At 36.4% G+C, this 110,083-nt stretch overlaps 1 protein-coding gene and 1 long non-coding RNA gene across 5 annotated transcripts; one reads left to right on the top strand and one right to left on the bottom strand.

Moving 5' to 3' along the window:
• Positions 1-6,081: 6,081 nt before the first annotated feature.
• ETNK1 (ethanolamine kinase 1) lies at positions 6,082-82,055 on the bottom strand. 3 transcript variants are annotated; one of them, XM_072653500.1, is made up of 9 exons: positions 81,617-82,046; positions 55,797-56,056; positions 41,154-41,294; positions 39,032-39,174; positions 38,091-38,147; positions 26,763-26,846; positions 24,802-24,962; positions 12,454-12,527; positions 6,082-12,094 (listed from the first exon to the last, which is right to left on the bottom strand). In XM_072653500.1, the coding sequence occupies exons 1-9, from the start codon at positions 81,770-81,772 to the stop codon at positions 12,022-12,024; spliced, it is 1,149 nt and encodes a 382-aa protein (XP_072509601.1). In that variant the 5' UTR covers positions 81,773-82,046; the 3' UTR covers positions 6,082-12,021. The 3 variants fall into 3 exon arrangements, with proteins under 3 accessions (XP_072509601.1, XP_072509603.1, XP_072509604.1); XM_072653502.1 differs by lacking the exon at positions 38,091-38,147 and having other exon boundaries at positions 81,617-82,055; XM_072653503.1 differs by lacking the exon at positions 24,802-24,962.
• Positions 82,056-82,126: 71 nt separating this feature from the next.
• On the top strand, positions 82,127-100,493 carry LOC140533588 (uncharacterized). Of its 2 annotated transcripts, none has more exons than XR_011976996.1 (2): positions 82,127-84,373; positions 99,644-100,493. It is a non-coding gene; the product is annotated as an uncharacterized lncRNA (long non-coding RNA). The 2 variants fall into 2 exon arrangements; XR_011976997.1 differs by lacking the exon at positions 99,644-100,493 and adding an exon at positions 90,277-90,707.
• Positions 100,494-110,083: the final 9,590 nt, after the last annotated feature.

Genomic DNA, 110,083 nt, shown 5'->3' on the forward strand with positions numbered 1-110,083 from the left:
TGGAAGCCTGATTTTGAAGGGTTTTAAATGCCAAGCCTCGAGGAGTTTGCATTTTAATCCAGACATAATTATGAACCACTGAAGTTTGTAGGCGGGGGCATGGACAGGTAAGGTGACTGGGGATGGAAGGGGTGGGGGTTGGGACAGGGAAGTGTCCTATTCAAACCTGTACCTTAGGAATATAAATTTAGCAGCTCCTGCCTGGTCTCCAGTCTCTGCAGGGAAGAAGAAAGGAGTGGGGAGAGAGAAGGGAGAGTAGAAAGGAAGAAAGGAGAGTGGATGAGGCAGGAGGAGGGGAGAGATGGTAAGAGGATAGAGAGAGGAGTAAAGCAAAGAGATAGGGAAGGAGGGGAAGAATGAGGAGGAAAGAGGAGAGGTGGGCACCTTCCACTGTGCCCCACACATCTACCTGATCTCTAGCTTTCTATGAGAAGTGCCACTCCATCATACCCCTGAGGTGAGGGCAATTTCCAGCCTGGTCTCCCACCTTAGGGAATGAGAGTTTTTCCATTCTTTCTGCTTCATGTTTTTGTTCTCTGACTCAAATGGAGCAAGGCTCTGAAATGATACTACCCTGATGTCATACCACTGTTGACTTTGACAATCTCATGAAATTTTTCACTTAATAATTAACAAACTCACATCTGATCGCAGGCTCCCCATCCCAGTGATTCTGAAACTCCATAGGTCAATGTTCAAACACCATTACCTATCCCTACTACGCAGTTCCTTATTCCCACATTCCTTTTAATGAATGCATTTAGTGATAAAATTTCCCTCTTACCCCCAAGAACTGCTTTGGCAACATCCCACAAATTTTAAGTTCCTATGATTTGTTCTTTGCCCAACCTGTTCCTTTGGATTATTAGTCTCCAATTTAATTTAAATTATTAGTTAATTTAATTTAAATCCTTTCTTCAATAGCCCTTCAGTGAAAAATTTTTTATTGTATTGTTATCACTAAAGGAAGTTAATATTACTGCATGTTTGTAAGGTTTCTGTCCTTGACAGAACTGGTCAATTTTTATTGAAATATCCCTTCCTGATTCTACCTTCTCTCATATCCCCTCTACCCTCCTATTTCCCTGTCGAGTCAAATATTTCAAATAAAAATGCATGTGTGTGTGTGTGTGTTCTACCCTTTGTTGTTCATTTGTTTTTCAATCTTGTCCCACTCTTTGTGACTTCTTGTGGGATTTGCCAATTCCTTCTCCAGCTCATTTTACAAACAGAGACAAATAGGGTTAAATGAGTTGCCCAGGATCACCACTAGTATCTACTCTGCTTAGACCAGTGCAAATGAAAGTAAAGTTCAAGTGGTTCAGGGTCTTCCTATCTCTGTTTGTATAATCTTCTATTTGTAATATGAAAAAGTTCTTCCACCCTTTTTACTTTTTTCCCTAGCATATGCCTTTCCCTTCTTTTCCTTTCCAGAACATCAAATTCCTCCCATCTTGTTTTATTTAAACAAAATATTTTATTAAATATTTAAATATAAAATTTTATATTGAAACCCTGATGCTTGGGTTCTAAGACGACATATAGTAATCTCCCTCTAGTAGACTATAAATACTTCATCTTTGTATAATCTTCAAATTTCTTCCTCTTATTTACTTTGTTTCTCTTGGTGTTCATATTTCAAATTTTCTACTCTATTCTTTTCTATTCAATTCTTGTTTTTCCATCAGGAATGCTTGGAATGCTCTTAATAATGGTCTACTTTTATTCTCCTGTAGGATTATACTGTTTGCTGGAAAAAAAAATTTTTTTGTAGTCCTTTAAATTGCAATACCCTTTGAAATATTACGTTCCAACCTTTCTTTTCCTTTCTAGAGATAACTTCCAAATCACAGTGACTGTGACTCCATAGTACCTGAACTCTTTCTTCCTGCAGTGTTGTTTTCTTTGACCTCATTCCTATTTTCATTTTGGGATTTCTTTCACAAGTGACTGGCAGATTCAATTTTCACATTTCCTTTCTATTTTTAATGTATCTGGGCAGATTTCTTCCATGATTTCCTTTTGTTTAAAAAATTCAATTTCATTTTACTTTTAGGTCCACATTCTCTCCCACCTTCCCCTAAACTTAAGAAAAACAAAATCCCTATTAGGAAGATGTAGAGTTGAGCAAAACAAATTCCTACGTTGGCCATGTCCAAAAAAAAAACCAATGTCTCTCTCTGCACTCTGAGTGCATTACCTCTTTGTCAGCAGGTAGATAACGTCTCATCATGAGTCCTCAAGAACTGTGGTTGGTCATTGTGCTGATCAGAATTTCTAAGTCTTTCAAAGCTGTCTTTTCAATATTATCACGTAAGTTGTTCTCCTGGTTCTGTTTACTTCACTTTGCATCAGTTCATACAAGTCTTCCCAGGTTTCTCTGAAATCACCCCTTCATCATTTCTTATAGCACAACAGGATTCCATCATATTTATAAACCGTAACTTCCAATTCTTTGTCAAAACAAAAAAAAAAGTTGCTAGAAATATTTTATGTGTGGGCCCTTTCCCTTTTTTTTCTGCTATTAATCCCATTAATGCATTTCTGGGATATGCACAATTTAGAAGTGTTTGGTGTGTAGTTTCACATTCCTTTATAGAATGGCTGGACTAGTTCATAGTTCCACCAGCAGTGATTAATAAACCTGTTTTCCCCCAGCTCCTCCAGCACCTGCCATTTTTTTTTAACCATGCCAATCTGATGGATGTGAGGTGGAATTTCAGAGTCATTTTGATTTATGTTTCTCCCAATTATTTAGTTGCAGGCCCACATTCTAACCCTAACCTCCTAACCTGCTTACTTGCCTGGGTACTATTTGCAGTCTTGGGCTGAAAAATTACCCATTGTGGCTTCTCCTTGGGTTTCCTAATCATTACTAGTGAGCTCTACCTAAATCTTTGCTAGGAGTTACAGGAGAGAGAAGCTCCTTCAACATATTTCCTGGTCCTCTTTTAACATGTGTTATCTCATTTGATTCAACAACTGTGTGGTAGGTATTTACTCCCATTTTGTGAGGAAACTGAAACCATAAATTAAATGGCTTTCCCAGGCACAAATATCTAATCTCTCTGAATTTGAATTCGGGTCTTCTTGACTCCCAAGTCCAGCATTCTACCAATTATGCCACCTTGCTATCTCAACAATATAAAATACACAGCTGGGTGTGTGTATATATATATGTGTGTATACTTTTCTAGAACATATATTCAAGGTTAGTGAAAGAGTACAATCACAAGTGTTCTCTCCCTAATTTTCCCCTCCTTTGATCACCAATTCAAGAACAAATATCTCACTTTGAGGATGTCACCCTCTACACTACTCCTCAAGAATCTACACAAGTATAAAAACACTTTTCTGTTAGGAATATCTTCTTTTATCTTCCCTTAAATTAGCCATCTCAAGAACAAGGGCCACTTGTTCCACAAGCAACTCTCAACTGAAAAGTTTACCGGGACTGTTAAAGTAGAAAGATTCCCTGCCACATACTGTGTCAAATAATTTCTTGTATACTATATCCTTTGGTTTCAAGTCTACTTTGTTTCCCTGATTTTAGTTAGGAGACTATTTGTAGTTAGAATAAGAATATATATTCCCGTAAGATCTAGATTCAAACCCCTTCTCTGACATTAGCTGTGCTCATGGGCAGGTCAATTAGACTAAGCCTTTTTCCTTATCAGTAAAATTAAAAGATTACAGTAGATGGCTTCTGAGGTTCCTTCAAGCTTGAAATGATAGCCTTTTAATATACCCTGTCTTTTGCTCACCAGTAATCTTACATTCCTAAGTATGGGCCCTCCCCATTCACAAAAGTTGTGAGCTTGTAGATATGCCATCACTTGGAAATACTTCCCTGCCATCCTTCATCAGTGGACAGATAAAGACTTCTGTCAACTCTATGAAAACTTTGAAATTAAATGTGTAGTTTCTGTTCCACTGTAAAGGGGAAGGAGTGAAAAAGAAAGAAGGGCAAAGAAGTGAAAAGAATATCCGACCACATGTGAGAGAACCCTTTCTGTATATAATTTCACTTTGCCCTTCAACAACCAATTCAGCCAAACTCCTGAGAAACCTTTTTGGGCCCCATGTCTCTAGAGCAAAATATAAACTCCTCAATCTGGTTATACCCCACCTTTTCAAACTGTTTACAATTCCTCTCACATTTATTTTACATATGTTCTAAAAGCTCGGGATTCCATCCCCCATGTCTTGTATCTTGGTGTTTGGTACTTCCAGGCAGGCACTACTTTCTCACTCGCACTTTTAGAATCTTTAGGTTTTTCAGCTCAGGTGCTCATTATACTCAAAACCCCTCATTGAATCTGCAAGTTGTTCCTATCTCCCTGGATGACTTAAGTTCTTTGAGGGCAATGACTATTTCATTTTTTTCATATCCCCAGTACAAAAGCAATGTTTACTGTTGAATTAATAACATGTAAGTTTGAAGAGAGGTGGCTTAGATGGAGACCCAGAAGACTTAGATATTGACTTTGGTCAAGTCACTTAACTTCAATGCCCCAGATAATAGTAAAACTTTCAAGTTACCTGCTGGCTGACCTGCACTGGGAGAAAAGGTTTATACATCTGGAATTTCTATGATGAAGTCAGGTCTACACAAAACAACAAAAACCATGGAGGGTGGGTGCTGGAATCTCCTAAGTGTAACATTCAAATTGCCTCAATCTACAAAGCTCTACTACTTAATGAAGATTAGAAATATCTGGTGTACTTGAAAATCATCTTTTGATACCACTGTAAGAAACAAAATGATTTACGATCTGCAGTTATCTGATCAGTTTTCTTATATATTATTTCCAAATAACCATTTTGTTTTATATAAGACAAATATTGAAGTACTTTACTAGGTGCTGGGGAATTATAGGATTAAGGGATTTAGAACAGAAAAGAACCTTAGAAGTCATGTTGCCCAATCCCTTCACTTTACAGATGAGAAAACTAAGGTTCAGAGTTTTAGCAACTTGCCCAAGTCACACAAGTATAAATTGGATGGGGGTGTGAAAGAGGGAGGAGGGGAAAAACAAGAACAGATTACCACATGCAATATATATGTGTGTGCATCTGCACAGTACACATAAACACAAAGATAAATATAAAAAGTACATTCATGTTATTTTCAAAGTGAGACAAAGTTAACAGTTAGAAAAGATTTTGTGTAGGAGATGGCACCCAAGCTACTTTAAATGAAGGCAGAGATTCCAAGAGGTGGAGCAATGGCAGGAAGGCACATCAGACATGAAGAACCAAAAAGGCATAAAAGAGAAAATGAAAAGTTACGTACGGAAGACAGTGTGCCAGTTTCACTGGACTGGCAAATACGTGAACAGGAGAAACATTTAATATAGAGGTCAGAGACAGATTCTGTAAGTTTGTAGGATGCCACTGAAGTTTTTGTAGGGAGAGCCACTAAACATATATTCGTTTGGGGTATGTGGTCAGGATTATACATGACACAGTAGTAAAAAATTCCTTAGAAATATAATTTTTAAAACTCTTACAGAGTAATTACCAAATAAAAGATTTATGAAGGAAAAAGAGAACACCTTTTCTGTTCTAAAAGCTATTAGCTTCAGGGTAAATTTGGAATTTCCATTCATTAAACCTGCATCTCTTTTTTCCCCACTTCCTATTAACTTTCCTTATAGTAGCACTTGTCATACTCTCTACCCTGGGCGTTGTGTGTGCACTCATTTTATCCCTTCCCTTAAGTGATAATAAACTTATGGAATAAGTTGGAATACATCTCACTCAGTTTTCTATCCCCCTCACAGTTCCTATCTGCCATAACACAATTTTAAACTATGGCAATAAGATTTGAGATCTATCAAAATGAAAGTCAATTTATGGTTTCCATTTTATTTAAACATTATTTCTCAACGGTTTTTCTTTTTTTAAGATGTCTTTTTTACTATTATCTGCTAAGCAGGAAATTACAAACTGAATGAGAATAGTTAGTTCAAAAGATTTTCCAAAAATATATTTGAATATGTATACTTATTAACTGAATAATTTTAAGTGATCTAGAATAAAAAAGTTTGATGTAGCAACAAAATCTATGAACACATGGAAGTTAGAACCTAGTTTTATTGTTACAACCAGTTTTTATTTACAGAATATAAATCTCTTCAAAAAGATACATTCCTTCATTTAATCAATGGTAAAAGGATTTATACAACAAAAACAAGGCTTAAACACCACTTACTTGTTTTAAAAAGAAATACAATCAACTCCAATAACAGCTTATGAACATATAGCCAAAACATAAATGAGGTTAACATCTTAGTTGTCTTCACTAGCAATCCCAATGTATCCACAGAACACACTGACAAATTAACAGTAGTAAAAGGATAAAAACCAAATTTTAAATTAAATGAGACAAAACAGGAAGTATCTTCAATTCCAAACAGATTAACAGATTCTCGGACACGCACATTTCTGAAGCATATCAAAACACCTACACTTCAAGTTGAACTCATTTGAGAGGTATCAATACATTTTCAGTGCTGAGACTATGTGTAGCACTTACAGTATATACAAAGCAGCATCACACTACTACAGTTCACATTTGATAAATACAAATTTAAGCCTTATGCCACAATTTCCAAATCTATCACAACTAATACAATGACTTTGAATCACTCAAATTTTGTTTTTCCATCTGATTCTAAGGAAGTTGTCATTTAAGTTCTTGAAGCAATAACTTATCTTCTTTCAAAAATGTGTATTTTATATTTAAAAAATACTTTAAGATGCTATGGAAAGTGACATAGATGTACAAAGGCTTTTGAAATTCAGCACAGTAAAAAAAAAAAGTTTTTACTTAGGCTTTGTTGATTTAGTTTTGCTAGAGTTGCAAAACTCTAGGAAACAACTCATTTAGAAAAACTACTTCAGATGATCAGAGAATACAATTTCCTGTGTAGCACCACATTAACTACATATGGCAGCATACAACAGGTAGGTGCAAAGTGATTTTAAGCATTTTGTTTTTTCCATTCCAAGGTCTTTTCCAGGCCACAGGGGTGAGTTCATGACATATACAAGTGAGGTTCACTATCATGGAAAATCTCCTCTCCTAATCTCCCCTAACCTCCCAATCCTCTAAGATAGTTTATGCCTTGTAATTCACAATCAATGGCCAGTAAAAAGTTCAATGTCAAAAGTAAGGAAAACAATTACAACATGGGATATCTCCTACTTCCCAATGCTGGAATTACTCAATTGTAAAATAGAACCTATCACCACCACAAATTGTTACATTTTAAACATGGAAAATAGTGCAAGTTCATGGACAACTGGAAAAAGTTTGTGGCTAAACAAAATTTTCAGAATCAGAACTAGAGGTTAATGAGTTGAGAGAATATATGTTGTTTCATAATCTAATCCACAGCCTATCATATATTTTTATGAGGAAAAGATGCAAGTAGATCAGAGTAGAAACTAACAAACATGTTAAGTTTATATAAGATTGTTTTCTACCTGCAATTTCATCATTTTTCTTCCAGAATTCTAAAGACTCAAGTATACTGTTACCTTTTAAAAGGTCAACGAAAATAACATGTTCTTACCTAGTAGAAATATCAGGGTTGCTTTGCCCTCTATCTGTTTAATACAAGTTATTGGTTTCACTTTCAAGTATTTGGTAGAAAAAAATTTTTTTTAAATGTCACCGGATTATGTGTCAATTAAGCATGATGGAATAAAATACTTTCATAACAACTCTGACACCCTAACTCTTGTTTGCAAGCCCATGGGTTAAGTAAATCAAAGTATTTTCTTTGACAAGAAACAAAACTGAGTCTTTCAGAATAAAATATTGGAAAAATCTCATGTTTTTGGAAAGGAAATATAGTAGTTGTCTCCACACACAAGTTTACATGATATATGCAACACACACACATATATATATACATATTTATACATATTCCAATCTTGTGGGAAGTAATTTTTTAAAAAATGACTAATCACATATACTATGAAATGGCTGCCCAAACACTATTCTAATTTCTTAATAACATGCCAATTGCTTTAAAATGTGGCATAGGCTTCCACACACTCAAATGACATTACAATAACTTGTAATGATAAGAGAAAATGGAAATCAAATAAGAAATACAGTACATAATTGCCACAAAGCAACTTTCAAAAGAAGATGTGGCTACTATAATAACTGCTTATAACTCTTGGTTCCTTGAGGAAAAATTGTTAGGATTTCCTCTTAGTTTAAAGCAATCACAGTTAATGCCACCATTACTTTTCTTCAGACATTTTCAAAAAACTGGAATCAATCAGCTTTTCTACCAAATGAAAGCTCAGGAAATATTTAATAGTTTAACTCTGTGTCCTAAAACCATGTATATTTAAAATGTTATCAAAGGCAGTGTGTAAATAGAAATTAAGACTACCAAATTATATTTTTTACAAGTCAAGATCTACAAGAAGTTACAGAAAGACTGAGAATAAAACCAAAAGGCTAAAATCACGTAAAAATTTAAATGGAATGGTTTTTGTTTTACCTGACACTCCAGAAAGAGTAATTTATCTTTAAGTCAGGTAATACTTTAAATGATTTATTTAGTTGGCCTAACATCTTATTCTCTCCTACCATCTTAGAATGAATAAATGTACTTATGAAGTTAAGATAGAGAGCCTATATTTGTGGGAACTTAAAATTTAAGTTCTTTTAAGAGATATGAAGATCAAACTCAGATTCCTTTTGGCATAAAAGAGTTCAATTCTTCTAAAATAGAGAAGGGTAATAATATCTTAGGCTTTCAATCATTTGTTTATTATTTTAAATTTAAAATAATAATATTTTAATTAAAACTAAAAAAAAAAAACGCAGTCCTACTTGCCTAAGACTGTACTGAATTAAATCACTATCTCCAGGAATCTTTATTTCACAAAGGCTAAGTGCTAACTCATAAAGTTAATAAAGGCTACAAAATTAGGTACTGAGGAGTTAAATAAGTACTGCCTTTAATGTAACAGTATATTATAATTTTTCATAAGTTCCCTATTTCTTATCTTCCCACTGTATAGACAGGGACACTAGATATGCCAGATCAGCAAACAACAGCAGCAAAAAGGATGTGAGGAGATAAGGAGCTTGATTATTTATAGAGATATTTCTACAAAAGCAAAGAAAACAAGGCAATGCACAAGCTCATAAATGTAAGATACAATTCACACTAATTTACACGTTTATTTACACTGCTTTATACACGGCCAGACCTGGTTAATTATTTTTACGTTCCAAGAAAAGTATACTAAAAGTATGTAACTTATTGCCACACCTTTTAGGTTTCCAGAGATTGGTGATAAAGGATAAGAAAGAAACTGAACATGATTAACCAGGTCTGATTGTACAAGTGGTGACAGAAAAAAGAAAATAATTTACTCAATGTTGCTTTTAAAGCACCCAGGCCACTATGGTCTACTGACTAACATTGTGCATACATGAATGTCACTTATATAACCCTCTTCCTATTTCAATGCCAGATTTACTGCAAGTTATGTATGACATTCAAGCCCCTTAACTTAGCATAGAAAAAAGGCAACAGAATGGCATCTTAGCAAGTCACAAAGAAAATCTTTTATGAATGTTTTTAGAATTCTGAGATATTTGTTTGTAATTCCTTAATTGGTTAACATGAAGGAAACTTTAATTTTTCTAAAAGAGTAAGCCCTATCTGCACTATGATCTCATAAACTAGTGGAGTAAAACAATCATAACACCCCCACCCCTAATTCCTTCTCCTCATAGCAAGACTATGCATGCCCACTGTGTCCATTATCTACATACACATGAGGTGTGTAAGTTAGGCATATCCTTGTAGCAGAAGTGATTGTCCCCCCAACTCATTATCCCAATATTAATCCTTAAGAAATGACTAGAACAGAGAAGTGGCTGGAGGCTCTACTAGTTTCTCAGGAGTGGCTCGGTGAGAACAGTCAAATCTACAATTACCAGCTTGAGAAGACAATCTGAGAAAACAAGAAAAGGGTTGTTTTCTCCCATTTTCAGGAAGTGAAGGATACAAATTGTTACTCCTTACACAGCCAGAAAGCAAAAAAATCAAAGGGTTTTGTATTTTCTCCATAGTACTTATCAAATATCCCCTATGTAGATGAAAAATCCACCAAAAGAACTTTCATAAACTCAAACATTTCCAACAATGTAGGAAAACTATTTTTCCATTTTCATAGATATTACTTTGAGTCAAATGAACAGAAAATACTAACTCTATTATTTTGTAGATTCAAAATAAAACCAAAATGTGACTAACTGTAATAATTTCTGAAGGGGAGGTAGAAAAGTGAATCTTCGTCTAATACTGTTAGGAAAACAAATTCCTTTTAAGAAAATATTTACTGAATGAATTTTACAACTTTAAATGATCTTTAAGATTTTGTACAAACTGCTTTCAAGAATCTTGGAAAGTGCTTGTCTGATGGTAAATACTCTGAAAATTAACTTTCTTATATGAGAGAGAGAGAGAGAGAGAGAGAGAGAGAGAGAGAGAGAGAGAGAGAGAGTGTGTTTCCCTGCAATATTTATTTGTAGGATAAGTTTGTGCTTGCACATTCTGAATATGCATGCACATTACATCAACTTTCAATGGGCACTTATGTGACCAAAGTGCAAAGCTGGTCAAGATAATTGTTTACAAAGTTGACTTTTAAACTTCACACAGCAATTTCAAGGCTTAAAAACTAACTCCTACCTTATAGAAGTCCCTTCTTCCTGCTCCCACCCTCCAATTTTTTTTTAAAATAAACATCCTAAAAAAACCAATACATATCTTCCTTTTTCCTTAATCCACATTTTGGAATTCAAATTTCTTGGCATAACAATTTAAGTGTACAATGATCAAATCCTCAAATTTATCTCTAAAATATTTAACTCTTCACAGCTTCCATATAGCATTTTGAACTTTATAGACATTCATCAAGCAACAGCCATGTGTTATAAGTCTGTATATTTTCTGATTTTTTTTCCTTAGTCCTACTGCATTTAAATGCTAAAAACATGAAACCAAGTTAGGAGCACTGAGGCTGAGTGATTAAATGTTTCCTTTTCTTCCTTTTTTTGGGGGGAGAGGGATGGGAGGTGGGGAATGAGGGAGGAAATTGCTCACTGACTCACCCTACTTGCAGCAATTGGAAGATGTTTTAAAAAGATTATAACGCTGTTCAATACATAGAATTACACACAATTTAGAAATAATTTTATGTAACAGTTTTTAAAAATCAGAAGTGAAAAATGTTCACATTTTAGATAAAGAAAACATATTCTATCATAAAGATTTAGCTAAGATTCAGTCAGTAAATCTATTCCAAGATTAAAAGGGGAGCTGAAATTTCTATTCCCACACTGTATAGCTAGTGGAGAATTTAAAAAAAAAAATTTATTCCCAGGAACAAATTCACTCCAGTATTCATCTCAAAAAATGTACCATGACGTGAAAGGTTTTTACCTCCTAGCCCAAAATTAAAGCAATAGTCTAAATTTATCATACCTGTTCCTGGCATTTCAAGAATAAATGACTCATCTTCACATACAGTACAACAAGATTATTTATAATGAACACCCCAAGAAACATTTACCTAAATTAATCTAATATGAAAAATCAAAGATTTAAAAAACAACAAACAATTTCATTGCCTATACAGAAACTGATGAAAGCAGCAATGCAATCATGTTACATCTATAATAAATAATTCACATATAACAGATTAAATGATCTAAGAAAAGATTAAATTGCCATCTCTACAGACCTTTGCAGATTTAACAAATTTCTAATCCATCTCATACTGACAGGAGGTGCATTTCTGAATTAGATTTAACATTCAAAGATAAGTTGGCTGTTAAGAGGCATCATTTATAAAGCAAGACAATCAAATGAAATCACAGAATTTTAACAAATATTAGCTGTTCAGTATCTTTTCAAAAATGGTTCACAAGGACTGCTTAGCCACTTGAAGTTAACTAAATATCCTTCTTTACTCAGGTAATTTTAATGCAGTGACCTCAGGCTTCATTTTGAAATACTGCTTAAAACGAACAATTGCATACCTAGTGAGAAAAAAGAATTATGGCAAAATCAGTAAATGCTGAAAACATGTAAAATCTTTTATTTTAAGAACATGAAACCTACACAGATTTTACTTTAAAAAAAAAAAGTTTCAAGACTTTATGATAGATTTTTAAGTTTGCTGTGCCATCTACTGGATTTTTTAAAAAACTACATCTCATGCTTAGGAATAGAGATACTCAAGATTTCTTCACAATTCAAAAACTATCAATTTTACAATTTCAAGGAAGGTAATGCCTATGTTTCACATCGGTTCTAAGTGTTAGACCAAGGTAATTCTAAACAAACAAAAAAGTATGCTTAAGTAAATCGAAACTTACCCAAGGAAATCGAAACTTACCCAAGGAAATCAAAATCAATGGTGGAATATTTGGCTTGAATTAAAGCCCACAATCCCCAAAAGAAATGAGAAGCCTAAGGAAAAGAACAATTTCATGAAATTCAACAAAACACTTTTTATGAGACAAGCAACAAAATGCTAATTAACATTTTTTGCACAGTTACACAAATTGTTTATTTTTAAATGCCTACACTGTTATCTGTATAGCAACACCTCATGTTTTTTTATATTTTAGCTTTGTAGATGGCAAATCATAAGCACCTAAAGATTATGACTACTACTTTTTCTTTGTATGGCACCAGTTATGGTTCCCTATGGTGGGCAAGGATGAGGACCAAACAAGTGGGTGGGTTCTAATTTGAAAGAGCTTTGGACTGGATTTCAGGAGACCTGAGTTTGAATCCTAGCTCTGAAAACCTGCTACCTGTGTAGTTTTGCTTAAGTCACTTCGTTTCAAGCCTGTTTCCTCCTTCTAAAAGGTGAGGGAGGTACTGGATTAGTCTAAGATTCCAGCCAGCCCTAAACCTATGATTCTAAATCCTACTTGTTTTAGGAAATCTTATCTTTCTTTTTCAACTTGGCTCCAAAAGGCATGTAAGGAGAAATTCTTAACAGAGTTACTCTAAAATGGAATAGGCTTCCTTGGAAAGTAGCGTAACTGGAAATCATCACCAACGTCAGGACTACTTGTCTAAGATGCTACTGTTGAAGAACAGAGCTGCTGGTTGCTCTATGAAATCCCTTCAAACTCAAGATTCTCAGACTTGGGATCTCTCTTTTCCTCAGAAGTTATAGCCCTGTCTGCATCCCACCCATTTAGAAAAACAGGATCTAGTTGCAGTCAAAAGGGTGCTAGGGATAGCACTGCTACTAACTGTGGAAACCAAAGGCAAATCCATTTCACTTCCAATATTCACTTTCCTCATTGGTAAAACAAAGAAAACACTTTCCCTACGCCATTGGTGTGAGAAAGGCATTCTGGATTAAGTGCTGTTATCATGTGTATATGTGTGCACGAACAGGCTTTTTCCCTGACTCTAATGTATTTCCAAAATTATATTTAAAAAAACTCCTTTCCCTCAAGCCATCTGCACCACCCATCCTCCTCCCTCTCAGCCAAGGGCTATAAATCATACTTCTCTCATTCTCAAGTGTTCTTCTTCCTAATTCTACAAATAAAAAAATCTTAGTACCATTCTCTTCTCCATCCTTCTCCTTGCCAGTGCCAATTCCTCTGTGTTTAATCTCATATCCGGTCTCCTCTAGGAGCTTGTACCTTGGTCATCCACTCTCTCTGATTTACAACTTTTTCCTTATCTAATTTTTTCCTTCCCTGCTGCCCAGAAAGATGCCCAGTTTCCTTCCATTCATAAAAAAACTTCACTTAATCTTAGTATTTTCTCTAGCTATCATCCAGTATCGCCAAGGAAAAAATGTCTGTCTCTACTTATACTTATTCTACTACTCTCACTTCTCATTCCCTTGAAATCTGGCTTCCAACCTGACCACTGGACCTACTGCTCTCCCCAAAGTCACCCATCATTTTTTTTATTGGTAAATCTAATCATCTTTCCTCAGTCCTCATCCTTCTTGAACTCTTTTACAAGCTGACATTGCTGATGACCTCCTCCTAAATACTCTCTTCTTCCTGTACTCTGGGGAACCTGTTTTGTCAAGTTTCTCTCTTCTTTGTGTAATCAATCATCTACTTTTCATTTTCATCTTTTTAACAGAATCAATACCCTTATGCATAATCTCAGGGCTCTAATTTGGACTTCCTCCTCTCTCTCCTTCTATACTCTTAACTGCTCTCACATCAGCTACCATGGGTTCAACTATTATACAGCTCTATGCAGATGACTCCAAAATACAGTCTTCATCTTTCTCCTGAGCTCCAGCTCCAGCCCCACATCTCCCACTGCCAGTTGGACATTTTAACCTAGGTATCTTGTAGACAGCTCCTCTTCAGCATATCCAAAATGGAATACAAAATCTTTTCCTTAAAACTCTCCCCCATCCTAACTTTCTGATTTCTACTGAGGGTATTACCATTCTGCAAGTGTACCAGGTTCATGACCCTAGAGTCATCTTTGACTATCCCTTCTCTCTCACCTCTAGTATTCAACTAGTTGTAGAGTCTTACTTATTCTGTCTTCACATCTCCTGCATTTGTTCCCTTCTTTCACTCGTATCACAACCTCTTTTCCCCTCATTATCTGACTATATGGACTACTGTAATGGATTTTTCATTGGTCTTACTATCACTAGTCTCTCCTTTCTCCAATCTATCCTCCACATAGCTGCTACAGTGATATTCCTAAAGCACAGATCTAATTATGTCACTTTCCTCTCAAAAAGCTTTAGAGACTTCCCACTGTCTGTAGAATAAAATACTAACTCGTAAACAAAATGATTTCATATTAATCTCCTTTATGCACAATATATTCCAATCAAACTACTTGTTCCCTAGATGACATTCTGTTTGTCCCTGTGCCTCTGCAGAGGCTATCTGTCCATGCTTGGAATGCTTTACCTTCACACTTGTACATCTGAGAATCTCAAACTTATTTCAAGGCTAAGGCCAAGTGCTTCTTTTGTGAGCACTTTCCTTCCGTCTCCACATCCTAAAACTATCTGCTTAAACATTGTGTGCCCTTACCAGTAGAATATAAGTTCCCTGAGGGCAGGGAATGTCTAACTTTGGTATTTGCATGAAAGCCTCGTACAGTACCTAAAATTTAGGTATTTAGTAAATGCTTACTGAATTGTATCATTAAGCAGAATCTGTTCAGCAATGACACTTATGAAAAATTCATATTAAGCAGAATAGTTCAAGGGATTTGTGACTCCATCACTGTGGAGTCTTATCCTTCTACACTTCAGTGGGTCGTCTTCATGTGTCTCCAAAATTCTACCCAGTGGTCCATGATTTTGGGATAAGTTTCTCTATACTTAACTAAGATGGTGTCTGACTAGACACAAACTATTTACAAACTCCAACTCAAAACCTTTCCAGTTTGTACTTTATTCTACTTTAGCCTAGAACCTTAAAAAACCTAGGATCATTTCCACAATCCAATGAAACATGTTTAATAACTAACTGCTTGTAACAATTATGGTAAGTGATTGCTTTGGATGCTAATTCTTACAATGGACTATTGTCAAAGTCTTTATATATTAACATAAGCCTTAGCCAAATAGAAAAATGGGATAGCAAATGCCAAAAACAACGTGTATTTTGGTACCTACATGGGCGAGTGTAGAAGGGAAGTGGGAGGGAGGTAGGAAGGGACACAGGAAATGAAATTTCTGATAACTAATTGGTAAGAGCATAACAGTTTGTCTTTTCAGGTCACAAAGACAATTATAAAATGAAGCAATGTAATAACAAGGATGACCATTCACATAATACTTCACAGTGTACAAAGTATTGTCCTTACAACATTATAATATAAATTACAAAAAACACTATTATGCTCATTTTGGAGATGAGGAAAATAAAATTCAAAATCACAAAGCTAGTAATTGAAAATTATTTGTCCTCTCGCCCAAAAAAATGGAACTAAGAATTGTAGGGAACAAATCAAACAAATATAAATAGACTGAAAAGAAAGATCATGCTACATATAGCTACTCAAGACTACAAAAGTTTTATATGTACCATGGTCTATTTCAAAGTCAACTAGGACATCTTAATTACAATAAAATCTAATTCCTCTGACTTCCAGAATATCATATTCCAAGTCCTTTAATCCCTTAACATAGAAGCTGCTAGATCTTCCTGATCTTCCACAATACTAAAATTATTTCTTTCTGGCTGCTTGCAATATTTTCTCCTTGACCTGGGAACTCTGGAATTTGGCTACAATATTTCTAGGAGTTTTCCTTTTGAGATATCTTTCGAGAGGTGTTCGATGGATTCTTTCAATTTCTATTTTACTTTCTGGTTCTAGAATATCAGAGCAGTTTTCCTTGATAATCTCCTGAAAGATGATGTCTAGGCTCTTTTTTTAATCATGGCTTTCAGGTAGTCCAAATTCTCTCTCCTAGATCTATTTTCCAGGTCAGTGGTTTTTCCAATGAGATATTTCATATTATCTTCTATTTTTCATTCTTTTGGTTGTTTTATAATTTCTTAATTTCTCATAAAGTCATTAGCTTCCATTTGCTTCATTCTAATTCTGAAGGAGTTATCTTCTTCAGTAAGTTTCTGGAGCACCTTTTCCATTTGGCCAATCCTGCTTTTTAAGGCATTCTTCTCCTCATTAGCTTTTTGGACCTCCTTTGCCATTTGGATTAGTCTATTTTTTAAAGTGTAATTTTCTTCAGTATTTCTTTGTTTCCTTTAGCAAGCTGTTGACTCATTTTTCATGATTTACTTGCATCACTCTCATTTCTCTTCCCAATTTTTCGTCTACCTCTCTTGATTTTCCCTGAGACTGATTCATATTTTTCTTGGAGACTTCTGATATAGGAGCTTTGACTTTGTTTTCTTCTGGTTGTATGTTTTGATCGTCTTTGTCACAAAAGTAAGATTCTATAGTCTGAGTATTTTTTCAACGTTTGCTCAAGATCCCAGTCAAATACTTGACTTTCTAACTCTTTGTCCAGGTAGGACTGCTTCCAGTGGGGTTGGGGCTAGGGGTGAGGGTGACTGTATTGTCCCAGGTTTCAGGGATTTTTGTTATCAGCCATTCAATCCCCCACAGCCTGTAGGCCCAGAAGCAGCTGCCCCAGCAGACGCCACCGCCACCCCTTCCTCCTCTGCCCTGGGGCTGCGCCCCAGCCATACCCGGTCCCCTCAGAGTTCTTCCATTGATGTTCTTAGGCATTTGTGGGTTAAGAAGTCTAGAAACCACCACAGTTACCAGCAGCAGTTCATTCCTGAGGCCTGCTCCAACCCTGTCTGTGCCAACATGGCCCACACCAGATGGCACACGACTCCTAAACTGGTACAACAGATGCCTCCTGTTGATCCTCCAAGCTCTCTGGGGTTGGAGATTTGTTTCACTCTTGTCATTTTGTGGGTTCTGCAGCTTTAGAATTTGTTTAGAATCATTTTTTACAGATATTTGGAGGGGTTTGGGAGGAGAACTCAAGAAAGTTCCTGCTTTTACTCCACCATCTTGGTTCAGCCCTCCCTGATCTTTTTCGGATAAATTCCTATTAAGCTATACCTCCTCTATGTAGTAACATGTAAAATTGATTTTTGGAATCCAAGATTTACAATTATTCCTATGAAATGTCATTATTTAGCACCAATATTCTAGCCTAATATCTCTGTTTAGAGCCCACCTTTGTCACATAGCTTATTAACAATACCTCTCATCTTTCTATCATTTGCAAATTCAATAAGGACACTATCTTCTTTCAGACAAGTCACTGATTAAAAAAAAAATCTCAAACAGCAAAGGGCTAATAAATACAGATAACTAAGTCATTCCACTGCTTTTTATTCAAAGCAGATAATGAACTCTTTGCTTACAGACATTCAAACACGACCAACTTCATCTAATTATTCTATCATCTAGTATAAATCTACCCAATCTTTTCTCTACAATAGCATGAAAACCTTTTGTCAAATGCTTTGCTAGTACCTAGGTAAATTATATCTACTAATCCACCATACAAATAGCATGGAACTCTTAGTATTCCCTTGGCATGAAAGATTAGCCAGCAAGCTGAAGAAAACAATAGATCTGGGGACTTCAAAAACAAGTGGCCATCAGAACAAGATGGTGGCTCTGAAAAGAACAATTTCAATGAGTGGCAAGGGTACAAGTCAGACTTCTTTAGGAAATTTCTATAAAGTTCTATCTTTTCTATACTGATTTCCCTGGTAGCATTTTATGTCAATCCTGCCTTTATCCTTTCCCTGAACTCTCTGAAATGTCTAATCAAATCTAGAAGATACCTTTAGAACAGCTAGCTAGCTATGGTCAGCTTTCTTAATCTTTTCTATACTAACACATTTTAAGGGAATTATCACTTTCCCCCTAAGGTTCCCATCATTTCCAACCCAGCACAGATTTAGAGGTGGAAGAGACCTCAGAGACGACCCAACTACCTCATATTTCAGATGAGGAAACTGAGACCAGGAAGTGACTTGCTTATAGGGTTATACAGATGGCAAAGCCTGGGCTTGAACTCAAGTCCTATTGCTCTAAAAATCCAGCTCTTTCTTCTACTGTGCCATAGTAAATTCCCCCTCATTTATTTATATATTCCCTTGATTGATTTCTCCACTTTTCGAACAATGAAATCATTAAGGAAAGATGTCAGGCAGAGACATCTCTTGGGATTGAAACTGAAACCTTTATCACTACTACAATATGCCTCCATGGCAGGTGTGTGACCCACTCTAAACTTCTAAGCTACTGCCCCTTTCTGTCCAGAATGCCCACAAACATAATCCAAAGACGGCATCATTCTGCTTTTGTGTGTTTGCTGATCTTCATCCAAATGCTTTCTATGAAGATTGCTTGCTTTAGTTCCTGGATTTCCTCACATAAGTATATCGTGTTAATACATAATACTACTTCATCCCCAGTCACTTCTTTACCTATCCTTTTTCTTCTCGGTTAAATATACTCTCCCTTCCCGAATCATATCCCAGTTAATCATGACAAGTCTTCAACCTCCCCCTCAAACTCCCTTCCCTACCACCTAACAAATATACTCAGGTCTCCAATGCTCTCAAATACCTTCCTCCCCCATCCCCAACAGTGCTACCTCCAATAACATACTGTATTCCTCACCAGTCAATGACTCAACCTTCTATAAGGTGGCTTTATCCCAACAACCCATTTTTAAAATACTGTGGTCTCTTCTGTGATCTCCTCTTTGTCCTTTTTTCAATACAACACAGGTCTTTGTTTTCTCCTCTTTGTTTTTAAGGCACTGTTCTCCAGATTCTATACCAATGTACCTGATCACTCTTTTGAGTCCTCTTTGCTGATTCATCTTTAACTTTTCACTCCTTCACTGGGGACGAATCACAATTCCGTCTTCTTTCTCTTGCTGTATTCTCCTGCTTAGCAATCTCTACCAAAGATGGATCATAAGTCTATGTAGGTGCATACGCCTATCCCGAGTTCCAAATCTGAAATTCAATTAAGTATTCCACCACCTACCAAAATTCAAAGCTCACAAGGTCTAGAAATGATTATCTCTCTCCACCTTCCCCATTCTCCCCAACACATTCTCTATTCTAATGATGGGAATTCTATCCTCCTAGTCAAACAGGTCTAACACCATAAACTTATTTTTGATTCTTCCCTCTACCATCTCATATTTTTTTCCTACTACAAGTTACCAAGTCTTATGGATTCTACCTTTACATCAGTTCTCATTTGACACTTTCTTCATATTTACACTGTTAATACACCATCAACTCTTTCTTAGACTATAGTAAGTCTCCTACTTGGTCTCCCTATTTCTGGTCTTGTCTCTCTCTAATCCATCCTTCACAAAGCTGCCAAAATTATCTTCCCAAAGCACAAGTATGACTATACAATTCCTTTTCTCAAAATCCTTCACTGACTATAGTTAGGACAAAATACCAATTCCATAGTCAAGCATTACAGTTTCTCCATAATCTGGCTGCTACTCTTATAACCCATATTTCATACTACTTCCTCTTCATATACTCTTATGTTCCCATGAAAATGTACTCAATGTTTCCCAATTTCACCATACCCTTATCTACCCTCAATATATTCACATAATTCAAACCCTCAACCAGAGGCTGTTTCTATCTATAAATGGACTAATAATTATATTACCTCCATCTATTCACCATGCTTTCTGTACTTCATTAGCCTTAGATTCTGCCACGTGTACATGACCTGGCTCTGAGATAAGCAAGCTTTCACATTATTTTGCCTGGAATCAGGCCTCTATGGCACTTTCTCAGATTTTCACTTCACAGTTATCCTATTCTCACAGTGCTTTCCAAGTGCCCTTACGGTGACTTCCATTATTAGAACATAATCTCCTCAAGAACAAAGAATGTCTGGTGCAAGCTTACATTTGTATCCTTAGTATAAAGCACAGTAGTAAGTGCTTGATAAATGCTTTCTTTCCATTTCAAGCTGCTCCCTCAGACCTAAACTCTACAATTCAAATTTAATGTTGTTCCCCCCATAGCTCATAAATTACCTGTAAAAAATAACTCTAAACAAATTCTAGAGCAGCAGAAGCCACAAAACGACAGTGAAAGAGATTTCCAGCCCAAGACAGCCTGGAAGGCCAACAGTAAAGGTCTATCACAACAGGCACAGAGCAGAGCACAGTCCAGCCTTGGCCATGCGGCGTGGCAGAGACAGGACTACAGCAGGCTTCAGGGCACCACCAGCAGCAGCTGCAGTTCCCAGATCCCTCAACCCACAAACATAAAAGACAGCTTCAAAGGTCACCTGGGTGAGAAAGGAACACAGCCTGGTCCCACCAACAGCAGCCACTGCAGCAGCAGTGTCCATTTTGGGAGCCCTCAGCTTAAAGACCCTGGAGGGAACTGAGCAGTTGATCTGGGTCTCAGCCCTGAATGGAGGTCCTGAGGTGAGGAGAAGCACTGGTGGAAGCTCTGGAGAAGGAATCCTACTCGCAGATCCTGGGCAGAAGAGTGCTTGTGGTTGGCTTCCCAGACAAGTGCGCGGGCCAGGAAAGGAATAAATTCCCCTCCCTTGACTGTGTCACCTTGGAGGAACTAAGAACTTAGAGGGCCCTAGAGTATACCCTCCTCTTGACAAAAGACTCAAAAGTCAAGTAACTGGCTGGGAAAATGCCCAAAAAAGGGAAAAAAATAAGACTACAGAAGGCTACTTTCTTGGTGAACAGGTATTTTCTTTCATCCTTTCAGATAAGGAAGAACAATGCATACCATCTGAGGAAGACCTAAAAGTCAAGGCTTCTGCATCCAAAACCTCCAAAATAAATATGTAATGGCCTCAGGCCTTGGAAGAGCTCAAAAAGGATTTTGAAAATCAAGTAAGAAAGGTGGAGGAAAAACTGGAAAGAGAAATGAGAGCTATGCACGAAAATCATGAAAAGCAAGTCAACAACTTGCTAAAGGAGACCTAAAGAAATGCTGAAAATAACACCTTTAAAAATAGGCTAACTCAATTGGCAAAAGAGGTTCAAAAAGTCAATGAGGAGAAGAATGCTTTCAAAAGCAGAATTAGCAAAATGGAAAAGGAGGTTCAAAAGCTCACTGAAGAAAAGAGCTCTTTAAAAATGAGAATGGGGCAGATGGAAACTAATGAGTTTATGAGAAACCAAGAAATTACAAAACAAAACCAAAAGAATGAAAAAAATAAAAGAAGATAATGTGTAGTATCTCACTGGAAAAACAACTGACCTGGAGAATAGATCCAGGAGAGATAATTTAAAAATTATGGGACTACCTGAAAAGACATGATCAAAAAAAGGATCTAGACCATCTTTCATGAAAGGAAAACTGCCCTGATATTCTAGAACCAGGGGGCAAAATAAATATTGAAAGAATCCACCAATCACCTCCTGAAAGAGATCCAAAAAGACAGGAACATTGTAGCCAAATTCCAGAGTTCCCAAGGAGAAAATATTGCAAGCAGCTAGAAAGAAACAATATGAGTACTGTGGAAATACAATCAGGATAACTCAAGATCTAACAGCTTCTACATTAAGGGATTGAAGGGCATGGAATATGGTATTCCAGGAAGTCGAAGGAACTAGGACTAAAACCAAGAATCACCTACCCAGCAAAACTGAGTATAATACTTCAGGGGAAGAAATGGTCTTTCAATGAAATAGAGGACTTTCAAGCATTCTTGATGAAAGACCAGAGCTGAAAAGAAAATCTGACTTTCAAACACAAGAATGAAGAGAAGCATGAAAAGGTAAACAGCAAAGAGAAGTCATAAGGGACTTACTAAAGTTGAACTGTCTACATTGCTACATGGAAAGGTGATATTTGTAACTCTTAATTTTTCTCAGTATTTGGGTAGTTGAAGGGATTTTACACACACACACACACACACACACACACACACACACACACACAGAAAGCACAAGGTGAGTTGAATAGGAATACTTAAAAAATATTTAAAAAATAAAATTAAGCGATGAGAGAGGAATATATTGGGAGGAGAAAGGGAAAAACGGAATAGGGCAGGTTATCTCTCATGAAAGAGGCAAGAAAAAGCTTTTTCAATGAAGGGGAAAAGGGGGGGAGGTGAGAGGGAAAAAGTGAAGCTTAATCTCCTCACATTTGGCTTAAGCAGTGAATAACATGCATGTTCAATTTGGTATGAAAATCTATCTTACACTACAGGAAAGTAGGGGAGAAGGGGATAGGTGGGGTGGGGGGATAATAGAAGGGAAGGCAAATGGGAGGGAGTAATTAGAAGTAAACACTTTTGGGGAGGGTCAAGGTCAAAAGAGAATGGAATAAATGGGGGGCAGGATAGGATGCAGGGAAATATAGTTAGTCTTACACAACATCAGTATTATAGAAGTCTTTTGCAAAACTACACATATATAGCTTATATTGAATTTCTTGCCTTCTCAGTGGGAATGGATGGGGAGGGAGGAAAGGAGAAAAGTTGGAACTCAAAGTTTTAGGAACAAATGTTGAGAACTGTTTTTGCATGCAACTGGGAAATAAGAAATACAGGTAATGTGGTATAGAAATCTAACTTGCTCTACAAGAAAAGAAAAGATGGTGATAAGGGAGGGGAGGGGTGTGACAGAAGGCAGATTGGGGGAAGGGGTAATCACAATGCTTGGCGTTTTGGTGTGGGGGAGGGGAAAGATGGGGAGAAAATATGGAACTCAAAATTTTGTGGAAATGAATGTTGAAAACTATAAAAGAAACATTAAGAAAAATAAAAAAAATTTAACATAATTTGAATCAACAATTGGTTTCTAAACATCTACTACACATTTCAAGGCACCAAGAATAAAAAAAAACAAACAAAAATAATTCTTATCCTCAAAGATATTATATTCTACTGGGGCATAAAACATATACCAGAAAGTATACACTGAGTAAAAAGTACAAAAGCAAGTTCAGGAAAAGAGTAGGATAGTATGCTTAACAAATGGAAGAAATCAGGAAAAGCTTTACTCCCCATCTACAAAAGCACAAACTAAAGCTGGGGAGTCAGACAGGTCTCCTCAGTTACTAGTCAACCATTGAACTCAAAAATACACATCCCTTGTTTACATTCTCATCATTAATCTTACATCATACCAATGCTCAGGAAAGAGGTTGTTAGAATAGGAATCCTTTAAGAAAAGAAACTTCCCAAATTAATTTCATGACACCTTTCATGTGTCATATTAATGAATGCTGCAACAACTTTATTGCACCCTCAAGAATACTGATTTCAAATTATTTAAATTTATAAAATAAAGGCAGAATTATTACACAAGAAAGGGTTATCTTGGAATCAAGCAAACTTTGATTACTGTAACTCCAAACAGGACAGTAATCAGAAGAGAGAAAGTAAGAGAGAAAAGCATCAGGTCTACATCAAGCAGACATACTTTGGATTTATAAATCATGAAATCATCTTTCTTTTTCCTACCTAAATGAGTCAACTCAGTTATAACCCAGGTACCTTAATATTTCATTCTATACAATGAAAACACTAAATCTATCCTGTAACTATTTAAGTTATATTGTGATATATTAAAGTGTTACAGGACAAACTTAGCTTGAATATTGTGTACTATGAATAAAGGGGAAGAAGTGAGTTATGGTACAAAAAACACTGGACTAGGAATCAGGTGATCTGAGTTCTTGTTTTGGCTCTTGCTACTAACTATGTCTCTGAACCTACTTCTCAGGATTTTAATTTCCCTGAGTGTTCCAAAAAAAAAAAAAAAGTTTGCACTAGATGATCTCTAAAGTTTCTTGAATCTCTAACATTCTAGAGATTCTATAGAGCAAAGCTACTACAAACAATTCCTCATTTGTAAAATGAAACTAGATGGCCTCTAAGATCTCCTTCAATTTTAAATCTATGATCACATGATCCAAAGTTTAGAACAAGTGTAATGTAACGAGTATTGTTGAAATGGACTATAAACTTAAGTCTAGGTGGTCTTCAGCCATAATAAAATTTTCACTATAAAAAGATTAGTACTGAGATTTAAACCATATAAGATTCCTTTGAAGGGGGAAAATTATGAAATTGTTTCCCTTCAATTACCTTAGCTTGTATAACTGAATCAATTCCTTATTTACAAAAAATACATGCAACTCAAAAGTACTATTATTTACTGGCAAGATAAAAACATTTACAAATTCTATTAACTGTATTATGAGAAGAATCTTTAGCAATCATTTATATTTAAACTTACCAATGCAAACTGATTGACCTGAATAAATAGTACTTCTACTTCCTTTTCTGTAACATCTGTCCCAAATCCTTTATATTCCTTATAGGCTTCAAGGTAAGACCTCAGCCACTGACTTTGTAGTTCTCTATCTGGATAGAGATTATAGTCTACATCACTTACACCTAAAATGGGGAGGGGAAAATAACAAAGAAAAGATTTATTCAGACTACCTTAAAAAAAATTTTTCTAATGCTACCAGATCTTCGTCAGGATACAAAGTATCAAAAAGAATTCAGTGACTGGTAAAACTCTAGAATAGTTATTCAAGGATCTCATTTAAATTGTAGTAATTTACACTGTGCCTGAACTGCCTTCTTGCAATTCTCTTTTATTGAAACCTACATATTTTTCAAAGGCATCTCTTCTACTAGTCAAGTCTACAGTGACCTCTCCCCTTCTTTGAATTTATGGCACTGCTAACCATCTACGTCATTTAGAGATCAATGATGAGTTCATTTTGTAAATGACCTCTCTCTTGCTCCAGATTCCAACACTATTTGGAAAAGACATGTAATGGGTTATGCCTCTACTTATTTATTAAGTATATCAGAAAATAGGGAAAGCAAATAAACATGGTGGTAGGGATGCACGTGAAAGCTAAAAGGTATCAATAAATTGTGCAGGAGATTAAATTTTTTTCTAGATTATTTCCAAACTGGTAAGGGCTTAACAAAATCTGGAGCATATCATGAGTTAAAATTTAATGCTGACAGGGGCAACTAAGTGGTGCAGTGGATAGAATATCAGCCTTCAAGTCAGGAGGACATAAGTATAGTCTCAGACACTTGACACTTATTAGCTGTGTGGCCCTGGGCAAGTCACGTGGTCCCAATTGCCTCACCAAAAAGAAAAGGAAGAAAAAAATTAATGCTGACAAACACTGGTAATGTCAATGATTTGCAAAGAAATGACTCATTTGGGAGAAACTGTTGGTAGAACATTCTAATCTTCTAAACTTCTAATAGAATAAAACAATACTTGTTTCAAAATGTTTAAAGTTCTAAAGTAAGTATTTTTATTTGGGAGAAGAGGGGCAATCTTTTCTCTTACACCCAAACCTGAGACTACTAAAATTGTTTTAGCATATACTTGAAGAGATGCTTCAACAATTGTCCTTTTAGAGATAGGGTTTCCTAATGTAAAAGTAATATATGTCAATTTTTAAAAATTTTACTCGTTCTAAAACTTAGCTTCATAGTGGAAATAAACTATATGTTTATAGTTTATATAAAACTATATTTTATGAAATATGAAATAAACATGAAATTCTAGTATTTTCTTCAGGTGCTTTACTGTAAGAGGTTGTAATCCTTTTTAATTGTAAATTTAATAAAAGTGTGTGTTCATCCTTCATTGCCGAAGAAGACCATGACTTGCACTTGACTTTGTTTTGAGTGGGGGGGGAGGGTTGTGCAGGTCACTAGCCTCACTTCTCCTCCAGAGCCATCTGAATCCAGTGACCAGATATTCATCAGGATGACTGGAGATGGCCCAGGATGAGGCAATTGGGGTTAAGTGACTTGCCCAAGGTCACACAGCTAGTGAGTGTCAAGTGTCTGAGGCGAGATTTGAACTCAGGTCCTCCTGAGCACTGGTGCTCTATCCACTGTACCACCTAGCTGCCCCTGTAAATTTAATAAGTCCTTTTAAAAAGGAGGCTACTGCATTTTCAACCATTATTATTACAATTACCCCAAAACAAAAGCAAACACATACAAACAGATGGTTAAAGGAAATAGAGGGGGAAAAATTAACTCTCTTCAAGTTTAACTTTTGGTTTTATATTTTACTTTTAATCAAATACTATATATGTCTTGTTTTCTGAGGTTAGTAAACTATTCCCTCAGTCTATTTATTAGATACTGGTTTTCATTCCAGAAGAATGTGACCCCGAAATTTTAGAAGTTAAATTCAGATTTTACCTGCAAATTCATTGAAATGGTTTCCAATATCATATGCCAGGTAGTTGTAGCCAGAGTATTCATAATCTATGAATTGCACATCACCTATGTGAGACACAAAAAAAAAAGACATAAGAAATCACATATAAGAGGTACAAACCCCTATACTATTGTGCCTAAATATCCTCCAATATTTCTGTCTCATTGTTTGTTTGTGCTCAGTTACATGCAGCTCTGAGACAATCCCAGGGTAAGGCTGTGAATTTTATGGCACTGAGCTTTAAATTTTTTAAAAATTATTTATCTTTTCTAGTCAACAGCATATTTGTTAATATCAGCATTCAATTATGTCAGAAAAAGTTTAAATATAAAAAGAATAAATGAAATAGTTCTCTAGGTTTATACATAAAAAGGAATTATTTTTCACCACATGAGGGCATCAGATACTTCAAAGAGCAGCTCTAGATACAATGTTTAATTCCAAGGATACTGTTATTTAGAAATGATATCCTTTTAAAGCTATCAATGACCTGGTTTTTTTTTTTTAACATAATTTAATCCAATAACTAAAAAATGAGTTTTATGGCCAAATTTAATACTAAAAAGTGCGAGAGTCATTTCTGAAGGAAAATAATTATCTAATCCAAAACTTTCCTGGCTCTGATTACTTCCACATTTCAAGGACACTTTTGATTTTAATGGTATAGAAATTCCTACTATATAAACCTTGCTGCAGCAAATATATTACTTATCGTCATAGAAATTCTTTTGGGACTCTCAAAGATTATATGGGTTGCCCATGGGTAACACAGGGCTTCTAAAAATAAGAGGTAGGATTTGATTACCACGTCTTCTTGCCCCCAACTTCAGTATTTTATGTACTATGCTACTTTACTGGGTTCAATTATATATTTGTATGTAACAATAATTTTTAAACTATGTCCTTCCCACAAAAGATTGGACCAGTAGATCTAAGGGATTAAAGCATCACAGATTTAGATCTGTAAAACCTTAAAGATTATCTAGTCCAACTCCCTCATTCATTTTACATATAAGGAAAATGAGGGCCAAAGAGGTCAAGTGACTTGCCCAAAGTCACAAAGGTGGTATAAAGCAGATCTACAGTTGGAATTCAGTTCCTACGACCCCAAATTCAGTGTTCTTTCCAATGTACCACAATAACTTCCTCAAGTACATTAAGTCACAAGGCTTTATGATGGTTTAAATAGGCTGATATGTTAAAAGATTTATATTTACAAAAGTTTGTTGTATTAAGATTTTGATCTAGAGGTAGATAAGAATTCCTTAATAATTTTCTATTTTAACATGAATAACTTTGGTATCATTCATTTCTAATAAATCTACATGATGTTTGTTGAAGTGCTTTAGTAGTTATATAGTTAAGAGTCTATATATAGATGTGTTAACCAGTGCAGTATTCCCCAAAATTTAAACTTATGGCACAAGATCTTTACAAAAGTTAGCTATTCATGTACAAAATAATATTTAGTCCTATATATTTTATTAATGGTTCTCCATGTAAGAACCCACAAGCTACTAAGCTCCTAATTAGAAATTTTATTTTTCAATATTGAAAGATATAGCTTTAGGGAGCCCACAAAAGGCTACCTAACAAGGCCAGGTCAAAAAATATCAGCCAACAGTTTGACAATTTAATCAAAACAGTCAAGCTACACTGACACAAACCATTCACTGGCATTTTCCAAATAGCAATAGATTTAGCAAATCTTGAACTGTACTGTCTTGTTAGAGATTTGTGTTTAATGCTGTGAAGCCTCTCTTATCAAAGCCAACCAGAGAAGCAGAAATGGTATGATGAAAAATTTCAAGGCAGATGGAGTCCTTTAAACAAAAGCAGAAAAAAATTTAATTCAAATGCATTTAATACAGAAATTATGACCTTATTTAAGCAATAGTGAAATCTAAATTCAAATGCTAATTCTGAGAGTAATCTATACTATGAAAATTCATTATCATGATCCATATTAAATATATACTTTCTAGATTCAATGTATAAAATTCAAAATTGTGACTATGCTATAATGTACTGAGATTTGTACCCATTATATTCTTCACTCAATAGGCTAAATATGTCAAAAAAAAAAAGGCTGTGATGCTAAGCAAGTCTAGTTTTATAAATGTTTTCAGTAAATTTTCTGATATACAAGAAAATGGGTGTTCAAAAGAAGTTTAAATAATGTCTTTTTTAAAAAATACAAGGTCAATACAGTACAGTGAAAAGAGCATAGGACTTGAAGTTAGAAGACCTATATTTGAGTCTTGCCTCTAACACCTAAGAGAGTTGTGCGACTTTGGACAAATTACTTAATTTCTTCAAGCCTAAATTTCCTCATCTATAAGATGTAGAACATTACTTAATAACAGTAATAGTACTTTATGGTTTGCATGTCATTTGATCCTAACAACCACCCTGTGAAGTAGGTACTGCATATATTACCATTCCATTCTACAAATGAGGAAACTGGTGGGACTCAGAGAGGTTGCATGACCTGTCCAAAGCCACACAGCTAGTAAATGGCAGAACTAAGACTCAAATCCAGGTCTTTAGACTACAAATCTGAAGATTTTCTGACCACACCACAATGAAATAAACAAGAACTTTTACTGCCCTACTTCACAGAATTGTTGTGAGGATAACATTTTACAAAACATATTAGCGGAGACACGAATGTGAACTATTATCTTAAAAAAAAACAACAAAAAACGGGTGGAGGGGAAGACCATGATTTAGGTGCCTATAATGATTTAAATTAGACCTGTTTGTAAGGAACTAAACAAAATCAAAGTACCTTTTAACTCCAGCATTCCATAACCCAGGTAAGTAAAGGCGTATTTATTTTATCACAAAATTGAATCAACAGGTAAAATAAACATTATTCTTTTTATGCAACTGTTGATTGCTTTAGCTTTCAAAGCAGAGTTTATTTAACTGTTTCATGCCAATAAAAACACAGCCCAGTCCTGATGTTAAATTTTGCCACAAGTGAATTAACTAACAAAAGAATTTCATACATGTACTCAAATTTTGGCATGTAAAGTTAAAAATGACAGGTAAAAAAAACCAACCCCTGTTTCCACAGTGGACACAACTTAATAAAAACATAGATAATTTAAATAAAAGTTAAAAATCTATTTTGATATGAAAGTTTTAGCATAGACTTGTTGTAGTGGCATTAATTCATTACAATTAGCCTTTATTTTAAATGCTATATTGTTTATAATTAATGCAATTAAAAATAAGAAAATGAAGCTAACAAGATACAGATGAGGCTGTTACCAGGCTCCGTGCATGTGAACAAGTGATGCGATAAACCTCCAGTCAGTGCGTTTAAGAAGCACGGTGTACGCCGCCACATGGCAGCAACAATGGCATACCTAATCTGTAGCAGATGAAGAAAATTTGGCAAACTCACATTTTACAAGACACAAAGCTTAAAAGGAAAAAAAAAAATTAAAAGAAAAAAGTCCACATTAACTATCTGCTTTTTCAAATTGTCACAACCTCAAGTGGAACTCAACTTTAAATTTAATCTTTTGCAAGAATTAAGATTGAAAATGTCTACTTTCCTTGTTTCATGTGCCAGAAAATCAGAGTACTGTACTGGAAAATGTATCCCCAATGTATGAAGTTGTAGTGGAGTTCTACTCCTTTAAAAATTCAACATCCTTCATATTTCTAAAATTTCAGTAGAAACCACCTATGTTTTTGGAATTTGTACATCATTTTGTTAGTGAGCTATTAATTATTAGTTTATATAAAATGGCCAACATTTTGAGATTTTTTCCCACAAAAATGGTCCTAAAAAAGGCCTACTAATTGTTAATTTTTTAATTATACAGCATGTTTTGTACAACCTGTTAAAAACTCAGGAAAACTCGATTAATTGAACTCAGTTGCTCTAAGAACGTTACTTCATTTTAAAGCTAATAAAATCAGAATTTGGTCATTAACTATATTTACCTTTTATTTACTAAGGGTGTATAGTTTATTTGATATGGTTTCAGGTTTTCTCCCCAGAATAAGAAAAAATAAGCCAGCAGAGGATTAAAGTAAGAAGGAAGTATTATGAATACTTTAGCACAGAACTGACAGGTCATTTAAAGGGTTGGGATAGATTCAGTGGAACTGTAGGCTCAAACTAACAAGGTAAAACTAAAAGAAGTAGCTATGTGAAAACAATTTCTGACTTAAAAGGGAATTCAGTGGACATTCAGTCCATGCCATAACTGAAAAAAGAAAACCTATCTATAACATTACTGAAAAGTGCTTTGCATCCAGAATTTAGGTTCAAAAATCAAACTGCACAAGTATGGGGAGAAGAGGATATTACAAAGTAGTTCATGTTAAAAGAAACTAAGAGTTCTACTGAAATATAAGTTCAATGAGTCACACAAATAACCTAATATCTCAGGCTAAGTGTTACATACAAGACAAATGATGGTTTCACTGCATGACCACAAAACACATAAGGTATTGTATCTACAGGCAAAACATTTTAAGGAAAACTCAGGAGCCTTTACAGACACAGGTAAGCAATATGACTTGCTTAAAGAACTTGGGAGTAAGAGGGTGGCACATATGAAAGCAATATTCAAATATGCGAATGAGTTGTCAAGTGAAAACTTTCGACTATAGGGAAGAAATAAATGAACATTATAAGAAGGCAATTTTTAGCTCAATCTAAGAAAAAACTTCCAAACAGCTATAATGTAAAAATGGAAAGGATTACTTTAAGAAATAATAATTTTTCTACCACTAGAGGTCATTTTCAAGAAATGACTAGATGAAAACTTGTGGGGAGTACGTAGACATGATTCAAGACATGAACAGAAGTTGGATTGGATGCCTTCTGAGCTTTCTCCCAACTCTAAAATTCTGTAACTGTGACTGCTTATCAGTCTTAAAAAGGAAAAGGTGTTAAACTGCTTAGGAATGTATAAAAGAGAGGGGAGGAAGGGTATACAGAGATTAATGAGAAAAAAAAACAAATCATAGTACCTTGTTAGCTTATTACTTCAATTTCCTTACATATAAATCATATGGAGGCAATATCCTACAGTATAGAGATTTGGAAATAATTCTGAACAGGAAATGTGCAACAGGGATATGTTATTGGGGTACTGATTCATCAACTAAAAACGAAAAGATTTTAAAAAGCTGGTAATTATACATTTCAAAGTTCAGAGTATAATAATTTAGAAATGATTGTTCAACTATGACTCTGGTTAGTGAAGTAGATATAAACAGGATGTTTTGAGGAGACACACTTATAATTCTAGGACTTGTTTCACCAGTTTTTAAATACAAGAATGGTACTGTGTCTTTCTGTTTTGACTCATTTCTCACTAGGATAAGTATATGGAGGTTTTAAGTACAAGACCGATACTGTATCTTTTTCTGTTTCATGCTAAATAGCTATTTCAGAATCTTATGGGATTCTTATCTTCAGAGCAATTGTGAAATGTGGGTTACCAAAAATAAAGAATAACTACAGTAAAAATAAAACCCCTATGTTTCTACAAAAGATGGCTCTTTACAATAAGATGTTTTTTAAAATTTTTGGTAAATGAAGACAGAAATAAGAAGTTCAACAGAAACAAGAGTGCTAAGAATTAGACTCGTAATCAGGAAAAGTGAATCATTCAACAAGTATCATCTCCATTTTCTAGATACATTGTTAAAACTGAGAAACACGTGAATATGATCTTCTAGCAATTTTTTTTTGGTTTTCACCTATATTTCCCTAGAAGAAAGCATCTTGGGCAAAGCAGGTTGCTTCATAAATGTTTGTTGCTTTGAACTGAAATTAAAGATCTTTGATGTTATCTTCTTCATTAGCTAGACATGCCATTGTCAATAAGTAAAATTTGCAGTGAAAAAAATTTTTTTTTAATGTAAGGTTTCTGGATCTTCTACTAACAGTATCAGAAGCCACCAGATCATTCTGACAAAACATTGAGGAATAACAGCAACATCCCATGTGATTAATCTACAATTGCTGACCTATCCAGAAGCAAAACATGATTTTAGTGGAAAAAAGTCTGGATTGGGAATCAGTCAATTTAAGTTTGAGCCCAGCCTTCCTCATATATTAGCTATGTGACCCTCAGGAAGTCATAAAATCACAGATTCAGAGCCTGAGGGAACCTTAAAAGTCATCTTATTTTACAGATGAGAAAACTGAGGCCCAACATAAGTAAGTGACTTGAACAAAGAAACACTGGCAGTAAGGAGTAGACTCTTTTTTTACTTCAATCCTCAGTTACTCACCTATAAAAACAAACAGAATGCTCTTATATTATCACCTCAGAGTTGTTAAAAGGCTAAACTACTTAGTAATCAAAGAACGTAAACTGAACTTAGTATTATTGTCAGCACGTAAGGAAAGGTTGAGAATTCAGAATATTTACTAGAGTGGCACAGTGTAAGTCTAGAAGGCTCAGTACTTGGAAAACTAGGCCCAGAATACATCTGGAATCCAATAAACAAAATGAATATATGTGTCTAAATATAGGCTATTCCTAAATATGTTCTATATCCCTAGAGTAATTATCTCTTGAAAATGAAAATATAAGATCAGTACACAATAAAAAGTATTTTAAATGGTCTGTTATTTATAGACTTTTAATATTTGCAAAAGCTCTCACATGAGTACACATACAAATAAAAATGTGTATATATAAATCTCATGATACTTTGAAAAGGTGGTGATGTTATCCCCATTTTACAGAATAGGAAATGAAGGTTAAAAGTTCAATACCTTGAATCAGGATCACACAGATAGGTAGCCAATGCAAAGTTTGAATCTAAGCTTTCTTGACTCCAAGTCCAATAATTTGCTATCACGGTATGTTGACTGTCTCTCAAGAGCTAATCACATTACTTCCTACTCAAAAAGCTTCAGAATAAAATACAAACTGGTATTTCAAGTATCTCCTAATCTGGTTCTTGTCTATCCTTACAGACAAATTTTATAATACTTCCCTATCACAAAATCTATATTCTGACCAAACTGTCCTTACTCTTGTTCCCTACACACGACCTTCTGCTGTCTGCCTTAATGCCCTTGCACAGGTCTTCCCATGCAAACAATATTCTCCTTCCTCACTTCTTGGAATCCTGAGATCCATTTCAGGCTCAGTTTAAGTATTTCCTTCTGTACAAGACCTTTTCTGATTCTCCTAATTGTTAGTGACTTCACTTAAATTTTGAAATTACTTTCTGTATGCATGCGGGTTCCCCTAGTACAACGTAAGGTCCTTGAAGTCAGGAAATATTTCTATTTTTTCCTCGTATTCTCAGTTCTTAGCACAGTGCCTGGTACATTATGTGTGTTCATCCTTCGTTGCCAAAGAAAACCATGTCATCAGAAAAATAATGACATGATTTGCACTTGACTTTGTTTTGAGTGAGGGAGGGCTGTGCAAGGTCATCTGCCTCACTTCTCCCCTCCAGTACCATCTGAATCCAGTGACCAGATATTCATCAGGATGACTGGAGATGAGCCAGGATGAGGCAATTGGGGTTAAGTGACTTGCCCAAGGTCACACAGCTAGTGAGTGTCAAGTGTCTGAGGTGAGATGTGAACTCAGGTCCTCCTGACTCCTCCACTGGTGCTCTATCCACTGCACCACCTAGCTGACCCAGTCTCGTACAGTGTAGGTACTTAATACTTGTTAAATTAAATTATAGGCCATACTTTGGTTTTATATAAAATAGAAATGATAATGATAATATATTTAGACCAAGATGGGATTTCTCACTTATTTTGTATTTATATCATTCTTTAATTTATCATCATAATAAATGGATAATTTTAAGGAGGGAGGGGTCTAACTATTATTTGGCAAGTGTGAAAATCTTACCTTTTCAAGGAAGAGAGTATCATTTTATTAAAGACTTGAGCAAGTCTCTGGGAGCAAGTCAACTAAATCTTAAATCCTGAAACCTCAATTCAGTTTACTGAAAACATTCTCCAAAGATCTCCCCTTTATCAAATCCAATGGCTAGTTTTCATTACTCATCATTTTTAACTTCTAAAGCACCTGACAGAGTTAATTCTGAGGCTCTATCCTCAGTTTCCAATACTCTGTCCTCTCCAGGTATTCCTCCTAATTTTCCAACTGATATTTTTATATGCTCTCATCTTCCAAACACAGATTCACTGTCGAGTCACCCCTAATATTCTGTCACTGGCCCTCTTTCCTTCTCTAGATAACAAACTCTTCAATTTCATCCACTCAAGCATTGTTTTTTTTTTTTTAATATCAATGCAGATGGACTCCTCAACCTCTAATTATAATGTCTACCTTTTACTTATTTTAACTGACTGCTTCAAATTATTCTTCCCTCTAAACCACAACTTCTCTGTTGTTAGCACTGTCACCCAAACCAGAAGCTTCAAAGCCACCTTTTGATTATTTCTTCTCCTAAGAACCCATACCACAAATCCAAACAATTTCAAGTTCTACAAAAACTTGGGAGGCAGTGTGGCACTGGATTTAATATTAGAATACTTGGCCTTGAATTCTAAACTGTCACTTATTTGCCAATGTGATGTTGGACAAGTCACTTGGTCTCTGTGGGACTTAATTTCCTCATCTATAAAATAAAAGGTAGGATTTGAGGACCTCTAAGATCCTTTAAAATTCTATAGCTACAATATTAAAATAATCCTACCTCCAAGATAACCTTTTCTGATTTTCCCCTGCCTAGATGCAAGTGCCTCCCACATTTCCAAATCTTTGTCATTATTTTGTACCTATAGTACTATTGGTAAATGTTGTCTCTGCCAACTTAATGAACTACTTCTCTTGTGTCTTTGTATTCCCCAGCTCAGAGCACTTACTGATTGGTTCTTTTTCATCATACCACTTTACCCACTCTAATTTAACCTCAATCTTCATGCCTAGGAGAGATCAAAACAGTGTGACTTAGCAGAAAGAACACAGGACTCAAAGTCATAAGACTTGAAGTTCTGGCTCTGATGCTTTCCCACAAGTAACTGTAGTAAAGTGCCCTAATACTCAGTTCCCCAATTGTAACCTGGTAATGATAATAATATATGATCTGTGCTAGAGTGTGAATAAAGGTGCTTTGTACACTTATAGCTTTCGATAACTGCAGACTATTACCGTACTTATCCTGAGAGCCACACCCCTAGTCTAGTCCACTACTTGAGGGCAGAGTCAAATTTACTTGGTGGAAATACGTGCCAATGCCAAGGCATCTATCTTCCCTTCTTTCTAAAAGCATTCAGACCCTGGCTCAATCTTCATTTCTATCCCACCTCCTTTTCTTATACTAGAAAAATTTAACACGCATGTTCTTGTTCTCAAAAACTGATGATCTCTTAGTTCCTCCATCTCACCAATACCTACATCATACTCCTCCGCTCCACCATAGCCACACATCAGGACAGTATGCTGCTTGATCTCACCACCACCCTCAGGTATTCCACTTTAAAACTATAAAGTCTCTAATTCTGTTGTCAGATCATAACTTTATTCCATCTCTTTCTCTGCCTTTCCCCAACGTGGACCATGAGGGACCTCTATCTTTTACTGAGAAAATAAAGAGTTTCCTCTTCTGCCCCTGTGTCTCCAAACTCCTATCTGTCTAAACCCTTCCCAATCTTTCTCTAACCTATCTCTGCCAATACATTTTTCATTATTTCCCCTCACATACTCTTTATAATAGCCACAATACTGACAATATCCTGTATCCAACATTCCCATCTTCTGCCTTGGATGCCTTGCATAGGATATCCCTCATGTTTGGAATGATTCCCCATTTCACCAAGGTGATCATAACCATAATCATTTCCTAATGGAAATCTTTGCTGTCCTTTCTCCTTCTGTACATCCCTACACACACAACCCCCACACTCCTCCCATCCCCCTGTCACCTCCACAAATCCACTCCAACTAAAATTACTTGGTAATTGTTTTGCATGTGTTTTGCATTTACTTTTCTGTGTATATGCTGTTTCCTCCTAATAAGTTCCTTGAAGGTCAGAACTACTCTAATTTTTGTCTTTTTAATCCCCAGAGTCTTATATATTCCCTGGCACAAACTAGGTGCTTAATAATTGCGTGCACTGGTCTCACAGCTACTACTTTCTTAATGTTAATCTATAAATGTATCAGATAGATAACAAATGATTAAGAATGTCATAAGGTACTCAGAAGGGACAACTTTTGTAAGGCAGGAGGGAGGGAAGTGGGAGGGAATTAAAAAATGTTTAAATACAGTTCTGTTGCTGGTTGTATTCTGGAAGCTTTACTACTATATAAAACAATAAGTAAGCAAAAGTATTAATCTAGAGTCTTTTGCGGAAGAAAAAAATGGTCTGTAGCCACTGATTCTGCAATCTTTCCTAAAGGTAAAGCTTGAAGTATAACTCCAGAGAAGTTCCTAAAGGAAATTTTGTTTAAATATGAGTGTTTTAGTATTATCTGGCAAATAAACAGGGGATAAGAGTGCGTTTAAAAAAGGGGGGAAACATTTTAGTACATAAGAAAAAGTATTCTGATTTTAAAATTCAGTTCTATTTGATTTTTTAAAAGTTTGTTCTGTGGAAAGAATATGTAGCACAAGAAACTTGGAAAATAGAAATATGGAAAGGTTAAAACAAACTTCTATTTAGAAACAAATACTCACTTTTTTCAGTTAACGTGTAGTTAAAAATAAAGCTGAGTTTCCACTTCAAATGTAAGATGAAGTCCCCTTAATGTAAATTCTACTATGTAAAGTATGGGTTAACAGGCTTTGCACTAAATTTACAAGATAAGACACTGCTTTCATTGCATACCAATGTTTTCATTTGCAAACAGCATTGAGATTCGGTCATTAGAATAATGCTTAATATATGTGTATTACAACTATTATACATAGTAAAAATACAATATTAAAGAACACTGTCAGGTTTTCATATACACGTATATGTACATGCACATGTTAGGAACACCCTCCAAGTAAAATTGTAATTTTATTTTCCCATAAATACATAACACTAGTTTGTAACAGCTACCAGCATATTTTTAAAAGCTAAATATATGCCTCCCTCCCCACAAAAAAACCCAACTCTCCTTCATGTTTAGAAGGAAGCAAGAGTCAAACAACCATTTTGAAAACCATGTGACATCAACTAACCTTGACAGTGTTCCTTTGATTTACTTAAAGTCATATAACTGAACATCTTTTAAACTTTTGGATTAGTGCATTCCCAACTTAAAAATAACAAGAGTAGAAAGAAATATTTTTTAAATTGGTGGCTTTTTGGTATATGATTAATGATAACATACCAGGAGGGCTCCCAAGGTTGGCATTTTCCACAAATTTTTCTTCTAAAATACAGCCAACTAAGAAACAAAGTAGCTATCTTCAAAGACCTTTTTAATTATAAAATGCAGCCAACTGCACTGCATCATTACCCAATATAATGAAAACATGATCACAAGAGTTTCTTTTGCCCAAAACATTTTACTTTAAAATACTAACCCCAAACCACTTGGTCCAAACTACATAATACAAGTAAGTTTTATATAGAAACTTCCAAACTAGTTTTTAAAATACAAATATGCTAGGAGCTGGTTTCTATAACAAGGTATACAAAACAACCAAAATATCCTACCTCCAAGAACTATATTGTCTACCTCACAAATACCTCAAAAGAAAACTATCAAATGTCTTTAATGAGAATATGCCTATATACTTCAGAAGATGGGAATAAAATGATGAAGTGCAAAAAGCATTAGTAAATTACTTCACCACTGAGGACTGTTCTCTGGCATCAAATTATCTGACAAGTCAGAACAAAAAACTGAAAACAGGAAACCTACAGAAACATTTGCTCCTAAGTCTGCTGTCCTTCCCAATGATAAAAATAAATCTATGAATACCAGGCTACATTATATTAAGAAAAAAATTCTCTTTACAACCATGGATGCTTCTAAACCATGCATCCAACAAGTTTTACAACTAAATTTACAATATTAAAAATTTAAGAATCTCTTAAATTTAAAAAATCTGACAGTCTCTAAGATGAAAACTACTTAACCCAGTTCAATCCTGGTTAACATATATACAAATATAGATAGAACTACGCTAATTAACCTCAGCTATTTTCATTTATCAATGACATAAGACTTCATGCATCTTATATCCATGCATTTCAATTAAAATTGTGTAGTAGAGTCAGACTATAATCTAAGTAGTTTTACTTACTGCTATGTCAGGTACCTACCTTGTTTCTCATTGTAGATTATATTCTTACACAACAGGTCATTGTGACAAAGAACAACTGGCGAGCCCAGGTTTGAAAGTATCTCCTTCATCCATGTCATCTCCTCCTGAAGAACATGGGAACTTGGCACATCTTTTAGGAACCTTTTAGGTTTAAAAGATAATTTCACATTATATCTTCTTTGTCCTTTTTCAAAATTTAAATTTTTTTAAACAACATAAAATTATTGAATTAGCACTTTCTGTCCGAGCACACATAAAATTCTACTGGATATAGTAGCTTAGTCACTTCTAAACTAAGTACAAAGGACAAGAAAAACATAGAAGTCAGTATAAAATACAGCATAATTATAAAATTATGTAGATGAGATGGAGTATCATGATGCTACATTATCTATGAAACTAAAAAATGCTTTAGATTCTATGATTTATGTTACATTTTGTCAGATATAATACAAAACTGAAGATGGATAAAAAGCAGCTTATGTTTATACGTGATATGAGGGTTGTAAAGTGTTTTATATGATACCATATTTAAGCCTATTAAAAACCCAGGAAAGAAAATCCTTAATTCAGGTATTATTATCCCATGCTATAGCTTATTTCTGAAGTTATTGACCTTAAAGGTGTATCTCTCTCTCTCTCCCTCACACACACATGTTTCTAAAGATGTGAAAAATAGCATAAAGGCCTTCATCATGATTCTAAAATAAGCAAATATATAAAATGATAAGAGAAAACATGAACCTTAGTGTCCTTCACTGAGGGAAACAATTTCATTTTTGCTGAATTTTAAAACTCCTGGCTTTTTTTTTATACTGCATTTTGTATAAAGAGAAAATCTATTTCTTGCTTGTCTTGGCTGCTATTAACCATTAAGGGTACTCTGAAGCATTGAAGCATAAATCCCTAAATGCACCTGTAGATTTAAATTCAACGTAAACTTTTCTGATTTAATGTTACTATTACTCAGAGTCTATGTCATTAAAATATTCGTATACTATAAACTATGTTCTAAAACTTTATCAACAAAAATAAAAAAATACATAGAAAATGTGTCTTTGAGAAGAGTATTTTAATTCTAAAAATCAAGTCAATTGAAAACTAAAGAAATAGTTATGTATCACAGTGACTAGGTACAATTCTAGTAACTACACCAATATGGAAAACTCTCTATACTTAAAAATCTTAATTCTCATAAAATACTGGTATTTCATTATTATTACATGATCATGACACATTTACTTTCAGTACATTATAGTATTTCTATATTAAGTCATGGCACCTAAGTCATAGCAAATGATAACGCAGCACACGTTGGAGAAAGATCTTAATAACAAATAGAATAGATATGGGTTTCAGATTTCCCTCCTAATGGGAATCTCAAGAACACATTCATCACTACCCCTCTACCAGGCTTTTCTTATTATTCAGGGTTTCTTCAATATCACCTAATTGTCAGGATTTTTCTTAAATGCAAAAGCAAAATCCTGTAAAAATTTCCTGTGTATCAACACTCTTGGGGAGGGACAGGATCAAAAGAGAGAATAGAAGCAATGGGGGGCAGGATAGGATGGAGGGAAATATAGTTAGTCTTACACAACACAACTATCACGGAAGTCATTTGCAAAATTACACAGATATAGCCTATATTGAATTGCTTGCCTTCCCAAAGGGAATGGGTGGGGAGGGAGGGATGAAGAGAAGTTGGATCTCAAAGTTTTAGGAACAAATGTCAAGTACTGTTCTTGCTACTAGGAAATAAGAAATACAGGTAATGGGGTATAGAAAGTTATCTGGCTCTGCAGGACAAAAGAGAAGATGGGGACAAGGGAAGGAAGAGATGTTAGAAGAGAGGGCAGATTGGTGATAGGGGCAATTAGAATGCTTGGTGTTTTGGGGTGGGGGGAGGGGACAAATGGGGAGAAAATTTGGAACCCAAAATTTTGTGAAAATGAATGTTTAAAGTTAAATAAATAAATTAAAAAATAAAGAAATAAATAAAGATTATAAAATTTTTCCTCTGTAGGAAGTCCAAATAACTTAATTTTGAAACCATGACATGAAGTCAGCACAAAAATCAAGGAATAATTTCCACAACTTAAAAGTACACCAGTTTTTACCTTTTATTAATATCTTCATCAGCAAATTCTGTGGGAATAAGAGAGAAATATTTCCCCATCTTTAGCCACAGATTAGATTTGGGGATCCAGCCATTGTGTGCATGTATAGCATGAATTTTGGCAAGATGACGGGCAATTAACCTGTTTATAAATAAAACAAAATACATGTAAGTATATGAAGCTTAATAAACTTGAATTCTTTATAGATCAGTTACCAAAATAACATTGTTACCATTGTTTTTATGCTTTTTCAATAGACTATTAAATATTTGCACATCCCCCACATGTTCTATGAACTAAAACCCTATAAGTTACTTAATAGTAGCTATGGTATACTGCTGGTTAAAAATAAGTGACATAACTCAAGTTAAAATTTTTAAATTTTAAAGCATTTATGGAAATAGGAATTTTTATTCATGAAAATCCATACAGCAATCCCAAAACAGTGTCTTGATATGAAGCCTACAGACAAGTACATCATAGATCAGGCCTGACTCCAAAGACAAAGTCCAGTGCTGGAGAAATGAGCCTTTTTAAACTACGTCTAATTTAGATGTTGTAAGGAAGGCAGCGTGGTATTAGTGAAAGAACACTGGAGTAAGAATCAGGAGACCAAAGTTTGAGCTCTGCTATTAACTTTCTACATATTTTTAAGGGGTGTACGGAGTGTTCAGGAAGGGCTAGCAACTCCCGTCTGAGGTCATGCTAAGTCCTTTTCAGGCCTGCTCATCCACCTCTGGGGTTCACCTTTCACCTAATTCCAACCTCTGGATCTCAGAAGCTGTAGCGTATGTGTAGCAGCTACACCCTGGTAAAACCGTCTTAGCAGACAGGCTAACCCACGTTAACTGAAAGGTCTGAAACCTGTCAGTGAGTTAGGGAGATGTCTACCCCAAGCACATGAAAGCTTTCCCTAGAAGAATGGGCAGATGAGAACAATTTGGTTCACTAGTTACAAAGGTGGCTAAAGCAGGTGCTGTGGAGTGCTGAAAGCTTGATCACACATCAAAGACGCCAAGGTCATCCACTGCATCCTGACTTTTGTCTTGCCACTAGACTCTGATGACTCTGGAAGACAGAGGCTGATGACTTTATATGACTCTACCTCACTTAAATACATTACTTGTACAAGTCAAGACATCACCCTATGATATCATCCTCTCTGAAAATGAAGGATGAACAACAGTATAATCATAAACAAATCATGAAAGAGCTGGGGTCTTAATTTTCTATGATTAACATAATACAATACAATATAATATGATGTGACATAACTGATGTGATATATAATATATTAATGTAATACAAATGAGGATTAAGTAGATGATCTCAAAGATTCTATGGTTGTAATATAACTTTTAAAAGTTTCTCAAAGGTACAACTTGAAATTTAAAAGATCCTTTTGAGCTCAGTCACTGACTAAAAGGCAGAGGTCAAACAAATTTTAAACCTTCACTTCTACATCATTTCAAAAGTAACTACTTTAAGTGAATCTTGCGTTTTGAACACCACAAATTTTCAGCAACACATAAAAAATGTTTAAATCATAATATTACATATTGCCACAAATACAGAAGGACCCAATAAAGACTAATAAAGAGAAAAATTGTCATCTCATCCTGCAGTGTTTGTGATTAATGTAAGCAGGCTATCATGAACATCTACTGCAAAGGATAAAAAACTAGAGAAATTACACGAAGAATAAGTCCCCAAAAACTGAGTCAACATTAACCCTGATATTTAGTAATATCTATGTGAAAATGAACTCAAGTAAAGGGAAGAAGGTGAAAAATGGTAAGGGGAAGGGGTAGGAGAAGTTCAAGAAAACATGACAAGATCTATATGAACTGATGCAAAGTGAAGTGAGAAGAACTGGGAAATCACTGTGCCCAGTAACAGCAATGTTATAATGATAATCAGCTGTTAGACTTGGCTACTCTGATCAATAACAGTGATCCAAGACAATTCCAAAGAACACACGATGAAAAAAATGCTATCTACCTCCAGAAAGAGAGCTGATGAACTGAGTGCAAACTGAAGTATAATTTTCTCTATTTTTTTTTTTGCTTTTTATGGAAATATGGCAAAGTTTTCTATTATTTCACATGTATAATTGATATATTGCTTGCTTTCTCACTGAGTGTGGGAGGGAAGGAATTTGGAATTCAAAATTTAAAAGAAATGTAAAAAATAAGTTTATTTTTTAATTAGGGAGAAATAAAAAAATTTCAAAATCAGCTCTGTTAAGTCATATCAACTTGGTAAAGCAAAGATAAAAATCAAAATCAGATTAGAATCTTGTCTAAGGCTAGAGAAAATTCAAGAACTACTAACTGGCCCTCTATTATTAAGCAGAAAAATTAACAAAAACAAAAACAAAAATCCTGTGATATGGCTATGAAAATTTTCAAGTGGTTATCTAGAGACAATGAGATTTTTTTACAACAAGCACAATTTACTTTAAGTACATCACCTGCATGTCCTTAATTGCTACTTGTCCAAAAGAAAAAATACCTTCTTTCAAAATCCTAATTTATAAGGCTTTACCAATTTATAACTTGTAATAACTTCAATAAGGGTAGGTTGAAGTACACATTTTCATCACATGAAAAAAAGGATGTGTCAGGAAACTAAATAATAAGATTGCAAAGGTATTTATTTAGCTTACACAAAAGAACAAAAATGCCTCTCTCCTCCCCCACTAACACAAGCCTTGTTCTATAGTCCTTCAATAAAGTAAATCTCGCAAGATGTTGCAATCGTCTATAAGTCATTAAAGTATATATATAGGAGCATGCATGAATGAATGAATTAAGGAATGAATTGTGGTTACTATGCACCAAGCATGGTGGATATAAATGGAAGGCAGTCACTACTCTTAAGGAACTCATATTCTAATTGGAGAAGACAACACACGTACACACATGGGAGAGTTAAACTACAGAGTAGGTGAAAATGACTAGAAGTCCTAAAGGTTCAGTTAATGGGGTATCTGTTCCCACAGAAAGAGCCCACCATTACTGGAAAGTGAGAAATAAGTATACAGGTATGAGAATGGAGAGGGGACATAGTATGGTGCTGCAAAGTCCAGCTAGCAGGCCAAAAGGATAAAAGGTCATTGGCAGAAAGACTGTAAGAGTGGATGTCAGTTTTGGCTGTGAATTAAATTAATAAAATTATTGAAATGGGGTTTAAAAATCTCTTCCTTCTCAGTTTTCTCCTCTAGAAAAAAAAAAGGTTTTAAAGAATTAAATGCTCTACAAATTTTCTACAAAATCTCTTCCAGATCTAAATCTAAATCCTAAAATCCTATAATTTAGATTTTTTGCTAATGCAAGCTAGCCTTCCCCCCAAAGAGTCTTAACAATGAAGGTTTTAGTGTACTATCAAATTGGTACCTAGACAAAAATGCTGCTTATAAATAAATACTTAGCTAAAGAAAAACTGTGAAAAAAAATTAAGGACCTCTGAAATTAATTTTAAAAGTTTTCTCTTATTTTTAATTTAAAATTTGACCTGAATTTCTAGTGACATTCAAGCTTTAAAAGAAAACCTTGGTAGGTTGCCAGGAAATCAGTTTTGTAACCATCTTCTCAGTTTTATAAAATTATGCCGTAACTTTGCTACACTAATTTGTTCTGAGAATTTTCATTTTACTGTCAAAATTAATCATAAGCATTAGGTCTAGTACAATCAAAGCTGAAATTAAAAAATGATTAATTGAAATATTCTGATTTTGTAAGCATATTCTTAACTATGATCACAAATGACCTGCAGCTATGGATGAGTAGGCTAACTGAAAGCTCAGTAATCCTTTCTGCACTGACAAGTATTTTGGTAAGTGGGATTGGTTTGAGGTCACAAGCCACTATCAATACACCAGAAAGCTTTTTATTAGCCCTTACTATGTGCAATGCACTGTGCTGCATACCAAGGACAAAGACAGTGAATCCTTGCTCCTCAAATAGCTTAGCGAAGAACTAGTTCAAGTTAGGCTAGCCTCTCTGAAATAACTGCTTCTTAGAGATCATAGCTTAAGTCAGTCAAACATTTATGTAGCAAATTTTATAACAGCTCAAAACATTTACATGTGCATGAATGAGGTGACAACAAGCGTATCTTAAAAACCAAGTCATATCTAACATTAAATTACCATGCAAAACAATACAAAAAGAGAATCAATCAAATGGTCCCCTGTGCAACTTTCTTTCCTACGATCTTGAACATTTCCACTTGCACAGAACACAAAAACAAATTTATACATAAAACCATGAATCTCCATTTTATACACCAGCTTTAAAAATAAATGGATATAATAAATCCCACAATTTATTTTCAAAACTCCTTCACCTCTCTTCTGTGCATTTAAAAAAAAGTGTTTTACAATTGTCTTTTGGGGTTCTTTTTTTTTTTTTTTAACCATCACTATTCTCAAACCCTCAACCCCATCCTCCAATGAAAAACAAGAGTAAGCACAGTTAAGCAAAATGAATACACTCAGTGGCCATGTTCAAAAATGTCTCTCTTTCTACACCTTGAATCCATCACCTTTCTGTCAGGAAATAAAATGCTTCATATCACAAATCCACCGAAGACATGGCTAGTCAGAACTCTTAGTCTTTCTAAGTAGCTTTTATGTCAATGTTGATGCCCTTGCATAAACTGTTCTCTCAGTTCTGCATACTTCACTCCGTATCAGTTCAAGATTCTCTTCTTGATGTGTAAGTACTGGAACCCAGTCGATTTCTGTATCTTTCAGACAGTATGGCCATATTATCATATTACTGCATCTGAAAGCCTAAAACCTCTCATGACCACAAATACAAAAATAAAAAAGGTAAACAGAAAACCTAAACTTTTGGAACATATTAGAAAAGTAGACTTCATTGAACTGCTTAATAGTCCTATCACTATCCTAGTTACCCATCTGTGCAATACTATCAAATCAATGTCATTTCTAAAATGTTAAGCAAGTAGCCTGTAGACTCTAGATTTGTTTCTTCTAGGAAAGAGTACAGTAAAACTATTATCTCCCTATATTCCTGGACAATATTATACACACTTTAATGTAGTCTAGGATCAAACTGGTTGTTTCTGGCATCCATATGTCACTCTTTACTCTTTTATGGCACCTGCAGACCATCAAAGGTTTTAAAGCCACACCTCCTTCCCATCTCTTATTTGTGTGTTTTTTTATTTTTTTTCCCAAATGACAATACTACCTAAACTAACTTACATTAGTGAAACTACCAAAGGAGTATTTTATAGAGCTAGAAAAAAAAAATAAATTTCGCATGAAAGAACAAAAGGTCAAGAATCTCAAGGGTAATAAGGGAGGAAACAAAATGGAAAGAGGGAAAGGAAAGGGGTCTATTAATACCTGATCCTAAGTTGTACTACAAAGTGGCAATCATTAAAATGACTTGGTACCGATTAAAAATAGAGCGGTCAATCAGTGAAAGAGATCAGGCACATACCACACAAATAAACACAGTAGCATAGAGTTCAATAAACCTAAAGACCCCAGTTACTAGGATAAGGACTCACTACTGGACAAAACTATTAATAAAACTGGACAAGAATTTGAAGAAAAAAATGTTTACACTATCACCTCATACCATACACCAAGATAAGTACCAAGTGAAAATGACCTAGACACAAAAGGACACATCATGAACAAATTGTAAAAAAATTAATTTTAAAATCTGTGTAAAGGGAAAGAATTCATAACTGAACAAGGGAAAGTATCATAAAAGATAAATGAATAATTTTAATTGTATAAAATTTAAGCAACATTTTTAAACAAATAAATCCAGTGGAATTAAGGTAAGAAGAGAAAACAACTCTGGGGGAAAAATCTTTATAGCAAGTTTCTCTAATAAAGATCTCATTTCTAAGATATATAAGGAACTAACTCAAATTTATAATAATCATTCCCCAACAGATAAATGATCAAACAATATGAACAAGTAGTTCTCAAGGAAAGAGATCCAAGCTAGCTATAAGCTAATGTGAAAAAAAAAGTCCCACATCACTAATTATTAGAGAAGTGCAAATTAAGATAACCCTGAGGTGCTACCTCAAATTCAACAGATTGGCAAAGATGAAAACCAGGGAAAAAGACAAAAAACCAGGGTCATGGGAAAAGAGACACACTGACACTATTGGTTGAACTGTGAATTAATCCAACTTTTTTAGAAAGCAATTTGGAACTATTTCCCAGTGCATATTCTTTAGGGATCACTGTAGAAATACTAGGCCTATATGCCAAAGAGATCTAAGAAAGGAATAAGTCTTTTGTGTACAAAAAATATTGAGACAGCTCTCTTTGTAGAGCCAAAAAACTGCAAACTAATGTAGTGCCTGTGTGTTCGTCCTTCGTTGCCAAAGAAGACCATGCCATCAGAGAAATAATGACATGACTGGCACTTGACTTTGTTTTGAGTGAGGGAGGGCTGTGCAGGTCACCAGCCTCTCTTCTCCTCCAGAACCATCTGAATCCAGTGACCAGATAAGATATTCATCAGGATGACTGGAGATGACCAAGGATGAGGCAACTGGGGTTAAGTGACTTGCCCAAGGTCACACAGCTAGTGAGTATCAGGTGTCTGAGGTGAGATTTGAAATCAGGTCCTCCTGACAGCTGCCTAAGGGAGTGCCTATCAATTTGGGGAACCATTAAATATGGCATGAGTATTGCATAATACTGTTATGCTGTAAGAAACGATAAGAAGTTGTTTTTACAGAAATCTGTTAGACGTGTATGACTGATACAAAGTTAAATGAGTAGAACATGGAGAAAAATCTTTATTATAACAATATTACAAAAATCAACAATTTTGAAAGACTTAAGGAACTCTGGTAACACAAAAACAACTATAATTACAGAGGATACACAATGAAGAATACTAACTACCACCAGACAATGAGGTAAGACACTAATATGCAAAATGAAACCACTTTTGGACATGGCCAATATAGAAATTTGTTTGGCTAGACTATTCATATTCGTTACAAAGGTTGTTTCTCTGCCTCCATCCCCACCCCTGCTTTTTGTGTGGGAGAGAAAAACTAAAAGTCTAATCACTGAAAAAAAAAAAAAAAAACATAAGAAATGCCATACCAAAAGATCCATTAGATCACAGAGACAGGACATAGGAAAGGTTAAGATTATCTCAGATCTACTTCAGTGATTGAAGCAAGTTATAATCTGCAACCATGGTTAAGATTAGGTAGCTGTCTGGAGGAAACTTTTTCAATAACTCATCCTATAACATTATTTATTTGCAAACAACTGTTTAAAAAAAAAAAAAAGGCTTTCTTAAGTGTTATCAAGTTAATCTATATATCAAATACTGTGTGAGGTGGGTCAGATACAAACACAAAATTGAAAAAACTCCCTGCCCCCAAGCAGCTTACATTTTACTCAGGGAAGCAATATGTACATGGATAAGTAAATGGAGAGGGAGGAATTAACAACTATGGAAAGCAGAAAAGATCTTTTATAGGCAACATTTGAATTGTTCCTTCACTAAAGCTAAAGATTCAAAGAAGCAGAGTTAAGGGGGAAGTGCCTTTACTTTGAGGAAGCTTATTCAAAGGCAGAGAAATGAAAAGCTGTAAAGTTGTGCAGAGAGAAAAGAAAATAGGCATTAGTCTGAAAAGAGTATTTGGAGGCAACAAAGAGCTACTGAAGCTTTTTGCGTAGTCTGATAGTTTTTTAAGAATATCAATTTGGCAGCTGAATACAGGACAGATTGCAGAAGAGACTAGAGGGTAAGAAAATCAATTAGAAAGCTATTGCAGGAGCCAAGATGGTGGAGTAGAAAGACGCACATACACATAGCTCTGAACCCACAACCCATAGAACGGCTACAGGGAAGTAACTCACGGCGAATTCTGCACCCAGAGGCCACGGAACATTGGAGCGAGGGAGATTTCTGTTCCAGAGAGACCTGCAAACCTCTCGCAGGGGGTCCTTCGCGCTGCGGACTGGGCCCCGGGCCTGGGAGCTGAGTGCAGCCCTGCCGCGGCTGCGACACCGTGAGGAAAAGATCCGAACGGGCTACGGGGACAGGATCTCCAGGGGCCACGTGGTCCCTCCACCCACAGAGGGACCTGCGAACCTCTCGCAGAAGGTCCATCGACGAGGAGCCCAGCCCAGACCTGCGGCGGCTGCAGCTCCGAGAGATACAGATCCGAGCAGGCTTCAGGGACGGGATCTCCAGCGGCCGCACAAGCCCCTCCACCCACAGGTGACGGGGGGGGCGGTGGGGGAGTCTCTTTGGCGGGTCAAGAGACTCCCCCACCGACCCCTGTCACCCAGAAAAGGGAAAAGAAATAAAACTATTGATGGCTACTTTCATGGAGAACAGACATTTCCTCCCTTCCTTTCTGATGAGGAAGAACAATGCTTACCATCAGGCAAAGACACAGAAATCAAGGCTTCTGTGTCCCAGCCCACCCAATGGGCTCAGACCATGGAAGAGCTCAAAAAGAATTTTGAAAATCAAGTTAGAGAGGTGGAGGAAAAACTGGGAAGAGAAATGAGAGGGATGAAAGAGAAGCATGAAAAGCAGATCAGCTCCCTGCTAAAGGAGAACCAAAAAAATGTTGAAGAAATTAACACCTTGAAAACTAGCCTAACTCAATTGGCAAAAGAGGTTCAAAAAGCCAATGAGGAGAAGAATGCTTTCAAAAGCAGAATTAGCCAACTGGAAAAGGAGATTCAAAAGCTCACTGAAGAAAATAGTTCTTTCAAAACTAGAATGGCACAGACGGACGCTAAGGACTTTATGAGAAAGACAGGTATCACAACATAGCGAGAAGATTGGAAAAATGGAAGATAATGTGAAATATCTTATTGGAAAAACAACTGACCTGGAAAACAGATTCAGGGGAGACAATGTAAAAATTCTGGGACTACCTGAAAACCATGATCAAAAGAAGAGCCTAGACATCATCTTTCATGAAATTATCAAGGAAAACTGCCCTGAGATTCTAGAACCAGAGGGCAAAATAAATATTCAAGGAATCCACAGAACACCGCCTGAAAGAGATCCAAAAAGAGAAACTCCTAGGAACATTGTGGCCAAATTCCAGAATTCCCAGGTGAAGGAGAAAATATTGCAAGCAGAGAAAGAAACAATTCAAGTATTGTGGAAATACAATCAGGATAACACAAGATCTAGCACCCTCTACATTAAGGGATCGAAGGGAATGGAATAGGATATTCCAGAAGTCAAAGGAACTAGGACTAAAACCAAGAATCACCTACCCAGCAAAACTGAGTATAATACTTCAGGGGAAAAATTGGTCAATGAAATAGAGGATTTTCAAGCATTCTTGATGAAAAGACCAGAGCTGAAAAGAAAATTTGACTTTCAAACACAAGAATGAAGAGAACCATGAAAAGGTGAACAGCAAAGAGAAGTCATAAGGGACTTACTAAAGCTGAACTGTTTACATTCCTACATGGAAAGACAATATTTGTAACTCTTGAAACATTTCACTATCTGGGTACTGGGTGGGAGTACACACACACACATGCACACACGCACACATACATAGAGACAGAGTGCACAGAGTGAATTGAAGAGGATGGGATCATATCTTAAAAAAACAAAAAATGAAATCAAGCAGTGAGAGAGAAATATTGGGAGGAGAAAGGGAGAAATTGAATGGGGCAAATTATCTCTCATAAAAGAGGCAAGCAAAAGACTTATTAGTGGAGGGATAAAGAGGGGAGGTGAGAGAAAAACATGAGGTCTACTCTCATCACATTCCACTAAAGGAAAGAATAAAATGCACACTCATTTTGATAGGAAAACCTATCTCACAATACAGGAGAGTGGGGGACAAGGGCACAAGCAGGGTGGGGGGGAGGATAGAGGGGGGGTCATGGGGAGGAGAATGCAATTTGAGGTCGACACTCATGGGGAGGGTAAGGATCATAAGAGAATAGAAGTAATGGGGGACAGGATAGGATGGAGGGAAATATAGCTAGTCCTATACAACGCAACTAGTATGGAAATCATTTGCAAAACTACACAGATTTGGCCTATATTGAATTGCTTGTCTTCCAAAGGGAAGGGGTGGAGAGGGAGGGAGCTAAGAAGTTGGAACTCAAAGTGTTAGGATCAACTGTAATGTTCTTACCACTAGGAAATAAGAAATACAGGTTAAGGGGTAAAGAAAGCTATCTGGCTCTACAGGACAAAAGAGAAGACGGAGACAAGGGCAAAGAGGGAGGATAGAAGAGAGAGCAGATTGGTCACAGGGGCAATTAGAATGCTTGGGTTTGGGGGGGGAGGGGATAAAAGGGGAGAAAATTTGTAACCCCAAATTTTGTGAAAATAAATGTTAAAAGTTAAATAAAAAAAAAAGCTATTGCAATGGTAGAGGTAATAATGAGCCACAGAAGAGTGGTGGTCGTATGCAAAAGGGAACACATAATGAAAGATATCGAAGTATAACAAATAAAACTTGGAAACTGACTGGGTATGTGGGGCAAGAGAGAGTTAGGAGGCAATAACTTCAAGTTTATAAACCTGAGTATAGTGGAATGAGGAGATAAAGCGGGCAGGGAGAGATTGTGAGATAGAGATAACTGGTAGTATTAGGCAATTTTGAAAAACTTAGCAAAGTCTTTTTGACAGGACTTGAAAGACTCGTATTTATGCTTCCCACCTCCCAATATAGTTGACTCAGAATGCAAAAATAGGCTTTTTTTTAAAGGGGGGGAACATAGTTTATGCATGGATTTGTTTTGCTTAACAATATATACATATGAAATGATGAACAGGAAGAGTACAGAGAGGCCTGGAAAGACTTACATGAACTGATGCTGAGTGAAAGGAGCAGAACCAGGAGAACTTTGTACACAGCAATAGCCACAGCGTGTGAGGAATTTTTCTGGTACCTGGTACTTCATTGCAACACAAAGACCTAAAAACTTCCCAATGGACTCTTGAGGCAAAATGCCTTCCATATCCCAAAAAAGAACTACGGAATTTGACTGCAGAATGAAGCAGACCATTTTCTTTTGTATTATGTTTTGTTTTGCTTTATGAATTCTCCCATTCATTTTAATTCTTCTATGCAACACGAACCTATATAAAATTGTATGCCGCCTCAGAGAGGGAGTGGGGAAAGAAAGGGAGGGAGGGGAAAAAAAAAATCTAAGATATATTGAAGTGATTGCAGAACACTGAAAACAAAATAATTTAATTAAAAAATAATATATACATATAAATAAATATATATTGCTTCCTCAAAGGTAGATGGGAGAAATGGAAGAGAGAATTCAGAGCTGAAAATAAAACTAAATTTTAAAAATACAAATGAGTCTTCTTTGGATATAACGAATGAGATGCTTATGCAAACATCTAGGTGGAGATGTCCAGCAGGCAACTGGTGGTGTAGGACTGAAGCTCAGGAGATGAGGGGCTTGTTCAGGTAGATCTAAGAGTAATTTGCATAAAGATAATAATTGGACCCATAAAAAATGATGCACTTGCCAAGGAAGAAAGAAAAGAGAAAGAATAGGCCCAAAAAGATAAGAGTACCACAGTATTTCAACATAAAAGAGGAGAAACATAGATGATACTCTAACAAAAAGGATTAACAAATAATAGTAATATGGTTAGAAAGAAAATCAAGTAAGAGCAGATCCATGAAATCCCAGAGGAGAGAGACTATCCATGAAGAGTGGTGGTATAGTGTCAAAACACTGCAGAGATCAAAAAGGATGAAAACAAAAGGTCATAGGATTTGGCAATTATTCGATTATTGGTAACCGTGGAGAGAAGTTGGAGCAGATGCTAACAAACGGTCTGAGAAATGAATAGGAGATTAGTTAGGGGATGGAATGAGTTTTTTCTTTATATTTGGCAGTAAAAGGGAGAAATACAGAATGATAGCTTGAGGAAATATGATCAAGTAAAGGTTTCTCAACGTGGAGGTTGGTTGGGAAGGGAGAGGTCTCAAACCTGACCTAGGGCCTATTAATTCATGGGCCAGCTGTTAAGGGTCCTCCCTGAGTGCCTTTAAGCTGTCATGAATACCATACTGCTCCTTTTCTATGGCTCAGAGTTACTACTCAAGGTGCCAACCCTCACCACCTTCCCCAGTATAGACACATACAAAATACAAAAGGGTCAGTGTGCCTGACTCACTGGTGAGTTTTCAAATTTCACTTCATATTCTCCTTGTGCCCTGGCCTCACTAGAGTTAGATATTCCCTATTTAAGGTAAATAACCACATTTCTGTTTATTCTGTAACTCACTTCCTTTAATTCATGACATGCTGAATCTAAGATGATAAAATTCAACAGAAACAAATGTGTAGAGTCTTACATAGGTTTGAAAAAAACTTGAAAAATACCAGATGGGTAAGGCATGGTTGGCATTTTATATGACAAAGACTGGGGGGGGGCCTGGGAAGGAGTAATGAACAGCCAAGTTCAATAAGCCAGGAGGGTGTTATAGCAAACAAAAAAAGCTAATGTGATCTCAGGTTGCTTAGACAGGCACAGCTTCCAGGCCAACAAAACTGTCGACTATGATCAGAATACTGCATTCAGTTCTGGGTTCCAGCTTAGGAAAGATGTCAATTAGCTGAAGAGTGTTGAGGAGGAAAACCAGAATGGTGGCCTCCAGTTCCTGTCAAATGATGATCAGCTAGATAAGGATTTTTACGCTAGAAAAAAAGACCCAGAGGGACAGAACAGCTGTCTTTAAGTTTCTAAAGAGCTGCCATGTGTAAAAAGAAAGTAGATTTCTTATGACTGGCTTGCAAAGACAGAAATAGGAGAAACAGAAATAAGTTGCAGAGAGGCAAATTTAGGTTTGATGTCAAGAACTTTGTAACACCCAGAGATGCCCCAAAGTGAAACTGGCTGCCTCAGGAAGAAGTAGTTTTACTCTCACTTGAGATCTTCAAGCAGAAGATGGATGACCATTTGTCAGGTAGGTCAAAGTAGGAATTCCTTCGGGAGCACAAGTTATATTAGATGGCACTGGGGTCCTTTCCAGCCTTAAAAGTCTACGGTTCCTGAATAAGACCAGTATGTATGTGACCATTTGCCTTTCAAACAACATTTCAGTTATTTTCCAGTTAACTGTACAACACATTTTTCTATACAGAACTGATAAAGAATGACAAAATTTTCTTAGGAAAAAGAAATGCAACACTGAGCTTTACTAAGGTTTTTGATTCTATAACTATTTTTTATCTAAATTTTGTGTCTTAATGCTTACCTGACACAGTGCTTTATGTACAGAAGGCCATGACAGGTATTTGTGAAATGAATTTCCTTTTCTCATTAATAAATATAAAATATATAGGCTGAACCAGTGTATAAGAGGAGAGGGGGAAAGAGACAAAATTATCATAAAAGCAAATATTAGAAAGATTTCATATCTCCAACTCCCAGGTAATGATTTACTAATATAAATGAATGTAATGTAATGGAAGAGTACTTGGCCATAGGAAACAAAAAGTATGAATACCAAAAAATGAGAAAACATATTAAGTAAAGCAAAGAAAAAAAGCAAAACAAAAATCATAATGATGGCAACTACTTAAATAAGAACAGTTCTTCCACATCTTTTGTTTTCTTTGATTTTAACATGTTTTTGATACCCCTTGTGATTAATCTATGCCAGTAACTTCCCAATATATCCTGCTTCTCCGTTTATCCCCTTCCAATTGAATCCTTCCTTGTAATTTTTTTTAAACATTAATAAAACAGCAATTCCGACTGTGGTCCCCTACACTCCACATTATTTAATCATTTGTTCTCTGGGACCAAGATTGGTAACTGCAATTAATCTGAATCCAATTACCTTCTAGTATTGCTTTTGTTTACATCATTATAGTCCTTGTGTACAAACTGGTTCGGCTTAGTAATAATAGCTAACTTACTGTGGTGTGCAAGCAACAGAAAAACAAAGAATCCTATCAACTGAACAATTACTAAACTAAATGTGATACACATGAATAGATATAAAGGAATATTAGTATCATAAGAAATGAAGAAAGTGAAGAATTCAGGGAGGCATGGGAAGACTTAGATGGACTGATGCATGTGAAATAAACAGAACCAGGAAAATAACATATACCATGCTTATAACAGCATGAAAAGAAAGAATAAAAAGAAAATGAACCCTGTGCAAATAAGAAGTCTGCCCAGGAGAAAAGATAAGACGACACACCTTCTTCCCTACTTTGTTAAGGCGAGGTTTGGGGGCCTACAGGTATGAACACTGAATATATTGTCAGATTCAAGTCTCTGTGTTATGTTTTGCTAAACTTCTTTCCTTCTTTCTTTTATTATTTATTGAAAGGGTTCAGAGGCGAGGCGGGAGGAAACAAGGAGATACTATTCAGAAATTTATGTAATATATAAATATATCAATAAAAAATTATTTAGAACTCCATGTAGCCAAGAAAAACGTCAAGTTAAATTAACCTAAGGAAAGGAAATTTTTTTTTAAAAAAAAGCATTTATAAGCATGCTTTGAAAAATCCTTGCCAAAAATTTTATGACAATCTTCTAAAACCAAAGTCTAGAATTTTTTAAAAACAATCTAGTTGGGAAAAATACTTCCTTAGTCATTTACTCTAATAAAAAAGCATACCTGAATATAGCCGGATTACAAACATGCTTTGGATCCAATGCTTCTCCCTGTATGAACTCGTAGCACAGTCCGTTATTGAATGTGCAGTAGAGTTGTGGCGCACAGCCATGAGCCTGGAGCACTCGAAAACTCTTCACTTCCTCATCCCGGTCAACTAACAATTCTGTTTTATTGCCATAAATTCTCACCAGGACCACATCCTCCATTGTGTTGCCCACATAACAGCCAATAAGTTTATTTGTGATCCCGTCTGTAAAAAGCTGCAATATAAGACAAAATTATTGTTACTATTTTTAACATACATATCATTAAGGGTAGGATGGAAGTTGCAAATAAAAATGCAAAGAAATTAACACAAATTTGAAGGGAAAAATTATTTTTTTAAATATTCTATATGTAGTGGAAGAAAAACACTTTTAAAAATATAGCTTTAGGGATACAAGGGCCCTGTCATCTGGTACAACCTCATTGTTGAGATGAAGAAACAGATCCAGAGAGGCCTTACCCAGAGTGCACCTTACCTAGGGGCACACAAGGTACAGTGCAAAGCTATAATCTGAACCCAGGTTTTCTGACCTCAAATTCAGTTCATTTTCCACTTCACTAATATTCATTTGGGGATAACGTTGTCTGCCATATTTAAAGTATTAGTGTCTATACTTGACTAAAGGGAGGGTTAATGTTTATCAAGAATTTATCTCTGCCTTATAAATCCCCTCTCTTACTTTCTGCAGCTCAAACACCATCTTTCACATGAAGCTTTTTCTAATTCTCCCATCTGTTAGTGCCCTCCCTCCAAACTACCTTTTATATAATGTTACTCACTTTATATTTATATATGTACTGGTCTTCCCCCCTCACTAGAATATAAACTTGCAAATAGGAATTATTTCATTATTTGTACTTGTATCCCAAGTGCATAGCATAGTATCTGACATACACAGGAGCTTAATAATTACTAATTAATGTGCAGATACACATAATGTGGAATTGACAATTATCAACTCCAAAATACTAATGATGATTAATAATACTGTCTGAAAGAATATGATCTAAAGAAATACTATATAAGTATAATATTTCTTTAGATCATATTCTTTCATATATGTGTGTGTATCTTTTATAGCAACAGTACAAAATCTAACAACCTTTATAAGAGTATATACATACACACACACACACACACACACACACACACACACACACACACACACAGAAGGTGTTTCAAAAGTGTTAGTGTAGTTTTGAGTTAATAAACATTAAAACTGCTCTAAGATTCTGGGGACACCCTTTACATATAGCCATGTATACATATACATGTTTGTACACAAATTAATCATTAACAGATTAAACATACAATAACATATTATTTACTGAGGGAATTTCTATACAATTCTAAGGAGGTTAATTAAGAAAAACAGATCTGAGTATCATCTTCCTGTTTTCAACCTCACCCCAACAAAATAAAAGGTTGGATGTGGAAAATCTGCCCAAAAGCAAAGTGAAACGCTGACAGCATTTCAGTAAGCCCAATGTTCCATGGCTTTTTGTCTTTCCATAAAATATCTTTTCATAAAATGTTTTAACAATTTGTGCCCCCTCAAAATAAATAAATTCTGCAGCTGATATATTTAGGTAAAAAGTACTTTAAAACACTATTAAAATAAAATAATTTGTCATGGCATTTTTAGTATTTTATCTAATGGGGCCAGATTCAAGACTATTTAAATAACTAATTATAAGGAAATATGTATGCATATACATGCAGATAGCATATATACATATTTCAAAGCAAAAGTTATTTTAAAACAAATTAATTTACAACATTTCTGATCAGACAAAATGCATTCCTACATAAAAAACACTTCAATCCAAGGACAAATGCCAATAGTATTCGTCTATCATAAGTAAATTTTTTTTCACTCTAATAAGTCTCTAGTTTTAAGCAGTTAGAAATACAATATAAAGCCATTCTTCCAATCAGAACAAACTTAAGGTTAATTTTGCATGAACATTATTACAGTCTGTTAAACTTTAATCCTCAAAATCCAAGAGTTAATGGATTTAGTTGTTCAGAACCTTAATCTCCTAATAACTTGTTTAAACATTAACTTTTAAAATATAAGGTCAATAATTTACTGGTTTTAAACATTTTTATGTTAGGTCATCAAGAGATAAAGAAAATACAGATAAAATGCAAAGCTAAGAAGGTTAACAATCTCCCCCCTCAAAAATGTGTTATGTGTTTGATCAAAGTGCCAATGAAGAACTAAAAATTAAATGGAATTAAAAAGCAAAGAGTAAATGAATGGATTATGGGGGAAAAAAACATTTATTAAAGTGCCTTCTGTTTAACCACAGATAGTATTAAATGCAGTGAATATAAATACAAAAGAGCAAGTTAGTACTGTTCTCAAGGAGTTTACATTTTAATAGAGCAACAACACTAATAGGGGACCAAGGGAATAGTTTGAGAAGTCACAGGGATGGTGAATGGAGTTGAGCCACCCTCAGCTGACTGACATGCATTGATTTGATTCAGATTCCAGAACCAAAAAGGGAAGTAGCAGGAAGACAGGAGCATCAGTAGAGTAGATAAGCAAGAAGGGAGGCAGGATAGCAGAGTGTGAAACATGGTTATGACCACCTAAATTAAATATTTCAATATAACTGATTTCTTTATATTCCCATGCATTTTATTTTAAACATTTAACATTACTTAAGCAGTCCCACACCAGACTGTCAGAGGGGTACATGACAATACTTTCACTCATCAATCCCAAAGATCAGAACAGGTTTGAAATCAATTTTACAAGCAACAGAAAAACATGAAAGAAAATTAAAGTGTTTACAGCTATTTTCCCTTAAATTCAAACCAGTAGTCCCTGTTTTATAAATCCCCACCCTTGGGTAGTGAGTACTACAAGAGGCTCATTCTTAGATCCCCCACTATAAAATGGATAAAAGTGCCTTATTACCTATAACCTTTGCATTTTATTTTCCCATGGGTTATACTCATATTGGAAAAAAGATATTTCACGTAGAAAAATCCTACTTCAGTGAAAATTTCCACCATAGTAACAGAAGACAACTTTGGCAGTGGTTTCTAAGAATTTACAGGATACAAAAATCACACTGAATTAAAATATTTTAGTTCATAACACGGTAATGGTAATGTAAATAGGAAGATCTTTCCCATTCATTAATAGGCCCATGTGACCTGCCAAGGTCACATGGAAGTCTGAGTCACATAGAACCTGTGGTGGGAGGAGTTTGCTGAATGAGTGGAACAGAAAGAGACAGAGATGGAACACAGCTTAGGGGAAATCGGTGAGAAGCCAATCAGAACTGAAGAACATAGGAAGCCCAAAGCTGGCTGTGAGTGAGAAAAGGGCATTTTGTTTAAGGGAAGCCTGTTTGTGATTTGTTTAATGGAGCTGGTTTGTGGGAAGCCTCGCAGGGGGAAGGCTTAGGGCTGCTTTGTTATTGTGAATAGATTTTTGTTGCTGTGATGGATGTGGCTTTCTAGTGTCTAAATAAATGTTTTGATTCTGTCTTCCTCATGAAGAGTCTTGTATTTCACAATTCAGAATTGTTCCTGGATATTCATGGCAGCCTTGCAGCTTTGAATATCGCATTGTGCTACAAATACCATGATGTAACTGAGCTTCCCATTATTTAAAACTGTTAAGAGTGCATTTTTAGAATTATATGTTTAACAACCCATTATTTAATTTTCTATATTCTGACATTATTTGCAACATCACTGCAACAATTTAAGACATTCCTGATGGTCTCCAATTCCTGGAAACAAGAATCAATAAACTTGCACATCACTAACTGTTCACTTCATTCAACATTCACCAAGTATCCCAGGCAAAAGAAGCAGGACTCCAAGTCTCACTCTGAATCTAGGTGACACAGTAGAAACTGTTGACCCAAAAAAGTGAAATAGCATTCCTAAAGGGACAGTTAGTAACAGTTCTGTGAATAGGCTTAAGGTCCCCTAATTTCCAATGCAATACTCTTCTATACCTCTTTGGACTCCCCTAAATATATGTAAGAAACAACAGGTAATATATCAAAATGGGCCGAAATAATAATGGAACTTTATAGAGAAGGCTGAACTTAAATTGGGTTTTAAGGATGAAAATTTGGAGAGGGTGAGATGAAGGAAAAGATAATTCCCAACAAGGAAAAAAGCATACAAACATGAGGAAAAGATAAACATGTTTCAGATATAGCAAGGAAACTGTCTTGACAAAAGCAAAAAAGTTCACGATGGAAAACAGCGGAAGATGAAAAGTAATTTGAGGGGAATTTAATTCCAAGTTGAAGTCTGAAGAGTATGAATTTATTTGCTTAAGCAATTCATTCATTCAACAGATGAAATCCTATCATGTATATAACAACACTTTTAGTAGTCAGAGGCTAAGGCAAATGTCCTAGTCCTTACAGAATATGCAAATACAAGGGAGATCAGATAGACAAGCAACTATGAGACGAGACAAGACAAAGTGTAAGAAAAGGAGTAAAGTTTCATGAAAATTGAAAAGAGGTGGGGGGCGGAGCAGAAAGACGCACATACACATAGCTCCGAACCCACAACCCATAGAACACCTACAAAAAAGTAACTCACGGCGAATTCTGCCCCCAGAGGCCACGGAACATTGGAGCGAGGGAGATTTCTGTTCCAGAGAGACCTGCAAACCTCTCGCAAAAGGTCCTTCGTGCTGCGGACTGGGCGCCGGGACTGGGAGCTGAGTGCAGCCCTGTCGCGGCTGCGACACCGTGAGGAAAAGATCCGAGCGGGCTACGGGGACGGGATCTCCAGGGGCCACGCGTGTCCCTCCACCCACAGGTGACAGGGGTCGGTGAGAGGGTCTCTTTGGCAGGTCGAGAGGGGAGTGGGGTGCCCCCATAACTCAGGCCCCCTCGGGAGGCAACAGCAGAGGCGGGAGCAGACCAGGGCTCCCCAAGCCGGCAGGAGCCCAGTTCCATTGTGGAAGGTCTCTGCATAAACCCCCTGAGGGAACTGAGCCCGTGAGGCGGCCCTGCCCACACCTGAGCACCTGAACTTAATCTCACACTGAATAGCAGCCCTGCCCCCACCAAAAGCCCTAAGGCTGGAAGCAGCCTTTGAATCTCAGACCCCAAACACTGGCTGGGAGGATCAGGAGGTGAGGTGGGTGTGAGGAGAATATTCAGAAGTCAAATCACTGGCTGGGAAAATGCCCAGAAAAGGGAAAAGGAATAAGACTATAGAAGGTTACTTTCTTGGGGAACAGGCACTTCCTCCCTTCCTTTCTGATGAGGAAGAACAATGCTTACCATCAGGCAAAGACACAGAAGTCAAGGCTTCTGTATCCCAGCCCACTCAATGGGCTCAGGCCATAGAAGAGCTCATAGAAAATCAAGTTAGAGAGGTGGAAGAAAAGCTGGGAAGAGAAATGAGAGACATGCAGTCAAAGCATGAACAGCAGATCAGCTCCCTGCTAAAGGAGACGCAAAAAAATGCTGAAGAAAATAACACCTTGAAAAATAGGCTAACTCAATTGGCAAAAGAGGTTCAAGAAGCCAATGAGGAGAAGAATGCTTTCAAAAGCAGAATTAGCCAAATGGAAAAGGAGATTCAAAAGCTCACTGAAGAAAATAATTCTTTCAAAATTAGAATGGAACAGATGGAGGCTAAGGACTTTATGAGAAAGCAAGAAATCACAGAACAAAGTGAGAAGAATGAAAAAATGGAAGATAATGTGAAATATCTCATTGGAAAAACAACTGACCTGGAAAATAGATCCAGGAGAGACAATTTAAACATTATGGGCCTACCTGAAAGCCAGGATCAAAAAAAGAGCCTAGACATCATCTTTCATGAAATTATCAAGGAAAACTGCCCTGAGATTCTAGAACCAGAGGGCAAAATAAGTATTCAAGGAATCCACAGATCACCGCCTGAAAGAGATCCAAAAAGAGAAACTCCCAGGAACACTGTGGCCAAATTCCAGAGTTCCCAGGTCAAGGAGAAAATATTGCAAGCAGCTAGAAAGAAACAATTCAAGTATTGTGGAAATACAATCAGGATAACACAAGATCTAGCACCCTCTACATTAAGGGATCGAAGGGAATGGAATAGGACATTCCAGAAGTCAAAGGAACTAGGACTAAAACCAAGAATCACCTACCCAGCAAAACTGAGTATAATACTTCAGGGGAAAAATTGGTCTTTCAATGAAATAGAGGATTTTCAAGCATTCTTGATGAAAAGATCAGAGCTGAAAAGAAAATTTGACTTTCAAACACAAGAATGAAGAGAAGCAGGAAAAAGTAAATAGCCAAGAGAAGTCATAAGGGACTTTACAAAAGTTGAACTGTTTACATTCCTATATGGAAAGACAATATTTGTAACTCTTAAAACTATTCAGCATCTGGGTACAGGGTGGAATAACACACACACACATGCACACGCACACACACATAGAGACAGAGTGCACAGAGTGAACTGAAGAGGAGGGGATCATATCTTAAAATAAAAAAAAAATGAAATCAAGCAGTGAGAGAGAAATATATTGGGAGGAGAAAGGGAGAAATGGAATGGGGCAAATTATCTCTCATAAAAGAGGCAAGCAAAAGACTTTTTAGTGAAGGGAAAAAGAGGGGAGGTGAGAGAAAAACATGAAGTTTACTCCCATCACATTCCACTAAAGGAAGGAATAAAATGCACACTCATTTTGGTATGAAAACCTATCTTACAATACAGGAAAGGGGGGGATAAGGGGATAAGCAGGGTGGGGGGGATGATGGAAGGGAGGGCACGGGGAGGAGGGAGCAATTTGAGGTCAACACTCATGGGGAGGGTCAAGATCAAAAGAGAGAACAGAAGTAATGGGGGACAGGATAGGATGGAGGGAAATATAATTAGTTCTTACACAACACTACTATTATGGAAGTCATTTGCAAAACTACACAGATCTGGCCTATATTGAATTGCTTGCCTTCCAAAGGGAAGGGGTGGGGAGGGAGGGAGGGCAGATTGGCAGACAGGGGCAATTAGAGCGCTCGGTGTTTTGGGGTAGGGGGAGGGGACAAAAGGGGAGAAAATGTGGAACCCAAAATTTTGTGATAATGAATGTTAAAAGTTAAATAAATAAATAAATAAAATTTAAAAAAAAAAAAAAAGAGGTAAGGGACTTTTCTGACTAGGATAGAGGATAATGAAGATGATTATTAAAACTAATCTTTGAATACTCTGCAAGTTAGAGAAACACACCGTAGGAAGAAGATAGGGAAAAGCATAAGTAAAGACAGAAAGGTAGTAAAGAGTAAAGAATGTGTTTGGAAGGGCCAGCAAGTAATTTAGTTTGGCTGTTTCAGAGTGCACAAAAGGGAAGAGGAATTCAGAAAGCTGGAAAGAAAATATGAGACCAAATTTTGGACAGCCATGAAAACCAAGCATGTAAGTCCAGACATTAATCAGTTTGTACTGGGTGCCACTAAAGAGACATACAGCAGAACCTCAGTTTGAGTAACCTGGTTTATGTATGCTTTGCTGCACAAGAAAAAATTCTCCGCATAAGTTATCTCACAGGACAAACAAAAATTCACAATATGAACATCATGTCTGGACTTGCATGGCTCGTGAAGGGATGACACTCAACTAGGGTAATTTTTTTTTAACCTATATAAGATGGCATGCTGTCTTGCAAAGGGAGGGAGGAAGGAGGGGGAAAAATTTAAAACTTTGGAAGTGATTGTAGAAAACAAATAAATTTTAAAAAACACCAAAAACAAGGTGTCATTAGATAGATTACTAGTCAGAAACGAACATAAAAAAATCAGCGAGTCAAAACATGAAAGTGATTCTGAAACACGAAAAATAAGTGAAGGCAGTGGAATTAGTCTTACTTTTAGTGAAAGCATAAGAGAGAACACTTCCAACACTGAAACCCCCATGTTCTCATAAGGGGAGAGTCTCCTTCCAAACAATAACCCTCCTTCCTCCTCCTCCTCCTCCTCCTCCCTCATCTCCCCCATGCCAGCCACAACTCTTCTCAAAGATAAAATGCAGGTTAATTTATTTTATTTTCGGTTATATGGTGTACTTATCATTGCTATTGTATTTCAGGTGCATTGGGGACAAAAAAAACTTACTTAAAATTATAAATAATTACTTTTACATGAATATTTTTGGGAATGTGGCACCAATCATCCAACTTTACATTATTTCCTATGGGAAAACTAGCTTTGCAATAGGAACAAATCTCATGATGAACAGAATCTCGGAACGAATTAAATTCATAAACATGGTTCTACTATACATGTATACAGAGCTACAGATCTATTTGTACATAGATAAGTATATGTATGAGTGTAGATAGATGGATGTAGGTAAGAATGAAATGGTTAGAGGTATCCTTTTGGAAAGATTAATTTTGGCAGGGCTAATAAAAGTGACCTAGAGGAAATATGAGATTGGTTATCAAGGAAACTAATCAGAAGGCTATAGCAATAATCTAAAAAAAAACCAAAACACCCCAAAAGGGCAGTGGGAATGAAGGGGGAGGGGGGGGAAGATTTAAGATATATGGGCAGGGGTAAAAAGATAGGACTTAACAAATCCATTAGGAGATGGAAAACAAGAAAAAAGTCAAAGATGACTAGAATGGAACTAGAAGGATAGTAATGACATCAGCAGATATATGAAAACAGGAAAAATAAATTTTATATTTGAGGAAAACAAGGTGACTTTGGGACATTTTTAATGATCCAAGCGGTCCACTAAAAGTGGAAAACATTCTGGAGAAAATTGGCAATACAAGAGCACAGGAAGGAGGCAAAGGTTAGAAACACAAATTTGGTAGTCAATCTAACTTTTCTGACTTGCCTCAATAATTAAGAGTCCTCCCTTGACAATCACAGGGGTTAGGGCCATCCTACAAATGTGAAAAACCACAAATAACTGTAGGCTTCACCCTAAATCTTTATTTTTAATAATTCTGATCATAATTATTTAACACATAAAACAGGTAAAACAACAAAACTTGCACCTTTAAAAAGAAGTTGCAGTTTCTATGTAAGAGAAATTATCTAGCACACTACAGAGTCTTTACAGCAACTGCTTCACAGAAATACTTCTACAAAAAGCATAAGATAAACAGATCACTGGGGGAGAAAAATCACGATTGACTTGGGATGGCAGAGAGAAAAAGAGAAGTTCTCAAAGAGAGTGAGTAGCCAGCAGTTTTTTAATGCATATTATTTATGACAATACTTTTTGGGGGGGGGTTCTTTACATACACATTGTGTGTTATTTTCCACAGTACACTGCAATCTCCAAAAATTCTCATTTAATTATCAACAGTAAACCCACCAATAGCAAACAAGAGTGTGAAACCTGTGAATGTGGAGGGATAACCGGATTTACTTTCTGAAAGGCAGAAATGATGAGGGGAATGGCTAATCTAGAGCCAAATATGATCAACAAGGAAAATGAAATCCCTAGATCAGTGAGAAGAATAAATGACAACTCTTATTTCCCTTGCTTTCTCTTCATATATAGTTCTTATGGGAGAAGGAATTATAAAAGTGATTCGGTTATGAAATTATAAATGGGGATTAAAGGATTCTGGGAAGATGGTGGAGTAGGTTAGAATATTTCAAGCTTTCAACATTTTTCCCCACAAGAGACAGAAAATAGCATCTTTGGGCAAAAAAAGTGTGGGTAAAAATAGAAACCCCCTTCTAGCCTAAATAGTAAGGTCAAATGGCCACCTGCCCAACAAGAATTCGTAGAAGATCTTTAAAATTAAAATGACTTTAAAAATCAAATGACAGATATGGAAAAAAACTAAAAAAATCAGTAAGAATAATCCAACAAAAACAAGATTATGAAAGGAAAATCAACCAATTAGAAAAAGATCTAGAATCTTAAGGAAGAAAATGACACCTTGATAATTAGAATTGGGCAAGAAGAAGCCAACAAAATCATAAGAGATCAAGAAATAATTAAACAAAATATGAATAATGAAAAAATATAAGAGAAAGTGAAACATAAAAAAAACCAATTTGGAGAATAGACCAAAAAGAGAAACAAAAAAATAAACAAACTAACTGAAAGCTATGATCAAAAAAAGAATCTTGATACAATACACAGAATAATTAAGAAAATTGTCCTGAAGCATTAGAACAAGAGGGGAAAGTAGAAATAGAAAAAATCCATCCATGACCACTTATAAAAAAAGATCCTATAAGGAAAACTCATAGGAATATTATAGTCAAATTCCAAAACACCCAACTCTCAAGGATAAAATATTAAAAACAACAAGAATAAAACAACCGAAATGATAGCGCCACAATTAGAATCACACAAGACCTAGCAGAGGAGGTTACAAAAGGACCATGGGTCTTGGAACACTATATAGCAAAGAGCAAAAGAACTGGAGCTCCGGCTGACAGACTTTCAATACTTTATTAAAAAAAAACAAAAACAAAACTTGAACTTTATTTGACATAGAAGAGTCAAAGGTACATACCAAAGACTGATTACACAGGATTCAATAAGGACAGATGGTTTACTTTTTATATACGTAAAATGCAAAATGTACATCTAAGATTCTTATTAATAATTGGGTAGCTCATAAGAAAGGTTGGGATAAACCTGAGCATGATATGAATTTAGAAAGTAAAACCATTTAGGAACAGCTAAAAAGAGTAATTATTTTATACAAATGAGGTGCAAGAGGAAGAATCGATGGGGGAGGAGGGCTGGTAGTTCTGGTAATCTCACTGGGAATGGGTTTAAGAGGGAACAACACATATATATTTAGAAGAGTATAAAAGTCTAAATTCAGAAAAAAAAATAGTAAGGAGATAGGGAGGGGGGAAGAGGACAAAGGAGGGATCTTTGGAGGGAGGGTGAGGGAATACCTAAAAAGGGACTATAGAAAGATGTTTAGATCAATGGGAGGATAACGGGATAAGGGAGGGATCTCTAGAGTGGAGGATGAGGGAATATGAGGGCTATAGAAAGCTGTTTAGATTTATGGGAATGGGAGGACAGGGGAGAGATCCTTGGAGAGGGGTAGGCAAGTAATAGGAGGGCAAGGTAGCATGTAGAAGTAGAGGAGAAGAAATAGGAAACAAGATATGCACAAACAAAAACAAATATCAAGAGGACAATGTATTTGGGAAAGTATATGTCTATATATATGTGTGTGTATGGAGAGAGAGAAATCTATCTGCATTCAATTATAAGGGGGGAAGAATAAAGTAAAAAAGTACACAGCAGAAAACAACAAAACTTACAAGGAAGCAAAGAAAAGATGCCAGCTCAACACAATGTGCAGTATTTATCACACAGGCTTTGTTGAAATGAAAATTTATTATTACATATTTTGAATCCTCATGTTTTGTTATGCACAGGACATGCTTTTTTTCTTACTTTGTATTTAAGTATATATGTTTTTGTTTCTTTTCTCTATACTGTATTTGTGTTCTGGTGTTTGAGTCTAAAATAAAATTTAAAAAAATTATAGAGATTGAGTTATTAGGGAAAAGAAATTTGCAACCTATTAGAAGTTGTTGGAAAAAAAAGACAAGAAATCAAAGCAAAGTAAAGTTCAAATTGACCTGAAAAAAGAAAGTCCACAGGAGGTAAAGGGGGAGTTAGTGCTTGAAAAGTCCTACCTCAGGAAGGAGGGAACTGGAACTCTAGGGAGCAACTGGCATCAAGGGTAGTGGGAAACCTAGTACAAGGAGAAGATTTATGGGCAAAGAAAGGTAACCAAGGGAAAATACAGATCAGTGGTGGACTGAATAATCAGGAAGTGGTGAGAGAAAAGCCCTACCACAGAGCAGTGTTCTGACACCTGCAATAATTGGCATTTTGCGGGGAGTTGAGGAATAATGAAAAAGGGGAATCCACTCAGCAGGTTCTACAAGGCATTAGAGAAAGTCCTAAAGAAGAAGGCCTAGCTAGAATGGCCACCTTGAAAGCTTTGATTATATGAGGAATACAGAAAAAAGAGAGACCAAATAATTACAGGGGTCATGAAATCAGGGAATGAAAGTGTGGAGTAGAAAGAGAAGGATAATTAAAGAAATCCTTTATAGAAAAGGGCACCCAAATAAAGGAAATTTAAAAAATTAATAGCAGTAGTTGAAGGGGAAGAGAGGAAAGGGGGAATTAACTGATTAACTGAGAGGAAAAACATGGGAGAGTGGAGGGAGGGGTAGAATTATATAACCAGATAAAAATAGGAGACAAAAAGGAATTAATGAGCAAAACTCCAAAATGACAAGTGTGAGAAATAAGAGCAGGGAATTAGGAATGAGAGAAAAAGAGCAGTGGGAAGAAGCCACCTTAAAGAAAAACTGAGGTAAAACTGAAAGAACATAATAATCAGCAGAAGGGAGGAAAAATCTAACTTAAAAAAACACTATTAGAGACAGAGAAAAACAAATCTCTAACAACTTTAAATGTAAATGGATTAAATAATCCAAAAGAGTGAAAAAGAGGGACAGATTAGATAAGACAAATCCTACAATCTATGGCTTACAAGAAACACATTTAAAAAACGGACATACATAAATGACTGCATTAGATGAATACAAAAAAAGCAGGAATTGCAATCATATTATGTGACAAATCATAAACAAATACTCCAAAAATAAAAAGGGAAAAATAAGCAAACGAAATATATCCAAATTTATAAAGGAAACATTAACTGAGCTACAAGATATAGACAGTAACCCAACACTGATAAGATACTCAAATCACTTTAAGTCTAACAGAAAGATAAACAAAAGGGAAAATCTAGAACAAATACCAGAAGAACCTTCAAAGATTTGTGAACAAAGGTTTTTTGACTGAATCCAAACTTAAAGGTTCAAATACCTGAAGAACTTCAAAGGTTTGTGAACAAAGGTTGTCTGACTGAATCCAAACTTCAAAGGTTTGTTCCATGAAGTTTGGGTTCAGTCAAAGGACTTCACACTTGAGGGCCTAGAGAGCCACATGTGGCTGTGACCTTGAGGCCACAGGTTCCCCACCCCTGACCCCAAGTTTAAAAACTTAAAAGTTGTCCTCCAAACGGGGCAGTAAAAGAATAGACAATTTTCTCAGCAGCACATGGAACTTTTTTACAAAGACCGAGTTTATATTAGGGCACAGAGATATTACAAAGAAATGTAAAAAGGCAGAAATAGTTAATACATCATTTTAGACTATACAATACAACTAGAGTCATTGGTTCAGAGACCACAAACAAAAGACACAGATCCAAATGGAGATTTAACAGTGAAACTTTGAAAATGAAGTCAAAGAACAAAACACATAAAACATTTAATGGCCAAGTAAAAGAAAATTAAAATGGTGAAACAACATATCAAAATTTCTGGAATGCACCTGAAGAGCTCTTACACATACACAAAACTAAAAAAGAGATTAATGAAATGAACACGCACTGGAAACAATTAAAAAGTCAACACATGAACCTAAAATAAGCACTAAAGAGGAGATATTAAAAATTAGAGGGGAAATAGATAAATGGGAAACAAAAAAAGTTAAAATGATAAAACTAAAAGCTTCTTCTTCTTTGAAAAGACTAATAATTGATAAAACCTTAGCTAAATATGATTAAAAAGAAAAGAGCAAATCAATAAAACAATGAATGAAAACGTTGATATCACAGGAAAAGCAGAAGAAATAAAAGGAATAAGTAGAACCTATTATGCAGCTATATACTGAGAAGATCAAAGATATAAAGTAATACTTTCAAAAATACAAAATCCCATGCTGTCAGATGACCATACAGCCATCTTTACCCAATTTCAGAAAAGAAAATAGATCAAGATGTAAAGGAACTACTAAAGAAAAAAAAATTCCTGGTCCTGATGAATTCACAGGAAAATTCTATCAAATATTTTAAAAAGTTAGTACTTGAACTAAAAAAGTTAACAAAAGAAATCCTTTTATGGAATCAATGCAGTCCTAATACCTTAACAGGAAAAGATAAACCAGAGAATACTATCGGTCAATATCATTAATGAACAATGACTCAAAAGTTTTAATCAAAATCCTATTCAAAATTTTAAACAAAATCCTCTCAAACAGATCACAGCAGTTTTTCCAAGAAATCTTATTCATAATAACCAAGTGGGATTATACGAGGGATGCAAGGATGGTTCAACATTAAGAAAAATATCATAATTATCATATTAAAAACCAAAACATGACCTCAAAGACTGATCCAACCATTCTGAAAAGCAATTTGGAACTATGCCCAAAGGGCAACGAAACAGCAATACCACCACTAGGTCTGTATCCTAAAGAGATCAGTCATAAAAAGAGGGAAAAGACTTACATGTACAAAAATATTTATAGCAGCTTTTTGAGGTAGCAAAAAATTGGAAGTTGAGGGGATATCCATCAATTGGGGAATAGCTGAACAAGCTGCGGTATATAAATGTAACAGAACACTACTGTGCAGTAAGAAATAATGAACAGGCAGAATTCAGAAAAAACTGGACTTATAGGAACTTATGCAAAGTGAAATAAGCAGAAACAGAAAAACATTATACATAGTAACAGCAACACTGTGTGATGTGATGTTCAATCATGAATGACTTAACTCGTCTCAGCAATCCAACAATACAAGACAATTACAAAGGACTCATGATGGAAAATAACATTCACATCCAGAGAAAGATGTGGACTCTGAATGCAGATCAAAGCAAACTATTTTCACTTTTGGGGGGGGTATTTTTTCCTTTGGGTCTGTTTCTCCTTTCACAACTATGATTAATATTGAAATATGTTTTACATGATTGCACATATATGTAACAAACTGCTTACTGTTTTAAGGAAGAAAAAAATTTGAAACTCAAAATTTTGTAAAAATACGTGCTAAAAATTGTTTTTACATGTAATTAAAAAATACCATTAAAAATAAAAAATATATGCTAAGAAAAAAAAAGCTCACAAAGAGCACAATAGGATCTGTTTTTGATACAAACAGCATGTACCTAAAATCAAAGGTAAAGACCACATATAAATGGGGATACATTAGAATCTTTTCCAAAAACAGAAGTGAAGCAAGAATGTCCATCTTCCTCATGAATATTTAATATAATTCTGGAAATGCTAGTAACAGCAAACAGCAGTAATACAAGAGAAAGAAATAAAGATAGATAAAGGGGAAATAAAATTATCACTATTTGCTGATAATAAAATTCTTGGAAAATCCTAGGGAATCTGCAAAAATACTAATTGAGAAAATTAACAGCTTCAGCAAAGGTGCAGGCAACAAAATAAATCCTCAGAAACAACCATTTTTCTATACAATAATCACAAAATCCAAGAAGCAAGAAAGGGTAACCTTATTCCAATTTAACTGCAAAATACATAAAATATCTGAGCATCGACTTATCAAAGTACATGATTATAAAGTGTACCTTAACGGAATAAAGAATAACTTAACTAGCTAGAGGACTATTTAGTGTTCATGGCTAGTCCATGCAATAAAAAGAACAATATTTCCAAACTTATACTTTTAATGCAACATCAATCAAAATACCAGGGATACTTCATAGAACTTGCAAAAAATAATTCTTAAAAATTCATTTGGAAAAGCAAGAGACTTAGAAAATCAAGGGAAATGAAAGAAGTGGGGATGAACTATATTTTAAAGCAGCAGTCATCAAAAACCATCTTCTATTGGTTAAAAAATAGAGAGATAGCTCAATGGAAGAGACTAGATAGACAAAGGAGAATTGGGAATAGCAGAAAGAACTCAAGAAAGCTAACGTCTAATAAAACAGAAAACAAATTACCTAGGGAAAACAATTCTTAGATGATAAAAACTGCAGAGAAAACTGGAAAGCCGTCTCGCAGAAATTAGGCTTAGATCAACACCTTATGCCACATTCCACAATATAGTCTAAAGGGATACATGACTTTAATATTTAACATCATACTTTTAAACAATCATAAGACAAACAGATCATATACTTCTCACAACTATAGGTAGAAGATGTATTTTTTAAAATTTATTTACTTTTAGTATTTTGTTTTTCCCCAGTTACATATAAAAACAATTTTTAACATTCGTTTTTAAAACTGAGTTCCAAGTTCTCCTTTCTTCCCTCTCCATCCCACCCCCCCCCCGCATTGAGAAGGCAAGCAGTTCAATACAGGTTATACATGTGTAGTCATGCAAAACATTTCCATAATAGTCATGTTGTGAAAGAACACAGACAAAAAAAAACTCAAGAAAAATAAAGTTAAAAAAAGTATGCTAGAAGATATATTCTTAACCAAACAGAAGAAGCAACTACAGAAGATAAACTAGAAAACTTTGATTAATTGAAGCAAAAAACCCTTCAGCACAGATAAAAATTAACATACCTAAGCTAAGAAGAGAAGTGTCAGAATGGGAAAAAAAAATATCTGTATCAAATTTCTCTAATTAAGGGTTTGGCATCCTAACACATATAAACAATTAATATACAAAAGACTAACAGACCTTCCCCAAAACATAAGTGGTCCAGTTCTCAAAAATTAACTGTCAAGTATTTACAATCACATCATTAATTAGAGAAATGCAAATCAAATAACCTTAGGTTTTACCTAACACCCTACAAATTGGTAAAAATAACAAAAAATAGCAATACCCAATGTTAAAGAGGATGCTGAATGATAGGCACACTAATACATTGTTGATAGAACTGCGAAATGGTACATTTTTGGAAAACAATTTAAAATTATGTGAATAAAGTGACTAAGATGTCCATACGATTTGATCTAGAAACTCCATTACTGGGCTTATACTCCAAACAAGTATCAGTAAGAAGATATACCAAATAATTAATAGCAGCACTTCTTGTGATACTAAAGAATTGGAAACAAAATAGGTGCCCATCACTTGGGGAATGACCAAACGAAGTGTGGTAATGAATGTAATGGAATTATTACCATATTGTAGAAAATGATGCGATGAATACAGAGAAGCATGGAAAGACCTATGTGAAACTAATTGATGCAAAGTGAAGTAAGCAGGGCCAAGAAAATAATATACAGTAACTTCAAGAAGGTACTATAAATAGAAAGAACTAAATACCAAAAAAAAAAAAAAACCAAACACAAAAATCAAAAGTGAATGTTAACAAAATTACAAAGATCAAGCAAGACCAGCAAGCAGAGATGAGATGACACCTCCAACTTTCTTCTTCCTGGAGGCAGAAAATTCACAGGGTTACACACTACATGTTTTTAGTCTTTTTCAAAGTACTGACAAATAACATATTTTTTTTTCCTGTCTAAATACATACACATACACACACACACACACACAGAAGAATACTTAGGATAACTTGAATCATGAAAAAACCAAGTCATTAATAAAATTTATTTTAAAAAAATATAGGTTCCCTCCCTCATTAGTCTTCAAGTAAAAGGCTCAACAACAGTATGTCTAGTAGGCTGGAGAAGAGATTCCCTTTTCAGGTACTTTCCAACTCTTGAGAAACTGTATCTTGAGATTCTGTATTTCTGCTAAGAGTAAAGAGCTTTATCAAGAAAGACAATAAATGTCTCTTCTTTCATCTCTTTCCCTTCTGGTACACAGAAAATAATGGACTTCATCTCACTAAAGACCTTCAGACAAAAGATGAAAACCTGCAGGTGATGTTAAAAGTTCAAATTTTTTGTTCTGGTGTGCCTTGGACCAGATGACCTGGGGGCCTTTCCAGCTAAGATATTCTGTGATAAGTGATTTGCATAAGGTTCTGCAAGAGTGAAAGGGGAGTATTAAGAGGCTGAGTTCAAAATCTTAAAGTGAAAACTATAAATGACAGTAACAACTACAATGTAGCAAAACATATGGATGGCTAAAGTTGTGAAGACAAAGGTCAAAGGAAATGTAAAGTTATGAAGCATGATATTATAATGTTTTAGGAAAATTAATCAGCATTAGTTGTCAGAACAGATTAAAACAATATTAAAGGAACCAGAGATTGGGTTTTTGTGACTTACACAGAGCAGTAGCAAAAGAAATGGAAAGCGACATCTCGACTCAACAGAATCTGGGGACCAATTAGTAAAAAGGAAATCCAATAGATGCTGGTTTAATTTAACCTTCCTATCAAGAGCACAGGGGGAAAAAATCTTAAGTGAATAAATAATGCCTGTTGTCCAGACTCTGTTGTTGTTGTCCTTCAGTTATTTCAGTCACGTCTGACTCTCCATGACCCCATTTGGGGTTTTCTTGGCAAAGACACTGGAGCATTTTGCCATTTTCTTCTCCAGCTCATTTTACAGATGAGGAACTGAGGTAAACAGGGTTGAGTGAATTGCCCAGGCTATTAAGTCTTCCTGACTTCAGGTACAGTACTCCATCCACTGCCCTGCCTAGCATGTAACCGGACAACCCACAGTGCTAGTGCATCTCCACATATATCTCAGACAAACCCCATGGATGGACAACAAAATGAACCAAAATTTAATAAAGAGAGAGTGAATTTAACTGCTTTTGGGGAACTGGGCAACACTTCTAAAGAATACAAGTTTTTCCCTGAAACCAAGCCTCATTTTTTTAATTATCAAAATTGTTCCACAGTACTGGAAGGTTTCCAGTCAAAAGTCATCCAAAGGGCAATGAGGAAGTATACGACAGACACAAGTAGGGTGTAAGTATTAGCAATAAAGAACATGTGGGAGAAGCATCAAAGATATAATCAAAGAGATATGAGACCAGAAAAGGAAACGTGTTAACCATAGTGGGTGCTAAATAATAACTAAATGGAGAGCCTACACCAGGGGTGAGGGACTTGCAGCCTCAAGGTCATATCTGACCCTCTAAGTCCTCAAGTGTAGTCCCTTTCACTGAATCCAAAACTTACAAAACAAATCCCCTTAATAAGTGGAAGCTTAGATTCAGTCAAAGGGCTGTACTTAAAGACCTAGAGGGCCATGTGTGGCCTTGAGGCTGCAGGTTCCCCACTCCTGGTCTACACTAATCTTCCCTGGCATTTGTACAATGTCAAGAGATCTCAAGAAATGCCACTACTGCTACTGGATGGATTCTTGTGGAGAATTTATGGGAGGACATGGACAAGACAAACTAGGTGACACACTGAATAGAGTTCCTAGCTTAGAGTCAGTAAAACCCGAGTTCAAATCTAGTCTCAGACACTTCCTAGCTATGTGACCTTGGGTAAGTCACTTAACCCTGTTTACTTTAATTTCCCCATCTGTAAAGTGAGCTGGAGAAGGAAATGTCAAACCACTCCAATATTTCTGCCAAGAAAACCCCAAATGGGGTCACAAAGAGTTGGACACGACTGAAAATAACTAAACGGTTAAGAAACCCAATGAGAATTTCTGGATGAGCAACTATATGCACTATGGGAAGTACCAACATCACTGAGACTGTGGATCCTTCAATGCATTTATTTTTTAGAGAAAGAGTAATCTTCTGGTAATTTAAGTAGACTCATTAAAATGTTTTGTGCTTACTTCCATGGTTGTGGTAATACCATTAGGAAAGTTCAGCTTCAAACAAAATTTTAGCTAGGTACTTCTTATGCTAGGTTTCAGTCATATTTTCTATGTTTTATTACAATTAAGCAATGTGATTATGAGTCTTGGGTTATCAAATGTTACCCCTTCCAACCTAGCCAACAAGATGCCATTATCATGCGGCATAAAGATAGGTCATGTGAGAGAGAATACACTGAAGAATCATTGATTTGTCAAGAAACTACAGCTGCTAATTTGATCATTTAGCATTCAATTTTAAACCTAGAAGGAATCTTGGAGATTACCCAATTTTCACAATTAAGAATTTAACTTAATAAAAGTTACCCAGTTGGTTAGTAACTGAAGTAGGCCTATAACCCAAGCCTCCTTTTAGTTCAAAGCTCTTTCCACTACATACCACATTGCCTCCTTACTCATCAAATACTATTTTTAAAGTTCTCACTATGGTTTACAAAAATTAATGGCTCACACTGGCATTTCAGTTAACAATTCTCTACAGGTAAATAGTATCTTCATACTTGGGAATCAATTTGGTAATACAAAAAGAAACAAAACCAATGAATAAAAGACTTCAGACTTCTTATATCCTGTTCCTATCAAATAATAAGTCCTCTTACTTCCACAACATTATATTCCTTGGCAGGGTGACTTTCTCCAATAGTTGTTACTTGAGATATATAATCTTCGCATGGTAATTACTCCATTAATAAAAATCACAAAGACCTGGCATTTTTATTTCACTTCTGCAACATCTCACAAATATGATTCCCTCTTTCCTGACACTGACTGCACTCTAGTCCATCATCACCTCAAACCTGGACTACTGAATTAACCTACTGGTGAATGTCTGTCTCAGATCTCTCTCGATTCCAAGTCAGTATGCAATTCACTCACTAAAGTGATTTTCCTAAAGCACAGCTCTAACTATGTCTTGTTTACTCATTGAACTCTCAAACGGCTCCCTACTGCCTCTGATCAAATACAAAATACTGCTTAGCATTCAAAGTCCTTTATAACCTAGCTCCCTCCTCCCGGTCCAGTGTTCGTACACCTACCTACTCTCCAATATTCACTGTTCAACCCAGTGATACTGACCTCCTGGGTATTCTACAAACAAGATGTTCCCATCTCTCAGCTCTGGGCATTTTCTCTGCCTATCTACCCCATGTGTAGAATACTTTTTCTCCTCCATTCTGCTTACTGACTTCCCTGGCTCCCTTTTGAGTCCCAAATAAAATCCTATCTTTTATCGGAAGCCTTCCCTCACCCCTCTAACTTCTAGTATCTTCCCTCTGTTAATTATTTTCATACCTTGCTTTGTATATGTTTCTTTACATATGATCACTCCTCTTCCACATTAGATTGTAAGTTCCTTGAGGGCAGGAACCATCTTTCACATCTTTCTGCAACCTCAATGCTTAGCACAATGCCTCCATAAATGTTTTTTGACTGATAGTATTTATATGTGTCTGCAGAGGTTAACAGATATATAAAAAACATACGTGTTTACTTCAGACACTTTTCTAAACTTACTAAGTAGGTGAGACAGACATTACTGCCCCCCCTACCCAGATTTTCCACGTTCAACAGCTACTCCAGTTAATATCTCATAAATACATACACATCCTCCACTTCAACAAATTACACAGATACCTTATGATTTCCAATATGATCTTAAGTATCAAAACTTTCTCAAACCTTTATCAATCTAAAAAACAAACACAAAATCAAAAAACAAAATCAACACCACATACCCAAAGTACCTAAATACAGAGGGGTATGCCCAGGTATATTTATATAGGAGTTGGCAGATGTTCCTTCAAATTTCAAACTCCTACCACAATCAAAATACTATTCTGCTTACAAAATTTTAATCTGCATGCAAATTTTCAGGAACTTCTATGCTTTAAAAATGATTTTATCTTTTAAATAACAAATGATATTTATACTGAACTTTAAAGTTTATAAAGTTCTTGCCTCCTGACAACTCTCAAAAGAGGTACACTAAGTATCTTTATATCCATTTTACAAAGTAAGACTCAGAATTTATGAGATTACATAATTGCTAAATTAAATTATTAATAATTAATATAATTACTGTTTAAATTCTTTTATTTTTTGTCCTGCTAATCTAGACATTTTGTATTTTTAAAAATATTCATCCATTTAAGTTGCTTTTACTGGCATATAATTGGGTAAAATAACTTTTAATATTTTTTATTTACTGTGAATTTTTTTCATTTTTGATACTAATATTCTGCTTTTCCTCTTTTTTGAAAACAAAGTTGCTAATGGTTCATTTATTTTAAAAAATTCAGCTCCTAATCTTTACTATTATTATTTGCTTTTAATTTTGTTAATCTTCTTTGATTTTTCAGAATTTCTATTTTAGGCTTTTAACTGGAAAATTTGGGGTGTTTTCCTAAATTCACTGGTATGTTTACTTAGATAAATCTCATCTAACTCTTAATTGGTTCTGAAACAGCCTTAGGAAAAGGGGGGGGTTGTGGAAGAGGACAGGAAAATTATCTCCATTACAACAATGTTCATGTTCACCCAACACACAACATAATGCCACTGAAAAGACATTAAGCAACTTGGTGAAATGGGGTCTTTGAGTCAGGAAGACCTACCATAAACTCAAGTCCCACAGTTGACAGATACTACTTAGGAGAAACACAGGGAAATACAGCATTCATTTTGTTGTTCAGGTTTGTTGTGTTCAACTCTTCACATCCTCATTTGGGGTTTTCTTGGCAAAATGTGTGCCATTTCCTTCTCCTTTAAAGGAATTGAGGCAAACAGGGTTGAGTGACTTGCCCAGGGTCACACATTAAGTCTCATGCCAGATTTAAATTCATAAAGACTAATCTTCCTGATTCCAGGCCAGAACTCTATCCACTGTACCACCTCACTGCCCAGGACAGTACTCATACTACCTAGCAAAATAATCTATTTCCAAAACAAACAATGGCATATGAAGATAAGTTCGTCTTGCAGTGATAAATGCTGTAGTCACAGTAAATTTTATCATATGTTGGCATTATCTTTTTATATGGGCAAAAGTCTTGATAATCATGCTAAAAATAACTGCACTTGCTGATATCCAGAGTCACTAGTCTTTGAAGATATAAGCTTTAATACTTATAGTAGCATACTGTCACTCTCCTGGGATCTTGTACAATGAGGAATTGATGAAAGGTCAACAACAGTATCCTCATATGGCATAAAAAGAAATCCTAGTGCTGAAAACAAGGAGAATTTCAAACCATAATCTACAGGCTGGCTAATGGGGAAAGAAACAATACATTTTGAGTTCTATATACATATGAATTCTGGACAAATGACCTGTAAATAAGAGATATTATAGGAATATGAATTAAATCATTAGAATTATATTTATTCATTCTGACACCAGAGGTTCCCCAAAAATGAGAGGAATAAAAGAACTAAAACAATTTCCAGGGGTTTCCTGATCCTCCTAAATGTGCCATCATATGGCATGTTTTGCTTTGTGCTTGACGTATTTTTTTTAATTAAATGAAATTAAAATTAATTGTTTTGAGAATTCCTGGATTCCCAGTGAGATCACTAAAGAAACCCTAGAGTACTGCAAAAGGACTGAAGGGAATAAGTAAGCACTAATTTAAGCCCTACTACATACCAGGTACTGTACTAAGACTGGATTAGAAGAAAGTCAAAGTGGTTAAGACCAGACCTGTAGAAATGTGATGGAAGATTAATGATAGCTAGAGTCACTGACAGAAAAGTTGATGCTTCTTTGATCAGGTTTTGCTTAGTCATAGAGAAAAGTTGAAAATATTTTCCAAGTTTAGGTAAAAATCCTTCTCATTATAACAAGGGGGTAGCAAGTATTTGCCTTCATTTGCAACATCATTTCTGAATTTTGACACTTTTACACTGCTTATACAGTCAACAAATTCCAATCCGTATTAGTTACTGTTGAATATGACTTTACATACTTCCTAAGTAGACTATACACTCCTTGAAAACCAAGGTACTGATTTACTTTAACCTTCCTCAGTACCTAAAATAATGAGACGTATACATTGTTGTTCATCCTTACTTTTCAAAGAGAACCAGTTACATCTTGGGGGATGTCCTGACTTGCACATGAATTGGATTTAAGTGAGCCAGAGACGTACAATACTGTTAGCTTCATTCTCTCTTCCAGAGTCATCAAAGCAGAGGCAGGACAAAAGTGAAGACAACCTGCAATGGCCCCAGAGGCAGTGAATAATCTTAGCATCTTTAACGACTGACCAAGCTCTGCTTCAGCAGCCTTCATGGCCACTGGAACAAATTGTTCTGATTTGCCCATTCTACTGAGGAAGTCTTCACATGTGTGGGGTAGGCATTCCCCTAAGCCACCAATGGGCTTGGGACCTATAGTCCACCAGCAACTTGGTTTAGCCTATCTCCCCTGGAGTATAACCAATGCAAAAGCTACAGCTTCAAGGAGCAGGGTAATAACAGGTGGACACCAAAGGTGAATGAGCAACCCTGAAAAGGGCTGAGCAAGCCCCCACACCAGGGGTGCTATCCTTTCTCAACACCTCATTAAAGAATCAGAAAGATAAAATATCTGTGTAGAAACCACAACTCTATTGTCAAGTATAGCACTTGAGAGGCTTTCATATGCTGAGAAACCAGCACAGATTTACATATAAATCTATATAAATTCAGTTTATTTAAAAAAACAACTTAAGAAGAGTAGGCCTATCTCGAAGTAGAATAGGGAGGATTAAGGAAGCACAATGGATTTCCTCCTTGCCCGCCCTCTAGACATTGAGGAAATTGTACTAAGGATTTTTGGTTAGGAAGTAGCTGGGATTTGATGGTCCCTATATCAAAAAATTGGTTAAAAGTTTTTGAAGTCTCAAAAAATGCTGGATGCTGCGTTTTTTTTAATCATCTGTGCTTACTTTATTTTTCCATATTCTGATATAAAGCCCATCTATGATACACAGATTCTATGATCCTCATATATTGAATCAAATCCCACTTCACAGTTTTCAATCCCTGAAGCCAGTACTAAAATAATTATTACCAGCACCAAAGTTTACTAGGTAGTTAAGTTATACACCAGAACGATAAAATTTCAATTATCTCTCTATATGATGCCAAAATTACATTAACAACTTAAACCCTCACCCCCACACAAGAATTACTCATCTGCAATTACGAAAATAATTTCATTAACTAGAAGGAAATAATGTGCTTATTTAACAAAATGTCTAAAAGGGGGGGGGGGGAGTCGGGCTTCTGTTATCTGCCCAGCAAACTTCGGTAAGTAACATTCCATTACATTTAATTTTTTTTTTTGGGTCTGGTATTTTGTCGCAAGACGTTGATAGGCGGTTCAGCTATCTGCTAAAGACTTTCAGCTGTCTTCAATATACCCGCCTGTTATTCTTATCTTTATTAGACTTTACAGTACAAAATAACAAACGCTCTTGTAACTTTAAAATATTTTAACCTTTATCTTTGCTTACCACGAAACATTCTGGTACACCTAAGACTTAAAAATGAAAAGCAGATTAAAGAAAAAGCATGTCGGAGAAATCCTTTTCCAAATTTAGGGCTTCTCGACAGAAAACTACCTACTAAGTAAGATATCGCCTCGAAGTTTAGAAAAAGAAGTTATTTTGTTTTTTTTAACTAGAGTCAAGTAGGTTAGGGAGAAGTCGTCATGCACTCACTCACTAAACTTCCACATTCCCTAGAGAACCTTTTTCGGAGGAGGACCTAACCGATCCAGGCATCACCCCGAGGGGAGGGAGGTACACACCCCTTTCCAACCGGACACAGATAACCATCCCCAGGCACGGGTGGAGGGCAGGGAGGAGAGGATTAAATCCCGAAGCATTATTCCTGCAAGGATCAGAGAAGGATTCTGACCAGGGGTGGGGGAGGGTGCTACGTTACTAACCTAAGGGGAAAAAAAACCCACAGGAAACTCCTAGGTAGTGGAGCTCGGGGGGAGGAGCGGGTGTTATGTATCCGACCGCTCCAGGCAAGTGTTAAGTTTTGTGTTTCTCTTCATCAAGCCATGGGGGGAGGGGAGCTTCAGGCGAAGCCACTTCCCAGATGTTAAGGGGGGAGGGGGAGGATTATAACCCGGGTCGGAAAAACCTCGGGTGACAGGACGGCAAGGGGATGGGGATCGGGCCCCGGCGACCAGGCCAAGGCGCCAAGCGGTGAGGAGGGCAGGAAGAGGAGGCCGAAGAGGGCCCCCGCCGCCCGGGGGGATGGGCGTTACCTGCAGGGTCACGTCCTGGGGGTCCCAGTGCGGCCGCAGGTGTCGGAGGAGGCTTAAGGCCCCCTCCCGGCAGCGCTGCTCCTCCTGCTCCTGCACCGTGACGTTCAGCTTCGGGACCTCGGGGGACCCGGGGGGGACGTGGATGTAGTTGGCCATGGCCCAGGCGGCAGCGGAGACGACCACGACGGCTACGGCAACCGCGACGAGGGCAGCGGGGGCCGACAGGCTGAAGCCGGGCGACGCTCGGGGCTGAGGAGGGCGCGAGGGGGGAAGGTGAGCGGTCGTGGGGCAGCGGTTGGAGTCTGGCTCGCGGCCGCTGGGGAGGGGGCGATAATAAGGGGAGGGAGGGTCTCGGCTACAGCTGGAACGAGCAGGGGCGGGTAGCTCGGGAAAATTCCACTTTGCTGCGCTCTACTGCCGGCGGCCCCGGTGCATGCCGGGACTGGCCTGACTCTTGCGTCACGTGAGGGGGTGGGGCGCGCCTTACGTCACAAGCAGAGGCCGTGCTCCGGCTCTGGGCTGAGGCTCAGGTGAGGGTGGCAGTAGAGGGGAGGGTCGTGAGTGCCTCCGCTACGTTAGACCCCATTTTAGCTACACTTCCGCCTGAGAGCAGCGGCCCAAGACTGTGGGCGGAGCTGCTAAGGCTCCTTAGCTTTAGAGGCCCTTGTCTGCTAGGGCTCTGTAAACCCTTAGCGGGTAAGAAGCCGCGACTGTGCCCCTGGAGGGGTCCCATCGGAATGCCCTATCTGAAGCCCCGAAATGTGCTGGGGAATGGTTAACCATCGGCTCTCGGAAAAACAATGACGTGCCCCACGCTCCTCAGCTCAGTCGGTATCCGGTGACAGCGCCTTCTTCATTTTTTTAGTCTCCGGCCAACAGAACAATAAAGCCCCGGTGCGTCATTAGGCTTTCCATTTTCCGTGGTGCTCACATAGAAGTGTAACCACCGGCCCCCCGGAAGTTGGATCAGGCCAGCTCCGGCCCCACATGCATCGTTAGTTATCCAAGCCAAGCCCCCTAAATTTACAGGTGAGGAACGAAGTCCCGGGAAGGGAAATCAGTTGTCCAAGGTCACCCTGTAAGGATCCAGGAATGCTCCACGTCACATCTTCATCTGTAACATAAGGTGGTTGAACCAGGGATCCAGGGCCCCTTCCGGTTCTCAGGTGATTGAGTCCAAGGGTCTGGCGCCTCCAAATGTAGCGAGCTCACCTTTGCACCGCCCGGTCTAACGTGGCTCGTTTTATTTACCTTATCCAGAAAACAGCCCTGTGTCTAGGAAGGCTCACCCGTGTCCGAGAATAGTGCTGCTGGGTTGTAAATTTAGGGTAGATATAATGGGGGTGGGGGTGGGACGGGGAGGCTTAGCGTCGCGGTGTCTCTGTTTACCAGCTATTTCCTTGGGCAGTCAATCAACAAGCTTTTATTAAGCCACTACACCAAGGCCGGGGATACAAGGACAAAAAGGAAACGCTGCCTGCCCTCTGTGAGATTCCATTTTAATGGGGAAGAAGAAAGGGGGGACGTACTGCATCTAGGCACAGGCAGACTGTAGCAAAATAAAGAGTTGGTAGTTTTGAGGATAGAGGATGTAAGCCGGGGAAAGGATAAGCAAAGGATGTTTCATGTGTGGAGGAGCTGGGTTTTGAAGGAAAGCAAAGATCTCAGGAAGTGAAGAAAACATTCTGGGCACAGGATGGAGAGTCATGTGAAAAATAGCAAGTAGGGACAGTACGACTGGCTTGTGAAGTGTGTGGGAGTAATGCGTAAGAATGCTGGAAAAAGAGGAAAGGGCTAGGTTATGAAGAACCCTTAAATGCCTGAGTTTGTATCTGATCCTAGAGGTAATGGGAAGCCACTGAAGTGGATTTCAAGTCAAGTCAGCAAGCATGTATTAAATGTCTTCCATGTGCCAAGCACTGTGGTAAGGACTGAGTAAAAGAAAGGCAAAAAACAGTCCCAGGTGTTTATGCCCAGAGGCAAAAATCAAACCAAAACTAAGAAGGAGCTCACCTTGTAATGGGGAAGATAGCAGTGCAGAAACAATGTGTAAAGTAAGCGACATACAGCTTAAGTTGGACTTTATCTCAAAAGGGAAGACACTAAGATAAAAAGAGGACTGGGAAAAATACATCTTGCAGAAGGTTGGACTTTAGCTGAAACTTGAAAGAAACTAGGAAATAGAAATGAGGAGACAGAGAATTCCAGGCATAGGAGGCATCCAGTGAAAATGAGTTGGGACATGGAGTGTCTTATGGGAGGAGCATCAACAACACTCCAGTATCGTCAGATCACAGAGTACAAGGAAGGGGAGTACAGGAAGAAGATGAGAAAGATAGGAAGTGGGAAAGAAGGGCTAAGAGGACAGGGTTATGAAAGACTTTTAAGAGCTAAACAGGATTTTGGTGTGTCATGGTCAGATCCATGCTTTAGAAGAATCACTTTGGCTGTTAAGTTGGGAATGGTTGAAGGGAGGAGAGACTTGTCAGAGAAAGCAAATAGGCACGAACCAATAAGTACAGAAAGTTTTTTTCTTCAGTTCTCGAGAATCGAGAATCAAGAATCGGGGCAGTTCCTGTACCAGTTCACCTGGAGCAGGAAAAGACAAAGACAAAGGAGAAGCAATGATATATATAGACTAACGCAAGACCCACCTCCCTCCACTGACCATTATCCTCATTGACTGAGAATATGATCTTACATTCTAGATGCGAAATCTAACCAATTCCTTTTGAAATGAAGACATTGAAGAATTATGTAAGTTTCATCCAATCATTGAGACCCTAATGTACTACACAGTTTTATATCCTTATATGGAATTATTCCACTCTAAAAATATTGTAACCTTGAGCCTCTCGGTCTTACCTCACCCCTGGGAGAAGAATTACAATCTGAGAAGTCTTCACTAAACCTATTCTACTCATACCTAAACTAACTAATGTGTTGACTTTATGAGTGGAGATATATTTGTGATAGATTGTGGAGAGAGAAACAAGATTTGACAACCTATTTGATATTTAGGATGAGAGTACAAAGGGATAACTAAGTGGCACAGTGGCTAGAGTGCCTTGCATGAAGTCAGGAAGACTCATCTTCCCGAGTTCAAATATGCCCTCAGACGTCTACTTGTGTGACCCTGGGTAAATCACTTAATCTTAACTTGCCTCAGTTTTCTCATCTTTAAAATTAGCTGGAGAGGAAATAGCAAATCTCTCCAGTATCTTTGCCAAGAAAATCCCAAATAGAATGCCGAAGAGTCAGATACAACTGAAAGATGACTGAATAAGAGAGAGAAGTTAAAAGGACAAGGCAATGAATTTCTCTGAGCCTCTGTTTCTGTAGCTTTAAAGTGTGGATAATAAAACTTGCAATACCTGTTGTCAAGAAATTGTAAATTCCAACATCCCATATAAATATCAGCTATTGTTACTAAAATCATGTTGGAGCAAACTGAAGGTTATTTTTAATTTAGCATCATAGAAACCTGTTCTAAGTTTATCCTATTAATGATTTTGATAATAACATAATTCCATGGTCATATTGTAATAGATAATATTTCTCATCAGCCAATGTAATTGGGCAAACAGGAAGGGAGAGAGCAGGGCATAGTGAGAAAAAGAAGTCTCTCTGATGTGCTTGGCTTAGTAAATAGACTCTGGTTACTGGCCATTGTGTAACACAAGTTTATTGGCAGGTGGGGAAGGCATCCAAGGAACTCAGCCCTCAGCTCAATATTGTGTTGCTGAATTTTATAAGATTTCCTGGTAGTGTTGTCTCAGAGTTAGGCTCACTAGCAATTATTTCCACAAGCTACTGGGCAGGGGGACAGGGCACAAGCTAAGCATTTAAGCATTTATTAAGGCAAACATCTTTAATCATTTCTATGAAGGAATGTAGGACACCTACTAAGTTTAAATAGCCCTCAAAATTAAAAATATTAACTTAATGGCATTAGGGTCAATTCTGAGTGTCTAAAACCCCTAAACAAAATTTTCAGAAAGGCTCTTGCCTTAGAATCCACTTTTATAAGGTACAAAATAAATACCTCATCATAGGTAATGTTGTTTCCTCAATGAAAAAAGGAAGAAGGCAAGATCAATCACCAAGTTCTTATGGCTACCTTATAATCTGTCAGTCACTAAATTAGGCAAGGGTGACATAGGAACAAAATTGAAACCGTCCTTGCCATTTAGGAATTTACATTCTACTGAGAGAGATAACATCTACATGAGTGAATGTAGTGTCTTCTCTAGGAGCTAGCTGCCTTCTCAATTTTGTAATTACTGGTTTGCATATTGGGTCCCCTAGAGGGATGATTACTTTTGTGATACTCAAGGGGTATTCTGTGGGTCCATGTTGCCAAAACTATACAGAACACACGTGTATTTAACTCTCTTGGCAGCCATTAGATAAAATTAGCCAAAAAAAAGTCATTAACTAAGATGACATAGTAAAATCAGTAGTTTTAAAACATTCTTCCCTTAAACCTAGTGCACAAGTTACCCCTCATAAATACAGTATCTGTGGGAAAACTGAAAACAAATTTAAAATGCATTGGCAGTGAAGTGTACACACACACACCCGTGTATATATGTATATATCTATATAAACACACAGTATGTGTGGCCAAGGCAATTCATGCCTCCTGCACTATAAGAAATAAATACCATGTGTCTTTTTGTGGCATCCTCATTCCCCACCTAGGTGCAACTTGTTTGCTGGTCAGGCTGACCTTCCAGGCTTTTTGTTTTTGTATCCTGAGGATTGAAGGACCACTGATGATATATAGTCTTTAAGCTGAGGAACTGAATGGAGCTTACTACCTAGCTACAACTTCCTCTCAAAAGAGCTCAGAAAGAAACAAATGATGGTTTGATGCCCATGTCAGGATCTTCGACTAGGAAAAGTTTGCTGAGAAATCCTGATGTTCATGTGACACACAAGGGAGCAGATTGATGGAAAGCTACTCCATAGCTATTTTTAGAGACTGGTCAACTTGCCCACTTACACAAGATAGCCATAGCGCTGGCAGGGGCCTGGTAAAGACAATTAATTGCAAGCATTCTTTTCTACAAGTGTCCGCTGGACTCTCTAATGAGTAGGTGGAGATAGATGGACACTTTTCTCAGCAAAGTCTAACCAAAAAACACTATTTACCAATGGTTTTACAAAGACTATGTGAACCAGACAGTGGGCCCAGAAACATTACTTCAAGTGAAGAAGATATTGTCTGCTCTAACCTAATAAACCAGGTTAGATGGGAAAAGAAGTAAACTCAGTTACAGTGTTCCTATATAGAACTTCAGGTAAAGGGATTCTTAGAGGATAGAGATGTGTGACAATACTAGCCAGCTGAGGCCCTCCATAAATTTAGCTTTAGGTTTGTAGGATTATAGTTCTAATGAAGATTATGCCACAAAAGTCAATCAGCAAGCTTTTATCAATTGCTTACCTTGTGCCATGCACTAAGCTAAGCCTTGGGGACACAAAGAAAGGTGAAAACATGGTCCCAGCCCTCAAGGAGTTAATATTCTAACAAGAAAGATAACATGCAAAAATGTTATCAACATAATAACATAATAAAATGTTAACAACATAATAAAAAAGACAGTACTACCTAATTTAGTTTACTTTTTTGATGCTATACCAATCAAACTATCAAAGGAATATTTTATAAAGCTAGAAAAAAATGATATTCATGTGAAGGAACTAAAGGTCAAGAATCTCAAGGGTTATAATAGTAATAAGTGAAAAGAAAAAGAAGTCTATCAGTACCTGATTTCAAATTGCACTACAAAGCAGTAATCATTAAAATGATTTGGTTTAAATAGATGGGTTAAAAATAGATCAATTGGTGAAACGGATTAGCTATACACATTACAGAAGCAAATGAACAGGAACGGTTGTATAGTATTGCATATACTACCAAAAATACTGGAAAAACTAAGCATCAACTTGACAAATGCTAGATTTAGAATAATACTTCACACTACACACCAAAATAAGTACCAAATGGATATATGACCCAGTTAAAAGGTTATATGATAAACAAATGAGTGAGGAAGAGATTACCTTTCAGACCTTTGGATTAATTCCATAAAAGTAAAAAGTTTTCACACAAACGTAGTTAAAATTGGAAGACAAATGTGGGGAATGGGAGAAAATATCTTTGCAACAAATTTCTCTGATGAAGATCTCTTATCCAAGATATAAGGAACAGATTCAAATTTGTGAAACTGCAAGCCATTTCCCAGTAGATAAATGAGGAAAGGATATAAACAAGTAGTTTTCAGAGGAAGAAATCAACTATCAACAACTCTATGAAAAAATGCTCTAAATCTAACTAATAATTCAAGAAATACAAATTAAAGAAACTTTGATTTTGACAAAAAAGGCAAATGACAGATGTCAGAAGGACAGCTGAAAGATCAGTTCACTGGTGCACTGGTGGTGGAGTAATACGTTGTATCAGTCCTTCTGGAAAGCAATTTGGAATTTTGCTCCCAGAGTTGTCAAACTTTGAATATCCTTTGACCCAGTGATATATACCCCTACTAAGGCTATAACCCTAAAAAGATCAAAGAAAGAGGGAAAAAATTCAGGTACAAAAATATAGCAACCCTCTTCATAGTCTTGTAGACATGGAATGAATAATGAGTTTAATAATCACCTTGATTTGCTTGAGTTCCCTTATTATCCAGGAGATGTTTAAATAACATGGGAATCAAAATCAGTCAGTCACGAGGTGGAATGGATACTGCTCAAGTTTGACATACCAGTGATCCTTTGCAATGTCCTCTGGGTGAACCCCAGAACACCCCAAAACACCTCTGCTGTGCCAATAACCACAGTCAGCTCAAACTGGTTTATACTGGCCCCAAATGGACAGAACTTGCAATCCTGTTTCTGAGTACTCAGTGTTCCTCCTATTCTCCTGCCTCCCTTTGTTGTAAAACCATATAAACCACTTATTTAACCCCCAATCTTAAGAGCATCAGATTAGATTCTGCTGTTCTCTGTGCCTATGTGATGTACTAGCCCAATGCTTCAGGCTTTGTACTTGAACTGTGCCTTCTCTCCCTTTGTTCAGATAGACACCGTGCCTCAATAATCAAATTGCCAATTACAGGCTTTCCTATTGAATAACAACTATATATTATGACATGAATATAGTGAAATATGCCATAAAGATGATGAAATTGACAGTTTCAAAGAAAACTGGGAGAATCTTAATTTTTTTAAATGAAATCGAATCCAAGGAAAATGTAAGTTACTGAAATGGTGGAGAGCCACTTCATACCAAATAGCTCAAAGTCAGAGAAGTTTGCCAGTCTATAGAGTAAACCCAGAGCAGTCAAAGCCCTGCATTAACAAGATATAACAACTGTCCATTGCCTATTTGATAAATTCTATACTTTCAAAACTGTTCTTCTTAGCAAGGATCTATGCTTCCTTCTGAACTTCCATCTCTTCTGTACATTTTTAAAAAACATTACAATGGCCCATTTTGGGGGCATCATTATTTCCAATTCTTCGTCCCTATATCCCTCCCATTGAAAAACCAAGAAAAAGAAAAAAACAAACATGTAACTGATAAGCATAATCAAGCAAAATTAATTAATTTACATAGTGATCATTTCCAAAAATGTCTTTGTACCATGTTTCTATCTCTTTCTTAGAAATTGGGGAGGCAATATGTTTCATCATAGGTCCTCTAGAGAACCATGGTTCATCATTTCCCAAGTCTTTCAAAGTTGTTTTTCTTTACAATATTACTGTACTTATTTAAGTTCTATTATCTGTTCTTATAGTTTCTATTCCCTCAGTGGCAGTTATACTATCCAAAATTCTCTGAAATAGTCTCATTTTTTATAGTATAATAATATTACTTGCATAAGCAATCTAAGGCCCTTCCTTAAGGTCCCTTGTTCCTTTCTTTTCTTTTGCCCTCATTTATGAGAAGTAACAACAGCATTCATCTGGAAGAACAAAACGTCAAGAACATCAAAGGAATTAGTGGAAAAATACATATGAAGGAAGGCCTAGCAGTACCTGATTTCAAACTCTTACATAGCAGTAATCATGAAAACTATGTGGTACTGGCTAAGAAATAGAGTGGTGGATCAGTGGAATAGACTAAGAACACAAGACACAGTAGTAAATGACCACAGTAATCTAGTGGTCATTTAATTAAACTAAAAGGGTCAACCTTTTTGGTTAAGAACTTACCACAGTAAGTTCTTAAAACTTCTGGGAAAACTGAAAAACAGTTGGCAGAAACTAGTTTTAGACCAATATCTCACACCACATACCAAGATAAGCTAAATGATCAACTGTGTTAAGACTTAACTCCACTGATCAGGACAATGATCCAAGATAATTCCAAAGGTTTTATGATGAAAAAAATGCTATCCACCTCCAGAGAGAGGGAGAGAACTGATGAAGTCTGAGTGATGATTGAAAAATATTTTTCCAGTTTCTTTATTTTTCTTGCCTTTTTTTGCAATAGGGCTAATATGGAAATATGTTTCACATGATTTTACATGTGAAGTTGATATTACATTTCTTGCCTTCTCAATGGGTAGGAGGGAGGGAGAGACAATTTGTAAAAAGAATATTAAAAATAAATAACAAATTTTATTTTTTTAAATGTCCTTTAGATAACCACCAAAGACACTATCTGGCTGTATGAATTGTCTCTTACTACAAGGTATTGAACTAGCTACTGCTTCCTGTCTTGGAAGAGGTGAGGTCTGTAGGGACTGCTAAAATATCCCGAATCTTGTTGAGGGCCAGGGTGGAATGTGGTTGACAAGATCAGGATAGAAGGTCAGGGAAACTGTTCTTTGAGACTGTGCTCCTTATCATCCAGAATGACTCTCCATGCCCCTCAAATGTTGTTGTCTCTGTGAGACAAACAAAGAGAATTACAGAAAACAAGGGATATGTAAAATAGATGCCTCTAGGCTCACAGTCTTTAAGATAAGAGATTAAATCGCTAGGGCAGGAGACAAGCAGAATGTCACGTAGGCTTGCAGATTCTGTCTATAAAGACCCGGACCCTCAGATCAATAAATAGAGTTAGTCTTTCTTCTCCTGCCTCCCGTGTCTTTCTTCTTCACCACATCACTGAGCCGTGTAGGGATACAGGCTGTCCACTACAGAATCTCTTCAACCTCGTTGTATGGGATGCTTTCTTTCTATTTATATTATTGTCATTGTATATACTGTCTTCCCAGTTATATTAGGAAGCTAGGGGGCATAATGGATAAGAGTGCCAGTCCTGCAATCAGGAACACTTATCTTCCTGAGTTCAAATATGACATTGGACACTTACCAGTTTTGTGAATCTGGGCAAGTCACTTAACCCTGTTTGCCTCTGTTTCCTCATCCTATAAAATGAGCTGGAGAAGGAAAGGCAAACCACTCTGTCTTTCCCAAGAAAACCCCAAATGGGGTGGTGAAGAGTCGGAAATGTCCGAAAAACAAAGTTCTACTTCACTGCTTTATCAGTTCATATGTCTTCCCATGCTTCTCTGAATTCTTGATTCATATAAACTATTTCTTATGGCACAGAAATTTTCCATTACATTCATATACTACAATTTAACCATTCCACATAAAAGGGAAATTGATGCTGTTTCTTATTCTTTGCTACTATGAAAAGCGTGGCTCTGAATATTTTGGTGTATATGAGACCTTTCTGTCTCCGACCTCCTTGGTCTTATCATAGTTCTCTCTCTGTCTCTGTCTCTCCCTATTAGCTTTGGTAAATAATTACTACACAGGAATAAAGCAAACATATAAACAGCTTAATCTAGTTTCTATTGGCAAGTAGCCTAGGTCAGTTTGAATGGCTAAGAACACTATTAACATTTCAACTAGACAATAGCAATCAATCTAGTGATGCCAGATTTCTCACATTCTCTATCACCACTTTTGCAGGACTCAGTAATACAGAATGTATTAGTATATCACTACTGATATACAGAATTCAATAATACAAAAAGTTTTTTCCAGCCAGGCAGTCAACAAATGAAATGTGCAAAATTATGCTAATGGAACTGACTTATACTAAATAATGTATAAAACATACAAACAGATTAGTTTGATTCTTTCCTGTTGAGCCCAGTTCCAATTACAAGTCCAAAATCTACCTTGGGCTCCAGTTACAGGAACCCTGGCTTCTCAGGACTCCTCTGCCAGGCCATCTGTCTGTAACATCCCACCTAGAATCCTAGGTCCAAGGTCATCATGGAGCTATAGTTGTCTCTTAAAAGGGGCTTGATATAGTGCTTTTTTTTTTTTTATCAATTTCTTAAAATAATTTTTCTGGTAGAGGAAGAGACTCCTCTTTAAATACTTGGAAGAATTCACTTGTAAATCTGTCTGGAGTAGAATTTTTTTTGATAGGGTTAGTTCATTCAAAGCTGGTACAATTTTACTTTTTGAGATTTAATTGTTTAAGATCTCTTGTTTGTTTTTTTAAGAATGGGTATTTTATGCTTTTGAATGTGGTCATTTCCTTTAAATGGTCAGTTTTAAAACATATAATTATGTATTGGTTCTGATTATTTTTTGTCCTCTATATTGTACATTTCGCTGAATGCATTTTTTCATTTTGGTAAAAGTTTTTTTTGTCTCTTTCAAAATACTGATTAACCAAAGGTTTATCAGGATTAGAATTTTTAGGATTATTAAGATTTTTAAAATACCAGAGCCATTTTCTGCATTCCACTTCTTTCTCAGGGATTTATAATCAAATAAAAATTACCTTTACTGTGTAAGAGACCAGATTGCTGTTCTGTGGTTCCCCTCAAAATCCCTGTGATTCTAAATTGTAGACTTGCTGAGGTAAATTCCACTTCCCTGACCAATACTTTCTGTTCCATGTTAGTCACACCCCTTCGTGTGCTTTTCTTATTCTTCCTTACCCTTCTTATGTGCCCTTTGGAATTCCTAGGTTTCATGGGTTTTAGTCACAATAACGAGTACCTCAATAAACCTTCTCTGAGCTAGGCTCATGCGTCCCAGGAATAGCATCTAATGAAATCCTCCCTTTGGAAATTGTGGGTATGTCCATTGGAACCTGGTAGAGGGCTAGGGATGACTTCTGATTGGGTTCCAGGGACTGTGGCTGATTCCAGGATGATCTGGTTAGTACTCAGGAAGATATACTTCTGTCAGAGGAGGTGCCCCTCTTTGCTCACTTGTAAATCTCACCTTTTATATAGAAAACGAGATTTCCTGGGCAGTGCCAACTTTTGGGGTTGTTGCCTGGGTCAGAAACCAATCTTATAGGAGAATTTCTAGGTAATGTGAAGCTAGCCTTCTGGCCAGAGAAGGGAAATGTGTCAGGCAGCATCAGCCTTGAGGGTTGCCTTTTGGGCAACCCCAAGTTCAAGATTTTAGGGATCACATCTAGAGAGAAATACCTATTATTGCAAGTTCAGCAAGCCATAGTGTCACCCTCACAAGCAGTTCAGAATCTTCTAACTCTAACCCAAAGATGCCTGAGAGAGAGACAGAGTATAGCACAATGGCTTTTTAAATTATCACCAGCATTTGCCACCCATTCTGACAGTCCAGTCTAGTTCTTTATAACAGCTGAGTCATTTTGCTTCCTACTTCTATTCTTTTAGCTCTTTAACAAAAATGAAGTGAGGATTCTTGTAGCTTGCCACCAAGGATAAAACATATATTCTAGAAAGTATTAAACCCAGAAATGCAAAATAATAGGAAACAAGTCAAGCAACTAGAAATGAGAGCCTGGAAAGTATAGACTGATTAGAGAAAGGAATTTAAAGAATTCTTCAATCCCAATTTGAGCTACAGCGGCACTTCACTGTATTCACTTCAGGTTAAGCAAGTGGAGTCAGCCACTCTACATTTTTATGATCGCTATTAGATGAATGTACATGTATGTGCCTGAAGTTAAATAAATCAGCTAAGTGGTTTAAGTTAGTATACAGTGTTATTCTTTGTCTTACACCCAGAGTCTAACCTTATAAGGGGCCCAAAATATACCAATTTGAAGATTTGGTCTGGGAACCAGACTTCTTTCAGGAAAGATCCTCATTATCTCCACTCTATTGGCTCTAGTTTTGGTTCCCCTTCTACTCTGGTTAGGGAAGAGTTAAGGAGGTCATGAGTTTCCCAGGGAGTTTTTCAGAAAGTGAAGCAAAAATTAGTCTTCAGGCTAGGAACCTCAGTAATGATCTAAAAAGATCCTGAGTTTAAGAATACAATGATGTTAATAGGACTACACAAATTAATTACGATTTTTGTCCAAATGGGGGTCTCCATTTAGCTGCCCTTTTGAATTTTATTGCACATATGACCATGGGATCATAGATTTAAGCCTGGAAGGACTTCCACATCCCTTATTTTACTGATGGGGAAATAGGATTAGGGACAAGTGATGGGAAGATTTTTTTTTAAACCAGTCATTTATCCTGGTAGATGGAGGGAATTTGACTTCTTGGTGTATTTTTTTTTAAAGTCTAAACATTTTCTATTCATAGTAGCTCTTTTTGTGGTGGCAAAGAATTGAAAATTGAGTGGACGCCCATCAATTGGGGAATGACTGGACAAGTTATAGTATATGAATATAATGGAAAACTATTATGCTATAAGAAATGATGAAAAGGCAGATTTCAGAAAAACCTGGAAAGACTTACATGAACTGATACAAAGTGAAGTGAACAGAACCAGAAGAACATTGTATGCACTACCAGCAAGATGGTACATTGATCAGCTATGAATGATGACAGCTGCTCTCAGCAGTGCAGTGATCTGAGACAATTCCAAAGGACTGATGATGAAAAATGCTATTCACATGTAGAGAAAGAACTGATAGAGTTTGAATGCAGATTGAAGCATACTATTTTCAAATTATTTTTTTAATTTTGGTCTGTTCTTTCACAACATGACTAAGATAGAAATATGTTTTATATGATTGTACATATATAACCTATATCAAATTGTTTAACATCTTGTGGAGGGGGGAATGTAAGAGAGGGAGGGAGAAAACTTGGGACTCAAATTTTTTTAAATGAATGTTAAAATTTGTCTACATGTAATAAGAAAGAATAAAATACTATTAAAAAAAAAAAGAAAACCCCAAAATGGGATCACAAAGAGTGGAAAAGTACTGAACAACAGCCACAAAGGAATGTAAACTCCTTGAAAGTAGAGACTGTCTCATTTTTATATTTATATACTCAGCACCTAATACAGTTCTTTGCATATACTAGAGATATAATAAATACTTGAACTGAAAAAAAAGTTTAAACTTTTTTTTTATTAGTTTCACACTGCCTGCTTAGTGGCCTTGGAAAGGGTCATTCTGAGCCAACTTCAGGCTCAGTACATTGCTCTCTCTCCTTGTTTCATGGGCTTCTGCTCCATGACTACTGAATCTTTTTGGCCCCAATTTTCCAAAATCATACATTAAGGCAAACCCTGGCCCTTTAGATCAAGATCAGCCATTTGTGCTGCTCTTTTTTTCACCAGCTTTAGAGTGAATTGTTTCTTGTTGGTTTATAATTAATTTAATATGTTTGTCCATGTATAATGTCAATACCAATAAGTATTCTCTTTCACTTCTGCCACCTCTGTCCTAAAAAAAGGATTAAGAAGGAACTTGCAAAAATAACACTGAACATGGAACAGGAAATATGAGTTCAAATTCCTGCTCAGACATTACAGAGCCTTTGATAAGTCACTTGAGGGGAACTTTAGGGACACATTAACAGCAGAATTGACTGTGAATGAGGAGTTCCTGGTGAAATAGGCCTTTTCCTCCAATTTACTTTGCTTGCTTTGATTCCACATACTCACCACTTGGTCTTGTTTTCTTAAATAAATCTTCCCTACTAGAAAGAAATTTTATATTACTACATTTGCTTTCTGGTAATGTAATTCATGTATAAAGATTATAGAAACCCTAAATATTAATCAACTAGTTCATTCTTCCTCCCTGAGGAGTTAGTATGTTTAGAAGATACAGAATTCACCTCAGAGCCAAGAACTGGTTTGATGTCCAACCTTGTGACACATATAAAGTATATATCCCTAGGCAAGTTAGCCTCTCAGTAATCTAGGCAACTCTCTAAAACTGAAATTGCAGAGAATATGCAGCTTGCATTGTTAGAATTTTATCATCTGGGAGTTCTCTGTACCAATTAAATCACATGTCCAGTCCTTACACCTTTTGAAATTAAACTTATAGTAATCAACGATGAGCTAAGTCATCTGCAGAATTAATCTGCCTTAAGAATTGGCTTGTAAATGAATTGTTAATAAGACTAGGATGATTCTAGAATCTTAGCTTGCAGGTCTGTTTTCTGAAGCCAGAACTGGTAAGAAAAATTGACTCAGGTCTCCAAAATACACAGTAAGTTCTATACCTATTAAAGTGGGGGTTTTTATTATTTGTTTTTGTTTTAAAGAGGTGACTGAATGCTCAGGAGATTTTCAATAAAATCATGATAAACACATTAAAGATACATAATTCCATCTATGCCTCCACTGCTGCCTACATTAACTCCACAGCAAAACTCTTTGCATCCTTAGTAGATAAGTTTCAGCTGTTGCTAAAGCTCAAAAAATTCACTGAGTTAGATTCATTATGTGTCAAATTTAGTTAGACTAGTTCCTGACACACATATATATGATCTGTCACTGGGTCTATATCTACTGAAAGAAAAAGCACTGGTTTAAAATTTAACTGAATGTAAGATAAACCTTAATCTTTTATTTGTCACTAGGACCTGTTACAATGATAGACCTTTTCAGTGACTAATAAAAAAATAAAAGCTTAGGTTCAATGTAAGAATATGTCATTTTTCATCTTGTTTTTGTTCAGTCGTGTCCAAATCTTCATGACCCCATTTGGGGTTTTTGGCAAGGATACTGCAGAGGTTGTGCCATTTACTTGAACTCATTTTACAGATGAGGAAACTGAGGCAAACAGGGTTCCGTGACTTGCCCAGGATCAGGCAGTTAGTAAGGGGCGGAGGCCAGATTTGAACTCAGGCTTGTTGATGGCAGGCATGGGTGCCTTTATTTTGTAAAACTGCTAAGGCCCCTGGGAAACCATCCCTGTAGGTACAGTCATCAACCCTGAGAAAGAAACTTGATTGGCTTATGCAAATTATAAACAATGAATAGGACTTGCTCAGAAGTTGTAATAAATGGAGAGGATTTTTGGCAATTGGCTTTTACATCTGGACAAGTTTTAAACTGGAAAAGGAAAGATCTTAATGGAATTCCCTTATGCATATGAGTCCTGGTAAGTCTTTATTGCTTACTATAACTCCATGAGAATAGGAATGACTTTCTGTCTCTGAGCTGATGAGTGAATTTTACTGTTTAAGGCTAAAGACATTTGAGACCATAAATATTTTTGTTTCGAGTTTGAATTTGGGTGTGGTTGTTTGCAAGCAGTATCTGAGAGAAATACCACAAGCTACTCAAAGGGAATATTTCCCACCTGACAGGGAGTCTGGCTGTGAAACAGATACTACATAATTGGAGAATTTTACTCTTATATGCTTTCAGAGTCAAGGATGTTTTATTCTGTCATATTTGCTATGTCACATGTCCCTGTTTTCTATAGCAAATTTCTATGATCAACAGCAAGTGACCAACAAAACATGTGGGCCCCTTTTGTGTAATCTTACTGGGAGATCTAATATTATTTTTATCTGAAATTAGAACATGGTCAGCAATCTAAGTAAACTACATAAGACTCACCTAAGACGTCCCCATGGTTTAAAAGGATTTTATAAGCAGTAGTGTTTTTCTGTAATCAGTCTCTTCCTGTTATCAATGTGAGAGTGTATAATGCACCTTTTTGACTAAAGCATTTTGCATTATATAGGAATTCTGTGATAATTAAGAATTTGGTTTGTTGTAATACTTTGGGCATTCATATCACTTAAGGACACTTTCATACCAACTAAACTTTAATGGATTTTAATTTTAAAGGTTTATTTTTGTTTCAAAGTAAAAAGACAACTATCATTTCAAAGGTTTTCAAAAAGTATAGTGACTGTTAACATCAGGACAAATTTTAAACTTTTAAAACAAAAGAACACTTTTAGAAGAAATATTTTTAAAGCAATCTCTTGTAAAGCCTACTAAATTTTTATTTTCAAGGCAATGTATTGATAAATTAATGTATAATCTAGAAAGCAGAAAAGATCTTGCTCTTTTAATCTGAATTTGTAGTCATTCCATGGCCTAAGCAAAAGTTAAAATTAGTGTTTGAACTTACTAACAACTTAATTTCTAAAAGTTTTTCTTCCAGAGTAAATGTAATCAGAGAAGGAGAAACTAGCCTGTGAAACAATGATGTACATCTATTCAGTTGTAAGGTTCAAGTTTGAAATCTCTTTTGTTTAAGACAATACAGTTATGCTAGTGAAGAGTGAAAACTTGTGAGATATCTTGTCTATGGTAATCTTACCACTTAACCTGGCTTTTCATACTCAAATTTATAGCCTGGTCTTCCTGAATCTTCCTACTTAGTCGGGCCTTTCATATTCAAATCTGTTGCCCTTGGCCTAGCCTGGCCTTCCTTTGTCTGTTATGCCAGGGAAATTGTCCTTTATTTATCCTTCTTTGGTGCCTGTTTCCTCTTTATTTAACCTCCATGCCAGATTTGTCTTTTCCAGAGTGCAAGCCAGCAACTTCCAGATAACTGCTCAGGCTATGTATCCCTTGAATAAGACCTATCAAGGCAGGGACAGCTCTGTATCCAATCTCAGGAGGAAGCAATTTCAGAAGTTGAGACCTTCATCCCTTACCCCAAAAGATTTTGGGTCCCATCCCATATGCAACTGTCAGGACCTATTTCAGAGGGAAATAGACAAGCAGACAGCTTGCTCACACTGACAGTTTCAGAAACACAGCATTCCTACAACCAGTTTAGCATGGAAGCTTCGCAGGCAATTTCATATTACTAGAGAGCAAACAAGAAGCATTGTAGTAAAGTCTTGTCCACATTGCATTCCATTTTTGCCAGCTCCATCAAATACATCCATCAATCTTAGAGGATGCAATTCTCTTGAAATATGGCAAATGGATATCACACATGTCCCAGAATTTGGAAGGAATAAATACCTTCATGTGACTAGACACGTATTCAGGTCATACTACTGCCACCCACTGACTGGGGAATCAACAAAATTTGTTATCGATCATCTGTTTAGGTGTTTTGCAACTCTAGGTATTCCACAAATTATAAAAACATAATGGTCCAGCTTAAACTAGTCAAGCCTTTACTGAGTTCTGTCTGTTATACAGAATACAACATAGAACTGGCATCCCATATAATCCTACTGGTCAAGCCATTGTAGAATGTCATAATCATGACATAAAAACTCTCCTCCAAAAACAAAAGAAAGGGGGAGAAGAAGGCAAAAGAAAAAGGAGAAGAGTTGACATGGTGTTATGTTGGGGTCCCCTAGACCATTTCGGGAATCCCTAAACCCCGACCCAAGGCTCTTGTAGAGCAAGAGGCCTTGATCTAGTGAGTAATGAAATGAGGCGGGAGACAAGGTGGTGAGAACTCCGTTTATTCCAGGTAGCTCACGTGCATATATAGTCTTAATTACGTGAACATTCCTAAGCCTATACATTGAACCTATCACTTAACATTATTCCTTATATGGGTGTCTTCTCCACTGGACATCCGGAACTGGACAAAGAACTGCCACGTTGCCAACAAAGACGAGACCCTTCCTCCTGAAATCCATCTAGTTCCACCCCTACTGACAAGCCCCCAGGTTATCTAGGCAGGCTCTCAGTGTGGCGTCCTGTGATGGACAGGGGTCGGCTCTAACTCATCCCGTTACAGTGTTATATCCCTGACACCAGATAGAGAGAGGCTTAGGCCTACTCAAAAATTTCAAAAAGGCAAAACACACCTCACTGATTGGAAAAAAGTGAAGGTGAAATGGAACACAAAGACAGGCCCTGGGTTAACATGGGGATGAGGGTGTGCTTGTATTTCCACAGGAAATGGTGAAGAAATGATCTGGAAACCAGAAAGAAACATCTGACCTCCGCCATACATTGGAGAAGATAAGGATCCAGGAAAAGAGGAAAGAAAAACAAGTCAAGACCACAAGGAGCCCTTCATCAGACTGACAGGACAATGAAGACACTCATTCTGCGTCTTGGCACCCTCCAGCTGACCCCTGCAGCAGAAGGAACTGATTGAGAGGAACATAGATGGATTTTTTGTACATAATCCGCCTTGGGTTATGGGTAGTGAAATGGGGAGGGAAGATAGAGGAGGTAATTATGGTAGCACATGGGTCTAAGGTTTTGGGGAAACAAATTGATGTAGATAGAATTTTTGCTTTTATGGTTGGGAAATCACATGCTTTAATTGTACTATCACTGAATACATTGGTTTTCATATAGCTAGCGTCATATCTGTAATTATGTGTCCTAGGTCTGCTTTAATGCCTATCCAAAGTTAAGGGTGGTATCTGTCTGTATCTGATCAAACTTTTAATCAGTTAATGTTGAAAATAAGACAAAAGATGTGTAAGTTGCATTATTTTAGGCATTATAAGCTTTGTGGCAGCATTGGCTTCCTCTGTGTCAGTTGGTTTATCCGTACATACAATTTAATGGATACTTTAAGGGAAACTGTTGTGGTGGTGGGAAACAAAGTTGGTGTTTTTGAAACAAGATTGTTCATAAGATGTGATTATAGGTTCATTTCCATTTGTGTTACTCCTGTCCATTATAATACCACCACACAGGATTTATAGATCAGGCCTCCAAGGGAAATCTTGACCCCCAGGAAGCTGCAAGCAGGATTTGGGATTATGTTGCTAATACAAATTCCTTTGCATTCCTGTTCCATTGACTCATATCTATATTACCTCTCTCCCTTTGTTTCTCTGTATGGCCACCTATTCATAGGTGTCTTCTCTCTCTTGGGTAAGCTTTTCAAATTCAAGTACCTTATCTCCAGTTACAAAAAAGAAAGGGGGAATTGTTGAGGGCCAGGGTGGAGTGCAGTTGACAAGATCAGGATAGAAGGTCAGGGAAACTGTTCTTTGAGACTGTGCTCATTATCATCCAGAATGGCTCTCCATGCCCCCCAGATGTTGCTGTCCCATGAGACAAAGGAGAATTACAGACAACAAGGGATATGTAAAATAGATGCCTCTAGGCTCACAGTCTTTAAGATAAGACTGATTAAATCACTAGGGCAAGAGACAAGCAGAATGTCACATAGGCTTGTAGTTTTTGTCTATAAATACCCGCACCCTCAGATCCATAAATGGAGTTGGTCTTTCTTCTCCCGCCTCCTGTGTCTTTCTTCTTCAGTACATCACGGAGCAGTGTAGGGATGCAGGCAGTGTGCCACACAGTTCCACAGTGACATAGCACTGTGGGCAGCAACCCCTCTTCCTGGATATTTTATTATTATATTTTATTATTATAACTCACACCTCCTTTGCATCCCCTGTGTTTCGGGTCCCTCTCTCCCTCTGGGAGGACAGCATGGCTATCCAAGAGCTCCTCCCTGAGTCTTCTCATCATTTCCCCACAACTACTTTCCTGGACTTCATCATCTCCAGAAATTCATCATTCTAGAAGATAAAATTAACTAGAAAACTCACATCTCCTCAGATCAATTCTTAACTCCACCTATATACTGAGTAACAACCCTTATCCCACCCTTACTTTTTTAGCTTCTTTTTAATGTGTATTGTCTCTGCCATTAAACAGTGAGCTCCTTGAAGGCAGGGGCTGTCTAATGCTTTTTTTTGTATCTCCTCTGCATAGAATAGTGCCTGCCACATTGTAAACAATTAATGTTTATTGACTAATTCTGACTGATCTTATTATTGATACTCCAGCTAATCATGCTTGGTTTAATGGTGTGATTTTTTTTTTTATGTGCATCTTTTTGCCATCGTAAATGACTGAATACCAGTTTGAACTTAGATGTCCCAAAGTCTAATGAATCCATTTTCATCATATGCCTAATGAAATTTAATTCCCTCCCCAAAAGAAGTCACATTCTCATAATCAACAATTGTTCATTTGATTGAAGGACATCTATCAATGTCTCATTAAAATAAAAATTTAAGTATAGTAAAACCATCCATAGGTATAGAAATGTTATGATTTACCAGTTAACAAAAAAAAAATTGGAAGAAACAATCCATTCTAAATAATAGCAAAACATTATTAAAATAATATATAGAGTTACTTTTATTCTATAGAAGAGTACTGAGTACCCAAAAGAGGTGAATTATATATTTGGCTAATGTTTTATTCCACTTCTAATATGAGTGTTTTATTCAGTTTCTAGGAGGGGGGAATCAAGTAAATATACATTTCTAAAACACAACTGCTCTAATACTAAAATAATATTTTTGTTATTTAAATTTTACAGTGATTTTAATTTAATTTTAATTTGTTGTTCAGTTGTTTCTAACTTCATGATCTCATTTGGGATTTTCTTGGCAAAGATACTGGAGTGGATTGTCATTTCTTTCTTCAGTTCATTTTATAGATGAGCAAACTGAGGCAAACAGGGTTAAGTGACTTGCCCAGGGTCATACAACTAGTAAGTGTCTGAGATCATATTTGAACTCAGGAAGATGTCTTCCTGACTTCAGGCTGAGCACTCTACCCACTATTACCTACCTATCTCTTTATTTTAATAGATTTTATTCATAGAATTTGTTTTTACATCACCTAGACTTCTCCTAAATTTGTCCTTGTTTTTTTCTAGAGAGTCATTCCTTATAATAAAGAACTTTTTTAATAAGAGAGGAGGAAAGGAAAAAAATTGGTAAAATCAATCAACATTTCAAAAAAAAAATCTGACAACTATATGCAGTTGTCACACCCATGGACCCTGACCTCTGCAAAGAAGCAGGGAAGGTCATAATGCATTTTTGACAGAAAAGGACAATCTATATACGCAGAAGAAACTCAGTGTGAAGAAATGAACCTAAGTTATTATTTGAAGAAATCCATACATATTGGCAATCTATGACATGGAAAATGCTAAAGTTATGTTTGAAAGCTGGATGACAGCACAAAGCTATACATGTGAGCATAATAAATAGAAGGAAGTATAATCAGTTATAAAATGGTAACAGTCCTAATTGCTTTTAATAAAATATCCTAATCATTTTTAATTTTAAAAATTTAAATTTTCCACAAAATATTTTAGCTGTGATAAAATTAGTTTGTTTTAAAAATTTAAGTAAGTTACATAGTTTAATGCTCAAAAAATATTTATCTAGCACATATTATTAAGCACACTGAACACAAGAGAAATGAGAGTGGAAAAGTTTGTAGATCAAAAAGAAGCCTTATTACTAAAAATTAGGAACACTAAGAAGAGAGCTTAAACGTGTTAGAGATGGTGATGACTAAAGATCATTAAAAAATGACGATTATATCCTAATATAAAATCATTGATTATTTACAGGGCAGGCATTCCTGAATCAGCTATTTAAATGCCATGAAACTACCACCTTGTGAAAGATAAAGGCTAAGACTGAAGTGTTGGGGTTGGATTTGAGCACAATCTTTTTAGAAAAAAAATTTTTTTCAACTAAGCATTTATTTTCTCTCCTCATTTTCCCTCCCCCATCAGCTGAACAAAAAAAAAAGAAAAAAAAAACCTTATAATAATTATGTCATCAAGCAAAGCAAATTCCCAAATTGGTCATGTCCAAAATTGCATGTCTCATTCAGCATTTTGAGAATCTTGTCTCTCTGTCAGGAGGTGGGTAGCATGCTTCATCTTCAGTCCTCATTAATGGTGGTTTATCATTGCATTCATCAACATTTTGAAGCTTTTTGAAATGGTTTTTATGATATTGTTACATAAATTGTTCCGATTCTGCTCACTTTATCTTGAATTAGTTCATACTTGCCAGGTTTCCTGCGAGCTGTCTCTCTTATGATTTCTTATGAAACAATTCCATTCATTAACTATATGCTGTAATTTGTTTAGCCATTCCTTAAGAGATAGTACTCCCTTAGTTTCCAGGTAGTTTCTACTATAAAAAAGAATGGCTATAAATATTTTTAAACATAGGAATCCTTTTCTTCTTTCTTTCACTTCTATAGGCCACAGTACAAGTAATGGTATTGCTGGGTCAAATTTTATGAAGTTTAATGACACTGGGATATGTCTCCAAATTGTATTCCAGAATGACTGGACCAATTCACAGTTCCAACAACAGCACACTGGTGTCCCTGTTTTCCCACAGCCTCTCCAGCATCTGTCATTTTTCTTGTTTGTCATCTTCGTCAGTCTGATGGATGCGAAATAGAACCTCAGAGTTGCTTTAATTTACATTTCTCTAATAACTAGTAATTTGGAGCAATTTTTCATTATGTTGTTATCTTGGAATTTTCCCAAGCTTGAAAAATGTCTGTTCTTATCCTGTGATGATTTGTCTATGGCAGAATGTGGACATGAGTACTTCCCATGAAGCTGGGTTATGTACTTTGGATCTTTCTGGTGAGACATGATCTGGACTCTTGCCGAAAAGTATGCAAATATAATGGCTCTTGATAGGTCCTTGTATGTCACCTTAACTCAGGGTGGAGTGGGAAAGGATTCTATCAAAGATGTCTGGTGACTGAGTTGTAAAGTTAATCCCTCAGTAAGCTATAAGAGGTGTATAACATCTCCATCTGTTTTTCTTTTGGATCTTAACTTGTTCAAGATGCAGCTCTCTCTTATAATCCCAATAAAAAAGAAAAGGTATTTCTCTTCCATCCCCAGCAACAGATACACCAATTACAAACACATGACACTGAGAACATGTGCTTACCTAAGTGAGCCTGAGATCAGATTGCACCAACCTGGCTCCTCTTTTGTTTTGTATTGCCTTATGGGAGCCCAAGTTACAAATAGAAATTCTGAGAAATTAATAATTCCAGCCCTGTAAGTATTCTTAAGAATTTGAAACATCAGAATTTCCCAAATCAAACACTAGCTGCTCATCAGGAAATGATTCCCATGAGAACTCAGAAAAGGAAGTACCTCTGTGGCTGAAAGAATCAACTCCTACCTAGTTAGAAGAGTTGAGTTTTGTGAGTTACACAGATAGGACATATCCAAGCTTATTGTGAAATATCTGTTCAACAGTTCTAAAAATTATCTTTACCTCATGACAGCATAACAGGTTATAGGTTATTGTTTTATGCATAAATATCACACTGTTATTCTTTATGACATTTTAACCATATTTATTTATTACATTAATGTAGTAATACTTCAGAATCTTTTGTATTTTAAGCAACTTTTTGGTAGAGTTTGAAAAGTAGCATTTCAATCTCTCTTTGACCCTAGAAATGAGTCATATGTAAACCTTAAAAAATTTTTCTCAGAATGCCAGGGTGAGGCACAATGAGCCAAAAAGTGCAAGAAAAAGATGACTCCTCTTTTTGTGCTCAGGTAACTCTCAGAACTGAACCTGAGTCCACTTGGTCCAAGTGAAATTTCTCTTCTAAAAGGGAGGAATTCCCAATATACAAGTCACAATGAATTAGAAGAAAGAATAAAAATAAGGAGACATGCATTTAAAATAGCTTCAGCCTGGCCCATTTAAAATAGCAATTGATATCCCCAAAATGGAAAATGGATAAAGAAACAGACATTAACATGAGCTATCACTATTTCCTATAGAAGTTTAGCAATGCAAAGCAATTGCCACAACAAGGCCAAAAAGCCTAGAGGTAAGTTCAGTCAGCACTTGATATCTCTGTCAGGTAGAGACTTGTTGGCAGCACATGGATGATTTAGAATATAAGTTAGTTTGACAAATTGTCTATAAGTGGATGGTGAAAGATAATATGCATTATTGCCTTGTAAAATGTTAAGAAGCAGTGGAGAAGAAAATAAGTTAACAAAAAGCTTGGATGAAGATCTTATTAAATCAGATCATCCTAAGAACATTTACATATGAAGTTGTAAGGACCAAAAAAAAAAAAAAAAAGCTTAAAAAAAGATTTATTTATATAATTTATAAAGATTTTTTCAATTTTTATTTGATTCTGAGTTTAACAAATACCAAATAAAGCAGGCATTTACAAATAGATAGTGGAATAGAAAGAGGATGGCACATGCAACTACTGATTTCTAACGTTCATCTTGTTTTTCTTTTTCAAGTGTGAAAGTTTAATCTGTAGCCTTCAAAGCTGCCTTGATTGTCTGAACCTCTCTCCGGTCTTTCTTCTGTTTTCTTCTGCATTTTTAAAAGGATATATTCAATTACCTTAATCTTCTTTCTTCCTTCTTTTTTACCTCCAGTATTCTTATTTCCCATCAATCTCTCACAATTCTTTTATTCCCAAATCAGTAAAAGAAAAAATAAAAAACAACCCTGTAACAAATGTTCACAATCAAGCAAAACAAATTCCCTCATTGGCTATATCCAACAACATATGTCTTATTCTGTATCTTGAATCCATCACATGAAGAAGTAGGTAACATGCTTCATCATCAGTCATTGAACTGTCGTGGGTCGTTGCATGGATCAGAATTTTCAAGCACTTCAAAGTTCTTTTTCTTTATAACATTATTATTATATAAGTTGTTCTCCTGGTTCTACTCACTTCAATCTACACCAGTTCATATAATCTTCCCAGTTGTCTCTGAAACCCTCCATTTTATCATTTAGGGCACGATAACAATATTCGTCTACGATAACTTGTTTCCTTGTTGAACATATATATAAGAAAGGAGCAGGAAGATTTTCAGAAAACTATGTTAAAGTAGACCACATACTTAAAATTATACAATTGACTGAATGATGCAGAGAATACAAGATCCTACTGGTTTATCATTTTTTTACTCTAAAAGAAAAATTTTATTAACAGAGAAAAATTCTTCTAAGCATGTTCCTGTCCTGAAAGAACTTATATTCTCTACGTTCTCTTCTGACTCTAAAATTTATATGTGATCTTCTAAGACCACAATACAGAAAATTATTTTCCCCAACCTTGGCTAGGGACCTCTAAGTGTCAGAGTGATAAAATTGTGTGTCTGTATGATCAGCAAACTAATGTGTGTAAGAAAGAACATATGTAGATATAACATATCAGGACAGAGATTGAACTTGTTATTTTGTTGGTATAAAGAACGCAAGGAAGAGGAAATTCCCTCTTCCAATGCAAGTCAGTCTATCCAATGGTGACAAAGTACTGGGGCACTGACTCTTCCTCACACAACTCAGAAGAGTAGGCATATTGACAAGCCATAATGAAAACGTGCTAACATAATAAGAAATAGAAGTATCAACAATGATTATTGACTGACAAGATACAATGAAAATGTACTAACATGATAAGAAATAGAACTATCAATGTGACTAGGATACTCAGTTTATTAATATCTTTTTTCTCCTAGCAGGAATGTTTACAGGAAAAAAATATTACAAATTGCTAGTGAAGGGCAACTTTAAAAGATGTTATCCTCTGCCATTATACTCATGTTGACTGGTCAAGGTACCCTCTCCCTTGAATAAATCTAGATGGACAGCTAAGTGGCATAGTGAACAGAGTGTTGGACTTGGAGCCTGTGTAGCTGACGGCCTGTGTCCCTACACGGCTCAGTGATGTGGTGAAGAAGAAAGACACGGGAGGCGGGAGAAGAAAGACCAACTCCATTTATGGATCTGAGGGTGCGGGTATTTATAGACAAAAACTACAAGCCTATGTGACATTCTGCTTGTCTCTTGCCCTAGTGATTTAATCAGTCTTATCTTAAAGACTGTGAGCCTAGAGGCATCTATTTTACATATCCCTTGTTGTCTGTAATTCTCCTTTGTCTCATGGGACAGCAACATCTGGGGGGCATGGAGAGCCATTCTGGATGATAATGAGCACAGTCTCAAAGAACAGTTTCCCTGACCTTCTATCCTGATCTTGTCAACTGCACTCCACCCTGGCCCTCAACAATTCCCCCTTTCTTTTTTGTAACTGGAGATAAGGTACTTGAATTTGAAAAGCTTACCCAAGAGAGAGAAGACACCTATGAATAGGTGGCCATACAGAGAAACAAAGGGAGAGAGGTAATATAGATATGAGTCAATGGAACAGGAATGCAAAGGAATTTGTATTAGCAACATAATCCCAAATCCTGCTTGCAGCTTCCTGGGGGTCAAGATTTCCCTTGGAGGCCTGATCTATAAATCCTGTGTGGTGGTATTATAATGGACAGGAGTAACACAAATGGAAATGAACCTATAATCACATCTTATGAACAATCTTGTTTCAAAAACACCAACTTTGTTTCCCACCACCACAACAGTTTCCCTTAAAGTATCCATTAAATTGTATGTACGGATAAACCAACTGACACAGAGGAAGCCAATGCTGCCACAAAGCTTATAATGCCTAAAATAATGCAACTTACACATCTTTTGTCTTATTTTCAACATTAACTGATTAAAAGTTTGATCAGATACAGACAGATACCACCCTTAACTTTGGATAGGCATTAAAGCAGACCTAGGACACATAATTACAGATATGACGCTAGCTATATGAAAACCAATGTATTCAGTGATAGTACAATTAAAGCATGTGATTTCCCAACCATAAAAGCAAAAATTCTATCTACATCAATTTGTTTCCCCAAAACCTTAGACCCATGTGCTACCATAATTACCTCCTCTATCTTCCCTCCCCATTTCACTACCCATAACCCAAGGCGGATTATGTACAAAAAATCCATCTATGTTCCTCTCAATCAGTTCCTTCTGCTGCAGGGGTCAGCTGGAGGGTGCCAAGACGCAGAATGAGTGTCTTCATTGTCCTGTCAGTCTGATGAAGGGCTCCTTGTGGTCTTGACTTGTTTTTCTTTCCTCTTTTCCTGGATCCTTATCTTCTCCAATGTATGGCGGAGGTCAGATGTTTCTTTCTGGTTTCCAGATCATTTCTTCACCATTTCCTGTGGAAATACAAGCACACCCTCATCCCCATGTTAACCCAGGGCCTGTCTTTGTGTTCCATTTCACCTTCACTTTTTTCCAATCAGTGAGGTGTGTTTTGCCTTTTTGAAATTTTTGAGTAGGCCTAAGCCTCTCTCTATCTGGTGTCAGGGATATAACACTGTAACGGGATGAGTTAGAGCCGACCCCTGTCCATCACAGGACGCCACACTGAGAGCCTGCCTAGATAACCTGGGGGCTTGTCAGTAGGGGTGGAACTAGATGGATTTCAGGAGGAAGGGTCTCGTCTTTGTTGGCAACGTGGCAGTTCTTTGTCCAGTTCCGGATGTCCAGTGGAGAAGACACCCATATAAGGAATAATGTTAAGTGATAGGTTCAATGTATAGGCTTAGGAATGTTCACGTAATTAAGACTATATATGCACGTGAGCTACCTGGAATAAACGGAGTTCTCACCACCTTGTCTCCCGCCTCATTTCATTACTCACTAGATCAAGGCCTCTTGCTCTACAAGAGCCTTGGGTCGGGGTTTAGGGATTCCCGAAATGGTCTAGGGGACCCCAACATAACACCATGTCAACTCTTCTCCTTTTTCTTTTGCCTTCTTCTCCCCCTTTCTTTTGTTTTTGGAGGAGAGTTTTTATGTCATGATTATGACATTCTACAATGGCTTGACCAGTAGGATTATATGGGATGCCAGTTCTATGTTGTATTCTGTATAACAGACAGAACTCAGTAAAGGCTTGACTAGTTTAAGCTGGACCATTATGTTTTTATAATTTGTGGAATACCTAGAGTTGCAAAACACCTAAACAGATGATCGATAACAAATTTTGTTGATTCCCCAGTCAGTGGGTGGCAGTAGTATGACCTGAATACGTGTCTAGTCACATGAAGGTATTTATTCCTTCCAAATTCTGGGACATGTGTGATATCCATTTGCCATATTTCAAGAGAATTGCATCCTCTAAGATTGATGGATGTATTTGATGGAGCTGGCAAAAATGGAATGCAATGTGGACAAGACTTTACTACAATGCTTCTTGTTTGCTCTCTAGTAATATGAAATTGCCTGCGAAGCTTCCATGCTAAACTGGTTGTAGGAATGCTGTGTTTCTGAAACTGTCAGTGTGAGCAAGCTGTCTGCTTGTCTATTTCCCTCTGAAATAGGTCCTGACAGTTGCATATGGGATGGGACCCAAAATCTTTTGGGGTAAGGGATGAAGGTCTCAACTTCTGAAATTGCTTCCTCCTGAGATTGGATACAGAGCTGTCCCTGCCTTGATAGGTCTTATTCAAGGGATACATAGCCTGAGCAGTTATCTGGAAGTTGCTGGCTTGCACTCTGGAAAAGACAAATCTGGCATGGAGGTTAAATAAAGAGGAAACAGGCACCAAAGAAGGATAAATAAAGGACAATTTCCCTGGCATAACAGACAAAGGAAGGCCAGGCTAGGCCAAGGGCAACAGATTTGAATATGAAAGGCCCGACTAAG

Source organism: Notamacropus eugenii, chromosome 3 (assembly GCF_028372415.1).
Source record: "Notamacropus eugenii isolate mMacEug1 chromosome 3, mMacEug1.pri_v2, whole genome shotgun sequence".
Lineage (NCBI taxonomy): Eukaryota > Metazoa > Chordata > Mammalia > Diprotodontia > Macropodidae > Notamacropus > Notamacropus eugenii.

Excerpts from the sequence above, each read along its gene's own strand:
- ETNK1 (XM_072653500.1), bottom strand. The coding sequence starts at position 81,772 with ATGGCCAACTACATCCACGTCCCCCCCGGGTCCCCCGAGGTCCCGAAG. Across the intron at positions 38,148-39,031 it reads AATCTACAATGAGAAACAAG|TTGGCTGTATTTTAGAAGAA; the intron begins GTAGGTACCTGA and ends TTTGTTTCTTAG. Across the intron at positions 12,528-24,801 it reads AGGTCAATCAGTTTGCATTG|GCTTCTCATTTCTTTTGGGG; the intron begins GTAAGTTTAAAT and ends TCTTTTCCTTAG.